Below are 116161 nucleotides of genomic sequence, written 5' to 3' on the forward strand. Positions count from 1 at the left end.
TGTTATAGGTGTGGTAGGAAGAGCACTGGGCTGGGAGCCAGGAAGGCCAAGTTCTAGTTTCCTCTTCTAGGCAATGGGAGGGGAGGAGACGCTGGGGGACAACAACAATGGGTTCCTGCTAGCTCTGTCTCAACGCTTTGGGCATCCCAGCCCTCCTGGGAGGCAGGCAAGCCTGTGCCAGCAGGACCTCCTCACAGACCGGGACAGAAGAGGTCCTTGGCCTTGAGCCAAGGACACAGCCAGCCTCACCTCCATCATCATCTCAACTCTCTTCCTCTTCATTATCTCATTTGATCATCGAGATGGCCCCATGGAGAATGTAAAGCAGAGGTGATCCTCCCCATTTCCCAGATGAGGACACTGGGGGTCTCCCCAGATGAGACTCAGGGTGTGTGGGGGGAGGGGACTTCCTACTGAGTTGAAAACACACAACTGAATCTTCTGAATCCAAGCTTGGTGCACTCCCCACTGTCATGCACTGCCTCTCCCTGGGGGCCTTGTAAGAGACATGAGAGGGGCAGACCTCTCGCTCATGCCTCCATTATAGTACTGATCACAGAGCTACCAGATGCCAGGCACTATGCTGGGTGCTCCTCTCCTCCCTTCCCTCAGTATGTCTTCACTAACACCCAGGAAATAAACGTTCTTCACCTCATTCTACATGTGAAGAAATTAAGGTTCAAAGCTCAAGAGACGTATGCCCAAGGTCACACAGCTAGCAAGTGCTCAGAATTCACCACCAGTCAGTCTGACTCAAAGCCCAGATTCTTCCTGCCACACTACGTTGCCTTTGTGTGTCCACATTCTCCACATGGACAGGGACTGAGACTATTTCATGTATATGCCCAGTCCACAGCAGGCTCTAGTTAAATGTTGGTTCCTGGAATTATTATTCCCAAGACCAAAGCATTAAAAGGAATGAAGAAGGCTATCTCATACAGATGGAAATTATAATCCAACCAGAACATATAATTGTCATGAAACTTTATGCTCCTAACATAGCTTCAAAGTATATAAAGCAAAATTGATTAAAAAAAAAAAAAGGAAAACCCACAATCAAAGTAGATTTTATACACCTCTATCAGAAATGAATAGAATAGGAGTGCCCGGCTGGTTCAGTCAGTAGAGTATGCAACTCTTGAGCTCAGGGTTGTGGGTTCCAGTCCCACCCTGGGTGTAGGGATTATGAAAGAGAGAGAGGGAGGGAGGGAGGGAAGGAGAAAGGAAGGAAGAAGGAGGGGAAGGAAGGAAGGAAGGAAGGAAGGAAGGAAGGAAGGAAGGAAGGAAGGGAGAAAGGAAGGAAGGGAGGGAGGAAGGAAGGGAGGGAGGGAGGAAGGAAGGGAGGGAGGAAGGAAGGGAAGAAGGAGGGAAGGAGGAAGGAAGGAAGGAAGGAAGGAAGGAAGGAAGGAAGGAAGGAAATATGTAAACTGGCAGTTCTTAAACTTTTTGGTCTTAGGAACCCTTTATACTCTTAAAAGTGATTGAGGTTTTTAGATTAATTAAAGACCTTTTGTTTATATGCTTTTATACCTACCAATATTTACACGTTTAAAATTAAAACTGAGGGAAATTTTATTTATTAGCCCATTTAAAATAACAAAAATAAACCTCTTATATGTTAACATAAATAACAAATTCTGTGGAAAATAATTATATTTCACAAAACAAAAAAAATAGTGAAAAGAGTGACATTGTCTTGATTTTTACAAATCTCTCTCATGTCTGGTTTAATAGATTTAGATTCTCATACCTCTTCCTGCATTCAATCTGTTGTTACGTGTTGTTTTGCTTGAAGCATATGAAGAAAATTTGGCCTCACATAGAAATGTAGCTGCAAAATAGAATATTTCAACAGCCTGTTCAGATATTGTACATATTCTTCTTTGATACTACTAAAAACCTGCCATGTGACAGTTCCTTAAATGTTGGTTGTAATGTAGAATCCGAATCCATATCAATAAACTTTTCTTACCCTGTTACCTTAAGATCCATTAGTCTATCTTGTTTAGAGTGAATCTCTGAATTGCATACAATTCTGACAGTTGTAGATTCCCCTAAAGGGACTTGGGGCCCCTCAGGAGAACTCTGACCACACTTGGAGAATCACTGAAGTAGGCAATAAAAAAGTAGAAAAACGTAGATTTGCTAACATAACTAACAAGTTTGATCTAACAGGCATCTATGTAGACCTATGCTCACGACAAACCACAGATACGCTTTTTTTTTTGAACGAACGGTCCCTCAATCACCTCGGGGAAACGTGCACCTGGACAGACTGCAGAAGCTCCAAGATGGACAGATGCCCAGCACGCCAAGCGTTCCCCACAGCTGCCTAGGCCCTGGAACAGGCTCATCAGGAAAAGACATGACATCAGAGTGCAGCCTCCTCCCTGCCCGGGCCACAGAGCCAGGGTGACCCATTGACCTGGCTGGAGAGAGGGCTCTTCCTGACAGCCCCCACCCAGGCTTCATTCCTGCGAAGGCCTTCCCTCCTTAATCTCACATGTCAGGGAGTCTTGGGAGTCCCCAAGGCAGAGTTGTCGGGCAAAGACTGCCCATCTTCCCCTTCCAGGAGGCTCCCAGCTCGGCCCCTCTGCCCTTAGAAGCCCGTGAGCTGCCGGGTACAGACTCACCTGGCTCTTAGGCCTTGCACAGTTCTTACATAACCAGCAACAGGAACAGGCCAGGCACTGGGACTCCAAGAACAGCACAGGCGACCAGCTGCCCAGGGAGCCTGCACCTTGCACGACCACTTGGGGGGCGCCAACACTCCCTGCCAGTGCCCAGGACCACACCTCCCTGAAGTGCAGAAACCCTGCCAAGCCTGAATCAGGGATGAGAGCGAACTGGAGCACAGAGAACAGCATCGCTGCTCAGAGCTCCAGACCAGAGCCAAGGCCAAGGAAGCTTTCAGAACACACATCACATTCTTACCCTAAAGTCATACATTTCTTAGAGATCTAACATTCCTAGGTGCCTATTATACGCTGGCATTATGCAGGGGGCTTTCTTTCCAGGCGTCATTTTGTTGGCCCCTCGCAATAACTACTGAGAATGTTCCATTTACAAACAAGAAAATGGATGGTCAGAATGGCTAAGTCGTCGCCCAAGGTCACTCAGCAAAAGTGCACTTGGACTTCAACCTGGCTCATTTTGTCTGCAAAGTCCTGCTTCTTGTACCATTACTACACTCCGCTGCCTGGGCCTGCAGGGAGAGGTCCTGTACCTTCTGGCTTTTCATCCACAGAACCTCTTCATGCTGGGGGTTGGGAGAGGAAGAAAGGAGGGCAAAGGTCCTCTGCCTGTTTCACCTGAACCCAACTAGGTCATCCTGGACATCAAAAGCCATCATTTCCCACCTTGGGCTCTATCTGCTGAACTGCTTCTGTTTCTTCTGTCCTGCCTTTTGTCTTTTTTTCACAACTAGATCAGATAAAGCATCCCATCTGTGGTGTGTACACCACACCCCAAGCCTTGCACATAGTAGGTGCTTCATGTGTGTCTGCTGAACATTAGGAAGAGTGGCCCCTCACCCCTCTCCACTACCACAGGAAGGACAGATCCATGGGAAGACAGGAGCCTTGGAAACATTCAGAAGGATGGGGGTAGGAGGTATAAGGGCAAGAGTGGAAGGGGCAAGCACAGACCCAAGCCTCAGACTTCCCCAAGCCTTCCTATGAGACACATTCCCAGGGGACCTCCCCACCAAAGACCGGGGAGGTCAGATCTCAGGTCAGGCTCTCAAGAAGAAGCTTCCCCACCCCCAAGCCTCCGTCCAAAGGCTCCTCCCACACGAAAGCCACTGGAAGGCAGGGGGCAAACATGGGGTTCCTGAATGCCTCCTCTCTGATGCCTCCCTGGATATCCTCAATTCCTTCCTCCTCCCACAGCCATTCCTGTCCTGGGTTGGAAATTACCTTCCGGCAGAGTACTTAAGCCCTGGCCTCTTTGGAGCCCAAGCCTGGATTCAAATTCTGGCTCCTTCACCTATTAGCTATGTGACTGAGGGCCACTTACTTCACCCTAAGCACCCCATAGCCAGGAAGCCTGCAGACTCCGAATCCAGACCTCCTGGTTGTGCCCTGGCTCTGACTCTGGAACCAGACCACCAGGGTTCAAGTCCTGGCCCCTATCCTTACTTAACTTCTCTTTGCCTGGATACTTTTATCTGTAAAGTGGGGATAATAACTACCCACTCGCCTTATTATAGCATTGCTCTGAGAATTAAACAGGGTAACCTATGCGATGTGCTTAGAACAGACACAGTAAGGATCCAATAAGCATTAACTAGCAATAGAAATAGTAGGTGATAAAGCCGTGAAGTGCTGCGCGGTGTCTACGGCTCTGGGAGCTCCGTGAATGGCCGTTATGATTACCTGCGCCCCCACTAGGCTACGATGTCCCTGGAGGTGGGAAGTCCTGGGTCAGATCCATCTCTGCTTCCCCGGCAGCCAGCACAGTGCCGGGCACCAGGGGGAGTTCAGACAAATGCTCGAGATCGGACAGGTGAAGAACTGCCCTCCTGGAGCAGGAGGGTATGGGCAGCCAGGAGCCTCCCGCCAGGAGAAGGGAGAACCGAGGTGTCAGGGAAGAGAAAACAGAGCGGAGGGGGAAAGGCCGAGACGGACAGATAAGCAAGTGAAGTGAGTGAGAAAAGGAACAGGAGAGGCTGTGGCGGAGGGAGATAAGGAGGAAGGATGGCGAACTCGACCTGCGACGTAATGCCCAGGGAGGCGAGGGACGTGAGGACGCCCCGGGAGCGGCGCGAGGCCGGCCCCGCGCTGAGGCCGGGGAAGCCGGTGCGCGAGAGAGGGGAGCGCGAGCCGGCGCGGGGCGGGACGCACGGGAGCCGGCGGGAGGGGCCGAGGGGGCTCCACTTCGACTCCCCGCCGGGGCCGGGGGGCCGGGCGGCCGGAGATTGGCTGGGGCGCGCGGCGAGGCCGGGCCCGGAGCCCCGAGGTGGGAGGCGCCAGGATCACTCGGTGCGCCCGGGAGCCGAGCACTCGGGCCACCTCGGCGGCGGCTGCAGGGGAGCGGCGGGGCGGCGGGCGCGCGCCGGGGCAGCTGGGGGCGCCGCGCACCGAGAGGCCGGGGTGTGCGCAGCCATGCGGGCGGCGGCGGGGGGCGCGCGGGCGGCCGCGCTGGCGCTGCTGCTGGGGGCGCTTCACGGGGCGCCGGCGCGCGGCGAGGAGAACGACTACTACGGCTGGCAGGCCGAGCCGCTGCACGGGCGCTCGTACTCCAAGCCGCCGCAGTGCCTCGACATCCCCGCCGACCTGCCGCTCTGCCACACCGTGGGCTACAAGCGCATGCGGCTGCCCAACCTGCTGGAGCACGAGAGCCTGGCCGAGGTGAAGCAGCAGGCGAGCAGCTGGCTGCCGCTGCTGGCCAAGCGCTGCCACTCGGACACGCAGGTCTTCCTCTGCTCGCTCTTCGCGCCCGTCTGCCTCGACCGGCCCATCTACCCGTGCCGCTCGCTGTGCGAGGCCGTGCGCGCCGGCTGCGCGCCGCTCATGGAGGCCTACGGCTTCCCCTGGCCCGAGATGCTGCACTGCCACAAGTTCCCCCTGGACAACGACCTCTGCATCGCTGTGCAGTTCGGACACCTGCCTGCCACCGCGCCTCCAGGTAGCGCCGCCGCCGCCGCCACCCTTGCCCCCGCGCGCTCCGACAGCCCCGGGCGCCCGCGAGCTGGGCCCTTAGCCTCCCGGAGATGGCACCCCACCACACACACACACACACACGCACACACACACACACACACACACACACACACACCGCCTTCGCTCAGCCCTGCGTACCCCGGGAACTGTCCCCCACAGCCTTCCAGCCTTCCCACCTCCCACACACTGCCAGACTAGTGCCTTCCCAGGCTCTGGACAAAGCTCGCGGGTTCTCCCCCCATTCCAACTCCGTTCCTGAAGACGCCCCTGGGGTCCCTGGCAGCGCCCACCTTCCTAAACCTCTGGAATCCCTGGGTAGCCCCAATGCTGTCCCCCCATCCTGGGGCATCCCCATAAATGCCTTGTGGCCTAAGCCCAAGAATGCCCAGGGTCGCTGAACAATGCTCAAGCCCGTTCACCTCCTCCACAGCTCTGGACCCCAGGGCACCAAAACAAGCATCACTCCCATCCCGTGTTGGGACCTCGGGAGGGAAGAAGGGCGGAGGGAAGGGGTTTAGCGAAGACTGGGGTAAGCACACTCCTGGGCTATGGTTTCCACCCCCCAACACTCACACCCCCCATTTTCTGCACCTGGGAACCCCAAATTCTCCCACTCTCTTCCCCAATCCCCCAGGTTGGGAGGCCTTGGGGTAAAAGCTCAATGCAGGAAGAAAGAGCAGATTGCCAGCGTCTGCCACTGACAAGGAGCCCTTGGGAGAGCTGCTGAACTTGGAGCTTCGGTTTTCCCATAAGTGATATAGGAAGCCAGCTCAGGTTCCAGAAACCCGTGAGATCCTACGTGCCACCTCCCAACCGCCCCCAGTCCCATTACCCCTAATCTCTCCCTGGCCTCAGCCTCCCTTCCCTGTGCGCCCCATGGCCCGCCCCAAACGCCAAACTCCTTCCAAGCAGAGTAAGCCTGGGCTGGGCACCAGACCGGGGAATAAACAGCGGCATGAGCAGGAGAGCTGTGTCTGGGCAGTTTGTCAGGAGTCTAAGGAGCCCCTGATGCTGCAACTTCCCCAGGAGGCAGCACTGCTTTCCCCTTTTCTTGTCTGACCACCCTACCCACCCCCTCAGGGCTCGCCTCACCCACACAGCCCTTGGTCCTGCACCCCCACGTCCCCTCCTGAGAGTCAGGTAGGGGTCCTGTGACTGGGTGTGGAGAGTGTGGAGAGAAAGGAAATACCCTGTGCTGGGGTCAGGAAGCAGGGGAGAGACAGCCAGCTCAAGCAGAGACAGTGCAGTCCCTAACAGGGATCCTGGCATGATTCCTTTTTCTGGTTTCCTTGGAACCCCAATATTAACAGCCTGTAAGGCAGGGAAATCCCAGGCTCGGAACTCCACCTGGCCCCGCTGCACAGTCCTGCCCTCTTTGAAGCCCACCTTCCCCTGTGATGGGGCACCTACCTGGAGGCAGAGACATGGGACAGAGGTCAGGTGCTGTGTAGTGACCTGAGAACCAGAGGCAGCCCAAAGCGTGTGTGTGGTCAATAAAACAAAATATTTCATATAAAAATTAAGAGTCGTGGCTTCCCTGGAAAAATCAGAAGTTCTGGCCACGCTAAGCTGCCCACCTTAGAGGGTGGTCCCCTCAGTTTACCACAGTCCCTGTCCTGGCAGTGTCACTTGTTCCCCACCCTCCTGGACCTGTGTTCCTAGAAAGCCCCTGCAGATTACCCCTACTGCAGCACTAGCCTGGGAGCCTCAAATCCTGAGTCCTACACTCACTTCTCAATAGTTTTGCAGAGTGGGTAGCCACATCGGACCTCAATTTTCTTTTCTTGAATGGTAATACTTCATAGTCTGAGGATTAAGTGAAACAAAGTTTAGAAGACAGCCCACGTCACGGTTGCAGTTGCCAGGGCCATGGAGCAGTGGTGCCCACTGGGACAGTTTTGTCCCCATGCAACCTTATCTCTTTTGAACCTCACAACCCCTCAGTGACCATCGGTACCGTCATTCCAGTTCCTGATGACAGAGTGGAGCCTTGGCAGGGGGAGGTGGCTCTTCAGTCATTAGCCTGGGCTCTAAGTGGTTTATTGAACTCTGATCCCCTCATGAGCCTCCCTCGCCTCCACCCCTGCTTCTCTCTTCACAGTGACCAAGATCTGTGCCCAGTGTGAAATGGAGCACAGTGCCGACGGCCTCATGGAACAGATGTGTTCCAGCGACTTCGGTGAGTGTGGAGCCCACATGGCCACTGCCCCAGTGCCTCTCCTTGACACACACACACACACACACACACACACACCCACAACCATCACACTGAATACTAACAGTTTCTGCATCATGGATTCCTCTTAGAATCTGATCAGGGCCATGAACCCTCTCCCCAGGGAAATGCAGCTCTTTTTGCAGGTTATCTCAGGGGCTTCAGAAGCCCCTCAAGGCCATGGTCCATCCCTGGCCAGGGCTCCTCCAGTCCTCCCTTGGCACTGGCCCACAGAGGGGCCTCCAGGGCTGGATTCCCTTTAGGAGAAGCAGGCTAAGCCCGGAGATGGATGGGGGCACCCGGGGGAGAGATGGGCCCCAGGGTGGAAGTACAGCACCCTCGTCCCTGGGCACCTCGGCCTGGTACCCGATGCACCGCTGGCCAGGCAAGCTGCAGTCACTTGTCCCACGGCTTCGTCCTGGGGCCTCTCCACTCCTGGGACAGTGAGCCAAGTCTAGTCAAGCCCACACGACCCAGCATGTGGCCTTTGCCAAGTTGACTCCTGTTTTGTGTCTTAGCCTCCCTGTCTGTAAAAAAGAGATAGCAATGAAATCCTTACTTCAGCAAGTCTTTTATGTTGTTAGTCTGTTTGTAAAGAGATTACTATTATTGCAAGGTATGTGTGTATCCGAGAGAGGGAAAGAGAGGGGGTAAGGGGAGAAAAAGAGAGATAGAAAGGTTTTATAAGTTTCCTTCCCTGGGTGGACAGAATCATTCTCTGGCATCTCCCTGGCTGCTCACAGAGATGGGGGATCCAGATGCCTGTAGAAGGGGGAGACTAGCCCAAGTGACCCCCATGTTCCAGACTCCCAGTCCCCAACTGTATGAAGCTCTCTGCAGCCACCCTGAATGTCCTGATCACCGCGATCACTCAGGCCTTCAACCACCTCCCCCACGCTCACCCCTACATTCACACTCCAGACATACCACAGATACTCTCATACATAAAATACACAGCACCACACATCACACTCTGAACCCATTCTACAGTCACACAGATTACAGTGGTGTGTTTGCACCAGCAAGAGCTGGTTGTGCACGCTTCCCAACCTAGTGCTCTGTGATGCGGTGGGCCATGGTGGGGGGATTTACCCCATGGGAACCAGCACATGCTACAGAGCGGGGGGGCCCCCTCCCTAGGGCCAGCTGTCAAACATTTATCAGCCCATCATTGCTCCAAACACACACACACACACACACACACACACACACACAGCCAGAAATCGCATTTCAAAGCACCCCCAGAGATCATGAAGTCCAGCCTCCCTCCGTCACAAGGACCCCGCCCCCCACCAAACCTCCCCTTCCAGTTGGGCAGCTCCACCTGCAGTATTTCCTGGGGACCCCACACCCTACTCCACTCCCCACCAGGAGCTGTCCACCCTGCACTTGGTGTCATGGAAAGGCAGGGGCTCTGGGGTTAACCTCATTCCCCCCCCCCCATACCTCAAGGCTGAAATGTGATAGTGCCGGTGAAAGTCCAGCACATGATAGGAGCTTCAAAAATGTACCCATATAAGCCCACCTTCCCAAGCCCCAGGCTTGGAACTTCAGGCTTGAGCACCAACTGTGGGGCCACCAGCAGCCGGAGCAAACCTGCCCATTCTCACACGGTCCCTCTGTCTACCCACCCCACACACAGTGGTTAAAATGCGCATCAAGGAGATCAAGATAGAAAATGGGGACCGGAAGCTGATTGGAGCCCAGAAAAAAAAGAAGCTGCTCAAGCCAGGCCCACTGAAGCGCAAGGACACCAAGAGGCTGGTGCTGCACATGAAGAATGGTGCCAGCTGCCCCTGTCCACAGCTGGACAGCCTGGCCGGCAGCTTCCTGGTCATGGGCCGCAAGGTGGACGGACAGCTGCTGCTGATGGCCGTCTACCGCTGGGACAAGAAGAATAAGGAGATGAAATTCGCAGTCAAGTTCATGTTCTCCTACCCCTGCTCCCTCTACTACCCCTTCTTCTATGGGGCTGCTGAACCCCACTGAAGGACGCTCCTCCCTGCCCCATCCAGCCAGCTGTGCCTTGCTCTCTGTCCCCACCCCTGGGGCATTCTCTCTCTTCCTGCCCATCTGGCCTCACCTCTATTCCCAGGCTGACCCAGCCCTGACAGAGAGCGGTTCCATGCAGAGCAGAGCTCTTACCAGCACAGGCCCTAAGGAATGGGCATGGTACCCAAGCTGTCCTTGACTGAGGGGTTCTGGAGTCCCTGGGGACTTCTCTTAGGAGCAGAGCTTTCTCATTTGAAAGCTCAGGGTTTCAGAAAGGAGGTGGTGGGAGGAGAGAGCAAGGGAAGCATGGAGGGGCTCTGAGCAGCCTCACGAGGTGGTTTCCAGAACAGACCATGCTGTCAGCTCCACTCTGTTGGTGGGGAGGCCTCGCCTCGGAAAGTCTCACTATTAGGCTGAGCTACTTGGGGGCCAGTCCCCCACCCCCACTGCTCCCTCGTGTCATCGTAGTCCCCCCAAAGGAGGGGCATTAGGGTCGTAGCACCTTCCAGCTACAGTTCCCCACCTTCCCCATCTCTTCCCCTCTCCCTTCCTGCTAGACTGGAGAAGCCCAGCCCAGACCCCCTCCCACAGGCTGCTTTTTGGGATTCATCCCTCAGCCTCCGCATGTCCCTTTTACCCTGATGATGAGTAAATTATTGCTACGCAGCAAGGCCATAGGTACTAGATTAGTTGCAGGCAAGGTTTGGTTTTTAATTTTTTTTTTTTAAGTTTTTAATTAAATCAAAGAAAAATAAGTTGGTTTTGACTAGGTTATTTCTTTGTCAGCTGGTCCCCAGAGGTGGAGAGAGGGAGGGTCAGAAGGGACTTTTAGGAAAAGGCCCTTGTCATAACCCATGGCCTGTCCACACAGGCATACTTGGAACGCCTAAGAGCAATGCCCATGTTCTTGTAAGATCCCTTGAGAGCACCCTTCTCATCCCCATCACTCAGTGAGGGATGGAGATGGCCCTCCTTTTATTCCTGAAGAGGGAGATGCCAAGATCCCCAGCCTTCTCCCATGGTCAAAAGGCTCTCACAATCCTGCCACACCTCCCTGACAATGTCTGCCCTCAGTTCCCAAGAAGGTTGGAGCACAGGAAACTACTCTGAAGAGCCAGGGGTCTAAACATGTCTCTCCTACTCCTTCAGCACTCAGACCCCCCTGCTCCCCGCCAACCCCCCCCCCCCCACACACACTGGGCACTGATCCTGAACTGTAGGGATAATGGTATAGACTTGTGCTACAGGGACCATAGAATCTGTAGCCCCTAGGAGCTGGTTAGAAATACAAGCTGGGGGGGGGGGGGCACCCCAGGCCTGCTGTATCAGAATCTGCATTTTCACACATAAACCTTCAAATCTAGAGAGCTTTTGCAAAACACTGGGCCCCACTCTATGCAATTAAATCTGGATCTCTGGAGGGTGCTCGGAAATCTGAATCTCTAGATGCTCTCCGGGGTGGGATGCCGCCTGTGTTGAACACCTTGATCTAGATAAGCCAGCCGCTGAGGCAGGAGGGTGAGGGGCTGAGGTTACCTCAGGCTTGGAGCTTCTTGGTCCTGCGTGTGGGAAGGAAGTGGCTATAATAACCGAGGGGCTTCTTCAGCAACTTCAGAGCACACGCGGGCCGCTACCGTGAACTGAATGGGGCAGGGAGGGGAGAAGGCTTAAAATGGAGGCAACGGGCTCCTGCTACTCAGGGAAGGGGTGGTGTGAGGAAATCCTGGGGGTTTGTCAGGAATGCCGAGCGACGAGGCAGAGGTACCCAGGGCCGGGGGGCTGGGGACACCCCAGAGCAGCTTTCCTCACCAACGACAGTACGTACAGCTGCCAAGTCCAGTCCAGGCTCCCCGCTCCTCCAAGACAATGGGGCGCGTCCTGTGAGGAGGACCTTGGCTTCCAGGGCTCTCAGAGAAGCAGGCTGCCACAGAGAAGTGAGGCAGGCCAAAGGGCCCACATTCTGCTGTGGGGCCAGAGGAAGCTAACAGGTGGTCTGACAGCCTGCCCGTAAATCACCTCCCCGGGCAGTCAGGTGGCCTCACCACAGGTCAGGAGCAGCAGAGGCCTGCTTGTTTGTCCTCAGCTCCGAGGAAGCCGCTGCCGCCCACCCTCACCCAGAGCCCTCCAGCTCCCTGAATCTGCCCCTTGTCTCCCAAACTCCTACCCCGACCAAATATTTACGGACACTTCTATGGTCAACCAGGACCAGGGATTATTTTTCCACTGAACACACAGGACTCAAAGCAACTTCTGGCTAGAGCACAATAGCGACCTCTGTCAGGTGCTGGCAGCCAGTGAGAGGCGGCAGGCGGGGAGAGGCTCCCTTAGCCCATCCTGGGAAGCCCCAGTAAAGCACTCCTCCCCCGCACCCTACACAGGGGTCAAGCCCTGCTCTCTGCTCTGCTCCCGACATCTGCTGTGGGACCCTCCCGGCAGTCTCTCCCCTGGGACCAAGAAGAATCCTTCCAAAGACCGGGCAAAGCCCCACGCGGCCTGAGCCCACCCTTCATTTCCTTCAGTCACAACATGCTCCCTCCTGGCCGGCCTGGAGACAGACAGCTGGTGCTGCCCGGCGAGCATCTGGGCTGTGTGTCGGTGAACGGCTGCCTCTGACAGAAACCCCAAGAAACACTGGGGCTGCTCCACACGAGAGGTCTGGAGATGGGCTGGTGGGAGGTCCATGTCCCTGGCTCATTCTGTCTTCCTGCCCTGCCAGGTGTGGCTTCTGTTCTCGTGGTCGCCTCCTCCTCCCCACTTCTCGACCACATTCCAGGCAGCAGGGCAGGGAAGGGCTTCAAGCAAAAGCAGCCTGTCAGCTGCCCCTGGCCCTTTTGATCAGGAAAACAGTACTTTCCCAAGTCCCACCTGGTAGATTTCCACTACGTAGCTCCTCAGCCAGAACGGAGTCACGTGGCCATCCCTAGTTGCAAGGGAGCAGAGGAAGTCAAGTGTTTCAGTCGGGTGCAAACTCAGAGTTCCGATAAAGAACAGGAAGGATTTGGGGCAGGCTGCTAAACGCTCAGGATCAGGTGAAAAGAGGTAGGAGAGTCCAGTTCTGGGTTCCAATCCTGTGACTTAGATACCATGTGACATTGGGAACACCGTAAAATGGAGTAATAATGTCTACTTCACAGGGTGGCTGAAAAAATAGGGAAATATCTGAAAAGCTCCTGGAGCCAGTGCCTGGCATTTGGGAAATGTTCATTAAATGATAATTAATATTTTTTATTAACCAAAGGCCTTGACCTAGCTAGCACAGTGCCTACACATAATAGGTGCTCAGTACATTCCTGATTGGTTAACTAAGAAACGCTACTGGCAGAAAGGCAGGGAAAAGACGGGAACATCTTACCTACCCGGAGTTGTTACTTTCAGGAGGACAGAACCTACACTTGGGAGTTTGCTTCAGAAAATACACACCCAGGTGCGATGTAAGCCAATGGAGGGGAGAAGACATAATACTAGCAATCAAAAAATGTCAAGCCCGGGGGCGCCTGGGTGGCGCAGTCGGTTGAGCGTCCGACTTCAGCCAGGTCACGATCTCGCGGTCCGGGAGTTCGAGCCCCGCGTCAGGCTCTGGGCTGATGGCTCGGAGCCTGGAGCCTGTTTCCAATTCTGTGTCTCCCTCTCTCTCTGCCCCTCCCCCGTTCATGCTCTGTCTCTCTCTGTCCCAAAAATAAATAAACGTTGAAAAAAAAAAAAAATTAAAAAAAAAAAAATGTCAAGCCCATGCTGGGTGGCAGGCACTACCCCAGGCACTTTGGTATTATAATTTAATCCTGCCAACAGCCCTTGGAAGTAGGTACTATTATTATCCCCATTTTAATGATGAGGCTGAGGTTCAAAGAAGTTAATTAACTTACTGAAGGACACACAGCTTGTACATAGTGGTGGCACTAGGATTTGACCCCATGCTCTTAACCACTATACTACTGGGGGCGAAGCCCAGCGGGGGTGGGGTACAATGCCTCTGCTGCCCTGCCTTACAGGAAGATTTCTGGGAGCCCTGCTCAGATCCCCCTCCAGGGGCCATGACAGCGGCAGAGAAGCCTGCCTCAGACGGCGGCTTTTCTCCTGACTCCTAAAGCAGCCCACCCCCAACCCCTCCTCCCCTCTCAGCCCCATCAGCATCCAGCCTCTTGAGCCCCACAAAGGAAGCTCACATCCCACAACTGTTTAGTCGGCTGTAATCCTGGCTAAAGTTCACTCCTTGGCAAATCCAACGTGGGGGGTGGTTGCTGCTGGAATGTGTGTGGCTGGGACCCAGTGTCCCAGCCCAGACAGCAGGCTCTGCTGGGGCCCTGAAGAAAGCAGGCGGCCAGGGGAATCCGGAATCCCCAGCCCCCAGCTGTGCTACAGAATGGAATGTGCTGCTCTGGGGTGTTGAAACAGACCCAACCAAGGGGGAGTGGTGCTGGCAGTTGCGGGGAGCTCCCGCCACAAGGCTGCCTCTGTTCCCCTGGAGGCTGAGCCCACTTTGCTAGGGCTAGGGATGGGCAGGCCCCTCCAGTTAGCTCAGGGGTGGCTCAGAAGATCCTGGAGCTAGTGGGGGCAAGGCAGAACAGAGGGGAGGGTGAGAACCAGGACTGTTACGTTCATCCAAAGTTTCTCTGATGAGGCATCTGCAAGCACCTGTGGCACGATCCACACCCTGGCTCCATGGCTTACTAGCTACGTGACCTTGTGCAGGTTACTTGACCTCTCCAGGCCTCCGTTTTACTCATCAGTTAAATGGAGTTAATAATCGAGCCTAGCTTCTAGGATTGTCATGAGGTTTAAGTAACAGTCATGTTCAGCACATTGCCTGGTACGGTGGTCTACAAACGTGGGTGTTCTCATGATCTCAGAGCCAGCTGTAGGGGAGATGCTAGAACCACGGCCTCTCAAAAGGGGTGCCTAGAAGGTTCCATGGAGATAAGGGCATGAAAATGGAACTTCGTTTGGCTTCAGCTCTGAGGGCCAGGTGATAAATGACTACAAATTCTGAAGGCCCCAGAAACCAGGACCAGTTCAAAGTCTGCCAGGGCTCACGGGAGACTGCTCCCCACCCCCACCAAACCACAAAAAGATGACAGAACCCTCAACTCAAGCCAGGCTGTGGGAGGTATCTGTCTGTCCCAGGTCTGTCCCAACGGGCACCAGAGCCGGAGCAGAACCTGGCTACTGTCCCTCCCGATGGGTGCCTGAGAACAAATTGGGGACATCTTTTAAACCAGGCATCCAGGAGCACCTGGGTGGTTCAGTCAGTTGCGCATCCGACTTTGGCTCAGGTCACAATCTTGTGGTTCATGAGTCTGAGTCCCACATCAGGCTGTCAGCATGGAGCCCGCTATGGATCCTCTGTCCCCCTCTCTCTCTCTGTTCCTCCCCTGCTCACGCTCTCTCAAAAATAAACATTAAAAATAAATAAATAAAAATAATAATAAACCAGGCATCCAATTCTCTGATGGCCAGTCCGTCCTCCAAGCCACCTCACATTCGGTCCTCTCCATGCCGTGGACCCCCGCCAGCTGGAAGACACAGTCCAATCCTGGTAAATCCCTCCATGGCTCCATCTTCCCAGCGGTACCTGCACTTGAAAGTTGTCTATCCCTGGCTTCCCTTCTGTGAAGATCCAGACCCCGGATGGTGAAACCCACGTTTCCCAAGCCCCGGTATCCCATGTCCCAGACGCTACTCATGCTACAGACTATTTCATCAACGTTAGGCATTGTTTTCCTTTTCCCAAAATATTGACTCTGCTTTTTCAAACTACACACTGGCCTGATTCTTTCCTGAATAATAATCTAAGATTATTCTCTGATTAAAAAAATAAAATAAAATAAAACACCACCGTTCTAAGCCATCCAGGCCATCTAGAACAGAGTTATCTTCACTGTAAGATTGCCAGGATGGTAGTAACAGACTGGTGTTTACGGAGCATTCAGCCTGTGCCCGGCACCGTGCTCCATGCCTTGCTCCATGCTCACTGACTCCTCACAGCTGCCCTAAAAGGTAGAGGTCACTATCATGACCATTTTACAAAGGAAAGCAGCACAGAAAGAAAGGCCTAGAGGCAATGCCCCTGTGGCAACTCACTCCAGCATGGCCGCGGCCGATGGGAGAGCAGGGCCACGTGTGGGGCCGGCCATAGCAGTGCCTGCTCCTTACTGCCACCAGACTGTCCCTGGGTAACACAGGCTGCTCTTGCTCTGAGAAAGGCCCTTCTGGTTCCATCCTCTAATGCTGTGGGGAACACGTATCTTCAAATGGATGTGGTGTCGCTCCCAGACGGGCTGGGCTGGATGATCTCTGAACAGGCTGCCAACTGAGCTACTACCCGAGACACACGCCATCCACGAGAGCATAGGCACAGCACCAGTAGTCTCTCCCCTGGGCCTGCACGATCACTGCTGTCCCCTTTGGTTCCAAGGCCCTATTTTCCGCTCCTCCAACATCTTTACTGTTCCTATGGACCACCAGGCTGCTGAGGCCACTCTGATGCTTTTTAAAGTGAACATGGTCTTCTGTAAAAATTGCCAGGAAGGGGGCCTGGCTGCTTCCCTGCCTCTCAAGGCCCCTCAGAGCTGCCAGGGCTCTCCCATACGGAATTTCCTGAGTTAAGAAGAATCACCACAGACCAAGGCCTCTGTGAGCTGCATATGCAGGGGGCCGTGACAATGTGGCTGCAACCTAACCTCAACTCTGAGGCAGGGTCTCTCCTCCCCTGTTCTCTGCCCCAGGCCTCCGTCTGGAAGACCCAGCTCAAACTCAGCTCTGGTCTGCAAAGTGCCAGGTGAAACCTTTCACTACCACTACCTAACTTCCCTGGGCCTCAATGTCCTTACCTATAAAATGGGGGAACAGTGCCTACCTCACAGGGCCATCCTAAGGATAAAGAGAATAATGTGTGTAAAGCACTTACCAATGAGACTGGCACCCAGTAAACACCCCACAAACCTGGCTTTCAGAGAACTGCTAATCCGTCCCATCTCACAGCCAATCCTCTTTCGGCCGCCCCCAGCCTGAGGGCCAATCCTTTTCTGCTTTCTAAGAGGGATTAGCTGAAATCTTTCCATTCTAAAGCCTGCATTGCTTAGTGCTGGCCAAGCCCTGGTCCTAACCCCAACCCCTCATAATTTGGTCACAAGACGGAGCCTCAAGTCAATCCGACACACATGCGCTGAGCCCCACCTGCACAAGGCACGGCTTTCCTCCCCTGCCCTGGCAAACACCCAGACTTCAGCGTCCACACCCCCTCCAGCCCTGTCCTGCAGGCACAAGCTCAAGCCTGCAGACTCCGCCACTGCAGGGGGAGTCTGGCTCTCCAGCCTCAAGAAGAGGGTTAGTGCAAGGACCAGGACAAAAACATAAGAAGCTTGAGGCCTTTTTATTGACATTTCTCCATACACACAGAGATCCTTTCCGTTCCTCTCGAGTGTAAATGAAGCACAGGGTACTTCACTCTCATCTGTTAACAAAGGAGCCCGAGGAAGGGGGTATACCAAGGCCTGCCCACTTCCCCAGGGACTTGCACCTCCCTGGCCTGGAGCAGGCCCGACTGCCGGCCCTAGTTACACTGGTTGGCCTGGCGAGAAAGCTGGCCTCAGATGGCCTCTGTCTCCCCAGCCCGTCTCCTTGGATCCCTGCTCAGCCTCCCATGGGTCCTGGGGCCCCGGCAGCCCGTGGCTCCGGGGAAGCATCCTAGAACAGAAGCACCCCACTCTTCTTCATTCCATTCCTTGTGCCACCTGCTCCCAGGAACCATGCAATAAATAAATAAATACTTCAAAAAGGCAGGGCAGCTCCAAGGGAGGGAAATGGTGCCTGAGCCTGCTCAAGGCTTAGGGAGAGACACTGACGGCCTAAAAGTCCAGAGTGAACATAAAACTGTTGGAGAGGATGGGGACCTCAAGTGGCCTTAACCCGTGAGACTGTCCTGCTGGGGAACAGTGCCAGAGTCTAGGACCCAGCCCAGAGAGATCCTACACTTCCCAGGCCCCCAAGGGTCAAGGGCTTCAGGACCTCTGCTCTGCTTGCCTATCTCACACTCCATGGGACAAGGGGCCAGGGAGAGAAATGCAGCTCTGTGCCAGAGGAGGGATGCCCAAGGCTCCGAGCAAAAGAAACAAGAGTGATCTGAATGCCTGGCATCTACCCAATGGAGCTGTCACCAGGGTAATATGTGGCCTGAGATTCTGCTAGTGAAGGTTTCTGCAAGGTAAGGCTGAGGCCCTTTGAGCTGCTGGGGATCCCTATGTTTTTTCCCACTTAATACTAAAGAACTCTGACAGGCCCTCCTAGACACATCCTCCTCTGGGAGAACATGGAAATTTCAACCCTGTTTCTAGAAGGACTTTCGGTCTGGTTAGCCCTGGCCATACCCTCTAGTGGAGAAACAAGGAGACGGTGATGCCTGAAGGAACGTTCGCATAGCAGAGTGGGGTCATGGCACGTCCAGGCCCTTCTGCAGGCTCTCAGAGGCCGAGGGCTTGGACCAGCAACCAGCAGAGGAAGAATCTCTTTTCCCAGTCTCTGATCTCTGGTCTCCTAGAACTGTCAGGTGTGGAGAGATGCCCTGATGCTCAGAGACCCTACAGAGACCAGGCCTAGCTCACTCCTGCCCTCTAGTTTATATTCCCTGCCCAGCTCTGAGTCCACTGATCAGTCCAGAGCGGAGGAGGGCACACATGCCAGGCCCTCCAGGGGCTCCTCTTCCCTCTGGGTTTCGAGAACTGCCGCTTACTAGCCCTCCGCAGGAGTGGGGAACAGCTCCAGAATCCGGCTGGAGACAGCGAGGACAGGAAGGGGACGCCTACCTAGCGTTCAGGCCACATTTGCCCAGCACACACCACATGCGGCTAGGGAGGGTGAGGCCTGCTGCTGGCCCCAGGGACCGACGCCCACTTTGGACCCCAGCCCCTCTTCTCACTTGCTCAAGGTCTGGTTACACGAGGCACACACAAACACAGTCTCTCTCTGGGCTTCGGGGGCTGAAAAGGAGGAAGAACTTGGTGAGACACTTCCTCATGCCCCTTGGTTACGGCCCCAATACTACAACCACCTCCCCAACCCCCAAAGCCCCACAAGAGCTGCCCAGCAGCCAGCCCACATCTTCACTAACCCAGCTCACTAGCCTGCCCTCAGACTTCTCTTTCCATGGGGACAGGGGACTGTAGGAGTGACCATACCAACAGCAGGCCTCTCCCAGGTGCTCTACATTAGAAATTATTTTGGCACCAACAAAACCCCATTGAAAATATTTTTTAAATACGACACCAAAAGTTCATTTTCCAAAATGTTTTAACAGTGGTTATCTCTAGGTAATAAAATTACAGGATTATTTTTTTCTTCCTTCTTCTTCTGTATCGTAATCTCCAAATCTTCTAGAATAACCATGTTACTTGCATGACCAGAAAGAAAACCAAAAAACCTCAATTTGTGATTATAACATATTTCAGGCAGTATGAAAAATATGCTCCCAATTTTTTTAGAAGATGCATATGCATTTATCCTACATGCACATTGGTGCTCTCCTTTTATCTGTATCTTTTGTTTACAATGAGTATGTACAGCTTCTATAGAAGGAAAAGAAATTATTTTTGTTGTTGTTGTTAAGTGTTACCAAGGTAATGAGAACAAGAATAAAATTTAGGACAGTGGCTTCCTCTGGGGAAGGCAGGATGGTACCAGGGAGGCTCGGTAGTGTTGCTAATGCTCTCTTTTTTTAACTTCAGTGAAGCAGCCACAGGTATTTAGATTACACCTTATAATTCAGATATGTTAAATAGGTTCCTTTGCATGCATCAAATACTTCAGTGTTTTGTGTGTTAAAGAATGGAAAATGTTTCTACGGGCCAGATAGGATCCCAAGTTCCCCTGCCTTCTCACTGAGCCCCTACTCCCTTCCCACACTGCAGCACCCCTTGGAGGAAGCGGGAACCCGCCAAGCCCTACCAACAGCCTGACCCCCGGCCACTTGCCTCACTCACCTGTGGCCCCCATGGAGGACTTAGGCACCTTGAAGGAGCAGCACCGGGAGCAGAAGCTGTTTCCACAGTTACTGCAGCTTCGCTGCAGAGAAGAGCCAAGGTCAGTATCAGATGCGTCCCCCACGCCCAGAGCCCACCTCCTTTCCACCAGGTGATCCCACCCAAGGAACCAGAGACTACCGTGGGACTAAGGAGGTGCCCAAGTGGGGCAGGACAAAGCAAACACAACATCCAACGGGAGGGCTGGTGAAGGCGTGGGCAGGGGGGCAGGCAAGCCCTGCTCATTTGAGCAAACCTCGGACCCCAGGACCAGTGTGGCCCAGCGACTCCCCACTACTCCCCTGCATCTCATCCCAAGCCCCTGAAAACACACCGTCAACGAGACTTACCCTCTTCTTCAGCACTGAGAAGGTGGCCGAGCAGCCCGTACAGTTCCCTGACAAACAGAGGTAGCAGCTCAGCCCTGACCCAACCCAGGCCTCAACTCTCACCTGCCCCTGGCTCTTCTAAACAGGCCCACTCAGGACACCAGCCCAGCCCAGACACCGTGCTAGGAGCGGTGCGCAAGGGAGCAAAGTCCAGATCTGCAGACAGAAGGGAGGACTCAAGCTGACAGTCCCTGGGAGTCCATGTCTCCAGACCATACACAGCTGCCGGTCCACAGGCCTTCCCAGGACTTAAAGGCTCCACCTGTAGGTCCAGCCAAAACCGAAGAACATCCAGCAGAATCTGCTCCCTGGAAATCACACCAAGCCGGGGAGGACCTGACAACAGGCATCCTTCAGAGAAGGCAGCTCCAAAGAGCGCAAACCAAACCTGCCTGACACAACCCCTTCCCAAGTGTCTCCTTACAAATACTCCTTGCAAATACTCTGCCCACAGGTAAATTCAGAAACATCTCCTAAAACCCAACTCCTGCTTCCTGCCATCTAAAGATTCCAGGAGAGGACCTCAGAACCAGGCATCTTCCAAGAAGTCACGCAGGGCAGAGGCACAGACACTGTGAGAGGTGGGCAGGAGGGAGCACGACAGAGCTGCGAGACAGACCCACCTAAACCACCACACAGGATGACAATTTGCGACCACGACCACGGTGGCAGAGGAGCAACAGCAGCTTAGCAAACGCACAGGAGGAGGGGAGGGGGTGTAAGAAGAGATGAGAGACAGGGAGGAGGGAACCGAAAGTTTTTTCAGAGGCCGCTGCGCTCACCACCCACTCATGCTTCCAGGAAAGTTAAGGATGGAAAAGGTGGACCAAGGCAAAGGCAGTCTGCTGAAGAGGGGGCCTGAAAGTGAATGATGAGAACCAAAAGGGAGGCGACCTGAGGAGGAGGAAAAGCCACACTGGCTTCTCCAAGCTCCAGAAACAAAAGCAAACCCTGAAGAGAACAAAGAAGATTCCAAGGGCTGCCCCCAGGACCACAGACTGTGGTTTGAGGCAGAAATCTCCGTGCAGGCCCGGGGCACCGACCCAGGGGAGAAAGGCACGAGGGTGCTCCCGGAAGGGGCTACAGAGCCCAGCAGGAGGCTGAGTTGAGTCCTGGAAAAACTTGGAAGCAGATAATAAGGCTACTGGAGTAAGTGTCTACAACTTGGGGCCCAGAGGCCTCCTGTGATCTGGCCAGAGCAATTGGCAGCTTCAGGAAGCACTGCTGAGCCTCTCGAACCACCTGTATGACCAGGTACAGGAACCCAGGCCTCATCTTCATGCAAAGGCCCAAAGCTGTATTGACAGCTACCTGTGGTCCCTTCCTCTGTTCTGCCAGAACCCCGCGCAGCTCTTGCTAAAGGACACTCCCTGTGTTCAAGGAAAGGAGGGCCCAAGCTAGAGCAAGGAGAAACCTGAGGCCAAGGTGTATGAGGTGAATGCCACTGCTGCCAGTCGGCTCATGGCCCAGCAGAGGAAAGGACATGGAAAGGCATAGCAGGTGCCGCTGCCTTGATGCCAAACAAAGAATCGGGCCACGCTAAGACTTTGGCCCCCACACTAAGAATGTGGGCAAAGCAACCCATCCGTGCTCCTCCTCGGCAAGGGGAGCAGGGGCATGGGCATGGGGCAGGGGACCGGAGCCACTCAAAGACTGACACTCACACCCACGTCCAGGATGGAGTGCCAAGACCAAGCCACCCAAGGCTGCCATGTGGTCCCCCAAGTAGCCGTGCACAAGCCTGGGCCAAGGAGGGCTTAGGGTGCTGACACCGGCTCAAGACAGGTGTATGGAGGAAGCACCCCCGTTCTCTTCCAGCATCTACCAACTTTCCCTGCCCTCATTCTCAGCAAAGGGCCTGACTCACCATGTGATGATGCCATGGGAGCAGGCAGAGCAGGGAGGAGCCCAGGACTACATGGGCCCTGCAATGGTAATGGTCACAGAGCCTCTGGGACAGAGGGGGGCCACAGAGAAGCTCCTGAGCAGCCTGTCCTCATTTTTCCCAGGCACCCCCATCATCCACTGGTATCTGGAACGGAGTGGCCCTGAAAGTGGCTCACCCCATGCTGGCCTGCAGGAGCCAGACCCAGAAGCGGAGCTGCTACGGCTGACCTCATGGCAAAGACCCCGAGAGCATCTCAAGGAAGGGACAGAGAGCAGTTTCGAAAAATGTAAAATTAAGAGGGGAAAAAGAAGCATTTTCTGCCCTTGCCATCTTCATGTGAACCTAAAAGGCCTTCACCCATCCCAGCAGGGATTATCTGAACTGAAAATCAAATACTGAAATGGGACAGACGTAAAACGAGAGGACTTCGGACACTACGGCAAAAGGAGGAAGATGAGTTAGAAAAACAAGAACACAGGGGCGCCTGGGTGGCTCAGTCGGTTAAGCGTCCGACTTCGGCTCAGGTCATGATCTCACAGTTTGTGGGTTCGAGCCCCACATCGGGCTCTGGGCTGACAGCTCAGAGCCTGGAGCCGGTTTCAGATTCTGTGTCTCCCTCTCTCTCTGCCCCTCCCCGACTTGCGCTGTGTCTCCCTCTGTCTCAAAAATAAATAAACATTAAGAAAAAAAAATTTTTTTAAAAAGAAAGAAAAACAAGAACACAGGAGCCAGAGCAGATGGCTTGGATTTGAGTCACAGCTCGACCATTTACTGGCTGAGAACATGGGCCGAATCACTCTTCTCACCCAAGGTTACTCACCTGCGAATGAGAACACCTAAGGCCCTTTACTTAAAATTCAGATACAAATGAATCACATGCTACAGCTAGAGTACTAATTCTTCTGTAACGTCACTTGGGACTTCTGGAACCCAGGCTGCTTCTAAGCCCTAAGAACTGCCTGTCCCTATCACATCTCCCATCGGAACTAAATGAGACCATGTACATGCAAGTGCGCTGAACACAGAGCTCCAGAGAAGCCGGTGATCATCACGAATAAAACGGAACTTGAAATGACTGGGGGACACTCACACAGCTGAAAGACACAGCATGTGGAGGACCTCTAATCCTGAAAAACAACTGCGCTGGGTGCTACAAGGGCAGGAAGGGAGGTCCCCGGATGCTCTGGGTCAAATTCCTCAAAACAAATCCCAGGGGCTTCTCCCAGGGTGCAGGCCGTAGAACTCACTCCCACCAGAACACACAGTATAGCCACCCCACCCTCTTCCCTGTCAGCTGACACTAGGTACAAGTAAGGCTCTTCCTCAATCATAGCACCCAAGTCACCCGCGCTCTTCAGCTGGAACTCTATGTGGCTCATTAATCGCTGTTCTGGCCTGAGTCAGGTTTCCCACAGAGCTAACAGTCAAGTCCACCCTTCTCCAAAGCTGCCATCCTTGACCCACACCCACCTCCCAGTAAAGTAAGCACTTGGCTGAGGAGAAGGGACCTCAAGGTTCTATCACAGGCAGAGGAAGATACAAAAGTATCTTTGCTTCAACTTGTTTCAACTTGGATAGGAAAGATCCAGACAAGCTCCTCGGCACCTGCAGAATGGACCAAGCCCTCTCATACTAACAGCACCCCTTATTAAGCATTTACCATGACCCAGCCAGCATTGTGCTAACACTTAATAAGCATCATCTCATTAGAGACCTATAAGAGTCCCGTGGGCTAAGAACTATTCTTACTGCCCTTTTACAGAAGGGGAAACCGAGGCACGGAGAGATTAAGTAATTTGCTCAAAGACACCCAGCAGAGCTGGAATTTATACCAGGCAATCAGACTCCACATTCTATTCTCAATCATTAGGCTCCACTGCCTTCTGAGGCTCTGTCTCAGGGTTACATCTCTACAGTCCTGGAGCGGCATTTCTCAAACTGAGTGCCTCAACTTCCCACAAGCTAATACTCAGTAAGGACAGAGGGACACTTGCTCCCTTGGCAGTCCTACTGTGTGTCTGCTACCTTCCCAGGGGCCTGGGGACATAGCTTCACTCCTTGCTCTGGTCACAAACCAGAACCCACAATTCCAAGACTCTGGCCCTGTGGCCACGGTGCCCACGGTGCCCCCGTCCCTCAGCCCCGGCCATACCAAAGTTGTTGGTAGGGTAGCGTTTGCGGAGCCGCTCCGTGAGCCGGGACACCTTGCTGCGCAGCACCTCGTTCTTGCTCAGGAACCCGTTGTCCTGCAGAACCAGCTCATCTTCTGCTGGGCACGGGGCACCCTCGTCATCCTCCTGCGGGAACAGCTCCTTCCAGTCCTGCCCACCTCGCGGCGGGGCTCCGGGACCCACGTGCAGAGGCACCCAGCACAGCAGACCCCAGGAGGCATGGTGATGGCTGGCTCAGTCGCCCTCCCCCCTGCCCAGCCCCTGCCCAGCTCACCGAGGCTCCTACTTACCAGCACCACCAAGTGGGTCTCCTGCCTCCCGAGGTGCAGGGGAGAAGGAGAGAAAAGAGAGAGATAGCAAGAAGAAGGAAGCTGCTGGGAGGGGGCCCCCAGGCAAAAGGAAACACAGAAGTGCCACTCTTGAGTTCTGTCTGAGCACGTCCCAAAGGGTGACCCATTCACAGAGGCCCCCAGAGAAGGATCCCAGGACTGGGAGCAGCAGTATACTACTGTTTTTCAAATTGGGTGAAATTAAGTGGATTGTTATTTTAACAGAGCAGAAATTTATAATGTATTTTCAGAAAACTTGCTTCATTTAAGCTGTACATATTTTACAGACATAAGTGTGAATTAGACTAAGATATAAAATGTGTTCACTACTGTGGGTTATGAACAAAAACACTTGAAAGTCCTGGCTGTATATATCCTCCTCCACCACCACCACCACCACCCCCACCAAGATGCACAGTCTGCAATCACGTATTAACGTCTTGGAGAAATCTTTCAGTAGCTGAAAATTTAACTGCCTACGTGGATGGGACTAAAACGAGAGAGGTGAGCTAGGGCAAATCACAGGCCCAGGGGCAACTCACAAAACCCCATTTCTTATACCTCAATTTCCCACTTACAAAGAAACATAGAAATGACTTTCTGCTATACAGAAATACAATAGCACAGCTGTGACAATAAACAGTAACCACCATAAGGACTCAGTGACTGGGGACAAGGGGAGTGGGGGCAGTGGTGGGGACTAGGTGATTTTTCTAAAGGGGACAGTCACTCCTCAGCTACACTGACCACTGAAGACTCAGGGCTACCAGAGCTTCTGATTTTTCAGAGACACTGAAAATCCAGACTTTTCATTAAGATCTCCCCATTTGTAAATTTTTTAAGTCTTGCATGCCAAATAAAACACTTCTGTGAACTACCAGTTTGAACCACTGTCTTAAAATGAGGAAGACTTGGGGTGCCTAGGTGGCTCAGTCGGTTTGGTGTCCAGCTTTGGCTCAGGTCATGATCTCACGGTTCGTGGGTTCAAGCCCCACATCAGGCCTGACAGCTTGGAGCCTGGAGCCTGCTTCGGATTCTGTGTCTCCCTCTTTCTCTGCCCCTTGCCTGCTCACACTCTCTGTCTCTCTCAAAAATAAAACATTTAAAAAAATTAAAATCAGGAAGACTCTTTGACCTATTACTTGACCTGCAACCACTTTCTCCAGCTTCCCCTTCCTGCCTCCAAGAGATATCTTTCTAATCTCATTCTGCATAAGGGCAGGCAGAGGCCCAGGGTAATGCCCTCCCTCAAATCTGCCTTCCCCACATCAAAGGCACCAAGCCCAGAGTCCCCAGTCTAGGTGGGAAGTGACACCCCCCGCCCAATGCAGAGTGTTTCCCAGAGGCTTCCCTGCCCTGGGCACCCTGAGAGATGTAGGTCAGCTACAGTATGAGTGGAAGTTCACAGGTACCCTTTCGTGCAGTATGTTCTAGCTCAGAACCAGTGCTGGCTGCTGATCTGGATAGAAGAGAACTGAAAAATCCTACATTTGGGACACAAAAAGCCAGCTGGCTCCTGGACCATCTGCCTGGTGGGTAGGGGGTGTAGGGAAGGACCACCCACCTCAATCGCATCTTTAAACTCCTCATCCGGCTCAGCCTCCTCGGCCTCCTCCACACTTCCGGGCGTGAGGTCCTGGGAAAAGAGAGGATTACAGAAGGGGAGGGACGCGGCCCTGCCCACTTAGGCAGAGGCCACCAGCAGCAGAGCCAGCACCCAGGTTCCCCAGAACATCTGTCCCTGCCCAGAAGAGGTGGCACATCTGCAAGAAAGAAGTCATGAGAAGGAGAGCACCCTCTGACCTCCAAGGACAGGGGGATGGGCCCAACACCACAGGTGGCCCTACGGTGGCTGCAGAGCACAGTGACCGACAGCATGGGTTCTAGAACCACAGGGCCTGGTCTGAGTCCTGGCCGCACCATGTGCAGGCAACTACTCTGTGCCCCGGCCACCTCCTCTGCAGAAAAGGATCCTCTCATTCTCAGAGACAACCTACACCTCCAAGGGTTGACACCTACAGCAGGGTAAGCAGTCAACAAAGCGCCCAGTTGCTACTACGGTTACTATTATTATTATTATTAAACACTTCAGAGGAAACGAGGCCGGGGAAGCAGCGGGAACCAGAACAAGGCCAGGAGCTGTGCAGTATAAATAAGCTGGGAACGGGAAGGCCCCACAACCTGCCCACAGCAGGCTCTGCCCTGACAGTGGGGGGCGCTCACCTCCGTGGGTGTGGGCGCAGGCGTGCAGTCCGGCAGGGCACACTTTCCCCCAGCATCTGGCAGCGGGGGGCTCTCAAAGACACTGTCTTCCTGCTTGGGGTTCATCCGCCGCTGCAGACATGCCCTGTACTCAGATACCACTACTCAGGGCAAGAACGGGGGGGAGGCAGAAACAGGACGGAATGAGCGGTGCCCTGGGGGACCCCTTCTGCAGGTGGCTGGCCTGTTCCACCAGCAGCCCACTCTCCACAGCAAGAAAGTCCCCTTCCTAACTCTGAACAAGTCACCCAACCTAAGCTTCGTAAACAAAACAGAGATACTACCACCCACCCCATGCGATTGCAACACAGAGATTAAATGTAGTAAGTGCTTGATGAATTACAGCTTCTGTAATTAATTACTCAACCACAGGGAGGAGGAAAAATACAGCAATCACCCAAACATATGCATAGGCCCAGACTTCTGTGACTGAGGGCCTCTCCAGACTGCCTGACTGCTTTAGAAGCAAGACAGCCGACAAGAACTCTGGGACCACAGAGTACTGGCAGCATCTCAGGAGGCGGATGGCAGCACTGGGAAAACATCCCTCCCTCACCTCCTAGAAGCCACCACATCATGTAAATAGGGATTCACCTGCTTTGGGAAGGGAGAGGGACCCTACAGCAGCAGCTTTCCCTGTTTCCCTGTATCCCACCTGACATCTGAGAGATGCACATCCCGGGGACCCTCTGAGAAACTACCCTGGCGTGGTGCTGCCCCCTTGTGGATGGCACAGCAAACAGACGGTTAGCTGTAGAGACTTGGTAAACGGGGGAAGCCTAACCTAGCCCTCAGAGCCTGGGCCCCAACTCTGTCAAGCTGTCCAGGGCTTACCTCGGAAGAACTCCACATTCCCCAGAAAGAGCGTGCTGTTTAAAAGGGCAAGGACCCAGCACAGGGGCAGCAGGTACAGCATGCAAACTGTGCCCAGAAGAGCCCCATAGAACCTGCATGGACAGAGAGGAACCACAGGGTCAGAAATTCTTAAGATCAGAAGGAAACCAATTTGGAGCACACCCACATGGCAACAGGCACGCTTAATAATAAACCAACGAGATCTGCCCGTCAAACAAGTGGGTGAGAGATTACACGGAGGGACATGTTTCTGCTACTATGATTATTTGTACCACCCCCGAAAGTGTCTAAACAAAAGCAGTACATTCCAGCTCACAGGTTTATGTGCAGGTTTACACACAAGAGTCTCAGAGGCTCTCTGCCCCTGAGCTAGGCGAGCAGGGACTCCAGCGGCAAATCCCAGCAGAATAGCAGTGGGGGGAACGAGGGCCACTCACTGCGAGGACGCGGCAGGGTTCTCCCAGTGCAGCACGCGGTAGGCAGCTTCACAGGTACGGCACAGGCGGCTCAGGAAGGCCTCCAGCTGGATCAGGCTGCAGGCACACAGGGCTTCTGTGAGCCGCGCGCCCCGGGGCCGGCCGGAGCTCAGGGCCACAGAGCCCAGGACTTCACAGAGACGGCTAGCTAGGCACAGCTGGTCTCTTCAAACCCATGAGAGGGGCCAGAGAGCTCAGGAGAAACTGCACACATTTCAGTCCCCTTTTCAGGACCCCTCCTGAGGTGTGAACAGGACACAGGTTCCTGCCTGGGTCTCTTCCAGGCTGTTGATGTTGGGCTACTTGACGTTCCCAGGGCTGAAGTTTCCTCATTCATAAAATGAGGAGCAGGGTACCCACCTCCCAACACACTGCAACTACGGGATAAATGGCAGGATGGATATCAGTGAGTCTCCACCTAGGCTGTGAGGCAGACTCACTTGGGAGGGTTTTTTTAATGGCTGCACCCCCAGAAGCAATGAACGCACGCTGCACCCAGATCTTGGTTTCTGAAGGGCTCTGGGGAGAAATGGCTGATTCTAGAGTGGGGGCAGCACAAGCGTGAGATAAATCTGAACATCACATGTACTCAAAAATAATGGGGACATATTGAAAGGACACAAGAGCCATTTCAAAAGAGCTCCTACTGCCAAACCTAGGACAGTCTGAGATCAAAATAATGACAGTAATGGATTATAACCCATTAAATAAAACTAAGAATCTTGAGTTCGTATTGGTAAAAGGAAGAGCTCTTTCTTACAGCGGAATACCAGCTAACAATGACAATTAGAAAATCACCTTTGTAACTATCACAGTAATAAACTGATCAAGGCAAGAGCCAGCAATGGCCGCCGTCTGATAGAGAAACCTTAACCAACTGATCAAAGTTAGTATCTCCCATAACAAGACAGACTGACATCACGTACCTCCTGACAGGATACACTGACAACAACACACACACTGTTTGTGGCATTCCCGCCGAAAATGTATAACCTTAATCTAATTACAAAGAAACAAAGAAACCCCAATTAAGGGATATTCTACAAAATGATAATCTTGTTTTTACTTAAAAACGTCAAGGTGTGGGGTGCCTGGGTGGCTCAGTCGGTTGAGCATCCAATTTCATTCAGCTCAGGTCATGATCTCACCGTTCGTGGGTTCGGGCTCTGTGCTGACAGCTCAGAGCCTGGAGCCTGCTTCCGATTCTGTGTCTCCCTCTCTCTCTGCTCCTCTCCCACTCACACTCTTGTCTCTCTCTCTCGAAAATAAACAAACATAAAAAAAATATACCAGGGTGCCTGGGTGGCTCAGTCAGTTAAGCATCTGACTTCAGCTCAGGTCATGATCTCACGGTTCATGGGTTCAAGCCCCGCATCAGCCTCCGTGCTGACAGCTCGGAGCCTGGAGCCTGCTTCGGATTCTGTGTCTCCCTCCGTCTTTGCCCCTCCCCCACTTGAGCTCTATCTCTCAAAAAGGAATAAATGTCAAAAAAAGTTTTCTTTTCATTTAAAAATGTCACGGTCATAGGGCACCTGGGTGGCTCAACCAGCTAAGCGTCTGACTCTTGATTTCAGCTGAGGTCATGATCTCACAGTTTGTGAGTACAAGCCCTGCATTGGGCTCTGCACTCAATGTGGAGCCTGCTTGGGATTCTCTCTCTCTCTCCTGCTCTCTCTCTCTCTCTCTCAAAAATAAACAAACTTAAAAATTAAAAAAAAAAAAAAAAGTCAAGGTCATGAGAAACAAAGACTAAGGAACTACTCCAGGATACAGGAGACTAAGAAGACATAAAAACTAAATGTAATGTATGACTCAGGACTGGATCCTGGATCAGGGTAAATTCATATAAAAGACCTTATTAGCACAACTGGTAAAATCTGATTATGAACTGTGTATTAGATAATTGCACTAATGCTGTTAGCCATGTAGAATTTCCTAATTTTGATTATAGGATTATGGATATCTAAGAGAATGTTTTTGCTCTTAGGAAAGAAGCATTTGGGGTAAACAGGCATGATGTTTGCAACTTACTTTCAAATGGTTCAGGAAGAAAAAAAATAATGTGCAAGGATACAGCAACAGATGAAGCCAATGTCGCAAACTGTTAATAATTGTTTTATCTGGGTAAAGGGCATAGGGGAGTTCTTTGTATTATTCTTGCAACTCCCATTTAAGTTTAAAGTCGTTTCAAAATAAAAAGGTTTTGTTTTGTTTTGTTTTTTTTTTAAAAAAAACCACAGATACCCAGACCCACTCCAGATAACTGACTCAGGCCAGGCCCAGGCTCCGTCTGTTTGTAACTCCTGTCTGCAGCTTTGCAGATGCTATGGTTACTGTTATTCACCAGACGTAAGGTGCTTCTTCAGAAGTACCAGCTCTGTCACATTTAGGAAGCCTCTCAACAGCACAGTGATGGTGACTGGTATTTACTGAACACTTCCTGGGTACCAGACACTCATTTACTCTCCACACCCACCTATGAGGTAAGTCTATTACTATCCCATTTAACGGATGAAGAACCCGAGGCACAGGGAGGCTGGGCAGCTTGCCCGACGTCACACAGCAAGTAAAGGGAAGAGCTGGCATTTGAACCCTGGCTCCTGTGCGCACATGCTTAGTCAAGACCCTAAATTGGGTCTCTGGTGGAAAGAACACAAACTGTTGTGAAATCAGCTAGATCTGGATTCTCGTCCCACCATGGTCCCCTTTTAGCTGTGTGCGCCTCTTTCCTCAACCATAAATGGAAGATCATAATAGCAGCTACCTCCCAGAACTGGTGGAAAGACGAAAGGAAATAACATCTGTGGTTTGCCTAACACAATGCCCGGCACAGAGCAAGTACTCAGTGCGGCGGTCGTGACTGCCTCCCACCTCCCCGGCCCCTTTCATACTCACAAGCTCTTCACCTCAGCCACAGCCTCGGGGCGAGACAGGCGAACTCTCTGGAGGTCCTCCTGCCTCACGCTGTGATACTTCCTCCGCATCAACTCAGACTCAGGCAGCCGTGCCCGGCAGACCTCCTGAAGGTAGCCCAGGAGGGCGGGCACTGAAATCATCAGGGCACCCACCGAGTACCACGCACCTATGGGATCGACGATACTGCAGGTGAACGGGTAGCGAGGACCGGCAGCCTCTGCCCACCAGATGCCCACGTGTTAGCTCCCTCACCTCCTCCAGGGCTCCATCCAGAAGGCCTTCCCTGATCACCTCGCATGACACAGTATCTGGCCTGCTCCCTCTCCAGCCCTTTAACTCAGCTTTAGTCTTCCTCATAGAATTCCTATCGCCCTCCAATAGGATTCCTATAGCCACACAACTGACGATATGTATAGTTGTCTCCTTCACAATATAGGCTCTTGAGGGCTGGGACTTCATTTGCTTGGTCACTATAGCCCCAGACCCATTTTTTTTTTTTTTAATATTAAAAAAACTCATGCTAGCACACAGTAGGTGGTTCGTGCCTGGAGTCTGGCTGCTGGAGCACCCCGTGACTGACGTGCTGACCTCTGGGCCACTGGGACAGATTAGAAGTCTTTCTTTTGGCTTTTGGAATACCACAGACCAGACCACTGTGGACTAAGAAAAGGGAATGCTGAGAGAAAATCCAAAGAAGAAACTTGGCCCATGCAGTACGGTACCCCCAAAGCAAGCTAACACAGCACTGAGCACAGAGTAAATGCTTGTTAAGTATCTGTCATATGATTTACTTTGGAAATATGTTAAGAAAGATCTTAACAGCCTGAGAAGGATATCTGAGTTTAGAACAGGCAAAGAGTCCTACTAAGAAACAAAAAACGAGGTCTTCTGTGAACTGGGTTTATTTTTAACCCATCAAATCCATATCTCCATAGGAAACAAAGGAGAAACTTGAGAAATGCAAGTTCGAAAGAAGAGTGAAAATGTGAATAAAGGTCCCAGCTCCTCAGAACATTCTGTCCCAGGCCCTTCACACATTCACCCTAGGGATTCAGCTTTTTCTGCAGCCATCTGCCAGTTCCAAACAGGAAAACAGCTGGGTCCTGGTGTATCTTGTCACAAAAGGTCCCCAGGAGACATCACTACCCAAGACCCCTAGAGCCACCCACCTGTCCACCCGTCTCCCTCAAAGGCTCCACACCACAGACCCCTCATTGCTGGTGACTTCCCAGCAGCCCCCCTCCAGGCTCATTTGCTGAGCCAGAGAAAATCCAGAGATATGGCAAAAATCTCTACAAAAATCTATTCACCTTCCTGGTACCCTGACCCCATGTCATGCCCCAATGACCCCAGAATCAGCTTGAAAGTCAAAATGGAAAAAGGTCAATCCACCAGCATTCAGTCAAGAAGGAAACAAAAATAATAATAATAGCTATCATACATCGGCTGCTTACTCTGTGTCAGACACTGTGCTAAATGTTATACATAGACTGTCTCACTCCGCACAACCACCCTCGGAGGAAAGCACCCTCCTTTTAGAGATGAGGAAAAGTAGGCCTTAACAAACAGATTCAAGAACTTGCCCAAAGTCATCCAAACCACCCAGCCAGGATTCTAGCCCAGAGTGTCTCTCCAGAGCCAGTTTTCTGACATCAAGCAGACATGGAAGGAAGCCACCTCCAGGGCAAGACGTCTAGGCAGCCACTTCTTGAAATTCTTTCCCACATTCATTCCCAAAACCCCCCTGGCCCCTGGAAGCAGTTCTTACCTTCATTCAAAGTGAGGAACAAGATGTTGAGGCCCAGGCAGGTCAGCAAGGAACACAAAGGTGTCTGCCACCTACAACACAAGAAAGGCCTGGTCACCAAAGACGGCCACTCCTCCATTGGGAAGGGAAGATGGCTACCATGGGTGGGTCATCAAAACCAGGAGCAAGAGGAGGGGGCCTGGAGCTCACAGTGTCAAGGAGAAATGAAAAGTGGGCCCCTCATGTGGACAGGCGCCTGGGGGAGGAGTTAAGGTCACACATTAGGCCCTGCGATGAGAAAAGGTATCCTGTCAGAACTCGAATACCTATGGAACTTTCTCCCAGAAGAAGAATTTATAAAATATCCGTTGAGAAACCCAGTAAATACTGTTTAACCTGTGTTTTATAAGGTTCTGGTCTCTTTAAGAGGTGACAATGACAAACTTTCTTCTTTAAAATTTTCCCTTAGAAAAATACATGAACCATATATTCACTGTGCAAAATTCATCTAATACAGAAATCAAGAGGACAAAACATGAAGGATTTCTGTGACCCCAGTTGTGACTTTCTTATTTCTCAAATTTTGTGAATTTATTTTAACATACGTTAATTCAAAAGGAGAAAAAATAGGGGTGTGCCTGGGTGGCTCAGTTAGTTAAGGGTCCAACTCTTGATTTCGACCCAAGTCATGATCTCACGGCCGTGAGACGGAGCGCTGGGTCAGGCTCCACACTGGACACTGAGCCTGCTTAAGATTCTCTCTCTCCCTGTGTCTCTCTCTGGCTTGCACGAGAGTGCGTGCTTGCCCTCTCTCAAAAAATAAAAATAAGTCAGGGCGCCCGGGTGGCTCAGTCAGTGAAGCGTCTGACTCTTGGTTTCAGCTCAGATCATGATCTCATTGTCATGAGCTCCCTGCTGGGCATGGCACCTACTTAAGATTCCCTCTCCCCCTCTGCGCCTCCCCGACTCGAGTGAGATCGCATGCTCTCCCTCTCTCGAGACATAAAAATAAAAAATAAATAAATAAGGAGAAAGAATGATGGTTTGTTTTAATCTATCAAAACCGAACTTGAAACCAGCACACAGCATCCTTTCAGCGGCCACGCCCTAAGTGAACTGGCAGCGCTGGGGGCCCACGCAGGCCCAGCCCACCACCACCACCAAAGAGCAGTGCACAAGCCCCCAAAGAGGAAAGAAAGAAGACCAGAGGCTCGAGCTGACAAAGACCAGCAAAGGCTGCTGGCTCCGCCCCTCATAAAGGACATTTAACAGGGAAAAAGGAGCAGAGATGTGGCAGTGAAGCCCGACACCCATATTCGAAAGAGCCAGTATAGCATTTCTAAGGTCAGCCATCAGAGGAAGAGTCAAAGAAAAATAAACAGGTAAGTTGCTGGTAAGCAACATATTCAGAACTCCAATGTATTTTCTTTCGCTGTGATTGAGGTATTTCAGTTGCTAAATGAGATTCATTAACTTATGTGCTGTTTTTACTTTGAGTAAGGGAATAAAATGACCTTTCTCGACCTTTCTCTAAAAATTCAGCATACTCCCTCTATACCATCCTAATTAGGCCTCAGAACCATCCAGCGGCAGGTACCAGAGTAAAAGCAAATTAAAAATCAGGTCTAAGGCCGATCTCATTTCAGAAATAAAAACATCATACAGTCACTAAAGTCACTTTCATTGTAAAGCCTCTCCCATTCTGTCTCATATCTTCACTGACACTTTTTGGTCATGGAGACCCACCCACTAGAGTAGCTGATCCCAGAAGAGGAGTCTTAAAAATCTAACGCAGCTCTAGGCTTCAGACATAACAGACAAAGCTGAAGATTAGGTCCCTCTTGAAAGTCAAATCCTCTTTACTAAGAAAAGAACAATCAAAAGCACAAATTAATCTGACAGCCATTTTCACAGACCAGTGCTCTGTCTTCCCCTGGCACAGAAGACAAGCTCCTGGGGGCTTTTTAGACCAAATGCTGCTCCCCTCCCCCTGATCCAGCTTTAATCAATCCCATCACATCCTCAGATTTCTAATTTCATAAAATGGAAAAACCCTAACACGAGTTCCAAGAAGCACTAAGAGACCAGTGGTAGAAAAGGAGAAGGACAGGATATAGTTACTTTTGCACTTTGCCACAAAAGGGTAAAACACATACACATACACACGCATGCTTGCATGTGTGCACAGAAAACACCAGGGCCCACCCCCTGCCCTAAGGAAGACTAAAATTCATTTCAGCTGGACAATCGTGGTGGGATTATAAAACAAGCCCCTAGTCCATTCTCCCCTATCTCTCATGACAAGAGTACAGCGATCTAATAGAGAACATTCCTCTGGAACACAAACTAGCTCATCTCTAGGGTTAATGCCATAAATTAAGGGGGTTCTGGGGTGAACAAGAAAAATTTAGGGGGCCTTGTTCAGAGAGTTAAAAACAAACCTTGCAGGGTGCCTGGGTGGCACAGTCAGTTAACTATCTGACATTTGGTTCTGGCACAGGTCATGACTGCAGGGTTGTGAGAGCAAGCCCCACATCAGACTCTGTGCTGAGCGTGGAGCCTGCTTGGGATTCTCACTCTCTCTCTCTCTCTCTCTCTCTCTCTCTCTCTCTCTCTTTCCCTCTGCCCCCTCCCCCAACAAGTATGTTGTCTCGCTCTCTCTCTAAAATTAAAAAACAAACCTCCCCCACTACTTCCAGATTGAGGTAAGAATGAATACTCAACGGCACTCTTAGAGATTAACCCAACTGCACTAACCCTGCCTCCTACCTGTCTCTCTCAGGCATCTTAGAGGGTTGGAGATCTGTATGAGAATCTGATGAAAATTAGAAGCTTCTTCCTTAGAAATACACATGTGTGCACAAAGATATATATATAGTTTCAAGAGATTCAGTGACCCCATAAAGTCCCACTCAGGCCCCAGGTTATGAACGTCTGCTGTGTAGGACAACCAGATTTTATGTGGCTCCCAATATTAGCAATACATAACCTTTGGGGTTTCACTTGAATCTGATCCAGCCTTTAAATCTAACTTCCAATTTGCACCATGAGGAAGCAACCAGACAAATCTAAGTAGGAAATTCTCCAGAACAGTCAGCTCAGTCTCCAGCAAGTCAGTATCATGAAAAAGAAACCATTTTAGATTGAAAGAGACTTAAGGGACACAATAACCACATAGAATGCACAGTCCTGGATTGGAATCTGATTTGGCCAAAACATGACATTCCTGCAACAACTGAGGAAATCTGAACGTGAACTGAATATAAAATGATATCAGGGAATTATTGTTAACTTTGTTAGGTGTGGTGTTGCTTTTTCTTATTAAAAAAAAAAAATGTCCGAAGGCACCTGGGTGGCTCAGTGGGTTGAGCATCCAACTTCGGCTCAGGTCATGATCTCACAGTTCATGAGTTCGAGCCCCACATTGGGCTCTATGCTGACAGCTCAGAGCCTGGAGCGTGCTTCAGATTCTGTGTCTCCCTCTCTCTGCCTCTTTCCAGTTCACACTCTCTCTCTCTCAAAAATACATAAACGTTAAAAAAGATTTTTTTTAATGTCCAGGGGGCACCGGGGTGGCTCAGTCAGATGAGCATCTGACATCAGCTCAGGACATGATCTTGCGGTTTGTGGGTTGGAGCCCCCATGTCAGGCTCACTGCGGTAAGCACCGATGATCCTCTGTCTCCCTCCCCCTGGGCCCCTCCCTCGCTTGCACTCTCGCTCTGAAAAATAAATAAAACATTTTTTTTAAATGTCCTTATTACTTAGAAATAAACTGACATATTTATGAAGTGAAATAGTACATATCTGTAATTAAAATTCTCTAAGATAAGAAAGTGAGTTGAAAAGGGAAAAAATAAAATTATAGAGAATGAAAATCAAAGCAAAATAAGAACAAAAAATTTTGAGATCCATAATCCCAAAAGATTATTGAAAAAAAAGGTTAGTGAAAACGGTACCTGCTAATTCATAGGTATTTACATTTAACTTCTGTTCAAAATTATATTCTAATTCTAATATTAATTATGCTGATACTGAGAAAGGAAAAAAAAAAAAAAAAACCCGCTTTAAAGATTTAGAAGGCCCGATGTTCAAGGCTAGTTAGCAGTCCTGAGGTATGATCTTACTGAACCACAAAGAAACTCTGGTGAAAGGCCATATGGTTTCCAGGGCCTGCCTCTCCAGGGGTGGGCCTGGAATAAGCCCGGGGAGCCAATGGACCTCCCAGAACTGCTCTTCACTAGGGCAGAAAGGACAGCCCGGCCACTGCCTAAATGGCTAGCACAACTATGGAACAGGAAAGCAGAAGGCCCAGATGGTCAGAGCAATCAGAGCAACTCTACAAAGTCTATTACCTGAGCAAGTATCGGACACCGTCACCTGCATCCTTTAGGGGTTCCAGGTAGATCTCCAGCCTCTTGTAGGACAGAACCAAGTTGAAAAGATCAAACGCCGGGGACTTGGTAGGGGCAGGTGGAGACTCCAGGGGAGCCTCAGGCATCACGCTGGGGCTTACCTCTGGCCCACTCCCCTCACGCTCTGATGTCTGCATCCTGTAACCATAATAATTCCTGACATTTGCATTGCACTTCCAACCCCAACACACTATCTCATGTGGTGCATGAGGTTTATTACAGAATAAACCTGTAAAGTAGCAAGGGTTACAGATGGAATACCCGTTTCACAGAGAGGAAACACCATTCAGCAGGGTGAACCGAATTACCCAGATATAAAACCCGGCTCATCTGACTCTCCATCTAATGTCTTTTCCCCACAGATCCATCAAGAGTATAAACCATAAAGACCAAGAACACATGGTTGCTGGGAAGAGGCAGTCTGTTGTCTAAAAAGAAATGATGACCTGGAATATTTTTCACCCACTCTTTACCTGGTTAATTCCTACTCATCCTTCAGGTATTGGCTGAAACATTGCAACACCGTCAGTCTGGAATGGGCGCCCATCCCCAATGATCCTAAAGGATCATGAACTTGCCCTAACAGTATTTATCACACCAAAGTAAAACTCCCTGCTTTCTTGCCGGTCTACACTTCTTAACTTTAGTAGGAGTTCTACCAAGTCAAAAACTATGTCTTCCATTTACCACTACTTCTGCACATAGTGGACGGTTAATTTACGATCAGTGAATTAGTGAATGAATTGAATGAGTGAATGAACTGCCCATCCTCCAGGACTCCAGTGCTTTCTCCTGCCCTGTCACATCTTCTAACCCCTTCTTCTCCCTTCTGTTCCCAACCACTTCCTGTACCATTCCTGCCCATTACCCTCCCTTTTCCCTTGAACCCGGAGAGGCAGTCACCTCCTTCCATAAGGCCCCGTTCCCATCTCCCCTCTCCGATGGGGAGAACCGCAGGAACCCTCACCCTCTTTCCTAATTTCAAAGTCCTACCCCAAATGCTAAGCAGAAAACAAGTGATCAAAACCTCGGAGCACAGCAACATAAGCCAGTCCCACGCAGGGGACTGCGACCTGAAGGGGGTGGGGATGTGACAAAGAGGACACTGGGAGCCCGAGATGTCCGCGGAAGGAGATCGGATAAAAGGACCCGGGGTGGGCGCGGTAAGAGCCCGTGTGGGCGGGGTAAGAGCCCGTGTGGGCGGGGAGCCGGTCAGCGCAGGCAGAGGCCTGGACTACCACCACCGCAGCCCAGGGAATCTGATGGGGCCTTTCGGCCCAGACCAGGGAAGGCCACGCCCAAAGCCGCTGGGCCGCAGGTGACGGCCCCTGCGGCGTCCAGGAGCCCAACTCCGTGCCCTTGGCAGAGACAAGGGGATGGGGAGGGGGTGGCACCTCACCTGCCCGGTCGCTGGGTTGGTAGAGGAGGGGCGGGGACGGCCAGGGAGCACTGGAAGGGCCACTGGGCCCAGGAGCGTTTCCTCAGGCCCGCCCCACCCCGACGACAAGCCTTTTCCAAGGGCCTCAGAAGTCGCAAATCGGAGAGCCTCCTCCGCCTACCCCGCCGCCGCCGCTTCCGGGACGCGAATTGCTCAGCGGCGGCGTGCCCGTGACGTCATCGCGCCCGCCCCGCCTCCGGCCCCTGCTGCTGCGTTTAGCTCCGCCCACTCTAGCACAGGTGAGCGCCCACCTCAGCCCTGTGCCTCCGCGTCTTTCCTCCCTCAGCCTCGCCCACGCTCAGCTGGGTCCCTAGTGATCAGGATTCGCAAAATACCGCAGATCGGTGGGAGCACGTGCTTCAGGGTCACGCATCTCGCCACTCTGGTACAAATCGAACCGATTCGTATAAGCAGGAGTCAAATGTCTGTACCCCTTCCTTGATTGCCCCAACTGGAAACTATCACTTTCCCTTCCAAACAGCTAGACTGTGAACAGATTCGAAATCACCGCCCGGACCAAGCTATGTTCAGAAATCCTCTCCCTTCTCAGAGGAGGCTTTGTGTCTAGGTCAGGCTTGTCGGCTGCACTCTGCCTCTGCTCCTTTAGGGTGAGTCCAGGGGAAGTATAGAAAGATTTTTTTTTTCTTTAATATCTTAACTACCTGAAATTTCACCATCAGTAATTTACTCCGAAGGTAAATTTTAGTGTCTTTGCAGCTCCTCCTTGAGTGGGCCTGGATCACTGGTCTCACACTGGCTGTGGCTAGTAGTATAATTGGTTCTCTCTTCTGGCAGCTCTGCAATTGAGAGATATTATTTAAGAACTAGGCATTATTCCGGGGGAACACTGGAGGATACAAGAAGGCTCTAAAGGCCAGAAAGGGACAACAGTCATGGCCAATATCGATGAACAAAGACTTCCCTTGGTAATTAGAGACTGGTCAGCTGGATTCTGCTTTTGAGAATCTACCTCTGAATTTAGTATAATGAAGTTCTCCCAGTTCCTTGTTTCCCTTCTCCAACATTCTGAGTCTTCATTCTTTGCTCCAAATCCTAGTGCCACTGATAAGTGAAACAGACTGAAGGAGAACAAACCAGTAAAAGAAGATAAGTAATAACTTGACATTTTCCAGATGTTAGTCTTTGCATCTCTAAGCGACAGTGTGTATGACCCACATGATTGACTCATAAACCTCACTGTGGCCCTTGGAGAAATACTAGTGGGAAATGCTGGGTAGAACAAGCTGGAAAATAGGAGTGGGGAGAGAAGAGAATGTCTAAGCAGCTTACGTCCACCAGATGGCTCCCTCACCCACTCTTACATAAACCTTGAGGTTTCAGAGCTGCCTTTGAATTTGGGAGTTTCTGTCTGTGGCCTTTCCTGCCACCATTTCCACCGCACGCTAGATTTTGTCATGCTTTGAGCGTTACTCGTTATTTCATTCTGTGTAACAAATTATTTCAAAACTTACTGGTTTAAAACAATAATAAATATATGTTTTCTCACACTGGTGTTTGGCTTTTGGGTGATTTTGGTCAGGAAATGGAGAGTGGCTTCGTGGGCGGTTTTGGCTCCAGCTTTCGTGAGACTGCAGTCAGATGTTGGACAGGGCTGCTATCATCTGAAGGCTTGATGAGGCTGGGGGATTGGCTTCCACAGTGGCTTCCTTGCACTGCTAACAAGTTGATGCTGGCATTCTTACGCTGATAGGCTGGGAAGAGGTTTCAATTCCCCACGGCTTGGCACTCTCCAGAAGGCCTCTCGAGCATCCTCTTGGCATGGTGGCTGACTTCCTCCAGAGCAAGAGATCCAAGAGGGAGCCACAAGATCTATGATATATCCTCAGAAGGACACACTGTCATTTTCACAACATCCTACTGGTTTTACAGGTCAGAACTATTCAATGTCCCAATGTATAATGGGAGGCTTATACAAGAGCATGACTGCCAGGAGGTAGTCATTGGGGCCATCCTGGAGGCCATATTGGAGGCTAGCTGCTGCTATGTGCTGCTCTGTGGGCTTAGAATATCCTTCCTCCTCCACCTGACCTCCTCCTGCAGACCTTTGAACATCCAGCTTGAATGTCAAGTCCTTTGTGAAGCTTTCCCCAAATAATTTCTCATTTCCTCCTCTGTGTTTACACAGAACTCTGATCCATCCCTATTAAGCACCTATCACTTTGCATTTCAACCTGTGTCTATAATCCCCCCCACCCTTTGTTCGGGAGAGCAGAGAAACTGAAACTTAAAATCCTGGCAGCCCCAGTTTCTGCCAAGTATAGAGCTTTGGCACAGTAAGTATTCAATGTATGCTTATTTTTAAATAAATGAATTAAACAGAGAAAATAACAAGTGTTGGTGAGGATGTGGAGAAACTGGACCCTTTGTGCACCATTGTTGGAAATGTAAATAGTGCAGCCTCTATGGGAAACGACATGTCATATCCTCAAAAAATTAAATGATCCAGCAATGGCACTTCTGAGTATATACCCAGGAGAACTGAAAGTAGGATCTCGAAGAGATACTTATGCGCCCATGTTTATAGCAGCGTTATTCACAATAACCAGGAATGTAGAAGTAACCCAAGTGTCCATTAATGAATGCACAGATAAAATATGCAGGGATAAACAAATATATATATATATATATATATACACAATAAACGATTATTCAGCCTTGAAAAAGTAGGAAAATTCTGACACATGCTACAACATGAATGAACCTTGAGGACATGAATGCTAAGTGAAATAAGCCAGCCACAAAACAACAAGTTTGTACAATTCCACTTACACAAGGTCCCTAAAGTAGTCAAATTCATAGAGACAGAAAGTAGAATGCAAATGCCAGGGGCTGGAGGGAGGGGAGAATGGGGTGTTACTGTTTAATGGAAATCGACTGTCAATTTTGCAAGATGAGAAGTGTTTGGAGATGGCTGCACAAACAATGTGAACATACTTTAATACGGCTGAACTGAACACTTAAAATATGGTTAAGATGGTACATTTTATATGTATCTGGCCACAATTAAAATTCCTTAATATTTATTTAATTTATTTTGAGAGAGACAGTGTGCAGGCAGGGTAGGGACAGAGAGAAGGAGATAGAGAATCCCAGGCAGGGCCCACACGCTCAGCCTGACATGAGGCTTGATCCCACGCCCGTTGAGATCATGACCTGAGCCAAAATCAAAAGTCGGACACTTAATGGACTGAGCCAGCCAGGCCCCCACAATTAAAAACCTTTAAATGAAAGATTGATGTGTAAACAAAGTGGCATATATATCCATTCAATGAAATATTAAATCAGCTGCAAAAATAAATGAAGTATTCGTACGAGCTACAACAAGGATGTACTTTGAAAACGGTATGCTGCATGAAAGAAACTGACACAAAGGCCACGTGTTGTTTGAATCTATTTACATGAAATGTTCACAACAGACAAACCTATGGAGACAGAAAGTATATTAGCGGTTGCCAGGCACTGGGGGCGAGAGGGAGGGGCAGGAACTGGGAGTGACTTCTAACAGTTACAGGGTTTCTTCTTGGAATGATGGAAATGTTCTGGATTTGGATAGTGGTGATGGTTGCACAACGTTGTGAGTATACTAAAACCCCTGAATTGTACACTTTAAAAATGAGACTTTTTGGGGCGCCTGGGTGGCGCAGTCGGTTAAGCGTCCGACTTCAGCCAGGTCACGATCTCGCGGTGCGTGAGTTCGAGCCCCGCGTCAGGCTCCGGGCTGATGGCTCGGAGCCTGGAGCCTGTTTCCGATTCTGTGTCTCCCTCTCTCTCTGCCCCTCCCCCATTCATGCTCTGTCTCTCTCTGTCCCAAAAATAAATAAACGTTGAAAAAAAAAAAATGAGACTTTTTATGTTATGTTGTGTGAAATCTTGTGTTATATGAATTATATTTCAATTAAAAAGTGAGTGAAATGAAATACTTGACTGGTATGTATTTTTAGGTTGTCTTTAATATTTGCATTTTCTCTAGTATTTACACTTAATATTTGAGTATAGTTTTTGATTAATAGCTCATCGCCATTGCTCTGAAAAGAGTTCAATAAATACATCTTTATGTTCTTGTACCTGGGAAAGAAGTACCCATGAGTAATGAGTTTTCCAGCTGTGAGACAGTGAGTTGTCAGACAAACACAGCAAGGAAATGAATGTCTGCAGTTACATTCTTACTCAATAGCTCTTGGCAGCCATGAAAACAGCCATTCATCAAACACAAGCAAAAAAAAGCTTCACAGAGCAAAGCAGTGAAAAACCTCAGCAATAAAACTTTGTGGCCTCCTGTGAAGGAGACAGTTAACTGTCCACTAAAAAGTCTCTTTCGCCACTTCATGGTATAGAGTTGCAGCTGGGCAGCTGAGGCCCAGCCAGGAACTACATTTCCCAGCCCCCCTGCTGCATATAGATTGGGTCACGTGACTCACCAAAGGACGTGAATGGAAGCATTGAGTGTCACTTCTAGACCAAGGCATTTAAAAGTCAGAAACCTTCTCCTTCCTCTCTTCTCCCAAACGCCAGCTCAACACAGAGGGAATGGCCAGGCCACATAGTGGAAGGAGCCTGAATCCTGAATCATCACAGTGGGAAGGCTCCCACTGACCTGAGATACCCACAATAGACAGTTAGGTGAGGAATAGATTTGTACGTGAATAACAAAGAGATTTTTATTAAATTAAGCTACTGAATTGTTGGGAGATATTTATTACAGCCGTTAAACATCAATATTCATTTATTCCACTGAATGGCTATTTATTATGTGCCTTTCATGGGGAATATAGAAATGAATAGCCTGGAATTCTTCCCTCAAAAAGTTCTAATTCTACAGTTACCTGGCTGGCTCAATTCGTAGAGCACACAACTCTTGATCTCAAGGTTGTAAGTTCAAGCCCCATATTAGGCGTAGACATTACTTTAAAGAAAAAAAGTTCTAATTACAAATTGGAGAATTAGATGGGAGACTACTTGAATAAATATGCTACCAATGGACTGCAGTAGGTAACCCACCAAAAACCCTGAATAGACCATTAACCATTACAGAAATTGAAAGAATTAACAAGGGCACCTGGGTGGCTCAGTTGGTTCAGCGCCCAACTTGGGCTCAGGTCCTGATATCACAGTTTGTGGGTTCGAGCCCCACATCGGGCTCTGTGCTGACAGTTCAGAGCCTGGAGCCTGCTTTGGATTCTGTGTCTTCCTCTCTCTCTGCCCCTCCACTGCTCTCTCTCTCTCTGTCTCTCTTTCTCTCTCTTTCTCTCTCTCTCTCTCTCAAAAATAAACATTAAAACATTTTTTTAAAAGAAAAAAATTAACAAATAAACTTCCTCAATGGCATCAGGCCCAGATTATTTTGTAGACAATTTTTATCAAGCCCATCAATAAAATGATATAGTTAAACTATTCCAAACAGAACAAGATGGAAACCTTCTCAATTTATTTGTGAGTCCAGAATTACCATCACTGTTACAAGTGCCAGATAATAGTGCACACACACAAACAGTATCACCTGAACATAGCCAATTTAAAAACAATAAAAGTACACCTACCATGTGACTGACCCTTCCACCGCTAGCTATTTATACAAGAGAAATGAAGTCATATGTCCACACAAAGCTTGGTACCTGAACGTTCACAGCAGCTTTACTTGCAATAACCAAAATTTTGCAGCAACACAAATGTCCATCAACAGGAGGATAGATAAACAAATTATAATATATTCATACAATGGAATGATACTCAGCAATAGGAATGAATGAACTATTATTACCATAGTACCATGAATGAATCTCAAAATTATTGCGTTAAAAGGAGCCAAATACCTCCCCTTCCGCCCAGGAAAAAAAAAAAAAAAAGCATATACCATACATATATATTATGTTTATATAAACTAATTTATAGTCACATAAAGTAGATCAGTGGTTGCTTGGGGGTAGGGGAGATGGGACGGAATTATCCAGGGGCACAAGGGAGCTTTTGGGCATTATGGATATGTTTAATGTCAGGGCGCCCGGCTGGCTCAGTGGGTGGAACATGGGACTCTTGGTCTCAGGGTTGTGAGTTTTAGCCCCATGATGGGTGTAGAGATTACTTTAATAAAAAAATAAAAAAAATAAAAAACACAGTGGATATATGTACTGTCTTAATTGTGGTGATGATTTCATGAGTGTATACATATGTCAAAAATTATCAAAGTGTACATTTAAACTATGGGCAGTTTAATGTGCATCAAGTATATCCTAATAAACCTGTTTAAAAAAAGAAATATCCAGGCAAACACTTCACCCTTCTGAGCATCATCTACATAATGCAGTTTTTTTTTTTTTTTTTTTAGAGAAAGGAGGGCAAGTGAGTGAGGGGCAGACAGGGGTAAGAGAGAAGTGGGGCTCACGTGACGCGGGGCTCACGTGAAGCGGGGCTCAAGCTCACTCGATGTGGGGCTGGAACTCATCAACCGTGAGATCATGACCTGAGCCGAAGTCAGATGCTTAACTGATGGAGCCACCCAGGCGCCCCTACAAAATGCAGTTATTATCTGAACTGTTTATCTGTTCATATAAGGATGGGATGAAATAATGATGTAAAAATACTTTGCAAACTGTGAATACAAGAATACAGGGACGTTGTGTAATCTTTATTACTACTAATGCCATTATCGACAATAGTATTGTCATTACTATCATGGTCACTACAAAAACACTCCATCACCTAGGTCTTCTGGCACCTTATTTTTAAGTAATCTCTACATCCAACAAGGAGCTTGAACTTAACAACCCCAAAATCAAGAGTCACATGCTCTACCAACCGAGCCAGCGCCCCAGGAGTTCATCATTTTAACTGAAAAGAAAAAACAAACCCTGCAGGTTCCTAGGGATGGCTGGGAGGAGAGGGTGACAAGCCAATAAATACAGCAAAGTTTACAGTTTACCAGGGAAGTGAGGAAAGACATGTTGTGAAATGCCCAGATACGAAATAGCTAGGGAAGCCAACCACTTAGAAACACCCACCGCCCCCCGCACCTGGACAAAGTTTGATTTGACTGCAAACATATGAAGCAGCCTGCAAACATAATGAGGGGAGTCTGTGAACATCTCACTGCTGGCACTGAGAATCCATGATCAGCTCATCTCTCTCTAGGTAGACTAGAACTTAAAGAAACTAGATGAGAATAGGGAGTCCTCCTTCCAGGCCAAAAGGAGGCAGAAGGGGATACGGCTTGGAGCACAAAGCAGGCTCCCAGGACTTTGGAAAAAGCAATAAATAAAAAGGAAAGCAAAGAAGGCCCTTGGATCCTCGGGAAAAGAAGAAGGTCCCGACCTTCACACAGATAACTAATCTTTAACACTTCTGTGCTGTCTTTCAAGAAAATTCAAATCTGAACGCAAGAAAGAACAGTAGAGGGATCAATCCGTGGCTGGTGAGATTGTCATTTCTCAGGTGGGGAGAGAGCCAGGGTGGAGTCGGGGAGAAGGGATCTAACATTTGTGAGCACTTACTGTGGCTCAGGCTCAGCATTTTAAATTTTTTTTTTTTCAACGTTTATTTATTTTTGGGACAGAGAGAGACAGAGCACGAATGGGGGAGGGGCAGAGAGAGAGGGAGACACAGAACCGGAAACAGGCTCCAGGCTCTGAGCCATCCGCCCAGAGCCCGACGCGGGGCTCGAACTCACGGACCGCGAGATCGTGACCTGGTTGAAGTCGGACGCTTAACCGACTGCGCCACCCAGGCGCCCCCAGGCTCAGCATTTTATAAGCATTATATCCGAAGCCCTCCTCCCCTCTCCAGGTCAACGTTACATAGCTGAGAGCTGACCTGCAGTGATCAGTCACCAGGCGCTCTGATCTGGGTGCATCGTCTCAGTGAGCCCTTCCCACAGACCAGTGAGGTAGCTACCCGCGTTAACTCCATGTAGTAAGTGATGAAACTGACATGAAGAGTTTTAGTAAAAGGCCTAGGAGCAGACAATAAGAGATTGGCCTCACTTCTGACATCACAGGATGAGCTCACCTAAAAATCAGAGCCAGTCATATTAACTGCCCAGGGGAACACAGGAGACAGCACAGAGCACAGAACAAGATTTCGAAAGGCAGAGGGTTCTGTATCCACGTTTGGGATCAGGTCAGGTGGCCATACGTACCGCATGAGGCCTCAAGAGGAAGGGGGGGCTGAGTGCAGGGGCAGTCTTAGTCCTTCTTACATCAGGCAGACAGAGAGACTGTCTCCAGGAATCCGGAGCGTGGTTTCAGCATAGGGAGCTGATTAAACCTAACTTCATCGTCTACTGAGAAGAGAGTAACTGACATAATTTGGATTTGTAACGATATAACTTTCTTCACAGGCTTTCCTGCCTGCCTTAGCTCAAAATATAAACTATTCAAACTCCAGCGTAGCTCTAGATAGGGTCTTTGGATGGCAGGAAGAAACAGTTTTTCTGCTGGGAAATCCCCTGAAACAGCATGGCATGGTAGCACAGACTTGAGTTTGAATCTTGTTACTGTCACTTGAGTCAAGTGACCTGGGGAAATCAGCTTACCCTTCTGAGCCTATCTCCATGTCTAGCAAATGGAGGTATTTAATACTTCTTGGGCTTGTGAGGTTGCTAAGAGATGTTATATGAGGTATTCATTCTCCTTGTTCTTGGTTCATTGCAGCCACTTTGGCAAGTTAGCTCCCTTTCTCCCCTCTTGCCAACCTTGACTCAGAAGTACTTTATGCAGTGCCTGGGAGGCTCAGTCGTTAAGCATCTGACTCTTGATCTCATAGTTTGTGAGTTCGAGCCCCGAACTGGGCTCTGCTTGGGATTCTCTCCTTTTCTCTCTCTGCCCTTTCCCTGTTTGAGCTCTCTCCGTTTCTCCAAATAAATTAATTAATAAACTTAAAAGAAGACAGAGGAGGAGGAAAAGGAAAAGGAGAAGAAGAAGAGGAAGAAGAAGCACTTTACAAAATGGGGCATCAGAGCGCCCTATCAGGACTCCTGGAGACGGCAGCAAGGAGACCCTGCATTCAGCCTGGGGGAGATACAGATAAGAGCCTGCAGAGGAACTGACTCTGGAAGCTTGCCCTAATCTCAGTGCTGAGGAGGGACCATCACAGCCTTGGTGCCTGTGGCATCCCCAATAGCCATCCAGTTCAAAAGGAATGGGGTTGTGGGACGGGGCAGCAAAATGGAACCTAGATGAGGAACCTAACCGGGATTTCGTGTGGGTGTTCCACACCTTCCTGCTGGCTCTGCCAGGTGCCCTCCTCTGGGTTCTGGCCACCTCCCCAACATACCTCTCCCTTGCCTTACAGGGCCCAGAGAGCCTCAGGCCCTCCCCACTTCTTTTCAGCTGTCCCCTCACCCTGGTCCCTGGTGTTCCTCTCCCCCAAGACTGGCTATGAAGTGGAATGCAGCCACCCCGGTGGTCCTTCTGCTCCTTGCTACTCTTGGCCGTGTTGGGGTACAGAGAGCACAGACCTGGAGAGTCCCATCCCCTCCTAAGCCTCCATTCACTCATCTGTAAAAGAGGACCCACCCCCTTTTAAGGGTTTTACTAAGATCTCTACAGGAAGCAGCCAAGGGAGTGACAAAGTTAACCAATGTGAGAAATTTACAAAGATTCCAGAAAGTACAAAAAAATTCTTGGCAGTCCCTGACTATTTGCAAGGACATTTAGAAAGGGTTAGAATTATATTATCATTAATTTTAAAGAGCAAGTTGTAGAAGAGTCTAATGTATATATGTACACACGTGTGTGCACACAGATCCATATAAGTTTCATTAGTTATAAAAATTAAAGAAGGGGAATTAATAGTTAGCAATGGTTTATCTCTAGGGTTTGAGATTAGGATGATTGAATGGCTTCTCTTTTTACTTTGTATCCTTCTGTATAGTTTAATTTTTTTTAATGGGTATATATTGGTACTTTATTTTACAAGTAACGACTGTAACAAATAAAACAATAAAAATGTAAATCAATGGTGCTAACCAGACCTTTCTCTCTCACACCCCTGCTCTTCCCTTTTATCCCTGAAAATGTAGGTTTATTAGCTTTCCTTTTTCACCACTGACCACCCCACCCCCATCCTTAGAAAAACAGGAAAAGTAATAGACATAAATGAGCAAATCCCTCGGGTTCCCCAGACTCAAATGGGCTCAATTATGTCCCTGAAGAGCAGTGTCTTATTTCAAAGTGCCCTCCCCCCCATGAGCAGGAAATGCCAGGTTAGACCATTCCTGAACACCTGGTCTCCAAGAGTGAAAACCAAACTCCCCCTAAACTTCAGAGATGCCAGAGGACAACAAGGACTTACCAGCTGCCAAGGGTAGTGAGAGAACATCTACGTCCCAGTCCCAGTCCCACCGCTGTCAGCTGTGTGGCCATGGATAAGGCCCTTCTTCTGAGGCTCTATTTCCCCATTAACTGGGGGTGACAATGCCAACCATTAAGATTGTTGACTAGATCAAACAAGGTCACGCAAGGAGAAGCATAATTTTTTTTCTTTTTTTTACAGCTTATTTATTTTTGAGAGAGAGACAGGGCATGAGCAGGGGAGGAGCCTAGAGAGCAAGACACAGAATCTGAAGCAGGCTCCAGGCTCTGAGCTGTCGGCACAGAGCCCAACGCGTGGCTCGAACCCATGAACCGTATGACCCGAGCCAAAGTCAGATGCTCAGCTCAACCCTGGAAATCCAAACCATGAAGGGTGTGTGAACACACCCAGCGTCAGATCCCTGCCTGGAGCTGTTCTAAGTGAGTTTTGCAATCTGCCAGTATCATACTATGTTCTGGCTGCAGACTTCAGGTTCAGGGCACAGGAAGGAGCAGCTGGCAAGGAAGCCTGCTAACTCCTCTTTCCTGCCCTTTCCAAAACATCTCTTCACTGGGGCGTGGCTGGAACCCAGAGGAAAGCAGGTAGGGTGTGTCCAGGAGGCAATGCCAGAGCACCGGAGCCTGAGCCCCGAGAGACCCCGCTCAGCTCTGTGACATGAGGCAAGCTGCCACTCCACCCTGGGGTTCATTCCCCTTTCTGCAAAATACCGGAGTCGGATAAAAACAGGACTCTGTGGCTCCATAACCACAGTCATTCTGTGCCTGCCAGTTGGGCAGTGGAGCTTCCGACAACAGAGGGACCATTGAGAGCCAGGATAGGAGCCTCTGGAATTCCCACCAGCTTTTGTCAGGGGCAGACACAGGCAGTTTTCTTCCCTTTGGTCCCTGTGTCCTGCCCTAAGTGCGCTGAAAAGCCATGAACTCATGTTTCTTTTCCTCCCAGAAGGAAATCGGAAGCTGGGGAGGCAGACAAAAGGACAGTGCGGCATAATGAGAAGATGGAGGGAGGCCGGGAGCACCCAGTACACAGAGTTACTGCAGGAGGCCAGGAGGGAAGACATGTACACCGAGATCAGAAAAACCAAACTTTATTCAGAAAAGCAAATTAGTCATCACAACTAAACTATTAAATGAGGCACATTGGTCCCCTCTCGCCACCGGCCCTCACCCCACCCACTCCCACCCTCTCTATTGGCCTTTGTAGAACACTAGAAAATTCCCTTCCTGGGTCCGCAAGCGGTCCTAGACTTTTGGACTGGTAGGAGCCCACAGTGGTCTCGGGCTGGACTGAATCCTGGAGTCTAATGAGGGAGGCCAATGAGACTGCCTCCAGTATTCAAAAATTCTGGGCCAGGTCAGGTAGCCCTTTCCACCGTACAGGGTCTCAAGGGGAAGGAGGGGGTGGGCGTGGGGGAGGGGGCCGTTTTACAGGTCCTTCTCACATCTCGAGAGGCAGCTGGAGGCCAAGCAGGAAGGCACATCTAGAAGAGCCAGTGAGCTCTGGAATGTTTCAGGCACATCTGGATGGATAAGGTAGCATGAAGGAAGGCCAAGGAGATGTCTACTCCTGAGTAAGGTCGCCTGGCCACAGACAGAGCACCGTGAGCAGGGGGGCTAAGAAGAGATCCTCGGGGGGCTGGTTCTGAGCTGAATACGCAGCTTAAATGGTGATCTGAAAAAAGAGAAAAAGAAAAAAGCTGGAGCCAAACCCCACTGTTTAGAGCACAGAGGTGCACGGCTCAGTTCCAGGTGTCTGGAATCTCGTGCCCAAGTAAGTCAGCACAAGGAGAATCAGGATTTCTCTTGTGTTACAGTAAAACGAATCTTCACTCATCCCGGATCTCCCACTGGATAGCGTTGGCGGAAAGCTGCTGGGCAGAGGTCGTCGTTGGCTCTCCCCACTCCGCAGCCCTCTGCTGGCCCAGACCAGAAAGGCGTCCCCTGCCCAGGGAAGCAAGCCCGGGGGGAGAGGTCGCATGACCGCATGACCGGCTACGGGAACCTCCACGGCCTCAGCAACGTGGAAACCTGCAACAGAAGAACCGAAGTCACTGGGCGTCCCACGCACCTCCAAGTACCCCGGCAAAGCCCAGCCCCAGGCTCTGGCTGGCACCAGTGGTGCGAGCTGAAGGAACCGGTGCCCCTCCCGGAGTAAGGCAGCAGGACTCCAGCCTAAATGAGACAGCCAAGGGCTCGGTGTTCCAGGATTTCCCGAAGGGCAGAAGATAACAGTAACAACAACAACCACAAAAATAACCACAATTTTCACGGGGACAGAGTTTCAGTTTTGCAAGATGAAAACCGTTCTGAAGATGGATGGTGGGTGACAGTTGCACAACAATGTGAAAATGCTTAATGCCACCCAATTGTACCCTTTAAAATGGTTGAATGGTCAATTTTATGCTATGTATATTTATACTTCACCCCAACTTTTTTTTAAAGTAACCATATTAACAGCATCTAACACGTATTGACTCCCTACTGTACACAGTCCAGCCCGGTCCTGAAGAGACCAAACTGCCAGAGTCCAGATCCGAGCTCCCCAGTCACCAACTGGGAGACTCTGGGCAAGATACTTAACCTCTCTGTGCCTCACCTCCCTCCTAGGCAACATGGGAGCACCAGAACTCACCTCAGTACGGTTGTTCAGAGAACGAAACACATGGCACGTGCCTCAGGCAGTGCCAGGCACAAAGGAGCCCTGGATAGATGCTGTGACCCTCCACACTCCCATCCAGATCTTCACAAATGCAACAGCAAAGCCTCACACCTCTCTGCCTAGGCTTTAAAAACACACTCACGCAAACACACTCTGGCCATCCCTATTCTAGTTTCTAATCCAGACGTGGCTGAACTTTTTCAAAGAGCAGATCTTTGAAGGATTTAGCATAAAGGCTGAATTAGCACAACTCTTGGGACACTGTGGCCACCTGCCCAACTTGCTCTGAATAAAAACCTCTTAACTTTCAGAAAAGGGAGCTCTGTGTGTTTCATTCCAAGGCCTATCACCCCTCCAGAAAAATCAAGAAGCACCTTACCTTACGGAGGCTGGGCCAGCTGTTCACCCCAGCTTGGGAGTTTTCTTCTCTTTGGTGACTGTGCCCCACTCCCGCCAGTTGGTCACAGTCAATGCCAGCATCTCTTACAGGTAATGCTCCAATTGACTTGGAAACCACCTGGATGACTTTGGCTTCATTTTGCAAACAATGTAGAGGAATGTTCAGATCCACCAGTTCCCAGGTCCCTCAGGGGCCTGGCAGGGACAGCCATCTTCTCCCTCACTGGGTCAGGCCCTCCCTCAGCTACAGAAATTCCCTGGTAAATAAAAGGAGCACCCCAGATCTTCAATCATACTGTAGCCAGTGGGTTGTATCCCTTAGGAATGAATGACAGCCAGGCCCGCACAGGGATGCTTGGAAGCCTTAGGTGGCAAAAACTAATTGGTCCAGGTCCAGAGGCAGTTAACACTGTAAACTAAATTACTTGGGCTTCTTTTACAGCCGGACTTCTCAGAACCTTTGATATGCTAACGAGCCTCGTGAATCTCCAAGAGGAGATAGCACCTTTGAGAAACCCATTTGGCAGTGAAGCCCCCTTTTAGAGGATAGCTCCTGAGCCAGGGCTCCTGGGAACACCCACTGCTCTAATGTAAACTGCTGGACTGGGAGTCTGGAAACAGGGTTCTAATGGGAGTCCGCAACGGGGTTCCAATCTTATTCCGGCTTTCCCAAGAGCAAGGGGTGAGGCTCACCCTGACATTCCTTCCGGTCCTGTGGGATCCCTAAGGCAAAAAGAAACTGGGAGGTGGGGGGGTGGGTGGAGTAGAAGCCCCTGAGAGGAAGGCTGGTAAGGTGAGGCCTGGGAAAGTCGTGTGCATTTGGGCCTGGCCTCCAAGAACCGCGAGGACAAAGGCTGAGCAGGCAGAGGGAGAGAAGACTCCAAAGGTGCAAAGGTGCAGCCCGCGGGCCTTTCCAATCCGTCCTCACCTCTGCAGACAGGCCCCACCCCAACGTCACAGCACAGACTGCGCTGGATGCTCACACAATCCCCAACGAAAACGAAAACTCTTCGCTCGTCCCAGGACCCGTGGAGGCCCGTCCACAGCTCCGCCCGCGGCTGCGAGCCTGCCCTTCACGGCACTCGAGGCTGGAAGAGGGGCCAGGGAACGGGGGTGCTCTTCCGACCGCGGGGTGGGGAAGGAGGGGGCAGTGGCGCAGCCAAACGCTCGTTCCAATTGGGAGCCTCCCCCGGATCTACGCGGCGCCTGTACACGTCTCGCTCTCGGCAGGGAAGGGAACGAGGAACCGCGAGGTTTCGCTTCGGGCGGCCAGGCTGAGCGTGGGGGCCACCTCCTCGGACGTGGCCTTGCCCGGGTCCCTGGAAACGAACGGCGTGGGCGGCGGCGCGGCCGTCGGGCGGGAACTGAGGGCCAGGGCGCCTGGGCGCGGGCGGCGGCGGGAGCGTGGGGCAACGGGTGGGTGCCGGGGCGCACGGGCGCGGGGCGGCGGCGGCAGGAAGGACGGGGGCGTCGGTGTCGGGAGGGTCCCCGCCCCGCGGCGCGGCGGCTCACGCCACCTCCTGCTCCCCCTGGTAGCGGCGGCAGCAGCCGTAGAGCGCCGAGAGCAGGTAGAGGCCGAGGCAGAGGCCGCCGCAGACGGCGGCCGCCAGGAAGGCGTGGTAGGCGCAGGCCATCTGGTAATCCTTGAGGTTGCAGTAGCTGTGGCTCTGCGTCTGGGAGATCATGATGCCCGTCGCGGCGCCGTAGAGCGCGGCCGCCAGCAGGTCGTGCGCCACGTTGACCACGAGCCAGCGCGAGCCCAGCACGGGCACCAGCTCGTGCTTGCCCAGCAGCGTGAGGAAGTAGAGGCCCAGGGTCAGCAGCCAGAAGAGCACCGACACGAAGAGCGCGAAGTGCACGGGGCCCTGGTACCGGCTCGTGGCGATGGTGATCCAGAAGGCGGCGCCGGCCAGCAGCTGGAGCAGCCGCAGCACGCCCAGCGGGCCGCGCAGGAAGGCCCGCTGCAGGCGCACCGCCCCGCGGACCGCGCGCGCCTGGGGCGGCGGCTGGCGCGGGGGCGGCGGGAGCATGGCCCCCGGGCGCGGTGGCGGCGGCGGCGGCGCCCCGAGCAGCGGAATGGCGGCGCCCGGCTCGCGGGGGCGGCCCGGCCGACGTGCCCGCTGCGCCCGCGGCGGCCTCCGCGCGTCCTTCCGAGACCTCCCGGCGCTTCCTCTCCCCTTCTCCCCACCCTTCCTCCCCTCTCTCCTCCCCACAGCCCTCCTCTCTTTCTGCCTCCCTCTCTCCACCCCTCCTACCCGCCCTTCCCCTCCCCGTCTCCACCCCCGCTCGCTCCTCCAGGCTTCCAGCCACCTCTTTTTGGGCCTCGCTCACCACCCCGGCCCCCCTTTTCTGCCGGCGCCAGACTCCCAGCTCGGATTCTTTCCTCCCCGGGGCGCGGCGGAGGGCACTCGCACCCCCCAGCCGACCGCGGGCCTTCCGCTCTGGCAGCCCCGGCCAAGTTTGGCACATCTGGGGCCGCCCTGCCCGCCCGGCCCGCCCGGCCTCCCCTGCTCCGGTCCAGCTTCGGAGGGGAAAGCTGTCTTCTGGAGCGTTCTCTCAGCCTCTCGCTCGCTGGGCCCCTTTCTTTCTACTTTCTCTTGCCCTAGCGCCCACCCGGGCCCCCTGGTCTTTTCCTGCGGCTGGAGGAGAGCAGTGCTGGTGTTGAGCTGACATCCATGCTCACATGGACGTCTGGAATATGCTACCAGGGTCCACCTCGGACTTCTCCTGGGCTCTCAGACATCAGAGAAAGGGACCGGCACCCACCAGAGGCTCCACTGCCCCTCCCACACACCACAAAACCAAGTCCTGTCGGTCCATCCGACTTTTTCCAAACCTCCTTGCCGTCCAGGGTTGCCCAGATTAAAAATGTGCTACCCAACATGGCCGGGACACGGACCCTGGGGTAAGAGACAGCAAGGCCCGTGTGCTTAACTGCTAGGCAAAACGGCCGGTGGTGGGAGCTGATGATGCTTCACACCGTCCTTTGCCTGTACGCCCATTTAAGCGTCAAAACAGCCTCAGAGATACACACGATTATTTTCCTGGTTTTACCGAGGAGGAGAAATGAGAGCTAGAGGGGCTAAGACAAGAAGCTGGTAATCGCAGCTGCTCTCTCTTCTCTCTCCGTCCCATCCAACCTTTGTGCACTGTGTGACATCTTTCTGAAGCACAGTCCCGTTGTTGCCCTGCTTCCTCCACTGACCACGGGATAGAGTTCTATCCCTTCTGGGGGCAGATTTCACAAAACGGCTCCAACTGACTTTCACTTTCCTTGTTTTCCACTTTCTTCCCTTACCCACCCTCCCACCCAGCATGCCAACCCCACCAAACCTCTTAAGTTCACCCGAATAAGCTCAGAATGCCCTTCATCCCCAGGCCCGCACTTGGCTGGCAAACTCCTACTTATCCTTCGGCGCCCGGTTTAGATGCTCCTCCCTTTGGTCCAGCCTCCCACACTGTTGATTCCCTGCTCGTCAGGCCCTCACTGGGTGCATTCATTAGTTCTGCAGTACTTCGAGCCTGGTACGTTGCAACTGTTGGCTGTCACCTCTATCTGCCTTTGCCTGGCATGTAGGAGGCTCAGTAAATGTCAGCAGAGTGGATGACTGAGTGGTAGCGATGAGGGAGTGTGGGGCAAGCTGAGGGCAAAGTACAGGCTAACAGCAGCCCCCAACCCCCCCCACCCCCCCCCGCCAGGTGGGATGTGCGTGGTATTCCTCGGACACTCCTGGCTGCCCAAGAACAGGGGAAAGGAAAGAGAGCAAATGGCTGACGGACAGAGGTCACGGTCATGCAGGACAGGAGTCTCCTTCAGTTTACGGAAAACTTAGTAAACTGCAAGAAAAAGCTAATCTTATCCGCAGCCTTATCTCCAGACCTGTAGCGTCCGTTTCCTGGAGCCCTAATATCACCCTCATCAAGATGTAAGGGGGTTGAGGTGCTTCCCACTTAAGTGATGTGGGAAACAAAGGCAAATGAAAAATTCCCTTACTGTCGACAGCCCATTGGTAAGTCCTTGAAACAGGCAGAGTGACCCTCCTGTAGGAGCTCAGCTGCCTTGATGGTGACACTTTGCTAGGGGCAAAAGGCAATCTTGGCCTAACATTATCCCAACCTCCAGGATCCTGTAAGTCTTCTTTAACATATAAAAATTCCTTTGGAAACTTCTTTTATCTCAACTCTGCCTAGGTATGTGCTGGCAATCATAGTATTACGATTATGACCCCCTGATATACGTCTGAAGGCTGTCATGACTGAGGTTTTACTAAACACTAATAAATGGTGTTTCCCTAACAACAGCTAGCCTCTCAAGGTCCTGGAAATCCTGCTTCCAAAATTCCTTAGAGATTTACGCTGTCCCTGCCGCCCTCCCAACCTGAGAGTGTGTAATCAGTTACCCATCACAACCCCAGTGCAGCTCTTCCTGCCCACAGGTCCTGTCCCTGTGCTTTAATGAAAACACCTTTTTTTGCACCAAAGACGTCTTCAAGAATTCTTTCTTGGGGCACCTGGGTGGCTGGGTCGGCTAAGCATCCGACTGGGGCTCAGGTCATGATATCGGGGTTTGTGAGTTCGGGCTCCGTGTTGGGCTCTGTGCTGACAGCTCAGAGCCTGGAGCCTGCTTCAGATTCTGTGTCTCTCTTTCTCTCTGCCTCTCCCTTGCTCATTCTCTCTCTCTCTCTCTCTCTCTCTCTCTCTCTCTCTCAAAAATAATAAACCTGAAAAAAAATTTTAAACAAAATAATTCTTTCTTGGCCATAGGCTACAGACCCCCATCATCACCCCAAAAACCCATCATTTGGTGCCCTTAACAGGGGGCTTCGAGTCTTTTCATCTGGACTCTGAACCAGTGCAAACCTGGTGAGTACTTTCTCTTTTCTTCCTTTACTCTCATTTCAGGGGCTTTTTGAGAAGTATGGCCTTATTGGGACACTTCTATGTGGATTGCTCAGGCTGCAATCCGGTCCCCCGTGGCAACTCTACAGAGAGGAGAAAGCCTGCCATCTGGCTGGAAGTTAGTACTCCAGCCAGAATGGTAATAAGACCCAGAAACTTGATGCCCTCTCTTTATTCCTGTCCTCATACAAAGTTGTCTGTCTTGGGCATGGGACCGCCACCTAAGTGGTTAGCGTGGCTGATCTTAAGACTCCCGTGTGAGGTTTCCTCCTCATTGGTCTAACGTGATCCCCTCCACATCTCTTCAGTTGTGGGAACCGCAAAGAAACTGAGAGGGCCCTCTTACCTTGGGGACAACGCACATTTCTGTCCCCCAGCTGACCCTACCTCCAGAACTAGTCCCTCATCTCCTGGTCATGGGACGTGTCCACTGGCCCCCTGGCTTGGTGAGCCGGTCTGTCTCCCAGCAGCCTGTCACTTCTAGTGGGAGAAAGTTTATGTGGCTTCTCAGGGGCTAATGCCCCTCCCTGCCAACACAGCCCCGCCTCCAGGGACTTGAGAAAGCTCCGAATGCATATCTTAAGTGAATAAAAGGGGAAGTAAACATCGTATCTGTGTGAGATGACATAGTATAGAGGCTTAGGTGCAAACCCTGGAGGCAGACTGCCTGGCTATGCATCACTGCTCCACCACTCCCTCGTGCTGGGCTGGGGGTGAGGGGATGGGGGGGTACTTAACTGCTTTGTGCCTCAGTTTCCTCATCTGTGAAATCCTTTCAGCCATGGACGTCAAACACCTGTTAGACACTGGGCACCATTTTAGGGTCTAGGGATACATAATATATATGCAATCATTGTTAATTGAATGCCTACTATACTGTAGGCACAGTTTTTTTTAATTTTATTTTAACATTTATTTATTTTTGAGAGAGAGAGACAGAGTGCAAGCAGGGGAGGGGCAGTGAGAGAGGGAGACACAGAATCTGAAGCAGGCTCCAGGCTCCGAGCTGTCAGCACAGAGCCCGACGCGGGGCTGGAATCACGAATCACGAGGTGGTGGCCTGAGCCAAAGTCGGACACTTAACCGACTGAGCCACCAAGGAACCCCTCTAGGCACTTTTTGTTTTTAAGTAAGCTCTACGCCCAGTGTGGGGCTTGAGCTCACTGACCCCAAGATCAGGAGTCACATGCAATACCAACTGAGCCAGCCCGGTGCTCCTATATACTCTGATTTGCTGGTGGGGAACCCAGGATTCAGAGGGTTAAGGGAGGTGAACATGTTCAAGGAGCTGACGGAGCAGCCCAGGCGTGGCTGGCTCCAGGTCCATATTCAAAGTGCTTATATATACTTTCCCGTATTTTATTCTCAGCTGTTATTACAGGGATCCAGAAAAGTTATGTAACTTGCTCAGAGAAACAGAACTAGCGAGTATCAATGTGAAGATTCAAAACTAGGTCTTCTGGTGCCAATTCTGGGGCTTTCCTCTCAGCATCCCTCAGCAGCTCCTGGAGGGACATTCTCAATGTTCTCAGGGTACCAGTCTTGAGAAGGGCTGGAGTGAGGACGGGCAGCTGGCGGCCGAATCTGGGTGCGGGGCTGATGACGAAGTTGTGCCGCACAAACTATCTCCGTGAGCAGGGGACCTAACCAAATAAACATTTAGAGTGAGAGAAGAGAGTCCTTCCTCTTCTAAAAAAGGCATCTGGAGACTTAAGGGTGGAGCGCCACCTGGTGGGCACAAACCTTCAGCCTCACAGCTAAGTCCAGCTCCTTACAAGGAAGCCAGTGGTGGCTTTGGGAAGATATTTTTAGCCTCTGGAATCCTGAAGACATTCCAAGGGGCAGTCCGGGAGACTCTGCAAAAGCGTAAGCACGCCAGATCGTGATTCCTCCAAAACAAATATGGTCTAAGCACCTGCTGGATGCAAACGATCTGGGTGTGGAGTGTAGGAAGAAGGAGCACCGGCTCATGCCCTCACAGTGTTTGCACTCTTCTGGTAGTGGAGGGACAGCTGTGGACAGAAAAGAGGGAGGAAGATGCAAGGAAATACAAAAGGGAGAAGGCTGGGGAAAGCTTTCAGAATGAAGTGCCTTTAGAGGGTGGATAGAATTTTGACAAGCAGAGATGGGGGCTAGGCATTGTCGGGCAAGGCAGTCTACCACGGGTCCCGAGCGGCAAAGGATGCAAAGCCACGGCCGCCTATTCGTTTGCCAACCGTTTCTCAGTGTTGTGTTCTGCAGCCGGCAACTTTGAGGGAGGAGAGAACATCTCCTCCAAGACAGAGAGCAGGCTTGCTTATTGCTTACGATAAAAGTAGCGGCGGTAGGAGGGGACAGCGGTGGGTTTCCCAAGCTCAGCGCTCCGCAGCTGTGACACAAAGCTCTCGCATGTGTAACATCCCTGTGAAACTAGGGAACAAGGGAAAGAGACATACTGACGATGCTCACCCTGCTCCCTGTGCCAGGAGTGGCAAATTCTTTGTGTCCGACTCAGGAAGCCACGTCTTCTGCCAGCATTTATGAAACAACAGCAGGCTAGCTTATTGGCTTGTAAGCGGGATAAATCCCAGACCCTGACAGGTGCTGTAGGCAGAGGGCACGGTGTGAGCAAAAGCAGGGACTAGGCTGTTCGGGGAACAGGAAGTACTGAGGCTGAATACTCAAAGCCCCAAAGCAAAGGACTTTCAGCATGCCCAGAACAAGAAGGAATGCGTGGCCACCCGGAGATCCCATGACCAGCTCTTAATGTTCAGTCAGTCCTGTCTTCAGTCTCTGGGCTACGGGAAATGTACCGCATATATAGACTCAACTCACCTTTGTTTAATACCTGTTGAGCTGGCACTGGACACAAATTAACTAACAGCAGAGGCAAAACTCATAGTGAGGAAGTATATGGGTGCTGGGACCTGCAGAATCTTGCCTTGAATCTTATCGTTAAATTACTAAATAAACATCTCCTGAACACCTACTACGTCTATACCTGGCATTAGGCTACAGTCGTATACCTGGGTTGGAAGAGGCCTTAAAGACCATTTACTCCAGGCTTCTCATTTTATGGAGGGGTAACTAAGGCCTGGGGAAGGTAAGTGACCTGCCCCAGGTCACACAGCTGATTGATGACATGAATGCCAGATTTAGAACTTAGGTCTTCTGACTCACAATCCACTGTTTACTTAGGGCAGGGGCTCTGTATGCCAGCCCAGGATGTGAACTCTCATCTGTCAGTCAAGTGGCTCATACCTCCAGGCCTGTTCCCGAGGGAACTCCCACCAGGCTGTAGGAACAGGGGCCTCTGGAATGGTGGATGGGGCCCCCTCTGGGTGGAGTTGGGTAGGAATCTGGGTGGCTCTTGTCTTTGTTATCCCAGCCCCCACAGAGTACCTGGCCTTTGCTGGAGCTGCGAGGCAGCCTGGATTCTGGGCACCTTTGGGCAGATGGAAGCAAGGGGCCCCGGGGGCGTGGAAGTGATAAGGGCATTCGACTCTGGCAAAGCTCAGCCCTCACGCTCCAGGAGAAGCTGGCCAGGACCAGACTAGGAGCCGCAGGTACCCTCTGCGGCTTATCTTTGCGTGAAGCCGCCCAGAATGTTGGCTGGCAAGGCTGGGTCCGTAAGACTAAGTAACCGTGAGTGACCAAGGTAGATGCCCCTGAGACCTCACCATGAATCCGCCACCCATGAGGTGCTGAAGATGACCTCCTACTGGGACCGGTCGTGGGGAAGTGCAGACCTCAGCAGACCGCAGCATTCCTGAGGAAAGGAAGGGCCTCAGGATGGACACCTGGAGCCAGGATGGATTGAATCAATCATCACCACCCTGCCAGTCAGCCTTGGATAAAAGCGGCAGAGGCTCAATAGTAAGAACCAACATTTGAAAAGTGCCTTCCATGTGCCAGGCACCATGCCAGGTGCTGTCCACACTTGTCTCGCTTACTTCTCACAATAGCTCTGTGACGGAGGGTCATTAAAACCACTTCCACTTTTAAAATGAGGAAACCGAGGCTCAGGGAGCTTATGTGACTTTTCTAATGGCACACATCCAATGGAGAATGGAATTCAAATATGTGATCCCCAAGTCCAGGTGTTTTTTTTTTTTATTTTTGAAAAATGTCTGTTTATTTTTGAGAAAGAGAGGGAGTTGGGGGAGGGACAGAGAGAGAGAGAGAGAGAGACACAGAATCTGAGGCAGCTCCAGGCTCTGAGCTGTCAGCATAGAGCCTGATGTGGATCTCGAACCCACGAACCATGAGATCATAACCTGAGCTGAGGTCAGAGGTTTAACCGGCCGAGCCACCCAGGCACCCCACTAAATCCGGGCTTTTAATCAGTGCATATATCTCGGACTTCAACCTTGGTCTTGGAGGACACATCAGAGGACTGCCCCTGAATGGCGACAAAGAGACCGATCCCTGTTGTAGAATGGTCAGCAGGCAGGGGGCCAGGCAGGGCGCTGCGAGAGTGGGTGTGGCTGTCACAGGCCCCAAGATCTGCACCTGGGGAGCCTGTGTATGCTGTTTCCATACCTTAGCCAACCATGTGAAGGGTCTCCAGGAAGGGGTGATTTGTCCCCCTAACTCTCTACCTCACCCACAGCTGGAGTTTTAAAGCCAGAGGAATGAGGCCCAAAGGCTGAGTTAGAGCCCAGGGTTGCCATCAGATGACGCTTTGTGCTGAGTGTTTCACCTGTGTCTCCTCCTTGGCCCTGGCAACAGCCATGAGGGATAGGTAATTTGTTATTTCCACTTGACAGTTGAGGAAAATGAGAGGCAGAAAGATTAAGGTAGGAACTAAATTTAGATTTTTAGACCACTGGAAACACTACATCTGTCTGAGATTCCCTGAACCTACTTTAACCATGAACTTGCCCCTTAGGTCCAGTCTCATAAGACCCTTTATAAGACATTATTCACTGAAACCACAGAGCAAACGCAAATGTGGTCTCTCCTCCACTACCCCTTGGTCTCCAACTCCCATTACCACTGGGGCTTCTTACGGATGGGGAGCATAATGGAGATTTTCTCCAACTCTGGTTTTCGCTCTACTGCCAAGAAAGCCCACCCCCCTTAACCTCGACAGGCAGAGTGGGACACGGCTGCCGTGGCTGGAAGAGATCAAACCCACTAGAAGCCACGAGAGACCAAGGGGACCTTGTCCTGACCCACCAGGAAGATGCCAAAATAGCTAATGTCATGGCATTCAGGAATCAAGAGAAGAGCGAGAGTCTTCAGTGGCATCGAAATGCTTTAGGAGGCCTGCCTATCTCTCCCATGGCAGTCTTCTGCCTGTACCCACAGCCCCTGTCGGAGTGGCGGCTCTAGATATAGATGGTATATTTCTGCTATGAAGCTCTGCCTCTACTTCCCCACCTCCACGCCCGACCCAAGCTGGACCTATCAGATTCCTTCTTTTGGAATTTGGCCAAATGGTCATTTCTAAATGGAGCTAGTGCTGCAGTAACCAAAGTCAGTGCATGAGGCAAATTTAGGGGGAACAGAAATTCTGAGTTGGCAGAGGAAGCTGATCTGCAGAGAAAAGGGCAGTGTATTAGGGTTGTCTACAGAAACAGGATGGATGGATGGATATAGATATACATACACATACAGATTTATTATAAGAAATTGGTTGGTGTAGTTATGGAGGCTGATAAGTTCCAAGATCTTCAGTTGGCAATGTGGAGACTCAGGAGAGCCATGGTGTAGTTTAGTCTAAAGGCTCAAGATATAGGAAGAGTCAGTGTTTCAGTTAGAGTCCAAAGGTGGGAAAAACAAGCAAACAATGTCTCAGCTCAGACAGTCAGGCAGGAGAAAGTCTTTCTTTCTTTCTTTCTTTCTTTCTTTCTTTCTTTCTTTCTTTCTTTCTTTCTTTCTTTCTTTCTTTCTTTCTTTTTAAGTTTTTAAGTTTATTTTGAGAGAGAGATAGAGAGCACAAGCTGGGGAAGGGCAGAGAGAGGGAGAGACAGAATCCCAAGCAGGTTCTGTGCCATCAGCGTTGAGCCCAACAAGGGGATCAAACTCACGAACTGTGAGATCATGACCTGAGCCGAGCTCGAGAGTCAGACACTTAACCAACTGTGCCACCCAGGCACTCCGTTCTTTTGTTTTTTTAAGTGTTATGTTTATTTAAGTAATTTCTACAGCCAACACGGGGCTAGAACTCACAATCCTGAGATCAAGAGTTGCACAGTCTTCCGAATGAGCCAGCCAAATGCCCCAGGAGAAAGTCCTTCTTACTTGTGAGAGGGTCAGCCTTTTTATTCTATTCAGGCCTTCAACTGATTGGACAAGGCCCACCCACGTTAGAGAGGGCAATCTGCTTTACTCAGTCTACCAATTCAGATGTTAATCTCATCCAAAAACATCATCCAAAAACACCCTCACAGTATCTAAAATCTATAAAGAGCTCACCAAACTCCACACCCGAAAAACAAATAACCCAGTGAAGAAATGGGCAGAAAACATGAATAGACACTTCTCTAAAGAAGACATCCGGATGGCCAACAGGCACATGAAAAGATGTTCAGCGTCGCTCCTTATCAGGGAAATACAAATCAAAACCACACTCAGGTATCACCTCACGCCAGTCAGAGTGGCCAAAATGAACAAATCAGGAGACTATAGATGCTGGAGAGGATGTGGAGAAACGGGAACCCTCTTGCACTGTTGGTGGGAATGCAAATTGGTGCAGCCGCTCTGGAAAGCAGTGTGGAGGTTCCTCAGAAAATTAAAAATAGACCTACCCTATGACCCAGCAATAGCACTGCTAGGAATTTATCCAAGGGATACAGGAGTACTGATGCATAGGGGCACTTGTACCCCAATGTTCATAGCAGCACTCTCAACAATAGCCAAATTATGGAAAGAGCCTAAATGTCCATCAACTGATGAATGGATAAAGAAATTGTGGTATATATACACAATGGAATACTACGTGGCAATGAGAAAAAATGAAATATGGCCTTTTGTAGCAACGTGGATGGAACTGGAGAGTGTAATGCTAAGTGAAATAAGCCATACAGAGAAAGACAGATACCATATGGTTTCACTCTTATGTGGATCCTGAGAAACTTAACAGGAACCCATGGGGGAGGGGAAGGAAAAAAAAAAAAAAAAAGAGGTTAGAGTGGGAGAGAGCCAAAGCATAAGAGACTGTTAAAAACTGAGAACAAACTGAGGGTTGATGGGGGGTGGGAGGGAGGGGAGGGTGGGTGATGGGTATTGAGGAGGGCACCTTTTGGGATGAGCACTGGGTGTTGTATGGAAACCAATTTGTCAATACATTTCATATATAAAAAAAAAAAAAAAAAACACCCTCACAGACACACCCAGAATAACGTTTGACCAGATATCTGGGTACCCTGTGGCCCAGTCAAATTGACACATAGAATTAACCAGTACAGCGGGGTGCCTGGGTGGTTCTGTAGGTTAAGCCTCATGAGCTGATAGTGCAGAGCCTGCTTTAGATTCTCTGTCTCCCTCTCTCTTTGTCACTGCCCAGCTGGCACACACTCTCTCTCAAAGATAAATAATAAATAAATAAACATTAAAAAAAAAAGTAACCATCACAGGCAGCTCTGCAGAGACGAAAGATGATGAGGAAGAACAGCTGCCTATGACTTACTCCAGGTTGTTCAGCGAGACTTCATTTCTGTGCGCTCACTGTTGCTTTACAGTAACCTCCTTCCCCCTTCTTTACCTGAGATAACAAACAGATTTCTGTTTCTTATGATGGCACCTTAATGAAGCAAGGAGGGTTCGGATCCTAACTGTTGAGGTCTGACTCCTAGTTCCACTCCGCGGAGGTTTAAAAACAAAATGGCTCCAAATTCTTTGATTCCTCTTCCATCAAGAGGTTGGGTCTATGCTTCTTCCCCTGAATCTGGGTAAGCTTGTGACTCGGTTATAACTAAGAGGATGATAGAAACCACACTGTATGACTTTTAAGTTCTGTTCAAAAGACAAAGCCTCTCCTGCCTGATTCACGAGAACTCATATTTGTAGCCCTGAGCCACCATGGAAGAAGCCCATGTTCTAGGTCACATTGACAAGCCACTGAAGCACTCCAGTCAGAAGTTCTGGCCTTCAAGTTCCCCCAGCCTGGGCACCAGACATGAGAAATGAGCTTTCAAATGATTCCAACCCCCGGCTGTCAAGGCAACGTCAGCATTCAAGACTTCCAGCGGATGTCCTGACATTGTAGAGTAGAGACAAGCCGCTTCCTCCGTGCACTCTCTGAATTCCTGTGTATCATTCGTGCTTTTTATTTTCTGTGTGTTATGATGTTTTGACATCTCGGGACCTTGCAGAGCCAGGGAGGGACTCTCCCTCCCAGATTTTGCTAATTCCTAAAGATAGCAGATCATGTGATGCTGAGCATGCCTCTGACATGCAAACCAACCAATCCTGAGCCCATACTCCAAACCACCTCCTCTATTTTGGTTCTTACACTCCAGGAGGCAACATTCCTCTGCCTAATCATCCCAGGGGAAGGTATCAGACAATTGGAGACAGTCCCTAAGCCCCGTGCCTGCTGGAATTATTCAAACTATCCTAAACCTGCCTAGCCTGCTTACTTTGCTGCAACCATTTCTTCCCATAAAAACTACAGTAAGAGTTCATGTCCATGCTTTTCTCTTGCTCCTTCTGCCTCCTGAATGACCCTGGTGCTTCGCCATGTGGCCCCACGTGGCATGGCCTGTCCCTTCCTCTGGGGAACTGTGAGTAACAAACTGTCTTTTCACTGGCAGCCATCTCCTGATCTGTTGGCCTCACTATTCCTAAACAAAACCAAAATCCCGAGTACGTTTTTTTTTTAAGTTTACTTATTTATTTTGAGAGAGAAGGTGAGAGCAGGTAAGGGGCAGAGAGAGGGGGAGAGAGAGAGAATCCCAAGCAGGCTCCACACTGTCAACACAGAGCCTGACGCGGGGCTCCAATTCATGAACCGCGAGATCACGACCTGAGCCAAAATCAAGAGTCAACCGAGAGTTGACCAAGAGTTAACCGACTGAGCCACCCGGGAGCCCCGAGCTTGAGTACATTTTAAAACATCCTGACCCACAGAATCCATGAGCATAATAAAATAGTCATTTTATACCCCTCAGTGTTGGGGTGATTTGTTAAGCAGTTGTGGTACCTGGAGGGCACGTTGACATCTTGCAAATCTCTCAACCTCAGCTTCTTCACGGGTTTAACGAGATTAACAGCATGATTTCTGGGCTGTTGTGTGGATTCCATGAGATGTAAAGAGCTTAGCGCTCACATGTGTTAGTTTTATTTTCGATATTGTTTTCTGAACGAACTTGGACACCCAGCTCACTGGTTCCCAGTGCATCACTAGATTGTAAGACAGAAGCCTGCTGTCACTTGAGGTTTTTTTTTTTGTTGTTTCTTTTTCCACTTGAGGTTCTTTATCCTCGCCAACCTACCAGTCTCGCCATTGTCCACTGGATCAGCCGAAGTCCAATCATGAGAAGGAAACCACACGTCATTTGAATAAGGAAACCTCAATGCAAGGAATTATTTACTATAATGGAGTGCTGAGGCATTGGCTCACAAGAAGTTAAAGATAACTCTAAAGAACACAGGAAAAGATGATATAAGGAACAGCCCCTACCCCTAGAGCTGAGATGGACCCTTAAGAAGAGGTTTCTTCCCCCTCCCTCCCACCGAGGCCAAGATTCAGATCTCCTTAGAAAGGACGTAGTAGCTGTGGCTCAGTGGCTGGCAAAGAAGTCTCACTGAGGTGCCGCACTTGTAGAACTTGCCAGAAATTAGCAATGTGGGGTGCTGGGAGCAATCATTCACAGGGAGCCACCTCAAAAGTTATTGCAAAGCCACTCAGGTGGCTCAGGGAAGCTAGTAGCCACTGTGTGTTGCAGGCACTGAACGAGGTGCGCACATTGAGGGAACCCCCACTGCGGGAGCCCACACGGCAGGACCCGGTGCCTGAAAAATCACGTGCACTCCAGGAGCTGGCCCTGGAGAAGCCTCGAAGGCTGCAGGAGCTCAGGGACAGGACACACCAGAACCAAGGAGAGAAACTCTTCCTCCTACGGTGTCTTGCCAGCTCCCTCTACTGACAAAGCTGAGCAGTGTGCCAGCTGGAAAAAAGTATTTCCAGGCCTTTGCTCCGTTATCCCAGAGATAACTGGCACAGTCTACCTCTTTGGAGACGCATCTTCCGTACGCAAACTTTAACATACTTTCGGACTTCCATACTACAATGAAACAACTCCTTATTTCCACCGAATGAGATACAGCTCTCTTTCTTGGAAGTTCTCACATCCTGTCTCCAAAATAGGGAGATACACAGTCCCAACAGTCTGTATTCAATACTTCTGAGTTTGCCAGAGTCCCTCAGAATGTACTGTTAACTAAAGACTAAGCTGGTAACGTTAACTTCCGATGACTTACGAAACTTACAAATGAAAATGTGAAGAGAGAGAAAAAGAAAAAGGTTACTATGTACCAAACCACCATGCATATACAACGGAAAGAAAATATGCAAAACTACTACAATCCTTATTTTTATGATTGGCCACAGGGCTGTTGTAAGAACCATTAAGGATTTTCTAGCTGCTTCATTGCTTCTACACTTATTGGTTGGCATTCTACCATAAGGGAGGCCTATTTCTCCTCTGTGTACTCATTTATTCATTTATATATTGCTATGGACTTAGGTATTACTTCACTCACTGGGTTATAATCTGTTACTGTCGTGCTTTGTTTTGATGCTCTGCATTTGCTGATGGGAGCCCTCATCAACTGACTCCTAGTCCTTTTGATGTTTCCATCATTCTTTGAGTACTTCCTTACTTTCCAGCACAAGATGTTCTAGAATCATCTTGAAATTTCTCAACCCCAGTGATTGATTCATTTCTCCAAGGAACCGTGGTTCCTTTTGTGGAGCATGGTACTGGGAACTCAGTATGTGGGCTGTAAATGTGCTTATTCCTACTGCGGCATCATTGCTTCTAGGCCCTCTCAGCAGACCCAGCTGGGGAATGTGTGTGTGTTTGTGTGTGTTCGTGTGTATACATACACATGTACACATGTGCACATACACATTTAAGCATATGCATACATTTACGACTCACTTATTTCTATACCTACTTATCTGTTAAAAACCGTGAGTTCAGGGGCGCCTGGGTGGCTCAGTCGGTTAAGTGTCTGACTTCGGCTCAGGTCATGTACTCAGGTTTGTGAGTTTGAGCCCTGCATCGGGCTGTGTGCTGACAGCTCAGAGCCTGGAGCCTGCTTCAGATTCTGTGTCTTCCTCTCTGCCTCTCCCTGCTCTCTCTCTCTCTCTCAAAAATAAACATTAAAATAAATAAATAAATAAACATTAAAAAAATACAAACAAAAAACTGTGAGTCCATACTTGCTATGGACTGAATTGTGCCCCCCCAAAATTCACATGTTGAAGCTCCAGCCTCCGATATAAGTGTGTTTGGAGTAAGGAAGTAATTAAGGTTAAATGAGGAGTGGAGCCCTGATCTGATAGGATTAGTGCCCTTATAAGAAGAGACACCAGAGAGCTCTCTCTCTTCACCATAGGAGGACACGGTGAGCAGGCTGTTGTCTGCAACCTGGGAAGAGAGCTCTGATCAGAAACTGAATGGCCTGGCACCTTGACTTGCCGTCCACACAACTGTGAGAAAGCAAATTTCTGTTGTTAACCTCCCCCCAGCCTGTGGTATGTTGTTATGGCAATCCGAGCAGACTAATATAAAACTGACCTTTAATTACAATCTACATTGGTTAGATTAGGTGTGGGTTTTTCGTTTGCTGTGTTTTGTTTTTTACTGCTTCTATATTGTACTATTTGCCTGTAGGACTTTGCTGTTTTGGGTCAAGTTCAGAGAAGAGGGCTGTAGTAAGTTGCCTTGTATAATGTCCTAAGAAGAAGGGTGCTTTTTAAAAACGTTTAGAAGCACCAGGATCATTTATCAAGAAAAACAGAGTCGGGGTGCCTGGGTGGCCCAGGGGGTTGAGTGTCTGACTCTTGATTTCGGCTCAGGTTGTATCTCAGGGTCGTGGGATCGAGCCCCCGTCAGGCTCTGCACTGAGCTAAGCATGGCATTCTTGGCATTCTTTCTCTCTCTCCCTCCCTCTGCCCCTCTTTCCCGCTCACACTCTCCACCCCCCTCTACAATTAAAAAAAAAAAATCTTAAAAAAAAGGGAAAGGAAAAACGGAGCTGACTCAAGAGTCACACTACTGCTTGTCAGCTGAGGGTGAACGTTCTCTCTGCTCTCCCCAGAACAGGACAGAGAGCAACAAACCCTCTGGAGCAAATCTCAACCCCTTTGGGGAAGCATTGGTAAGAGTTGCTTGAACAACTCCTGCAGGACAGAGAGGGAAGGAGTCAAATGCTGGTTTAGTGTCTGTAGCAAGGTTTATATTGAGTGCTGTGACTCCTCACTTCATCGTCACAGCAACACAGAGAGATGGGCATGATTATTCCCACTCTATAGATGAGAAAATAGAAAAGTGGAGAGGTTAGGTATTTGCTTAAGGCTGAACAGCTGGAACCCCTTTCCTAGACTCTACTCCCCTAGAAACTAGCACCTTGCTGAGCCATACTGGCGCCCGGGGCAAAAGGAAACATACGCACTCCTATATGCACGTACCGAAATATCCTTCCACATTTTGAGTCAAATGGAAAAAGCTGATGAAAGCCCTACCATCAAAAAACAGGACCACACATAAAGCCTTGTGTTGCCCAATCTGTTCACACACTATTTTCAACCCTCCTAAAGCTAATTGGCAGGGAATGTAATAGTGACCTGCATGGAACTGTGGGCTGATTGGAAATGACTATTCCTGTTGCAAAATGACGCCAGGCCATAAAACAAACAACGGTCTGTCTTTATTTTAAGTAGTGATCTTTTGTTCACCGTGGATGTTTTACATTTTGCTTTTTAAAAATACTACATTAAAATATTTATCTGGATTATTTAGTGCCCCCTTAAATACTGCACCCAAGGAGTATTCCTCACTCACCTCACCTTAATCTAATACCTCGTAAAACCGAGTCTTGGCCTGAATTACACCAGGACTCTACTCCTCAGAGCCGACCTTCTCTTCTAAACAGGGCTCTGTCGGGGTGTGGATCCCAGACCCTGCACTCCGGCATGATGTTAGTGCCCTATCTTCTCATCAGAAACACTGAATCATAAAGCTGTAACAACAGAAATGGTTCCATTGTGTGGTAAGCATATGGTCACATGCCTGCAAAAGTGTTTGGAGAGACCAGATATTCTCCACCCAGCCTTAGTCACATCTGACCCAGAAGCCACAAGTTCCCAGTTCCTATCCTGGTAGGCTCATCTGAGCTCCTGGCATCAGGATACAGGGTACAGGCAGTCCCTGGTTCAGAAGCCCAGCCATCCTGTTTAGGAGCCCACACAGTCCTCTCTTTAGCCAAGCAGTTGGCTGAAAGGCGTTGCAGCAATCAGCCTTCTATTGGAGACGAACATTGCTGATTTCTTTGTTCTTTTTGCCATTTCCCCAGGTCTTCAGAAGTCAGGGAGACCTAGCTGCCTATTGCCAGGCGCCTTCCTGACCATTTTTGAACCAGTGAGCAAACAACTCCTCATCTTCCAAACAAGTAAACAAGCATTCATGGAGAACCTACCGGGCACTCTGCATCCACACCCGCCCCCTGTAATCCAAGTTCCAACCTATGGCCGAAGTGACCTTCTTAAAAACACAAATTTGTCAGGAGGATGAAACGAGCTAACATTTGTAAAGTGCCGACTGGCATTACTAGCACATGGTGAGTGCTATAAAATATCTATTAAGGGGCACCTGGGTGGCTCAGTCTGTTAAGCGTCTGACTTCGCTCATGCTCATGTCCTGATCTCACGGTTGGAGCCCGAATTGGCTCCGCTCAAACAGATTCTCTGTCTCTCCCCACTCTGCCCCTCCCTGACTTGTGTGCAGTCGTGTGCTCTCTCTCTCTCAAAAATAAACTTAAAAATAAAATAAAATGCCTATTAAACAAATATATGTAATGGTATTCCCCGTACAGAATCAAATGGAAACTTTTTCATGGCCCCCCTCTGCCTCCTGCTTCCTCACCAATCTCTCCCTTGCTAGCCTTACTCCAGGAGTCCAGCTACCTCCTAGACTTAGCACATGCCATACTCTCTTCCTTAAACACTCTTCCCAGACCCACTCTTCCCAGACCCACTCTTTTTCATCTGACCAACTTCAACTCCTCCTTCACATCTTAGCTTAGATGTTGCTTCTTCTATCTCCCAGGACCTCCTACAAGGAGCTGAGATTCCTCCATTTGACTCTTTTCTAGCTATAATGTTTATTACAATTGTAATCACTGCTAAAATGTCTTAAGCTTTTTAATATCTGCCTCCCTTACTGGGCTGTAAATTCCCCCAGGGCAGGGGCTTATAGGGGTCTCCTATGCACTGCCTGTTAAGGAACTTAGAGTGGGTCCCTAATGGACTGACCATTGCCCAATGAATGTATAAAACCTTCTTAATACTGTCATTTAGGTAACTGGCCCAAGGTGACACAGCTGCTGTAATACTCGAACCCACGACATTCCAGCTTTGAAGCTCAAGGTCTGACTATCCCTTCCTTTCCCTCAAAGCAGGAGCCAGAAGGCAAGTGGTCTGTCTGGGAAGTGAATTTAAGGAACTGCAGGTCTATTTGCAGAGGGCCACACGCGGCAATGAGCGCGGCGCCTTGAGCGCTGGCCTCGGGCCCAGGAGAGGGGGCACCCGTCACGTGTACCCGACTGGGCTCGCAACCGCCGCACCCGGAGGCTGGAATGCGGCCCCGCCCGCTCCCGCGCCAGCAAAACCGCGCTCTCCTAGGGCACTGACGTCAATGAAGGGGGAGCCTCCGGGCGCCGCGCTAGGGCGGCCGAGGGCGGAGGGAAGGGGCCCCGGCGGACACGCCCCTCGCCGCTACTCCGCTGCTGATTGGACCCGGGGAATCTTCGCACTCGGGTTTCGGGGCCGGCGAAGGGAAGGAGGCGGAGCCTGAACACGCCCCTCGCTGCTCTGTTGCTGATGATTGGCCCGCAGAGTCTCCGCGTTCGATTTTGGAAGGCTCTCTCCGGAGCTCTCACCAGGGCTTGGCCGAGGATTGGCTCTTCCCCGGCTGGGGAGCGTTTTCTCCCGGGAGTCGCGGCTGTGACCTAGGTGGCCCGCCTTGGGCAGCCAGGTACGTAGGTCGGCGGCCCGGCTCGCGCTGCGGTAGGAGCGGGCGGGCCGGCCGTCAGAGCCCGGGTGCCGTTGGGACCCGAACCCGCAGGGCCACTTTAGGGCACGGCGTTGTGCGAAGCGGCCACGTCTGAGCCCCGGGGGCCGATCTGTGCCGGGGGTTTCGCCCAGCGATCTGGGCCAGGATATCCCCTCCCGAGCTCTCGTCCTGTGGGCGAACGCCGCCCGGTCCTTGTGAGCACCTTCACAGCAGGAAGCGCAGAGCTACGCCCGCCCTTTCGAAAGGCCGTGAAGGGTTTGGGGTGGGCACATCTTAGCTTGCCCCATCCCGATTTGAGGTCTGTCGACGCTGCCCTTCAGCGTGGTGAGTAATCGCTCCGACTCCCCGCGGGGCCGCGGAGTGCTGAGGGCGCCGAGGCTGCCTTGGGAGATCTGACTTTCAATCCCTGCGCCTTCCGAAACCCGCAGAAGCAGATAGCAGGCTCGAGAGGTTTCAGAGCCTCCTGGGTCATTCCTTCCCCCGAAGACCTCGTCAGCCATCTGGCAGGAACAAAAATAAGAGTGGTTGAGAGCCTGGCGCTGGGATCATATACTACCTGGGTATATCATCAGTTACCTCCTGTTTGACTTTGGGCAAGTGACTTAACCTTTCTGAGCTCGGGTTTCTCATCTGTAAAATGGGTATAACCAGAGTGCCCCTCGTAGGAGTGAGGATTAAAGAGATTACCTATTTGAAAATGATGTTCTGTGCTTGACACAAAGCAAGCTGCCTCAATGGCAGCTGTGACTTAAAAGTCCACAGATGAGTCCATCTCCCTTTACCCTCTTTCCCCAAGAGTGTAGTCCCCTTTTGAGGGAGTTTCATGAAAATGGTTCTATACTGTCTGGTTGTTAAACAGCCTTTCCCTTAACATCACTCATTCATGGTATAATGTACCGAGATGGACGCTTTCACGTACTTTTATCTCCCTTACTCCCTTGAGGGTTATTTGTTCTCACTCTTCTCACTATTTTAATGACGAGCAAAATGAGGCAGGGGAAACGGGCTTGCCAACGTCACTCGGTTATCAGTGGCACAGCCAGAATTCAGGGTTCTTGAACCATTGAAAAGAGTTACTGCTAGATCTAGAGTTTCTCTTCCGGTCGTATCTGAGAACTGGTCTGGGGGTAGGTCCCCGTTCCCTTTTCCACGTCCACATTAGGTTTGGAGACCAACGTGTGCAGTTCTCTCAGGTGCTCCCGGCCGGGGCTAGGCCCTAAAGGGCGGGGGCTCACACTGCCATGTGGACTGGGCCTCCCACTGGAAGAGCCACAGATTTTGGCAGCTGTCCAGGGTCAGGGAAGCAGTCCAGGGCCACAAGTGTTGATTTGGGCCTTGGGCCAGAGCCTCCAGTTCTTCTCCCAAGAGGCCCTTTGCCTCCGATTACAGATTATTACCATCACCAGAGTTATCTGAAGGAGGTGAGCTGAGTGTGGAAGCAGTTGCCCCCCGGCTCACACAAAGTGTGCTCTGCCTCTTGTGGATACCTGTGCCTCCCTGAGACCAGTCAGAATAGCTGTCTGAACTGAGCTTCATATACCACAAAAGATGCTCAATTGCGCACTACATATGTTGCAAATTCATTGCGTGGTGAGTCACTTTTTAAATATATGTCTTTGTTAAAGCTCTGTAGTTCATTTATTGCCTATTTCAAAGCAAGTTGAACTTTGTCATTTTCAACATTTGGTATTTACTTTGGGGGTTCATTTTTTAAGCTAGCTTGTGTCAAATTGCAATTTGCAAATGAGTTTTTACTCATTTGCTTACAGACCCATGTTTATATTCTTTCATGTCAACTCTGGAATGAAAGATCCATTTGTAATCTTTTAATAGCCCTGTGGTGTCATTTTCTAGTGTAGAAAAGTACCATTGTTCAAGCATACACTGACTTTCCTGGATTCAGGTCTTATCTAAGAAATTGGGGAGGGGGGTCACACATTGAATAAGATAGGAAATGTTTTTTCTGGGGAGGCTGGCTGACTCAGTCAGTAGAGCAAGCCACTCTTGATCTCAGGGTTGAAAGTTCGAGCCCCACATTGGGTGTAGAGATTACTTAAATATAAAATCTTTGGGGTGCCTTGGGTGGCTTATTTGGTTAAGTGTCGAGCTCTTGATCTCAGCTCAGGTCATGATGTCACGGTTCCTGGGATCAAGCCCCACGATGGGCTCTGCACTGACGGTGTGGAGCCTTCTTGGGATTCTCTCTCTCTCCCTCTCTCTCTGCCCCTCCCTTTCTCATGCTCTCTTTCTCTCTCTCTCAAAATAAATAAAAATAAACTTAAAAAAAGAGAGAGGTTAGGATTCCTTTAAAAAAATAAAATCTTTAAAAAATAATAAAAGTAGGGGCGCCTGGGTGGCTCAGTCAGTTAAGTGTATAAGTAAAAATAAAATCTTTTTTAAAAGTTTCTTTTGATAATAAAAGTTCTGACTCAGTTTTCCCCAAGTTTACATCTAATCCTATGTGAAATACATGGATTTCTATTCCCAGTCTCACTGCTGGCTGAATCCCAGGGTGGGAGGCAGAGCCAAGAGTGAGGATCTCAAAATCTGGGGGTGCCAAGGCTCCCCACCCCACGGTGCACGGAGGGTACGGTGGAAACTGGCCCAGACTCACCCAGATGGTTTGTTGGTGTGTGTAACTCACTGTAACGTGGAGGCTAGAGGCTGGAGGCAGGGCCTTGTAGGCCCTTGCAGCCTGGCAGAGGTGGCCGGGGCCATCTGGGAAGTTAGGCTCCAAGCCATCCCTGAGGCCGCTGCTGCTTCATCCTGTTGCCATTTTCCCTGAAGGGAGGGTAAGAGGGCCTGAGTCTGAGAGAAGCAGGATCACCCCTTGTCCCACCACCCAGACCAGAGGAGGAGTCTGCCCCGGGCTAGGCCACAGCCAGCCTGGGTCACTGGAGTGCTTTACAGCAGTGATCTCTCTGCCTTCTCCCACACCCTAACCCCACATCCCACAGCAGCAAAACAGTGTGTTGTCTCCATGGAAGATTGAGGAGGGCAGAAAAGGGGAACTACTGGTTGGGGAATTTCCTGGCACCTGATATTAGCCAGACCTGTCCACACATGGCCTTGGCAGACAAGCAAATCCAACTGCTGCTTCTGTACAGACCTAGTCTCCCCAGAATCATGGACTCTGCACACGCCCTCTGAGAGCATAATCATCCTGTTCTTCTTACAGATGTAGAGGGAAACCGAGGCCCATGGAGGTGACGTGAAGTGCCTAAGGCCCCTTGGCCGCTGAGTGGCAGAACTAGGGCCCGGACGTAGTCCTCTGATTCATGAGCCAGTACTCTGTGCACTGGGCTGGGTTGCAGTTCCAGATTTCTTTTGTGGGAGCTGGGGATCTTCCTCTTCAGAGTGCCGCAGGTTAAGGCTAGAACAGCTGGTCAAACAGTAAACAGCTCTGACGTTAACAAAAAGATTAAAATAAATTCTACCACCCCGCCCCTGCCTCGTGTGCATGTGTTCATTGTTCTTCCTTTCCCACTGGAGGTTTCCTCCTTTGTGAATCAGGTAAGAACAGTGAGACACCCCCACAGGAGCGATGGGAAGAAATACGCTCTGAGCTGCTTGGCTGTGAAGGCAGCTGTGGTTTTCATACACGGTTGCAGTCCCCTTACACTGGGTCCTGACCTTGGCTGAGCCACCAGCATTTCATCTGTATCTTGCCTTCCTTTGCCCCACTGTGCGCTGGGGTGAGGGTAACAGCGTCCACTCCTAGAATGCTTTTGAGGATCAGATGATATCATGCATATTGCCACGTTGCCTGGTGCAGAGTAAATGCCCCATAGTTAGCTTTTTTCCTTTATCAGCCTGACAGTGTTACTTGGTGACTGTTTTCTGGTCACAGTGTATTTTTATTATCCAGCTCAGGGGATTTAATTACCACACATACAAGGTTGTTAACTGGATTCCATAATAGTGCCCAAGGAGAGGTAGATTTTAAAATTCCCATTTCCAGATAAAAAGCACAATTTTTATGAAGTTAATTTACCTGAAAATCTTCTACAGGTTTTAGTTATTAAATCTTTTGAAGAGAGTGAGGTTCTAATAGGCCTAGACACTGGGACAGGGGGAGTGTGGAAATTACTGGAATGAGGAGGGTGGCTGTTGAGGTGAGGAGGGAAAGCCAGGGAAAGGGAGGGCCAGTTACATTTGAGGAGTCTAAACGGGATGGAGAGATGGTTCAAACTCTCAGGAGAGTAAAGGCAGGTGCGAGCCGGGGCCACTCTGCAAGCAGGCTGAGCACTCACTGGAAGCTGGGAACGCGTTTTTTATGATTTCCATTCTGTGTGGGTTTGTCACGGTGAGCATGGACGTTTTGTGTTTAAATGCTTTAATTTTTGCTCCCCCCGCCCCCTTTTAAGCTAGTGTCAAAAGGGCAGCGGGTGGGCATTTCGTTTATTTGGCTCTTACCGGGTACCTGATACCACACTAGACTCATTCAATCCTTACAACAATCCTAGGAAGCGGTTATGAGCCCCATTTTACAGCTGAGCAAAGAGGCTCAGAGAGGTTGGGTAACTTGCCTAGGGTCATAGCTAAGAAGGTGGCAGGGCTGGGATTCAAGCCCAGTTCTGTGTTGTGCCAGAGTCCTTGGTCTTCCTTGTCTCTAGTCTGCCTTCCAATCTCATAACTTTTTCAGGCTGTACTAGACAAGGATAGGGTGAGTGAGCCTCTTATGCCTTTATTATTCAAGGTGGAACTCTCTCGAACTGAGGAAGACCATTTAATTTTCATTTTCGGCAAGGTGGGGGAGGACTTGGACATAAGTCTTCCTTTTAATTAAACTTCTAAGATTTCAGCCTCTGCCCATGGTTGTATATTCTAACCCTGTAGCTGCGTCTTCGTCCCTACGTTCCTCTCCATGGCCTTTTGGACTACAGTTAGATCTGACTGGTCTGTTTCATACTGTGTTTGTTAAACTGTACGGACTTGGTTTGTCTCTGAGGGTCTTGAAAATAGGTGGGATGACTGTTCTCAATTTTACAGATGGAAAAGCAGAATAGTAGAACACTGAACACTGTTCTTAACGCTGCCTTCACTCAGTCCTCACTGCAACTCAGGCCGAAATCGGTATAGTTTGAGAAGTTTACACAGGAAGCAGCTGAGCCAGTAAGTGGTGGAGGTGGCTAGAAGTGGGATTCCAGCCTGGGTAGCCCAACGTCATACCCCTTTCTCACTTCTGTGCTAAGAGCCTGGGCCTTGGCATCAGCAGTATCTGGATCTGTCCTTCAGTTTCTTCATTTGTGAAACGAGGGCACAGCCCCTACCGCATATGGCTGTCGTGCTCACATTTCAATGGCGTGACGTGACTACGACTTTTACAGCGGTGCCCAATACATGTGAAATGCTCGACACATTTCCGTGGCTGCTGCTGCATCGTCCTTACGACCTGGATGTGCTTTAGAACCACAGACCTGGGTGCTACTCCTGGCTCTGCACTTAACCAAGGCTTCGTGTCTGTGGAAGGATCGTTTCAACTGAGCTGTACTTCATCTGCACGGTGGGGATAAACAAGTCTTACTTCACTGGTTGCCGGGCCTCTTCAGGGAGGTAGTACATGTGTCGCACTCATAAGCACTTTATAATAAAGTCTGGCTATCCTTATGCATATAATTTCCCCCAGGTGCCCTGGCAATTGGAGTGATTTTAAGACTTACTGCACGTTGGCTCCTGGAGAACAGAAACACCAGAAGCCCTTGTATCCGTCAGGACCCCAGGTTTGGGAAGGGCCTGCTGAGCTGATGCCTCTCTGTGCTTTCCTTCCCCAGAGCACCCAGGATGGGAACGCCCGCCTCTGTGGTGAGCGAGCCGCCCCCCTGGCAGGCCCCGGCTGAGGCCCGGGGCCGCAAGCAGGCCACAGCCAACATCTTCCAGGACGCCGAGCTGCTGCAGATCCAGGGCCTGTTTCAGCGCAGTGGGGACCAGCTGGCCGAAGAGCGGGCACAGATCATCTGGGAGTGTGCAGGAGACCACCGTGTGGCAGAGGCCTTGAGGAGGCTGCGTAGGAAGAGGCCCCCCCGGCCAAAACCCCTGGGCCACTCACTGCACCACTGCAGCCGGCTCAGGTGGGTTCCTGGAACTGGAGGCCTGAGGGAAGGGGGGCACTACTAATGCTCCTTCCACCATTTTCTGGCTGTATGACCTGGAGCTACTGACTTGGCCTCACCGTAAAGTATCTGCCATGGGGGGGGGGGGGCGGGCGGGGGGAGGTACACAGTGCCTACGATTGCTGTTACTGTTGGAGTCCTGTAGGATCTTGTGAACTTCCACAGAAGGGAATGCCTGGGTCCTATCAGTGCCACCTCATTTTGCAGTGATTCTCAGCCAAGTGGGAGGGGCCACTGTTTGGGAGGAAAAAAACGTGTTTCCCTGTTGCAGAAGAGGTAACAAATCAAGAGTAAACCTGGTTAAGATCTTGCCTGTGGAATTATAGAGAATATAGCGTAGGAAGGTTCGGTAGAGGCACTGAGGGTTAAAAATTGTTGAGGAACTTCCAACTTCCCCTAGTCATCCCCCTCTTTGCCTAGGTCATTGACAGCCTAGGAACAGCGAGCCCCACAGGGTTGAGCGGAGCCACACAGCCTAGCCAATCACTGTGGGTTACACTCTGCCCTCCATTCTTCCCGCTGCCTTCTCGGGCCCCAGAGTCAGAATATTAGTCCTGGATAGGTCTTCCGAGTCATCAGGTCCAGGGGGAGCAAATCAGCCTCTTGCGCATATGAACTTTAGCTGACTTGCAATCCCAATTTAAAACATCTTGCTAAGGAGGATTCTTGGTTCCTCCAGTCTCATATCACGGCTGACTAATGATGGCTGCCATAAGTACAGCATGAAGCTGGAGAAAGGCTGAGTTGTCACACACCCCGATCTAGTCCAGCTCTCTTTACAGAAAAGAAATCTGAAAGCTTTGCCTAGTCTTTAGCAATCAGGGGGGCAGACGAGTCCAGAGCCCCGGTCTCATTTTGCCCCAAACGGTGTGTTTAGTTCATCCTGACCAAAATCTCTTTAGCCTGCATTCTGTTCTTCCTATTGATTTGGGCCTATCACACACTTGTTCCCTGCAGAATCCCCGAGCCCCGTGCTCCACTGGCCGACCCACAGAGTGGTGCCACAGAGATGGCCTCTGGCGATCAGTATCTGAACTCCAGGAGGACAAGTGCCAGGATCCGCCGGAACTGGAAGAAGCCAGGCCCCACAAGCTACCTCCATCAGATCAGACACTGATCCAGGGAAGGGGCTGGGAACGGCAGTAACTTCCCCAGGAATCATAGGGACTTTTGCCAAAGGGCCCAGGAAGTGAAGAAGGAAGACAGACTGGAGGCAGACAGCCCCACAGTGGTAAATGGAAGGCCACTACCACTGGCCTGCTCTGTTCAGAACAGGACTGGAGGTGTCCCCTGAGCTCTACACCATGTGGGACCCATTCCTGCCTCAGCTCTTCCCACCCGACAGTATACTCGGGCTGCATGATATCCCCCTGGGAGTCCAGCGATGGGCACGGAGACTGAGCATCTCACCACTCCTGCTACTAACCCTCCTGCTACTACTGTAACCCATGGTCCAGCCACCTGCCCACACCCCTGCCTGTCAGGCTAGTGCGAGGAAACCGTGGTTTAAGTGGCAAAATAAAAACATTTGCATCAAGAACTGTGTGAGTCTGTCACAGAAAGGGAGGCTTCTTCAATGGACATTCTGGAGCCAGGGGGTGAGGGCTTGCACTTATTGCAGGGAAGGGGTGTTCCTGGGAAGGAGAAAATAGGCCAGGCCTCCTTTTCCCCCGAGAGCAACACCCACCACCCCCCATCCCCTAGATCCTCTGTGCTAAAGCCTCCTTTTCCAGAGATCGGGAGATGGAAGCATTTCCGTAGGCAGTCCTGATCCACAGGAGAGAGAGGGTTCTTGGCCTCTGGCCAGTTCTAGAAGGGGAAAGACTATTCCAGTCCGCCTTGCACAGTGGGCAGTGAGCCTGCAAAGGAGTGGCTGCCAGCTCCTCAGATGGCATCTTTATCCCCATGGGCCAACCATCCTGAGGTGGGTCAACAGTTGGACCAATCGTTCTTGAGCCTCCAGCATTATCTGAGATTCCCTGTAGCCTGATAACCTTTAAGGGGAGGATTTTTGACTACTTCTACTGGCTTCACCTCAACAGCATATTATGTGCTCATTAGCATTCACCTCTGTTTCCCAGGCATCCTATCTGTCCCATTACCCACCCTTTAAAGGACCCAGGGTTCAAAGTGCTTCAAGCAGGCAGTGATGCGCACAAAGGATACGCTGCCCTCTTGTGGCCAAGAAGAGAAGCAGAGCGCATTCCTCATCCCAAACCCATAGGGCTAGAGGATTTTGTTACTCAGAATCTTTTCAGCTTGTAGGAAGTACTCAGTGCAAATACTGCATAATCCCTAGTAGGGAAATATCTCATAACAAAACATGAGTATTTCTGCAACAAATACACTAAGAGGAAAACATCATGGTTACAAATAGCTTCAATTCACACCAGTGTAGGGTCAGGTCAGGTTTTGGTGTCAAATGAGTCGATGAAAATATTTCTGGTTTTTAGAGCACTGGGACCTTGGAAATGAGGACCTGTATAACTTCGGGGCTGTATCTCAGCGATTCCATGGAAACACATGGTTCTTTGTCCTTAAAACTGCATTCTACCTTGTCTTCCTTTCACCCAAGAAAACTAGACAAAAAAGGTCAGAATTGGACTTGTTATTCATACATTTGCATTGATTTAAATACATTACATACAAGTTCTACAGTGCGTTGGAAGAACACAGGCAGCAGTACTCTCCCAGCCCGGCCTCTCCTCCCTGACACGGGGACAGGGCCTGCGGCTGACAGAGGGCCCGGCTGTTCTGTGAGTGCCGCCCAGAAGCCTGCCCTGGCACTTTGAGGCTCCTGGCTCTCCCTAGTCCACATTCAAGGCAACCTGAGTCCAGGCTTCAAGGAGAATGGAAACATGACAGGAAAGGATGGCCCACGCTCCCGCCTGCCAGGACTGGGGCCAGCCCCCTCGTATGTTGGACTCGATTTCCTTCTCATCACAGAGCTGGTCTAGATGAGGGCGATGTGCAGACCTACTTGCACAGGCTGGCTTCCCCCAGCCTCCTCTAAGACAGCTTAGGCTCTCTCGACGCCCAGGTGGGAAGCTTTACCGACAGGTTTGTGGAGAGAGATCTTTGGAGAGCCAAGCACACCTGGGTCCCTTCTGGCCTCTGGGAGCCCTGCTGCTCCTACAGTCTGGGGGCAGGCACTGTCACAAACATGGTCCCCAAGGTTAGATTCCAGGCCAGCTGAATGAGATTGTCAGGGTTAGGAGCTGTGCCTTTGTCCACAGGGCATGCGTACCCAGCTCCCAGAGACTCCTCCTGTCAGCTGGGGGGCCCCCCGGCACAAGCTGGCCCCTGGGGGCTAGGATGCAAAGGGACCAGCTTGGCCCAGCTGACGAGAGGGCTGCACATCTCTGCTCTGCCTCCTGGGCAGTGGGAGCCGGGCAAGCAGAGGGCACGCAGCCATAGTCCTCGCTCCCTTTCTTTGGTTGTTTTTCAAACCTTCAAGATCGTTTCTTTCCAAGACTGATTGACCAATCGCAGGGTGCCAGAATCTTGAAGTGTCCAGTAGCACAGAACTGCCCCTTAGCCACAGATGGCACCCTCTCTACTCTCTCCTGAGGCCATTCTTTGCTTTGGTGTAGAAAGGGCTCGGACACCTGGCAAGGGGGACAGCTGAGGGAAAAGAGACAGGGAAGCAGGAAGATGCACATTGAACCGGGCAGGCTCTAGGGGACAGTTTGAAGGCCCTTCTCCTTTGGGCCCTGCCTTTCTCAAGAAGCCATGGAAAAATTGGCCTAGAACAAGAAGTCAGGGAGCAAAGGGAAGCTGCCGACTAGGAAGAGAATATGAGTCCCATTACCTCCGCCAAGCAGCAGCAGTGGTAGCATAAAAAGAAGTCCAGGGACCTAATATCCTGTCCTCCTATGAGCTCAGATGCATCCCAGAATCCTCACTGAGACCCACTCCAGAACCCAAAACTGAACCCCCTGAGGGAAAAGTGTCGAGAAAAAAAAAATATCTGAAACAACAGAAACAAGAGGACCGGGGTGTCTGTCACAAGACTGGGGAAGCAAGGCTGGGATGTTTGCCCACAGACCAGTTACAGCCCCGGCATGTACTCAGGCCAAATGGATGGCTTGTGCATACTGGGGGAGCCGCTTCTGCCCTCTTGCCTTTGCCTGAATGACGGGCAAACTGCAAGCCTGGACTAGAGACACTGTGTCCCTAGAAGGGCAGAGAGCAGAGCCAATCTCTACAATCATATGCACAACCACTAAGAGTTCTGGAGCAAAAGTGTCCCCGCTGCGAGAACTGGGTTGGGAGGCTTTCAGTCACCCTATTGCACTGGTGGGAGAAGGGGAAGAAAACTTGGCAAAAACCCAAAGGAAAGGTGTGGCTTCTGTCTGTCCCAACTGGTGAGTCACCGAGTTGCCCTCTGAATCACCCAGCTGCCTTGGTCCATGGGAGTAAGGAACTGTGAGGCACCTGAGCATCTGGGTCCATGCAAATTTAGGTCTGGATCAGAGGTTTCTGACCTGAGAGGATCTGGGAATCTGCCTCGGTTTTGCTACTAATATTTAAATGTGTATTTGTCTGTCTGTTTTCTGATGCAGAATATAATGAGGAATTGCCACAGAGCAGGGTGTCAGGGAGGGAAGGGAATTTCCCAGCCTGCCCCAGGGGATGCTGAAGGGAGCTGCTCCTTCCCGGGCATCTGGACTACCTGCGCGGAGGCTCCAGCCTCCCTAGCACTCAGAAGGGCCCACAGGCACACACTGTCCCTCTGATTGTGCTTCTCCCTGTGCTTGGGAAAGCCCTGAGGGGGGTGACGAGCAGAGAAGAAGGGCTCTCAAGGGCACTGCTCTCCACCGGCTTCTCGGGCTTTTCCTGCAACCCACCCCCAGGCTTCCTCCCAGCCCGAGTCTCGAACAGTAGGTCTCTGTCTGACTCTCGGGCTACCACCATGAAAAGAAGGGCTTCCGACTCTGAAAGCTCTGTGTGTAGGACTCGCTAGAAGACCGCTGGTGGGAACGGGCCGTCTCGACAATCACGGGTGGCATCTGGACAAGGTGCAGGGGACTCTTGTTGTCTTTCAGGGCCTGGGTCAGATTTAGGATCTGCAGTAGGAAAAATAAGATCAGTGAGGAAAAGACCAAGGCATCCTGGTCTGCCTCTGAAGGGAGACCTGCTGATAGAGTGCTCCCATAAATCAATACAAAAAGAAACAACACACAAATGAAAAACTATACACCTAGGGTATTTCCAGAAGTAGGAATATAAACGGGCAAAATACGAAAAATGGAAACCTCTCCAGTCATTTAAAAAAATACAAATTAAAACAAAAACCTCCCGTTTTTTCCCCTTCCCATTAGTAAGGATACAGAAGAAGAAGATGCCTCAGAGGTGGGGACAGTTCAGAGCCAAGCTGTGGGGCTGGACCCTGGGCCAGTTTTTCAGAAAGGCAAACAGACGATAAAGGCTTAAAAGTGAACTGGCCTTCTGACTCAGCAATTCCACTTTTAGGAACTAAAGAAACAATCATGGATAGGCACAAAACACTTAGTTTCAACTAATACAGTGCAGTATTGTTTTTAGTGGTAAAAATGGTATAAATGTCTCAGAGTATGGGAACAGTTAATAATGTAAGGGCTAAGAAACAGCAATTAAAAGATAGATTTTATTGCCATGGAAAGCTGATCACAATGTCATTAGATAGCAAAGGACAGAGATAGGAGCCAGTATTATGATGTAAAGACTCTACCTTCATTTTCTAAAATTCTATCTACCTATCTGCAGAGAAAAAAATTCTGGAACTTGGCACTGATTATCTCTGGGTCAAGGAATTATAGGGGATTTTTATTTGTTCATGGTTGTTTATACTTATTTTCTAATTTTCCTACAAAGACCATATATTTGGGGGAAAAGCCAACATTTCAGTTGGCTTCTCCCTCTACTGCTACTTTTTTTTTTTTAAGGTTATTTATTTATTTTGAGGGAGACAGAGCACGAGCAGGAGAGGGGCAGAGGGAGAGAGAGAGAGAATCCCCAGCAGGCTCCGCACTGTCAGCGCAGAGCCCAACATGAGGCTCAATCTCACAAACCATGAGATCATGACCTGAGCCAAGATCAAGAGTCAGGTGCTTAACTGACTGAGCCCCCAGGCACCCCTAATGCTGTCTCTTTATCATCGTTTTTGTGAGTCTTTTTGAGTAAAATTTTTACTTTGGAATAACTTTAGACTTACAGAAAAGTTACAAAGATAGTACAGAGAGTTCCTGTACACCATTACCAGTTTTCCTAATGTTAAATTTTTATAGAACTATGGCACATTTACCAAAACTAAGAAATTAACAGTGGAACATTACTATTAACCAAACGCCAGACTTATTTGTATTTCATTAGCTTTTCCAGTACAGTTCTTTTTGATTTCAGGATCCCATTCAGGATACAACATAGCTCTTTACCAACTTTAGTCTGTTTTTTACAGATATTTCAGAAATGTGTCCATGGGGACACGTTTGCCAAAATTAGAATCACCACCATCTATCTTCTCTGATAGGAGAGTACAAAAGTGGAAGTAGTCTGATAATAGCCTGCTTGCTTGCTTTCTAAAACAGTTTCTTTTTTTTTATGTTTTTATTTATTTGTTTGTTTAATATTTGAGAGAAAGAGAGAGAGACAGAGTATGAGCAGGGGAGAGGCAGAGAGATGGAGATGGAATCGGAAGCAGGCTCCAGGCTGTGAGCTGTCAGCACAGAGCCCGATGCAGGGCTCGAACTCGCGAGCAGTGAGATCATGACTTGTGCCAAAGTGGCTTAACCAACTGAGCCACTCAGGCGCCCCAGTTTCTTTTCTTTTTTTTTTTTTTAAAGATTTTATTTATGGGGCGCCTGGGTGGCTCAGTTGGTCAAGTGACTGACTCTTGATTTCCGCTCAGGTCCTGATCTTACAGTGCATGAGTTTGAGCCCTGCATCAGGCTCTGCACTGACAGCGCAGACACTGCTTAGGATTCTCTTTCTCTCGGTCCCTCCCCTGCTCACACACTCTCTCTCAAGGTAAGTAAATCTTTAAAAAAAATTTTTTTTAAGATTTTTTAAATTTATTTTAAGATTTTATTTAAGTTTATTCTGAGAAGAGAGGGCGTTGGAGAGGGTGGGGCAGGAGAGAGAGAGAGAAGAAAGAAAGAGAGAGAGAGAGAGAGAGAGAGAGGAGAGAGAGAGAAAAGAGTACTGAGGAAGAGAAGAGAGAGAGACGAGAGAGAGGAGAGAGGAGAGAAGGAATCCCAAGCAGGCTTCCACCTTGCCAGCACAGAGCCCAGAGTGGGGCTTGAACTCACAAACTATGAGATCATGACCTGAGCTCAAATCAAGACTCAGACGCCAAAAAAAAAAAAAAAAAAAAAAAAAATCAGACACTCAACCGACCGAGCCACCCAGAAGCCCCTTAAGATTTTATTTTTAAGAGGCGCCTGGGTGGCTCAGTCAGTTAAGCATCCGACTTCAGCTCAGGTCATGATCTCACGGTTTGTGAGTTTGAGTCCCACATCAGGCTCTGTGCTAACAGCTCAGAGCCTGGAGCCTACTTCGGATTCTGTGTCTCCCTTTCTCCCCCTCCCTGCTCACACTCTGTCTCTCTCTGTCTCTCAAAAACGAATAATAAACCTTAAAAACAAATTTAAAAAAAAGCTTTTATTTTTAAGTATGGGCACTCTTGGGTGGCTCAGTCAGTTGACGGCCCAACTCTTGATTTCAACTCAGGTCACCATCCCAGGGTAGTGCGATGAAGCCCCGCATTGGGCTCTATGCTGAGCACGGAGCCTGCTTGAGATTCTCTCTCTCTCCCTCTGCCAATCTCCCCTGCTCACACACTGTCTCTTTAAAAAGTTAAACAAATAAAAAGATTTTATTTTAAATAATCTCTGTAACCAATATGGGGCTTGAACTCACAACCCCAAGATCAAGAGTCACACGTTCTACTAACTGAGCCAGCCAGGGCACCCCTAGATAGCCTTCTTTAAACCGCCAGATATTGAAGATTTTCATGGCCAGGCCACAGACAGAGGGGAGGGTAAGAAAGGCTGGACCCTCAAATCACAGAGACACACGGCCTTTAAGCCACAAATATCCCTGGCCTGCAAATGCTGCCCATGAAGAGGCAGAGATACACCTGAAACAGAGGTGAGAAGTCAGAAGTGGATCCTATCTGTAATTAATTCTGTTTTACTCATTGTTTTAGTATCTGTCAGCATCCTCCACTGCTTCAAAGAGCCTTGAGCACAAACTCTGGTAGAGAATGAAAGGAGTTTCAAATGGAATTGGAGTGAATTATGCAGGAAACCACCCCACTTAAGAGGCAGGATTTTTTTTTTAAGTTCTTTACTTTATTTGGGGAGGGAGGGGCAGAGAGAGAGATGGAGAGAGGAATCCCAAGCCGACTCCATGCTGTCAGCACAGAGCCCAATGAGGGGCTTGAACCCATGAACCATGAGATCAATGACCTGAACCGAAATCAAGAGTTGGACACTTAACTCACAGAGCACCCAGGCGGCCAAGAGACAGAGAATTTTAAACCTGCCCTGGCTGGTTCTTCCTGTGCTTCCCCTATTATTCTCTGGGTTACAAGCTGCCTTTTTATGCATGCTGAAGTTATTTGGGGTAAAATGTCAAATTATCTACAGCTTACTTTCAAAAGATTTGGCCAAAAATAAATGTATCAATCTATCTATCTAGAGAGAGACAAATTATACAGTTATATTAAAGAGAGAAATTAGCTACATTTGTAGAGATAGATATTCCTCAGATAGATAACCTATAGAGATACAAGCAAATAGATACAGAGATAAAGCAAGCGTGGCTAACTATAATAACCGGTGAATCTAGGAGAAGATCCTACTTTACTAAGGTTTGAAATTCTTCAAATTAAAAAGCTGACAGGAAATGATAAGCACATATTCTGTAGCACATAAAGCTAAAGGATAAAATCTTTGAAAGTGCCATTTAAAGAGACTTTCCCTCAGACCCCGCAGTAGATCTAACATCTGGTGCAAAGTCTTTGAGTAACAACTGGCATCCAACTCCAGCTCTCTGGAAGGTCTTTACTCTTCCCCTTTGGCCGAGGGCCCTCATATAGGCACTCTGTGATTACAGCTCAGGTACGGAAAGGGTTGTGACCTCCTTTCCCTGTGGTATGTCAGAATTTCTGCAAAGTGGCGGCTCGTCTTGCCTCGTTGTGTGTGGACTGGTAAGCAAGTAAGGATGTGACCGATATATTGGCCACCTACCTGCTGAATGAGGTGGATGCTCATGGAAACTTACGGTGTTGAGAGGGAGGCACTCTAAGTCGTAAGAGGCCAAAAGGCCCTCAAAGGACATTAAGGGCACAAGACAGAGAGAAAGATAAATTGTACTCTCCCACCCCACACCCCCTTTTGCCACTCTAGATAATGGCCCTGACCGATATGATGAGAGGAGGGTTGCTATGGTTTTGGCAAGGGACTGAGCTGGAAAGGGATTAGAGAAGATAGTATAATAGGGACAGAGGCATAGCCTACACAAGGTTGAGAAGTTCATTCCTTTATGCTGAGTTCCATAATACCACAGTACATCGTGTGGCTTTTAAGGTCTCCAAAAATTCTGCCAGCTTAACTGGGCCCTTACATTATTTGGGAAATGGAGGAAGACCACGTCCCTGGTATTCAGGCAGCTTATAATAACTGCAGCTCTTGAACCTCTGTACATCCCACTTCCAAGGAAACATGAACTCAGTAAGCCCAAGAGTTGCTCTCACAAGAAGCCTTTACCTAAATGGTAGGTAGAGGTAAATGCATAATTATGACTGGAAAGACCTTCTTGACCTTTAAAGATGTGAGAACCTACCTTTTCTGCACACAAAATCATAATCAAAACCGCTAATACATATTGATTACTTCAATACACCACGTACTACTCTAAACCACTGATCTCATAATAACCCTATGAGATAGGAGCTATTATTAACCCCATGTTACATATGGACACACTAAAAGGAGGAGAGATTAAACAACTTCTCCAAGACCTCACCAATAAATGACAGAGCCAGGATTCAAACACAGGCACTGTGTCCACTAAGTCATCCCACTATGCCATCCCAGGTGTCTTTAAGACTTTAAGGTTGGGGCGCCTGGGCAGCTTGGTTGGTTGAGCATCTGACTCTTGATATTCGCTCAGGTCATGGTTCGTGGGTTTGAGTCCCAAGTTGGGTTCTGCGCTGGGCACGGAGACTACTTGGGATCCTCTCTCTCCCTCTGCCTCTCTGCCCCACTTACACTCTCTCTCTCTGTCCCCCCAAAAATAAACATTAAAAGAAAGAAAGAAAATATCAAGTGATAAGCAGAATGTCAGTGCTCTACAGAGCTTTTAAAACAATTTTCAGGCACAGTCTTTACTTTTGAAGATCAACAATGAATGCCCTAGGGGTTTCCTTAGCTCTCTTTGAAGGTAAAGTGGAGAAAGAAGAAATAATACAACTTATAACGATAACAAAAATTATAACCACGATCAATATATGAGTGCTAACCCTAGGTAATTATTTTTACTGAACACTTGATATGCATTTATCTTATGTAATCCTTTGGCCAACTCTGCAAGGAATTATTATTGTCACATTTTATAAACAAGGAAACCGAGGCTCTGGCCCAAGGCCACAGGGGTTGTAAGTAGTGAAGAAGTCGGACTCCAGAGGCTGGCTCTTAACCACCAAGGCCTATGGCCTGCCTTGAGCAACTTGAAGACAGGGGCCGCTGGGTAAATTTACCAATGAACTAGCCAGCAACAGGCACAGAGCTGAGCTCATAATAAATGCCTCACCAAGCACTGGACACCGTGGAAGAAGTGGGAGATTTGAAAGGGCTACCTTTCCTCACCCAAGTGCTAAGTCAGAGTCACAAATATGTACGGCATAGACTAAAAGGGTGTAAAACACAAGCTTTACATTTACTCAGCATGAGCGTATAACCCTCCCGGAGAGAGTCCAGGGATGACAACAGGAGGAAGTCCCAGGCTTACCTGTCCTCGCATGACAGCAATCTGCTTATGGAACTGGCCCCTGTCGAAACCAGGATCTTTCTGCAAAAGGGCAGGAGACGGAACCTGCGTGAATCTCTCAGAAGAACCCACTTTCTTCCCCCAATTAAAAACTTTCTAGTAAAGAAAACTTACATGAGGTTTATGAGGCTTAGTGAAGTTAACTACCACCCTAAGAACTCTCTGTTTCATGGGTGAGGAAAGAAACAACAAGTGAGTATCTTGTCCCGAGTCTCATTATGAACTGTGTAGAATTCCGGCCTCTAGTACTCCATGGAAAAGGCGAGCTCTACAGATACACTGCAGCCCCGTGACACACAAGACAAACCCATGTTGATTCATCACGGCTGTCAATTTTTTCAAACCAACCCGAACTAGGTTCTTGATGCCCACATGTGGGAATTTTGTTTGCTCTTCATTGGCCGACACAAGTCAGAAGAGTGTTAGCCATTCTCTCTTGGCTTGTATCAGGACCCGTTAGAAAAGCCATTAGAAATTCCTTCTTCCATATAGTTACAAGGTTGAGGTTCCCAGGGCTAACCTTGAAGAGTTCATATAGGTCCTCCTCCAGGTCCTTGACGAAGTTAGGGTCCGATATCTTTGGAAGAATCAGATCTTTGATCTCCTGAGAGAACGGGACTTTTGCCTGGGGCAACCAGGCCCAGTAAAAGGGATCTGAAAAGAAGAAAAGCAAAAAACAAAGCTGCCCATCTCTGTCCTCCACCTATCAGAGCACTGCCAAAGGTAGAACAGCCCTCTTACTTGACATAGGACAGAAAAGAAATGTTACCAGGGCTGTTAATCCTAAAGCCTAAAGAGTAAGCAAAGGAATTAGGATTCAAACCCAAAAATCCCAGAGCTTGTACTCTTTCCCAGACATCACAAGACCTTCTAGTTACTTCTAGTTATCTACCAACGAGACATTGAGATCGGCCTTCTGAAAAGACACACTGGTACTGCAAAGGGGCTAGTGACCCTCTACTTGTATCTCCCTTTCTTTTTCTAAGAGTTTCTCAGTTATTACCAGGGCAGGGGCTGGCTTCGAGGATGTCACCAAGGAAGACAGAAAACATTGACGATAGCTTATATTTAGAAACACAAATAGAATAAATTATAATAAGATAGTCCTCAGAAAAAATGAGAAAAATGCAAAGCCCAGATGAGAAAATTCAACTCTGTGCTTCTAACAGGACTAATGTCAGGCAAAAATGACAAGAGTAGCTTGCGTTTTGCAGTACTTGCCCCACGTGTCAGCTACTGTGCTAAATGCATGAGCTGCGTCATTCTACAAATTCTTAGAACAATCTTGTGGTAGAGGTATTATTATCTTCACCCCATAGATGAAAAAATTGAGAAGAGCAAGAAAAAGCCAGACCACAATGGTCTTGAGACTTACATGCCCTCCAGGAGTCAGGGTGTTTCAGAGGGAAAGCCAGCCCATTGTCGATAGCAGCCACCTTGATAACAGGCTCCTTCACCACCACCCAGTCTGTGTCCTGAAGAACAAGGAAAGACAAAATACTTAGGGTCCCACCTGTCTCAGGCCCTTTAAACTAGTAGCAAAGTAGCCCAACCCAACCCCCTCAGGCACCAATCCTTATTCAACCTCTGAACTGGCTTCCATAGTTACCTGAGCTTGGTACATTTAAGGCACCTCTGACTTGGCTTATTTAAGGTTCTCAGAGTTCCTTATCTAAGAAAAGGTACACTTCCCCAGGAGTTGCCACAGCACTCCTTAAGAAGGAAACTGACAATAACAAAAGGTAACTCTAAGCCTTTCTTCCTAGGAAAAGGCAGTGAGAATCCTGAGAGTATGAAAAGGAAAAAGAAAAATCAAATTCAGCCAGCCAAGATCCTTTTCTGTAGACCTGGACCAGATGCTACTTTACTGGTGACCACATTTTGCCATGAGATAAGAGGACCATGGAAGATAACAGTTGGTTACTCTTGCACAAGAGAGTTTCTTGCCATTTCAGGGACAGGTGAAAAGGAAAAGGACAAGAGCCGAATGCAAAGAGTGGGCGGGCTACCTATGATGGCCTGTCAGACACTCCCATGACTGTCTACCTGGCTCCATGCCTCAGGCTCACAGGTGCCATCACAGAAACAGGGATTGTGGGTCCAGGATACTGGCATCAGAATCCCCTAGGGTACCTTATTAAAAGTGCGGAATCCTAAGTTTTACTCCAGACCTAGTGGGGGAAAGCCTTGAAGAACCTGTGCTATTTTTAATAAGGCTTCCAGGTAATTCTGATATGTACAAAATATGAAAACCACTATTAGAGAAGAAAGTAAAAACACTATGAGGATGTGTTAACTAAACTTGCTGTGGTAAATAAACATTTTGCAAAATATACATTCATCAAATCACTACGTTGTACATCTTAAACCTGTACAATGTTATATGTCAATTATAGTAAAAGCTAGACAGGGGCGCCTGGGTGGCTCAGTCAGTTAAGCGTCCAACTTCAGCTCAGGTCATGATCTCGCAGTCCGCGAGTTCGAGCCCCGCGTTGGGCTCTGGGCTGATGGCTCAGAGCCTGGAGCCTGCTTCCGATTCTGTGTCTCCCTCTCTCTCTGCCCCTCCCCCGTTCATGCTGTGTCTCTCTCTGTCTCGAAAATAAATAAACGTTAAAAAAAAAAAATAAAAATAAAAGCTAGACAAAAAAACTACTATAAGGATAGAAGTCAACCTCATTCTCCTATTCCACTAATTTTTTTTTTTTTTAATGTGCAGCCTGAGCAGGACTAGAAAAGCATGGTAGAATATGAAAGCAATGAGAGAGTAAGGGAAATTACAGGAAGCAGCTTTTTCTAAACTGATGGTTCTGTGGAATTATGGTCTATTGTGAGAAAAGTATTCTAAAAAAGTTTAGAAATCATGGGCCAAACAAAATTAAATAGGTTCATTTAATGGACTACTTCTCAGACCTTTACTACACTACTATGCAATGTGAATCTCCAAGAAAAGCATAAAGTATGTAATATATTCCAAACTTATTTCGAATTTTCTTCTACCTCTATTAACATTATTCAATAGGATATTCCTTAAAAAACAGATTGAGAGGGGTGCCTGGGTGGCTCAGTCAGTTAAGCATCTGACTTTGGCTCAGGTCATGATCTCACAATTCGTGGGTTTGAGCCGCACATCGGACTCTGTGCTGACAGCTCAGAGCCTGGAGCCTGCTTCAGATTCTGTCTGTCTGTCTTTCTCTCTCTCTGCCCCTCCCCCCTCACACTCTGTCTCTCAAAAATGAATAAACATTATGGGGCGCCTGGGTGGCGCAGTCGGTTAAGCGTCCGACTTCAGCCAGGTCACGATCTCGCGGTCCGTGAGTTCGAGCCCCGCGTCGGGCTCTGGGCTGATGGCTCAGAGCCTGGAGCCTGTTTCCGATTCTGTGTCTCCCTCTCTCTCTGCCCCTCCCCCGTTCATGCTCTGTCTCTCTCTGTCCCAAAAATAAATAAACGTTAAAAAAAAATTTAAAAAAAAAAAAAAAAAAAATGAATAAACATTAAAAAAAATTTCAATAAAAAAAACAGATTGAGAAAACCTCTATCAAATATTAACCTATCAATTTTAAACACATGTGCTATCCTGATTCTTCTCAACTTATATGACCTAATTTCTGATTATTATATGCTTCTACATTATGCATATACACTACCTCATCCTCTTCTTCAAGACATAGATCAACCTCTTACCCGAGAGCTAGAACTATCCATTGGACAGTCATATTTAATCAGCCAGTTGTCATTGCCTCGATCTGTGAACAGAAACATGATGTTAGAAAAAACTGGGGTGATTTTCACTTTCAGTAATAATGGACTACATATTTTGGACACTTGGACCAATCATTCTACTGAGAACAACTAGAAAATATTGATAAAGTATTTTTATTTTTTTAATTTTTATTTTGTAGAGTGTGTGAGCAGGGGAAGGGGGCAGAGGAAGAGAGGAAAGAGGAAGAGCGGCGAGAGGAAGAGAGGAGAGAGGAAGAAAGAAAAAGAAAGAAAGAAAGAAGAAAGAGAAGAAGAAAGAAAGAAAGAATTTTAAGCAGGCACCATGCTAGGTGTGGACACAGGGCTCAATCCCACGACCTTGGGACCATGACCCAAGCCGAAATCAAGAGTCAGATGCTCAACCAACTAAGATACCCAGGCGTCCCAATAAAATATGTTTAGATCTCTTTAAGATATCAGAGGTTTGAATAAGTCCATTAAGAGTTAAAATGTCAAGATCTGGGAGAGAAAGGAAATTCAGACAGAAGAGTCTAGCATTTGTGGCTTCTTTTCTCCTAGAGCACCTGCTGATTTGGGAAGAGGTGGCTAAGAGGTTGAGAGGTAGAAGAACAGTGTTCTAATAGTCTTGTGAAGCTAGGGAGAAAAAATCATAGTCCAGTGACTGATACAGGGAGGAGACCCTCGTAAATCACCCATGCTTTGGGTTGAAACCTGAAGGACTACACCTTGGAACTAAGCAGAGTTTCCCTTTAATACCTGAAATTAAAGTGACTCTTGATTGCTGGTACCCTTAGCTGCTTGCCAAAACAAACATCATCTTCTACACAGATGCACTACACATCTTCTACTACTTTCTGCATCCTAGGCCTCCAAATATTTTTACCATTTTTGATATATAATATCTGACAATCAAAATAACTAGGTAAAGAGACAGGATGACATGGCTAAAAACAAAGGAAACAGAAAATTAAAACAAACCTAGAGGGGCTCCAAACAATGAAGATACAGACTCTTAAATATTTAACATAAAATCCTTACTATTTAAGAAGATAAAAGGCAAGGTTAATAATATTAGTAGAAAACAAGACCATAAAAAAGAATCAAATAGAAATTCAAGAACTGAAAAATATGGTTACCAAATTGGGAACTCAATAGATGAGTTTACCATTAGACTGTGCCAAAGACAGAAGTAATGATCTGAAAGACGGGTCATAAGAAAAGAGCAAAACAAAGCACCCAGGAAAAATGTGACTGGATTCTCAGAAGGAATGGAGGAAAAAATGGGCAGAAATAATTATTTAAAGAGAGAATAGCTGAGAATCTTCCAAAAGTGACAAAAGGTCAAACTGTTGATTCAAGGAAAACTGAATCCCTAATAGGATAAATACAAATAAAACTATACCAAGCATATTGTAGTAAAAATTTTGAAAACCAACTACAGGGGACATCTCACAAAGAGCTAGAGAAAAAGAGAGATTACCTTCAAATAAACAGCAATAATACAAGGACAAGTGACTTCTCCACAGAAATCATGGGAGTAAGATGACAATGGAATATTTGTTTTTTTAACTACTGAAAGAAAATAGCTGCCAATCCCAAATTCTATACCCAGCAAAAATAGCCTTCAAAAAATGAAGGTGAAATAATGACATTTTCAGACAAACAAAACCAAAATTCATCACCAGCAGACTAGTGCTAAAATATTCTCTAAGTCAAAAGAAAATTATCCCAAATAGAACCTTGGAGATACAGGAAGATTTAAAGAGCAATAAAATGGGTAAATATATTAGTAAATCTAGATAAATATTATTAGTTTTGTTGGAGTGTAATAGTATTTTTTAAAAGAGTTGTCTTTCAGACACATACTGAAATAATTAGGAATAAATTTATACCTGAAATTACCTTAAAATAATAAAGAAGGTAACTAAATGGAAGTGTGAGCGGGACAGGATTAGTCATGGACCAATGATTGTTAAGGCCGGAATAACCAGTTCATGCAGGTTCACTATTCTGCTTATTTGTATACGCTCAAAAGTCTCCATAATTATATTAATAACAGTAATAATAATGACAATACCATCTTAATAGTTTTATAGAAATGTGGTTTTACATATGCACATACATGCAGACACATACACATATATATGCATATATGATTAAAACATATGACATTTATAGTATAAAAGTCTGGAGATAGGTAAATGAAGCTAAGGGTTTCTACCAATTAGTATTAGATTTTGGGAAATCAAGGATTCACATGGTAATCTTTAGAGTAACCACCAAAAAAAAAGAAAAGAGTATACAGCTTCTGAGCTAAAAGAGGGGAGAAATGAAATAAGTACAAAATAATTTAAAAGAAAGCAAGAAAGAGGGGAAAAAAGATCAGTGGAAGAAGGGGAAGAAAAAAAAGATAGGCACAAACATAGAAACACATAAGATGGTAGATTTTCATCTATATGTACATTATACATAAACTAAATGTTCTAAAACTAAAATGTAACAATTGTTTCACTGAATGAATAAAACTGATAAACTTTTAGCTATTTAGATTAAGAAAAAAATATACAAGACTGAAATTGCTAAAATCAGAAACAAAAGTAGGGACATTACTACCAATTCTACCAAAATAAAAAGGATTATAAGTGAGTACTATAATAGGGGAGCCTGGATGGCTTAGTCAGTTAAATGTCAGACTCTTGATTTTGGCTCAGGTCATGATCTCAAGGTCATGAGATAGAGCCCCACATGGGACTCTGCATTAGGTACGGAGCCTGCTTAAGATTCTCTACCTCTCCCTCTACCCCTTCCCATTACGCTCTTTCTAAATTAAAAAGAGAGAGAGAACTATAGGAAACTGTATGCCAACAAACTGGAAAACCTAGATGAAATGGACAAATTCCTAGCACAACAATCTACGAAGACTACATCATGCAGAAATAGAATATCAGAATAGACCTATAACCAGTAAGGAGACTGAATCTGTAACCAGTCTCCTGACAAACAATAGCCCTGGACCTGATGGCTTCATTGGTAAAGTCTACCAAACACTTAAAGAAGAACTAACACCAATTCTCCTCAAATTTTTCAAAAATTTGAAGAGAAGGCAACATGCTAAACTCATTCTATGAGACCAGCCTTACCTTGGTACCAACACCCAACAAGATACTACAAGAAACTGCAGACCAATATCTCTTACAAATATTGATGCAAAAATCCTCAACAGAATACTAGCAAACTGAAATCAGCAACATTATTAAAAGGATTATATACCATGACCAAGTGGGTTTTATTGCTGGAAAGTAAATATGGTTCAACATATGAAAATTGATCAGTGTGATATACCACATTAACAGAATGAAGGATAAAAATCACACATGATCATCTCAACTGATGCAGAAAAAGCATTTGACAAAATTCAATATCTTTTCATAATAAAAACACTTAAAATGGAATAGAAGAAAACTACCTCAATATAAGTCATAAATGAAAAGCTCACAGCAAACATCATACTCAATGGTAAAGACTAAAAGCTTTTTCTCTAAGATCTAGACAAGGCAAGGATGCTCACTTTCAACATTTCTGTCGAACACAATACTGGAAGACCACAGTAATTATGCAAGAAAAAGAAATAAAAGGCATCCACATTTGAAAGAAAGAGGTAAAATTATCTGTTTGCAGGTGATATGATGTTATATATAGAAAAGTCTAAAGATGACATACCAGAAAAACACCAGAACTAATAAATAAACTCAGCAAAGTATCAGAATACAAAGTCAACACACAAAAATCATTTGCATTTCTATTTACCAACAATGAGCAATCCAAAAAAGCAAATTAAGAAAACAATTCCACTTAGCATCAAAAAGAATAAAATACTTAAGAATTAATTTAAGCAAGGAGGTGAAAGACTTGTATAATAAAAACTACAAGGGGCGCCGGGGTGCTCACTCTTGACTTCTGGCTCAGGTCATGATCTCATGGTTCATGGGTACGAGCCCTGTGACAGGCTCTGCACTGGCAGCTCGGGGCCTGCCTTGAGATTCTGTCTCCCTCTCTTTGCCACTTCCCCCACTTGCTCTCTCTCAAAAACAAAAAACAAAAAATAAAAAACAAAACTACAAACACTGCTGAAAGAAATTAAAGAAGACATAAATAAATGGAAAGACACCCCATGTTTATACACTGGAAGACTCAATATTGTTAAGATGTCAATATTACTCAAAGCAATCTAGAGATCTAAGGCAATTACTATCAAAATCCCAATGATGTTTTTTGCAGAAACAGAAAAACTCATCCTAAAATTCATATGGAATCTCAAGGGACCCCAAATAGACAAAGCAATCCAGAAAGAGAAGAAGAAAGCTGGGGGACTCATACTTCCTCCAAAACTTTCAAGCTTACGATAAACTATATTTATTACAAAACTTACTACAAAGCTATAGTAATCAAAATAGTGTAGTACTAGCATAAAGACAAACATATAGGTAAATTAAATAGATAAATGTAAAACAATAGATTCTAGACATAAACCTTTGCATATGTGATCAAATGGTTTTCAACAAGGGTGACAGGACCCTTCAGCAGGGAAAATCAGTCTTTTAAACAAATGGTGCTGGGGGAACTGGATATCCACACACAGAAAATGAAGTTGGACCCTTACCTCACATCATACACAAAAAATTAACTCAAAATTCATCCATGACCTAAATCTAAGACCAAAAACTATAAAATTCTTAAGACAAAAACATAAGACAAAAGCTTCATGGCATTAGATCTGGCAGTAATTTCCTACATGTGACACCAAAGGCACAGACAAAAATTAAGAAATGGACAAACTGGACTTCATGAAAACTTTAAAATTAATTTCATTGAGGTGGCTCAGTTGGTTAAGTGTCTGACTCTTGATCTTGGCTCAGGTCATGATCTCATGGTTCGTGAGACTGAGCCCTGAGTTGGGCTCTGCACTGATAGCACAGAGCCTCCTTGGGATTCTCTCTCTCCCTCTCTCTCTGCCCCTTCCCCGCTTGTGCTCTGTCCCTCTCTCTCTCAAAATAAACAAACTTAAAAAAATAATTAAAAAAATAAAAATTAGTTGCATCAAAAGATTCTACCAACAGAATAAAAAGGCAACCCACAGAATGTGAGGAAATATTTGCAAGTCATGTATTTGAGATGGAATTAATGTCCAGAATATATAAAGAATTCCTACAACTCAACAACAAAACAACCGGACTCAAAGATGGGTGAAGAACTTGAATAGTTATTTCTCCAAAGATATGCAAATGGCCAAAAAGTACATGAAAAGATGTTCACAACATCACTAATCATTAGGAAACGCAAATCAAAACTACAATGATATGCCACCTTTATACCTATTAGGATGACTGTGATCTAAAAGCAAAAGGAGTGGTGTCTGGGTGGCTTAGTCGGTTACGAGTCTGACTTCGGCTCAGGTCATGGTCTCACAGTTCGTGGGTTTGAGTGCCGGATCGGACTCTGTGCTGACAGCTCAGAGCCTGGAGCCCGCTTTGGGTTCTGTGTCTCCCACTCTCTCTGCCCTTCCCCTGCTCATGCTCTGTCTCTCAAAAAAAATTAAATTAAATTAAATTAAGTTAAATTAAAGTAAATTAAAAATTAAAAATAAATAAATAAATAAAGATAAAAACAAAAGGAAACAAAACCCGGAAAATGACACAGTGATGAAGAGGTGGAGAAACTGGAACGCTGTCCAACACTGGAGGTAATGTAAAATGGTGCACTGGAATGGAAAGCAGTATGGCAGTTCCTCCAAAGACTAAGCATAGGTCACTATACTTCAATTTAAAAAAAGTTAAACAGGGGCACCAGGGTGACTCAGCTGGTTGAGCATCTGACTCTGGATTTCAGCTCAGGTCATGATGTCACAGTCATGAGATTGAGCCCTGTGTCAGGCTCTGAGCTGGGCATGGAGCCTGCTTAAGATTCTCTCTCTCCCTCTCCCTCTGCGCCTCCCCCTCTTACACGTGTACACTCTCTCAAAAGAAAAAAAAGTAGGAAAACTAAACAATTCAACAGAACTGCCATATGATCCAGTAATTCCACTTCTGGGTATATATATATAAAATAACTGAAAGTAGTGTCTCAAAGATATTTGTTCACCCACATTCATAGCAGCATCATTCACAATAGCTAAAACATGGAAGCAACCCCAGTGTCCATCGATGGATAGATAAGCAAAATATGGTATATGCACACAATGGAATATTATTCAGCCTTAAAAAGGGAAGAAATTCTGATGCATGCCGCAACATGAATGAACCTTAGGGGCATATGCTAAGTGAAATAAGTCAGTCACCAAATGACAACTACCGTATGAGTCTACGCACATGAGGTACTTAAAGACAAAACTGTCCTACCATAGGTCTTGCTACTCTGAGTGACTAGGGATCAAGGACAAAAGTACTCTCGATGTTGCTTCGGAAGGGCCAATGTGTCTTCTGTCTGGGACTGGGAAACAGGCTAAGATAAAATGTACTACTGGCTCCAGGACTCATTACCTCTGATAACTGCACAACTGGACAAAGCGTGTCTTGGCAACCTATTTTCGAGGCCCTTCTGACTCACAGACAAACCTCATCCCGAGAAGGCACTCGGGTATGGAGCTCGGCAGGCCTCCAGGCCTCCCCGCGCCTCCCAGCCGTCTAGCACACCGGGACCGCCCACAGCTGCTCACCAGTGTTGCGGATGATGTAGTCCAGCACCACCAACCGCTCGAACTGCAGCAGTAGTTGCCGGTTAGTGTTCTCAGGGAGAGGTTCTGCTTCAAAACGCCGTAGCCAGTAGTCTGCGTCTTTGTAGCCTTCAACAAAGAGCTGGAATGAACCAACCTGCAGCCAAAGAGGAGGAATAAAGAGACTTCCCTGTAGCTCAAGTCCAAAGAGCCCAGGAGTAAGCCAGGTCGCCCACAAGGCACTGTGGAGTTTATATCAGAAAAAGGTCATGGGAGTGCTTGCCCAATCCAAATTCAAGAAGCCTATCTAAATGGGCCAGAGGAGTAAAGTGAGAAGTTAGGAGCTCTGTTCTCTGGAAAATTATTCCCCAAACCTTAAAAATGAGGAAGACAGGAGCCTCAAGGCAGGCTATTCGCATGTCTACATGCAAGTCTCTAGGTGCCTTGCTTCACCACTTGGATGGTTATGCCACCATAAATCATCATCTTTGCAGGTGCAGTTTATACCTTTGGCGGTAGCCCGATGCGATTAAACCGCTGCCCAACTTTTGGCACTTTCTCTAGTGCAAGCCGCTTGCCCCTGGACTTCACTCGGTCAATGGCACTATAGTTGAAGGTATCGCTGGCCAGATACACTACCTATAGTGGAAAGAGAAGAGATATCTAGGTTACAATCGAGTATAAGAACTATACCATTGGAAGGGAACAGCTGGACGCTCACCAGTGCTGCTCCTCTCCCAGGGCATGCAGAAAGAATGCACTTCTCAGCCTTTCTAAGGACTAGTTCAGGCCAATGGAATGTTGACAAAGTGATATATGTATATCACCTGCAGGGCTGGCCCCTAAAATCTCCCATGATCCTTAGTTCATACTCTCCCATCTGTGCAGCTGGAAACGAAGGGCTCTGAGATGGCAAAACCACATCATGGAAGGATTTTAGATCTCTCGTTACTACGTGGAGTGACAAGGGATCTAGGAGAGCTGACTAACTGGCATGGATCTATTATGTGAGCAAGATCCATTAAACCACTGAGATCCAGGGTTTGTTATAGCAGCTAGCATGAATTCCTCTAATACAGCCACCACCTGGGTTAGGAGAAGAGGGCCCAACACCTAATTTCTGTCCACATAAAAACAAATTGTAATTTACTCCATACCCTTATATTTAATTTTGAATTTTGTACTATGTACAATTATTCACATTTAAAAAATAAACACTAGGGGCGCCTGGGTGGCTCAGTCGGTTAAGCGGCCGACTTCGGCTCAGGTCACGATCTCACACTCTGTGAGTTCGAGGCCCGCGTCGGGCTCTGTGCTGACAGCTCAGAGCCTGGAGCCTGTTTCAGATTCTGTGTCTCCCTCTCTCTCTGACCCTCCCCCATTCATGCTCTGTCTCTCTCTGTCTCAAAAATAAATAAACGTTAAAAGTAAAAAATAAATAAATAAATAAATAAAAAATAAACACTAGGGGTGCCTGGGTGGCTCAGTAGGTTAAGCGTCTGCCTCTAGATCTCAGCTCAAGTCTTGATCTCAGAGGGTCATGAGTTCAGGTCCTGTGTTAGGCTCTATACTGGGCATGGAGCTTACTTTAAAAAACAATAACAATAATAAAAATAAATAAATAAATATAAACATTAAAACTTGTTTTAATTTTTAGATTACTATATATAGGCATATTTATGCAGACTGTATCTGGAATATCATACAAGAAACTAGTACTAATAGCTCCCTCCAAGGAAGGAACAGAGTGGCTGGAAGACAAGAGGTGGGAGAGAGGCTGAACTACTCTGTTTACCTTACTGTGCCTTCTGATCTCTACACTAGATGTATGCATTGCCTATTCAAAAAAACATTTTTTAATGGGCCACCAATATTACACTTGGTTGTTGGGGTGCCTGGGTGGCTCAGTCGGTTAAGCCTCTGACTTTGGCTCACGTCATGATCTCACAGTTCTTGGGTTCGAGCCCCACGTCAAGCTCTGAGCTGACAGTGCAGAGCCTGCTTCAGATTCTGTATCTCCCTCTCCCTCTGCCCCTCCCTCCCACTTCCCTCAAAAATAAATAAACATGAAACAACAAAAAAAAAGATAACTATGATTGATTGTCAAATTATAGTAATATCACTACAATCCGTATGTGTGTCCATTATCACCCTTTATCACACTGTCTTGCGATTATCCATTCATTTATCTAATCTCTCTCTTAAGATTAAAGAGATTTGGGGAAAAAGAGATCATATTATTCACATTAGCATCCTCGGTACCTAACAAAGTGATTGGTACATGCTCATTAAATATTTATTAAGTGAATGTAATATTTATTAAGTAAATGCATATTCTTTCGGAGATAGCAACAAGTGAGTTTCAGCATATAAATACCTAAATTAAATAAAATTAAATTTAAAAGAAAATTCTTTCTTTTCCTAAGCCTTGCAGAACTCATTACAAATAACTAAATATTGTGTCTATGAATCTTAGGGACGAAATCATTCCCTCCTTCCTTACCCATCCATCTGTCCATCCAATGTTAACAGAGTATCTAAAATGGATGTGCAAGTTCCTATAAGTTGGCATTATCTGCTGAGGAAACACATGCACAGGAATCAAGGTGAAAAAAGGCTTTCCTAGGGACTACCTTGCCAGTTTCCACAGTGACAACCCTTGCTTTTCTCAAGTGATAAACTACCCTTCCCCCCCCCCCAGTCAGATTTATTTTCTATCGTTCTCTGTAACAACCCACTTTTTCCGTATGATTAACGAAGCTATCATAACCTGAAACCCCACAGGAACACAGAGCAGAGACAGCTACTGAATGAGAACTAGAGCCTTACTATTTGAAGCTCCATCACAACATGAGCCCCGTTTCCATAGTGACAGATGCTCTAATCAACTGGATAGAATCTTGTCAGAAGGGTGGGTAGGCTGGGAGGGGAGAGACATCCTCTCATTATTCTTTAGCAACTCTTTGTTAAACTTGCAACGTTCTAGCTCATCTCAGTCTCATGGAAGACAAGTATTTTTTTTATTGTTGCTGACTTTCTCATGCAAAAGATCATCAGGCCACATTAAAATTCTCCATAGGGACAGAGGAAGACCAGAGATGGGGAAGAATGGGATTTTGGGGGGTGACATTCTATTATGATTAGCATTGACATAAAAATACTACAGGCTAGGACGTGTGGAGTGTTTATATTGTGCAAAGGCACTAGGCTACGTGTTTTACATGGATTATCCTGTGTAATCTTAATAGCTGCCCCATAAAGTAGGAACTATTTATATCCCTATTTTTATAGTAAGGAAACTGAGCAAGCAGGGGATATGGGGGTGTTTTAAGTGACTTGCCAAGGGTCACCCAATAAAAAGCTGCAGAGTCAGAATGTGGCCTCAACCTCTGATTCTCAGGCACTGCACTCCAGAAGCACAAGCAGAGCAGGCACATGGCTAGGCGCTGACTATTTACCTAGTGAAGAAAGGGAATGACAGTGCTGAGCACGGAGTATTTAAAACAATTTCTAGGGGCGCCTGGGTGGCGCAGTCGGTTAAGCGTCCGACTTCAGCCAGGTCACGATCTCGCGGTCCGTGAGTTCGAGCCCCGCGTCGGGCTCTGGGCTGATGGCTCAGAGCCTGGAGCCTGTTTCCGATTCTGTGTCTCCCTCTCTCTCTGCCCCTCGCCCGTTCATGCTCTGTCTCTCTCTGTCCCAAAAATAAATAAACGTTGAAAAAAAAAAAATTAAAAAAAAAATAAAACAATTTCTAGAATCTAGGAGGGGCCTAGTAGGAGGAATTCTGGTTAGGCAGGAGATCTTTAAAGCATTAATTATCATACAAGATGTTCAAAGTGTGCTATTTAACTCTGTGTACAGACAGAACTAAAGCACAGAGGGAAGGAATGAACTGTACAAGACCAGGCAATGAATCAGATGTCCATGGGAGCTACAAGCATACGCTCTCCCCACGGACCTGAGTCGGGGGGATCTCTAGAATTGTCCCTCCTGGTTTGATACTCGCTCACTGACTCAACTGGCACTTATGGAATACTTCCTATAAAAACAGCACTTTGCGGGGCGCCTGGGTGGCGCAGTCGGTTAAGCGTCCGACTTCAGCCAGGTCACGATCTCGCGGTCCGTGAGTTCGAGCCCCGCGTCGGGCTCTGGGCTGATGGCTCAGAGCCTGGAGCCTGTTTCTGATTCTGTGTCTCCCTCTCTCTCTGCCCCTCCCCCATTCATGCTCTGTCTCTCTCTGTCCCAAAAATAAATACGTTGAAAAAAAAAAAAATTAAAAAAAAAAAAAAAACAAAAAAAAAAAACAGCACTTTGCTAGGTGCTGAATATAAGAGGAAATTTCAAGAAATGGTCCCTGACCTCTACAAACTTACAAGCCAGCTGGCTTATTGTTTGGAGTTCGGTGGCAAAGGAGCAGACAGTTAAACAACCACAACAATCACAATTTCTTCTAAAACACCCTGGGAAACAGAAAAAAACAGGTTTGAAGGAAAGCTTCTATCTGCTGATCAGTCTCTGCCCACAATCTACTATCTAAACCTTCAAAGAAAATCTTAAGCAGGGGTTTTTAAGCTAGAGGCACGGTCCTTACAAGGTAAATGAGTAGATTGCAACTGGTCCATGAACCATCCCCCTGAAATTCTATGCAAACAACAACTGAAAATATATGACTTTTTTTCTGGGAACAAGATGTATAGCTTTCATCAGATTCTCAGAGGATTAAAGCCCATAGTTACAAAGATGCTCCTGCAGCCTCAGTGCATATCAGATCAGAGCTCCACCTTGTTACTAAACCTGAGGTAGCCACATACTAAATGGGTGATGATGTGTCCTTGAATGTTCATATGCTGACCAGCAGATTCCTTCCCCTCATAACTCTTGGAAAGTTTCATGTAACACCCCGCAGTACAGGGATTCTTAGCCTGGCATCAGTAAATGTCCTGAAAATGCAAGCAAACAATTCTGTATTTCAGCATATTGGGGGGTGGGGGAGGGAATCATTATTCCCTTAGAACCTCAGCTAAGTCTATAACAAACATAGGGGATGTGCAAATCCATTCTAAGTGTGGATTTGCCTGGATCTGGGACCCTGATTTTACTATGTTCAGAGAAGTACAAGAATTTCACAGCAAAAAGATGGATGAGAATTCCAGGTCAGTTCCCTGCACAGGTTCAAGCCAGACTCTCATCCCATCCTAGATTCCTCCTTGCCAGACCTTGTATAAGTGATTAGCTGACATAAGCTAGTCCATTCTAGATTATCTCTAAATCATGGAATAGCTCAGAAATCTAAAAGAATGAGCTATAAAAGTAGCTAGGTTTCTAACCAGTTTACAGTTACCAGGGATTGACAAACACAGGGAACCCATAAGTGTGCATCAGAGGGTCAGTGAATTTCCTGAAATTGTGTGCAAAAATTTTATGCGTATCCTTCTCAGGATGGCTTCCATCAGATGATCAACTCATGAGCCTAAATCTACTATCTGCCCCCCCAAAAAGGCTGAGAACCCTAGACTCAGGACATAAGCAGCCCTCCCTGGACCTAAGCCCCATTAACATGTAGCAGGACTTAGGCCCAGGAAAACTCTGGATAGGCAGTAAGGTTCCCTGGAGAGACAAGTCACTGACCTTTGTACGGGGTACAATGTTGAGTTCCAGTTTTTGGTCCACCAGACTGGCCCCTGCCTCTGACAGATAGCCCTGGTTGAGGACAAGGCAGTCACGGCCAAAGCAGCAGGGACAGCATAGCTTCTGCAGCCACTTGGTCCACTTAGGATTAAGGTGCCCATATGGCTCTTCATTCTTGGGTTTGAAGACAGCAATGATCTTCTACACAGAGAAAAGAAAAATAGGATGTTAAAGGCAATTGATTCAAGTAGCTCATAGACCAGGTCAGCAAGACTCTAGAAAGAAATGAGAAGGCACAGGCAGACAATAGCTATAGACAGACACTAGCTTCTCCCCAGCTTGTAAGGGGAAGATACAGCTCATGTGTGCAGCTAAGAGACCCAGTGCCAGAAAGGGCTGTGGCCAAAGAAGATGCCAAGTCTAGTATACATGGTAAAACGGACTCAAAGCCCAACTTCCAAGGTACATTCATACAAATTGTTGCTCTGCATCAATTAGGTAAAGACTCAAAAAAATATCAGTTGAGAGGAAATTAGTAAAGTATTATGGAATGAGATTAAGGAAACTCCATCAATGGCTGATTTCCTCTAGCAGCCTTACTATTCCACTCGCAGGGTATTAACAAAACCTTAAAAAGTTTAGGAAAGACAAACCAAGAAAGCAATGGAAGGGAAAAATCACAACAGGAAAAAGAATCTGCTACCTGGTTAGAATGGGGTTCTTTTAAGTAACTCTGGTAAGCAAGAGATCAGGACATGAGAGTCCCCAAAGATTAAAATCCACCTTCTCTTGCAGGTGGTAACTTAATCCTCAGAGGTCCTTGGAATATGGGACAGTGAAGCAATCTATACACTATGGACCTCCCTCCTGAGGTTTTCTTCCCCAGGCCAGGGAGCCCTCCACGGTTATTTCACATTTACCTCATTCCCTCCAGTCCCCAACCTGGTAAATATGAAGAAGAGGAAGAAAAGTAAATATGCTATCTCAGTGATTCATCTTCATATCATATGACTCTCCCTCTCCCCTCACCCCACAGCCAACTCAAGCTAGTCTGGGTCATAAGACATTTTCCTGTGGGTGTCACTTCCTGACAGGCAGGTCACAGCAAAAAACATACACCCATCTGCCTGCATTAAGTATGTACTTGTATTAGGAATTGGCTGGATGAGTGTCTCCAACAATAATTGGTCCATCTGGAGGCCAGTTCTTTCAAGAAGCCTTGCAAAAGAATTTGAGAGCAAGAAAAACACAGAAGTCTCGTCCCTCCAAAGGAAATCAATTTATTCTTAAACACAAACAACCTTACATATTCAGTGGGAAAAGTCAAGTACATATATTCATATCCTAAGTCTTCAGAATTACATTCTTATCCAAAATGGCTAGCAAAAGGCCTAAGGGACAGCAATCTTCTTGTCTCCGTACCCCCTGGAACCCTGGGCTTGGAACCAGACAGCAGCAAGAGCAAGGGGCTCCTGTCACTCACAGAATGACTCATGAGTCCATTGTAACTCTCTGGAACTGGGCAGTAAAACCACAGGACAACTTGAGGCATGCCCTACAACTCAACAGTCAGTTCAACTGAGGTACAAAGTGGAGTTCAGCAAGCTGGTCTCCAGTGGAAGGAAGACTGAGACATTCTTTCTATTAGTATTTTTCAGCTACCCAGACTGAGGCTTAAATACTTCCATTAAATAAAACAGAACTCTGAGGTGCCTGGGTGGCTCAGTCAGTTGAGCGTCATGACTTCAGGTCATCATCTCAAGGTTCGTGAGTTTGAGCCCTGTGTCAGGCTCACTGCTGTCAGTGCAGAGCCTGATTCAGATCCTCTGTTCCCCTCTCTCGCTCTCTCTCAAAAATAAAAAAATAAAGGAAATAATGTAAATTAAAAAAAAAAAACAAAAAACAAGAAAAGCAGAACTCGAAGGCCAAGATTGCAGCCAAAGCATCATTTACAGACTGAACTCTCAAACTTCTCAATTTCCTTCCAACATAAAGAGAATCAGAAAGCATTTCAACAACTCTAAAAGCATTAGTAATCATCATTATCTCGGAATCACACAGGTTTCATTAAATAAAGACGTGTGGACTGGATAAAGGAGGAATGGTGGGTGGGAAGGATGGAGGAACCAAAGGACATTAGGCAGAAAGGAAGACAAGTGCCTTTCAGGACTAAGTGTGGCCTCAGGTCAATTCAATTCTGTTAACGTTTGCTCAGTACCTCATTTGTGTGAGCACTACAGGCTTGCCAAATGATACATAACAGCATTGGGCCTAATTTCCAAAGCTAATGTGAACTTCACATTTTCAACTGTGTTCCTGAATACTCAAGGATATCTCCTATTCACAGAAAACAAACTCTAGAACCATTCAAATTAGAAAGATACCCACCATTATTTGGTTGAGAAAGAAAATGACTACTGCCTTCTGTAGTAGTCTGTCTTCTCTCTTCCCTACTAACTTCAATTTCTTTATTACATTTAGTAGTAAGCTTTGGTTTGATGCTATTTTTATTTTATTTTATTTTATTTTATTTTATTTTATTTTATTTTATTGTAATTTTATCTTATCTTACTTTAGAAAGACAGACAGAGAGAGAGAGAGAGAGAGAGAGAGAGAGAGAGACAGCAGGGGAGGGGCAGAGGTGGGGAGAGAGAGAGAATCTTAAGCAGGATACACGCTCAGCACAGAGCCTGACGCGGGGCTCGATTCCACGACCTTGGGATCATGACCTGAGCCAAAATCAAGAGTCGGGGATGCTCAACCAACTCAGCCACCCAGGAGCCCCTGATGCCAATATATATTTTTTTGATGTTTTATTTATTTTTGAGAGAGAGAGAGAGACAGAGTACTAGCAGGGGAGGGGCAGAGAGAGAGAGAGGGAGACACAGAATCCGGAGCAGGCTCCAGGCTCTGAGCTGTCAGCACAGAGCCGGACGCGGGGCTCGAACTCACAAACTGAGATCATGACCTGAGCCAAAGTCAGATACTTAACTGACTGAGCCACCCAGGCACCCCGATGCCATTATTTTTAAAAAGGCTTTCCTTAACATCCCCTTACTAACCCTCTTTAATAAAGAGGGTGAAGTACAGGTAGTTTAAGCAATAGCAGTCAGTGAAGCTAGGGATAAAAACAGAACTGCACAGGAAGAGACCACTCACCGGCTAGTGTCAGAACCCACAACAAATACTAAGAGACCTGGAACTCACATGTTTCTCCCATCTGTCCAGCAACCCTAAAAAGGAGGGTATTATACTGTGCTAACATTTAAGATAGTTTTGGGGTGCCTGGGTGGCTCAGTCAGTTGAGCATCTGACTTCGGCTCAGGTCATGATCTTACGGTTGGTGAGTTCCAGCCCTGCGTCAAGCTCTGTGCTAACAGCTCAGAGCCTGGAGCCTGCTTCGGATCCTGTGTCTCCCTCTCTCTCTGCCCCTCCCCTGTTCGTGTTGTCTCTGTCTCAAAAATAAATAAACATTAAAAAAAAGAAAAGATAGTTTAAGCATATCACTCACTGTTGCACGGTGAAATATACAGACACAACTTTTAAAAGTTTTTGTTTAATTTGTTAAACATGAAGCTGATGGTTCTCAAACAATTTTGGTCTCAAGATCCCTCTAAACTCTTAAAAATTAGTAAAGACTCCCAAAACTTTTGGGGGTAATGTAAAATCTACATTTGCTGTATTAGAAATTAAAACTGAAATGTTCTATTAATTCAACTTAATAATGAAAATAGACCTGTTACATGTTGACCTAAGTGATATGTTTTTATGAAAAATAACTATTTTCAGAAACAATTTTTAGTGAGAAGGCAGGCACTATTTTACATTTTTGCAAATCTCTCTAGTGTCTGGCTTAATAAAAGGCAACTGTATTCTTAACATCTTCCTTAATATTCAGTCTGTTTCAATATCACACATCATGTAGCCTCTGGAAATCTCCACTGTATACCTATACAGAAGTGAGAATGAAAATGGCAAATAGTCTTAAAATTGTATTAAAAATAATTTTGACCTGTGGACATCTAATAGGATTCCTATAGGTCCTTTGGCCCCACTCTGAGAACTGCTGCATTCTGTATTAGCAGTTGGATAGAAATAGCACTGCCTGACTTGGCTATTTAGGCAAAGAAGCCTTATTTACATGCTAACTCTCAGAAAAGAGAGGGATGGGCTACTCTAAATGTATGAGACCCTAAAAGAAGATGGGATCCAAATAGAAGGCAATAGAAGAGATTTAGCCTGTATTTATTTTCCTGTCCACTGCCATTGACCCAACCTTTCTCATCCATTACAACTTGTGGTCTGGGACAGGTCCCTAGAACAGACAGTAATGATGCTTCAAAATCTCAGGGGCGCCTGGGTGGCTCAGTCAGTTGAGCATCTGACTTCAGCTCGGGTCATGATTTCCCGGTTCACGAGTTCTAGCCTCACGTCGGGCTCTGTGCTGACAGCTCAGAGCCTGGAGCCTGCTTCGGATTCAGTGTCTCCCTCCCTCTCTACCCCTCCCCAACTCGTGCTCTGTCTCTCTCAAAAATAAACATTAAAACAAAAATCTCAGGAACTACATCTAAAGATGACATAGAAACTTGACTGCCTCTTAACATTTAGGTAAAAAACAATAATTATCCTGTTTGAGATCTTTATTCTTTATCAGGCTATCAGTGTTACTCTCAACCACGTGTAAGGACATCAGAATTTCTTGGGAGGGCACAGGTAGTTGGAAGCAGCACACTCAATATTATAACATAATTTTATATTTGAAAAATGAAAAAAGAAAAACCTGCATCATTTTATGACAAACTCTTGGTCGATAAGTTTGTTTAAAAGATTGAATATTACTGATACAAGGCCTAGGTCCTAGCACATGTGATCAGTATCTGTAAAATTCTGAAGCAGATACAAATTAGCGTTAGCTAATAAATTACTATTCTCAGTGGTCATAAAATCTTCTCAAAATTATACTACTTTTGCTTTATTCAATGCCATGTGTCCAACAAAGCCTAATCCAGGGGTCAGTGGGCATACAACTTAATAAAAACCAAAATACTCTGAACCCCTGCTAAGCAACAGGAACCATGCCAGGGGCTTTCATGTGGGATATCGCATTTAATCTTCTTAGTAAACTCGTGAATCACATGCTATTCTATGATTCTTGGAATATGAACATCTAATATTACTAGCCTCGCAAAATAAAAAAAGCTTTAAAAATATTTTCATAGGTGATTGAGCTTAAGACCAGAAGCACAATAATACAAGTGAGGAGGGTAATATGAGCGTTCTCTATCAGGCCTTCTGATCTAGCCTTTTCCATCTTACTGTTCTAGGTCCCCATTTGCTCGCCCTGAGGGAGAAACCATCCTAAATTGGGAAAGGGAATCAGGGTTATTATCTCCAAGAACCTTCTAGCCTCTCTAGCTCCAAAAGCAGCTCTGGCAGAAACAGCTGGTTTCCCCAAACTCTGTTCCCCCTTCTTCCTTGGACATAGGACTCCTGATTTTTAGTGGGGCAAAATAAAGACTATACTTCCCAGCCACTACTGCAGTTAAGTTCTGGACAATGGGATGTAAAAAGAGTCTGGTGCAACTTCTATGAAACGTCTTGAAGGAAGAGGGCATACTCTCCCTCATCCTTTCCTTCTTCCAACTGGCTGAAAAACAGACCAGTTGTCTGCAGTCTGAGTAGCCATCTTGGATTATGTAGTGGAAGCCACATTCTAGGGATGGCCCATCAGCTGGATGGAAGGAGGCACATTGTTCATACTGCCATGCCAGCCCTAAGCAGCCTATAGACTTCTTCTATGAGAGTTCGGCGTACTTTTATTCAAGGCATTGTTGTTTTAAATTTTGTCACACATAGCCCAATTTAATCCTAACCAATATGGTAAACAAAAAGAAACCAAAAATTCAGATGACTGACTTTGAGGCAGCCCAGCATAGAGGTTAGGAGCATGAATTCTGGACTCAGTAGGCCTGAATCCTGCCTCCCACTCACTAGATGTTAGGACCCGAAGAAAATTAGTTATACTGTGTGTCTCAGTGTCATCTGTCGGAATAATAATAATAGTACCTACCTTCAAAGGTGTTATAAGTACTAAGTGAATTATTATTTGTAAAGCATTTAAAATAGTATCTAGCATATAGTAAGTGCTACCTATGTATTTGTTCAATAAAATAAATAAACTAATTTGGAACAGGGCCAAAGACCACACAAACAACTACAGCGAGTCTGTGGTCCCTAACCTGACCCACCACAGCGTTGAGGAAGTGATCCTCTGCTCTGAACCATATTTTACTCAGTGGGACTAAGATGGTTATATTAATAAGTTTTGCCAGGGCATATGTGTTTTGACTTCCTCTCTACGAAAGGACAGTGGCCAGGAAATTTTAGACCTTGGGATCCTGCAAATCACCAAGAAACATACCCACAGTCTGTTATTCTCTGTGGCCCATGCACAGAGGCGGTAATACTTTACCTGCCAGGGAGAAGTGAAAGATCTTATTACTCCCACCTGTCAGAGCACCAGGTCACTTCTCAGCTGACCTGACACACTTCCAAAAAAACTGTAACAATGTCATGAAAGAAAAATAAAAACCTTCCTACTGCTCCTATACCTATCAAAGATACTCAGCTCCTCCTTACATCAGCCAACAAGCTAAAAAAAAAGAAAAGAAAAAGTAAAATAAACAAAAAATAAAAACCACTTATATAAAAGATGAAAGCATCTTGCTAGCATTTAGACCTCAGGAGACCCACTTTTTTTCTAGAAGTAATGGTTCCCCTTTGAGCTTTCAGTTTAACTCACTCCTCCCCTTACTTGAGGGACTTGCAAAGACTTACTATTCTCAAAGTTTTCCCCACCTTTTCCCCAGCTCAGTTTATGGTAACTGAGTTGATGGTATATTGCTTTCTGGTTCTTGAAAATTCAGGGACAACATCTGGAAGAATGACCAGATCATTAAATGAACCTAACCAAGAGCTACAAGTCAGTCCATCCTGGCCACTCGGCACTCCTATCAGAACAGCACGCCAGCCATGTAAAGAGTTCACACAGGAGAGATGCAGGGAAAATCTGTGGGAGATTTGACAATCATCATTTTAATAAGTATAACAATAATACATTTTTCCAAGAAAACATTCTGATCTATCCAAGAACTCTGACAGGGAAAAGTTAATACTTTTTGACCCACTGATATTCCTCTGATCCCTCTGGTCTTATATAAATGCCTTAAATCCTTCTGCAGCTATCAAAAGAATAAAGGTCACCGCTCAGCTGCCCTGGTCACCCCATGTCCCATCCCAACCCATCTCATCCCCATCCCCCTATTTATACACATGCAGGGGACAAAATAAAGGCCAGCAAACACTTTGCCTTAGCTAAAAAGCGAACTGCTGATAGTCCTAGGAGAGAAATGAAAGTAAAATGTAGCAGGTAGTCCTGTGTTTCTAAAACTCCACATTCTTTACTGAGAAGACATGAAAAAGAATTTGAACAATTTCCCAGAAGTGAGCAATAATCAAGGCAGATGAAACTGGTAAGTCCACCCACTTCATCACCGACGTTTGCCAGTAAGAGACCTGGGGCAGTGGTAGACATCCCCACGGCACAGAAGGCTGGAACTGAACCCTCAGAGGCCCTGATGGGTCCACCCGTCCTTCTCAATAAACAGCGACAACGCTGGTTCGGTCCAAAAAAAGGAAATGGGCCCAAATCTCAATCTGTAGTACAATGGACAACGCTGGTTCAGTCCAAAAAGAGGAAATAGACCAAAGCTCAAATCTGTAGGACAATGGCCGAATAGCAGTCTCTGTAGTTTAAAGCTAAGGAACCTACTAGAAAGCAGCATCTCCCCGCGCGTCTCTGTCGAGAAGCCGATTGTCCCACCACACCGCTGGGCCCCTCGCCTGTATCTGGTCAATTTCTCTTTTTCATTCTCCGCTCACTCCTCCCCCACCAAATAGGTTCTGATTTATTTCTTCATTCCGCAGAGCTTCTCCATCTCCAGTCCTCAGGGGCATTCCAAAATCTTGCCAAGGGGCTCTGCACTGTGAAGTTTCTCCCTTTTGCAGCCTTTCAACCCCCCTTTTCCCCGTGGCTGTGCGAAGCTGCTAATTCCCCCGGACAGGCCCACCCTCCCCGAAGGCAGCGGCGGCAGCCCCCACCCCGCTCTCACCCCCTGAGGGTCCTTGACGAAGTAGCTTCCGCTGGAGCCCTGGTAGATGCGCTCGGGGAAGATGCAGCGTTCGATGGCCAGCTCCGCCTGCCGCACCACCGTCTCGAACTCGGGGTCCTCCGGAAACTCATTCCGCTCGCGGTGGGCCTGCGCGGCGTGCGCCGCCGCCGCCGCCTGAGCGGCCAGGGCTTGGGCCTGCGCCGCCACGGTTTGGGTCTGGCCCTGGGCCGCCGCGCCCCGAGCCCGATCCAGCAGTGGCTGCCGCTCCCGGTCGTGGCCTGGCGAGCCCGGCGGAGAGGGGGCCGGGCCGGCCGCCGCCGCCACTCGGACCGCGCCCCCCGGCACCTGCGGAAAGTGAGCGCCCGAGCCGGACGGGAAGGTGTAGTCCGGGGGTTGGGCCCGCTCGGGGGACACCAGTGGGCTCGTTTCGTCCATCCCTCAGGCCGCCGGCTCCGGGTCCCGGTGCGCTCCACACAGCTGAGCCCCGGGCAGGGACCAATCGGAGACACCCCCAACCCCCGCCTGACCAACCAGGTCGCGGCGCCTTGCCGGCCCCGCCCCTACCTAGCCTGTTTACTTGGCGACGCGTAGGTACGACCCCTCGCGCGCGAACGGTAGCCAATCAGAACCACTGTCTACGTAATCGCGCCCTCCGCATTTTTCGCCCGTCACCGTCGATGAAGACCGCGCATGCTCCAGGAGCCAGACCCAGGTCAGACACGCCCCTTGCTCTTACCAGCCCGCCCCGCCCTAGCTTCCTGTTTGCTGACCTGTCTCTGGGAGCTTTCAATAAAGTAGCCTACCTAATCAGTCATTTGTTGAGTGCCTGCTATGAACCAACCAGCTGTGAAACTGGAGAGATCTAGTCTTTGTATCTGCATTCATTCAATCATGCACTCATTCATAAAATATTTATTGAGTACCTACTATGTTCTAAAGTGCTAGCGAGACAAAAATGAAGCAAAGAAAAATACCTAATCTGCCTAAATAAAAAGGTTTTTAAAAATCACAGCCCTAATGCAATTTACACAGTGTCTGGCCCGGATGCTTAATGCTTATTTGTTAACTGATGGAAGATACGGTCTTAGACTAAAAAGTTCCATGAGGTAAAAGTCCATGACTGTTTTATTCACCGCTGTAAAACCTCAGTGTCTAGACACAATAGGGACTCAGTATATTTTTAGTAGTGGAAAAGAGAAGGAAGATCAAGCTGAAGACACACAGCCCTTGAGGCAGCAGAAAAGGAGCCAACAATGAAAACTGAAAACTCCATAATAGAAGTTCAACGATTTGGGGGTAGGCCTTCAGCAAAGGCCTTAAAGGGGGTGTGTGCTATGAAGGAATAATGTAATTATATTACTGTAGGAAAAGAGAAAAAAGAGAGAATGAGAGTCATTTGAGTTTGAACCCCATCTGAACCCTTAAGAGTGTGTTTTCTTCTCATCTGTAAAATGGGAATTATCCCTTCCTCAATTAAATGAAAATTAAGAGAAGGTATGTAAAACACTTAGCATAGTGGTTAGTACACTTAACAAATGGTAGCTTTTTTATTGTTGATGCTGTTTTTGTTTTGTGCTTAAAATAACCAGCAGACTAGACTATGGGTTTTCACAAGAGATGACCAGCCAAATAGTAACCAATATTTCATAATCATTCTTTCTTGAATCAAATTATTGCCACAGCTAGTAAAAGTACTGAATCGAAACAACTTATTGTTTATTTTGTTTTGTTTTTTGTTTATTAAGTTTATTTATTTATTTTGAGGCGGGGAAAGGGCAGAGAGAGGAGTGAGAGAATCCCAAGCAGGCTCCACACTGCCAGCTCAGCCCCTGATGTGGGGCTCGAACCCACGAACCTTGAGATTGTGACCTGAGCCAAAACCAAGCGTCAAATGCTCAACCAAGTAAGCCACCCAGCCACCCCGAAGCAACTTATTATTTAATTACATGTACGACAATGTCTTAATGTTTTTTTGGCATGTAACCCATTTTAGGCAAAGGTCCATACAGTTTCCCCTTTCAGTTACAAGACATATATTTCCCTTCCCTATACAGATATCAAATAATTCAGTAGTACTTGCCCTTGTGTCGGAGGGATCATAGTCACAGAGATGATCTCTTGGTATTGATCTCATTTAGCCCCTAAGCTTCAAATTGTCAAGGAAAGCTGCAAGATTTAGAGTTCTCCTTTGAATTCTGGGTCTTCTCTATGGAAAACTCTCAGAATTTATTTCTGAGTCTACCCCTTGGAACTTGATTTTCCTTTTACTGAAAAAAAAGGAGGGGGGATCAATACATTCCCTATTACCTATGAAGAGCTAGCACTCACCAAATGCTACGCACGTGACAGGCATTATTTTTTGTATATTCCATGGATGTAAATGGACTACATGTAACTGGCATTACAGCTCCTATGATGTTAGAAACTGAGTAATGTATGCAGCTGGTCTGTGGCAGAGCTGGATCCAAATCCAGGCACATCAACTCAGTGCTTTTAACACTATATTGCT

The 116161-nt window shown here is 48.2% G+C and overlaps 5 protein-coding genes across 7 annotated transcripts; 2 read left to right on the plus strand and 3 right to left on the minus strand.

Moving 5' to 3' along the window:
- Positions 1-5105: 5105 nt before the first annotated feature.
- SFRP5 (secreted frizzled related protein 5) lies at positions 5106-10156 on the plus strand. Its single transcript, XM_030334810.1, has 3 exons — positions 5106-5628; positions 7765-7842; positions 9521-10156. The coding sequence occupies exons 1-3, from the start codon at positions 5106-5108 to the stop codon at positions 9865-9867; spliced, it is 948 nt and encodes a 315-aa protein (XP_030190670.1). The 3' UTR covers positions 9868-10156.
- A 7064-nt stretch (positions 10157-17220) lies between these two features.
- ZFYVE27 (zinc finger FYVE-type containing 27) lies at positions 17221-38910 on the minus strand. 2 transcript variants are annotated; one of them, XM_030334278.1, is made up of 13 exons: positions 38727-38909; positions 37268-37465; positions 32935-33005; positions 31146-31332; positions 28212-28307; positions 27754-27866; positions 26881-27020; positions 26222-26293; positions 24619-24639; positions 24310-24454; positions 20231-20277; positions 19842-19923; positions 17221-18842 (listed from the first exon to the last, which is right to left on the minus strand). In XM_030334278.1, exons 2-13 carry the CDS (start codon positions 37462-37464, stop codon positions 18778-18780), a joined length of 1236 nt encoding a protein of 411 aa, XP_030190138.1. In that variant the 5' UTR covers position 37465; positions 38727-38909; the 3' UTR covers positions 17221-18777. The 2 variants fall into 2 exon arrangements, with proteins under 2 accessions (XP_030190138.1, XP_030190139.1); XM_030334279.2 differs by lacking the exon at positions 24619-24639 and having other exon boundaries at positions 38727-38910.
- An 11869-nt stretch (positions 38911-50779) lies between these two features.
- MARVELD1 (MARVEL domain containing 1) lies at positions 50780-54178 on the minus strand. Its single transcript, XM_030334821.1, has 2 exons — positions 52129-54178; positions 50780-51118 (listed from the first exon to the last, which is right to left on the minus strand). The coding sequence occupies exon 1, from the start codon at positions 54176-54178 to the stop codon at positions 53657-53659; it is 522 nt and encodes a 173-aa protein (XP_030190681.1). The 3' UTR covers positions 50780-51118; positions 52129-53656.
- Positions 54179-72090: 17912 nt separating this feature from the next.
- Positions 72091-79930, plus strand: AVPI1 (arginine vasopressin induced 1). Of its 2 annotated transcripts, none has more exons than XM_030334310.1 (3): positions 72091-72238; positions 78052-78348; positions 79348-79930. In XM_030334310.1, the coding sequence occupies exons 2-3, from the start codon at positions 78062-78064 to the stop codon at positions 79505-79507; spliced, it is 447 nt and encodes a 148-aa protein (XP_030190170.1). In that variant the 5' UTR covers positions 72091-72238; positions 78052-78061; the 3' UTR covers positions 79508-79930. The 2 variants fall into 2 exon arrangements, with proteins under 2 accessions (XP_030190170.1, XP_030190171.1); XM_030334311.1 differs by lacking the exon at positions 72091-72238 and adding an exon at positions 72496-72601.
- Positions 79931-80983: 1053 nt separating this feature from the next.
- PI4K2A (phosphatidylinositol 4-kinase type 2 alpha) lies at positions 80984-114152 on the minus strand. Its single transcript, XM_030334303.1, has 9 exons — positions 113653-114152; positions 105482-105682; positions 100361-100492; positions 99857-100010; positions 93106-93167; positions 90800-90899; positions 89945-90078; positions 89386-89445; positions 80984-83459 (listed from the first exon to the last, which is right to left on the minus strand). The coding sequence occupies exons 1-9, from the start codon at positions 114085-114087 to the stop codon at positions 83298-83300; spliced, it is 1440 nt and encodes a 479-aa protein (XP_030190163.1). The 5' UTR covers positions 114088-114152; the 3' UTR covers positions 80984-83297.
- Positions 114153-116161: the final 2009 nt, after the last annotated feature.

Source organism: Lynx canadensis, chromosome D2, assembly GCF_007474595.2.
Source record: "Lynx canadensis isolate LIC74 chromosome D2, mLynCan4.pri.v2, whole genome shotgun sequence".
Lineage (NCBI taxonomy): Eukaryota > Metazoa > Chordata > Mammalia > Carnivora > Felidae > Lynx > Lynx canadensis.

Excerpts from the sequence above, each read along its gene's own strand:
- SFRP5 (XM_030334810.1), top strand. The coding sequence starts at position 5,106 with ATGCGGGCGGCGGCGGGGGGCGCGCGGGCGGCCGCGCTGGCGCTGCTG. Across the intron at positions 5,629-7,764 it reads GCCTGCCACCGCGCCTCCAG|TGACCAAGATCTGTGCCCAG; the intron begins GTAGCGCCGCCG and ends CTCTCTTCACAG. Across the intron at positions 7,843-9,520 it reads GATGTGTTCCAGCGACTTCG|TGGTTAAAATGCGCATCAAG; the intron begins GTGAGTGTGGAG and ends CCCCACACACAG.
- ZFYVE27 (XM_030334278.1), bottom strand. The coding sequence starts at position 37,464 with ATGCAGACATCAGAGCGTGAGGGGAGTGGGCCAGAGGTAAGCCCCAGC. Across the intron at positions 24,640-26,221 it reads AGTTTAAAGATGCGATTGAG|GAGACCCACTTGGTGGTGCT; the intron begins GTGGGTGGTCCT and ends CTCGGGAGGCAG. Across the intron at positions 18,843-19,841 it reads GTCCTCCATGGGGGCCACAG|CCCCCGAAGCCCAGAGAGAG; the intron begins GTGAGTGAGGCA and ends CCTCCTTTTCAG.
- MARVELD1 (XM_030334821.1), bottom strand. The coding sequence starts at position 54,178 with ATGCTCCCGCCGCCCCCGCGCCAGCCGCCGCCCCAGGCGCGCGCGGTC.
- AVPI1 (XM_030334310.1), top strand. The coding sequence starts at position 78,062 with ATGGGAACGCCCGCCTCTGTGGTGAGCGAGCCGCCCCCCTGGCAGGCC. Across the intron at positions 78,349-79,347 it reads CACCACTGCAGCCGGCTCAG|AATCCCCGAGCCCCGTGCTC; the intron begins GTGGGTTCCTGG and ends TGTTCCCTGCAG.
- PI4K2A (XM_030334303.1), bottom strand. The coding sequence starts at position 114,087 with ATGGACGAAACGAGCCCACTGGTGTCCCCCGAGCGGGCCCAACCCCCG. Across the intron at positions 105,683-113,652 it reads TCGTCAAGGACCCTCAGGGG|AAGATCATTGCTGTCTTCAA; the intron begins GTGAGAGCGGGG and ends TTCTCTGTGTAG. Across the intron at positions 89,446-89,944 it reads ACCTATATGAACTCTTCAAG|AAAGATCCTGGTTTCGACAG; the intron begins GTTAGCCCTGGG and ends GCCCTTTTGCAG.